Genomic DNA, 139,952 nt, shown 5'->3' on the forward strand with positions numbered 1-139,952 from the left:
GGGCGACTTGGTCCACCAAGACCAATCTGGATTTATACCCCATCGTAACACGGCTCTTAATCTGCGACGCTTGCACGGGGTGCTCGCGCGTGTCCCGTTTGTGCGGGAGCCGGCCATCTTGGCATCCTTGGACGCCACCATGGCGTTTGACACGCTTGAATGGCCATACATCTGGGCGATGCTGGCGAAATTCGGATTTGGCCCGGGGTTCATTAGCTGGGTCAAATTGCTGTATTCGGGCCCACTGGCGCAGGTGGTGGTGAATGGGCGAGTCTCGGCCCCATTCGAGCTGGGGCGGGGCACGCGCCAGGGTTGCCCCTTGTCGCCGCTCCTGTTTGCACTGGCCTTGGAGCCCTTGGCGGAGTGGCTACGGTGGCACCCTTCTATCCGTGGTCTCCGCTGGACCCCTGAGTATGAGGACCGCGTGTCCCTCTACGCCGATGATATCCTTTTGTATCTCGCCTCCCCGCGCAAATCGCTGATTGTCCTGGTTGATGTTTTGCGCTCCTTCGGGCGTAACTCAGGCCTTGTCATCAACTGGGCGAAATCCTGCGTATATGTGCTTTCCGGGGAGGCTCCGGCCCTACCGCGTGACTGCCCGATCCAGATTGCCTCCCAGGGGTTCCGGTACCTGGGTATATATATCACTCTAGACCCGGAGGCCCGCTATGAGCGGAACTTGTTGCCCCCCCTCCAGCGCTTGCGAGAGGATGTCGCGCGTTGGCGGCGTCTTCCGCTCTCGCCACTTGGCCGAGCGGCCTTGTTTAAGATGATGTCCTTGCCGCGCTTTCTGTACGCCCTCCAGAACACTATGGACTTGGTACCAGCGCGCTACTTCCGCGAGGTGGAGGGCCTGCAGCGGCGCCTGTTCTGGGACGGGAGGCCGCGTATTGCTCTGGCCAAATTGACGCTCCCGTGGTACGATGGGGGGGTCGCCCTCCCGGACATTAAACGGTATTACTGGGCCTCCCAGCTAGCTGCAATCAATCATGGCCTTTACGGGCCCGCCTTGAACCCGGCATTTGAAATGGACAGGATGCTCCTGCCCGGTGGCGATTATAATCGAGCGCTCTATTCTGGCACGCCCGACTCCCGTCTGACGGGACCGACGCGTGTCATGGTGCGTGTATGGCACGCGGCTAATGCAGCTATGGGGTGGAAGGACCGTTTGACCCGGGCGTCACCGCTATATGCGTCTGAGAGGTTGGGCTCCCTGTGGACATCGAAGGGCTTCGAGAAGTGGGACACGATCGGAATCAGCACAGTGGGAGATCTCTGGACGAGGGGGGGTTTCAAGACTTTTGAGATGCTGCAGACGGAGTTTCAGCTGCAAGGCAGTGAGTACTTTCGATACTTGCAAGTCCGCCACGCGCTGGCCTCCGTCTTCCCGGATGTTGCGTCCATTCCGGAGTCTTCCCCCCTGGAGGACAGGGTGCTGGATGGCCATGTACCAGACAGCACGATCTCCCTTATATATAAAAAACTGATTAATGACAGATCGTGCCTGCTGACTGGCCTCCGCGAGGCCTGGGTTGCCGATGGGCTGGAGCTGGACGACGAGGATTGGATCTCCGCGGTGGCCTCTCCGAAGGAGGTGGCCATCCCGGCTCGCCTTCGTTTCGTCCAGCTTAAGATCCTTCACCGGGTTTACGTCACGGGGCCGAGGTTTCTACGTATGGGCTTTGCTGGTGACGGATTGTGTAAGCGCGGCTGTGGTGCGTTGGCAACTTTCATGCATATACTGTGGGAGTGCCCGAAAGTGGAGCGATTCTGGCGTGGTGTGCATGAGGTTTTGCGTGTGGTTACGCGTGTTGCACTGCTGCCTGAAGCGAGGAGATGCTTGCTGAATGTGTGGGAACCAAATGATTATTCGGTCCCGCAGACGCGGTGGGTGACTCTGGGATACATGATAGCGAAGCGTGACATTGCCCAATTGTGGGGATCCCAGAGGCCCCCGGCGGTGTTGGCCTGGAAAGAACATATGGATTGGTGTATGTTTCGTGAAAAAGTAGTGTATGTGGCGAGGGGTAAGCCTGGGGCGTGGGTGAAAATCTGGGGCCCCTGGAACGCCTACCGTGGGGGTATTTGTGAGCCGCCACTCCTACCGGCAGCCTCGCCAGCCCCATCTCCTTAGCCGACCCCCTCCCTCAGCCGTGGGCACGTGGCTCCCGAGTCCCTGCTATACTCCCATTCCCCTCTTCAGAGTTTTGCTGCTGGTTAGGATCCCCCATTACGGAGCATGTACTGTCACTTGGATCGCGGGTTGCCTTGCGGGTGTGGTTTTTTGTGTTGTTCTGTTTGACAAAAGGAAACCGTATTGTGGGCTAGGAGTGATGCGGCCTACGCTATTGATATCACCTGATTTGCCAATCTGCCCTGCCAAGAGATTCTCACTGTATGTATGTTATATGCCTTTTGCTACTCTAGCGGCCGGCCGGATGGTTGTAGGCCCATGCCTGTAACTTTTTTATCGTGTAATAAACGGTTTCAAAAAAAAAAAAAAAAAAAAAATTAGGCCAGAGTAAGAGTTAAGCCCTTACCCAGTAGGCCAGAGCAAGAGTTAAGACCTTAACCAGTAGGCCAGAGTAAGAGTTAAGACCTTAACCAGTAGGCCAGAGTAAGAGTCTAAGACCTTAACCATTAGGCCAGAGTATGAGTCTAAGACCTTATCTATTAGGTCAGAGTAAGAGTTAAGACCTTAACCAGTAGGCAAGAGTAAGAGTTAAGACCTTAACCAGTAGGCCAGAGTACGAGTCTAAGACCTTAGCTATTAGGCCAGAGTAAAAGTTAATACCTTAGCTATTAGGCCAGAGTAAGAGTTAAGACCTTAGCTATTAAGCCAGAGTAAGAGTTAGGACCTTAACCATTAGGCCAGAGTAAGAGTTAAGACCTTAACCAGTAGGCCAGGGTAAGAGTCTAAGACCTTAACCATTAGGCCAGAGTATGAGTCTAAGACCTTAGCTCTTAGGCCAGAGTAAGAGTTAAGACCTTAACCAGTAGGCCAGAGTACGAGTCTAAGACCTTAGCTATTAGGCCAGATCAAGAGTTAAGACCTTAACCTGTAAACCATAGTATGAGTCTAAGACCTTAGCTATTAGGCCAAAGTAAGAGTTAAGACCTTAACATTTAGGCCAGAGTAAGAGTTCAGACCTTAGCTATTAGGCCAGAGTAAGAGTGAAGACCTTAACCATTAGGCCAGAGTAAGAGTTAAGACCTTAACCAGTAAGCCAGAGTAAGAGTTAAGACCTTAACCAGTAGGCCAGGGTAAGAGTCTAAGACCTTAACCATTAGGCCAGAGTACGAGTCTAAGACGTTAGCTCTTAGGCCATAGTAAGAGTTAAGACCTTAACCAGTAGGCCAGAGTACGAGTCTAAGACCTTAGCTATTAGGCCAGAGTAAGAGTTAAGACATTAACCTGTAAACCATAGTACGAGTCTAAGACCTTAGCTATTAGGACAGAGTAAGAGTTAAGACCTTAACCAGTAGGCCAGAGTACGAGTCTAAGACCTTAGCTGTTAGGCCAGAGTAAGAGTTAAGATCTTAGCTATTAGGCCAGAGTAAGAGTTAAGACCTCAACCAGTAGGCCAGAGTACGAGTCTAAGACCTTAGCAATTAGGCCAGAGTAAGAGTTAAGATCTTACCCAGTAGGCCAGAGCAAGAGTTAAGACCTTAACAAGTAGGCCAGAGTACGAGTCTAAGACCTTAGCTATTAGGCCAGAGTAAGAGTTAAGACCTTAACCATTAGGCCAGAGTACGAGTCTAAGACCTTAGCTATTAGGCTAGAGTAAGAGTTAAGACCTTAGCTATTAGGCCAGAGTAGGAGTCTAAGACCTTAACCAGTAGGCCAGAGCAAGAGTTAAGACCTTAGCCATTAGGCCAGAGTAAGAGTTAATCCCTTAACCAGTAGGCCAGAGTAAGAGTTAAGACCTTAACCAGTAGGCCAGAGTAAGAGTCTAAGACCTTAGCAATTAGGCCAGAGTAAGAGTTAAGACCTTTGCTATTAGGCCAGAGTAGAAGTCTAAGACCTTAACCAGTAGGCCAGAGGAAGAGTTAAGACCTTAGCCATTAGGCCAGAGTAAGAGTTAATCCCTTAACCAGTAGGCCAGAGTAAGAGTTAAGACCTTAACCAGTATGCCAGAGTAAGAGTCTAAGACCTTAGCAATTAGGCCAGAGTAAGAGTTAGGACCTTAGCTATTAGGCCAGAGTAGGAGTCTCAGACCTTAACCAGTAGGCCAGAGGAAGAGTTAAGACCTTAGCCATTAGGCCAGAGTAAGAGTTAATCCCTTAACCAGTAGGCCAGAGTAAGAGTTAAGACCTTAACCAGTAGGCCAGAGTAAGAGTCTAAGACCTTAGCAATTAGGCCAGAGTAAGAGTTAAGCCCTTACCTAGTAGGCCAGAGCAAGAGTTAAGACCTTAACCAGTAGGCCAGAGTAAGAGTTAAGACCTTAACCAGTTGGCCAGAGTAAGAGTTAAGACCTAACCAGTAGGCCAGAGTAAGAGTCTAAGACCTTAACCATTAGGCCAGAGTATGAGTCTAAGACCTTAGCTATTAGGCCAGAGTAAGAGTTAAGACCTTAACCAGTAGGCCAGAGTAAGAGTTAAGACCTTATCCAGTAGGCCAGAGTACGAGTCTAAGACCTTAGCTATTAGGCCAGAGTAAAAGTTAAGACCTTAGCTATTAGGCCAGAGTAAGAGTTAAAACCTTAACCATTAGGCCAGAGTAAGAGTTAAGACCTTAACCAGTAAGCCAGAGTAAGAGTTAAGTCCTTAACCAGTAGGCCAGGGTAAGAGTCTAAGACCTTAACCATTAGGCCAGAGTACAAGTCTAAGACCTTAGCTATTAGGCCAGAGTAAGAGTTAAGAGCTTAACCAGTAGGCCGGAGTATGAGTCTAAGACCTTAGCTATTAGGCCAGAGTAAGAGTTAAGACCTTAACCTGTAGGCCATAGTACGAGTCTAAGACCTTAGCAATTAGGCCAGAGTAAGAGTTAAGATCTTACCCAGTAGGCCAGAGCAAGAGTTAAGACCTTAACCAGTAGGCCAAAGTACGAGTCTAAGACCTTAGCTCTTAGGCCAGAGTAAGAGTTAAGACCTTAACCATTAGGCCAGAGTACGAGTCTAAGACCTTAGCTATTAGGCTAGAGTAAGAGTTAAGACCTTAGCTATTAGGCCAGAGTAGGAGTCTAAGACCTTAACCAGTAGGCCAGAGCAAGAGTTAAGACCTTAGCCATTAGGCCAGAGTAAGAGTTAATCCCTTAACCAGTAGGCCAGAGTAAGAGTTAAGACCTTAACCAGTAGGCCAGAGTAAGAGTCTAAGACCTTAGCAATTAGGCCAGTGTAAGAGTTAAGACCTTAGCTATTAGGCCAGAGTAGGAGTCTAAGACCTTAACCAGTAGGCCAGAGGAAGAGTTAAGACCTTAGCCATTAGGCCAGAGTAAGAGTTAATCCCTTAACCAGTAGGCCAGAGTAAGAGTTAAGACCTTAACCAGTAGGCCAGAGTAAGAGTCTAAGACCTTAGCAATTAGGTCAGAGTAAGAGTTAAGCCCTTACCCAGTAGGCCAGAGCAAGAGTTAAGACCTTAACCAGTAGGCCAGAGTAAGAGTTAAGACCTTAACCAGTAGCCCAGAGTAAGAGTTAAGACCTTAACCAGTAGGCCAGAGTAAGAGTCTAAGACCTTAACCATTAGGCCAGAGTATGAGTCTAAGACCTTAGCTATTAGGCCAGAGTAAGAGTTAAGACCTTAACCAGTAGGCCAGAGTAAGAGTTAAGACCTTAACCAGTAGGCCAGAGTACGAGTCTAAGACCTTAGCTATTAGGCCAGAGTAAAAGTTAAGACCTTAGCTATTAGGCCAGAGTAAGAGTTAAGACCTTAGCTATTAAGCCAGAGTAAGAGTTAAGACCTTAACCAGTAGGCCAGGGTAAGAGTCTAAGACCTTAACCATTAGGCCAGAGTACAAGTCTAAGACCTTAGCTATTAGGCCAGAGTAAGAGTTAAGAGCTTAACCAGTAGGCCGGAGTATGAGTCTAAGACCTTAGCTATTAGGCCAGAGTAAGAGTTAAGACCTTAACCTGTAGGCCATAGTATGAGTCTAAGACCTTAGCAATTAGGCCAGAGTAAGAGTTAAGATCTTACCCAGTAGGCCAGAGCAAGAGTTAAGACCTTAACCAGTAGGCCAAAGTACGAGTCTAAGACCTTAGCTATTAGGCCAGAGTAAGAGTTAAGACCTTAACCATTAGGCCAGAGTACGAGTCTAAGACCTTAGCTATTAGGCTAGAGTAAGAGTTAAGACCTTAGCTATTAGGCCAGAGTAGGAGTCTAAGACCTTAACCAGTAGGCCAGAGCAAGAGTTAAGACCTTAACCAGTAGGCCAAAGTACGAGTCTAAGACCTTAGCTATTAGGCCAGAGTAAGAGTTAAGACCTTAACCATTAGGCCAGAGTACGAGTCTAAGACCTTAGCTATTAGGCTAGAGTAAGAGTTAAGACCTTAGCTATTAGGCCAGAGTAGGAGTCTAAGACCTTAACCAGTAGGCCAGAGCAAGAGTTAAGACCTTAGCCATTAGGCCAGAGTAAGAGTTAATCCCTTAACCAGTAGGCCAGAGTAAGAGTTAAGACCTTAACCAGTAGGCCAGAGTAAGAGTCTAAGACCTTAGCAATTAGGCCAGTGTAAGAGTTAAGACCTTAGCTATTAGGCCAGAGTAGGAGTCTAAGACCTTAACCAGTAGGCCAGAGGAAGAGTTAAGACCTTAGCCATTAGGCCAGAGTAAGAGTTAATCCCTTAACCAGTAGGCCAGAGTAAGAGTTAAGACCTTAACCAGTAGGCCAGAGTAAGAGTCTAAGACCTTAGCAATTAGGTCAGAGTAAGAGTTAAGCCCTTACCCAGTAGGCCAGAGCAAGAGTTAAGACCTTAACCAGTAGGCCAGAGTAAGAGTTAAGACCTTAACCAGTAGCCCAGAGTAAGAGTTAAGACCTTAACCAGTAGGCCAGAGTAAGAGTCTAAGACCTTAACCATTAGGCCAGAGTATGAGTCTAAGACCTTAGCTATTAGGCCAGAGTAAGAGTTAAGACCTTAACCAGTAGGCCAGAGTAAGAGTTAAGACCTTAACCAGTAGGCCAGAGTACGAGTCTAAGACCTTAGCTATTAGGCCAGAGTAAAAGTTAAGACCTTAGCTATTAGGCCAGAGTAAGAGTTAAGACCTTAGCTATTAAGCCAGAGTAAGAGTTAAGACCTTAACCAGTAGGCCAGGGTAAGAGTCTAAGACCTTAACCATTAGGCCAGAGTACAAGTCTAAGACCTTAGCTATTAGGCCAGAGTAAGAGTTAAGAGCTTAACCAGTAGGCCGGAGTATGAGTCTAAGACCTTAGCTATTAGGCCAGAGTAAGAGTTAAGACCTTAACCTGTAGGCCATAGTATGAGTCTAAGACCTTAGCAATTAGGCCAGAGTAAGAGTTAAGATCTTACCCAGTAGGCCAGAGCAAGAGTTAAGACCTTAACCAGTAGGCCAAAGTACGAGTCTAAGACCTTAGCTATTAGGCCAGAGTAAGAGTTAAGACCTTAACCATTAGGCCAGAGTACGAGTCTAAGACCTTAGCTATTAGGCTAGAGTAAGAGTTAAGACCTTAGCTATTAGGCCAGAGTAGGAGTCTAAGACCTTAACCAGTAGGCCAGAGCAAGAGTTAAGACCTTAGCCATTAGGCCAGAGTAAGAGTTAATCCCTTAACCAGTAGGCCAGAGTAAGAGTTAAGACCTTAACCAGTAGGCCAGAGTAAGAGTCTAAGACCTTAGCAATTAGGCCAGTGTAAGAGTTAAGACCTTAGCTATTAGGCCAGAGTAGGAGTCTAAGACCTTAACCAGTAGGCCAGAGGAAGAGTTAAGACCTTAGCCATTAGGCCAGAGTAAGAGTTAATCCCTTAACCAGTAGGCCAGAGTAAGAGTTAAGACCTTAACCAGTAGGCCAGAGTAAGAGTCTAAGACCTTAGCAATTAGGTCAGAGTAAGAGTTAAGCCCTTACCCAGTAGGCCAGAGCAAGAGTTAAGACCTTAACCAGTAGGCCAGAGTAAGAGTTAAGACCTTAACCAGTAGCCCAGAGTAAGAGTTAAGACCTTAACCAGTAGGCCAGAGTAAGAGTCTAAGACCTTAACCATTAGGCCAGAGTATGAGTCTAAGACCTTAGATATTAGGCCAGAGTAAGAGTTAAGACCTTAACCAGTAGGCCAGAGTAAGAGTTAAGACCTTAACCAGTAGGGCAGAGTACGAGTCTAAGACCTTAGCTATTAGGCCAGAGTAAAAGTTAAGACCTTAGCTATTAGGCCAGAGTAAGAGTTAAGACCTTAGCTATTAAGCCAGAGTAAGAGTTAAGACCTTAACCATTAGGCCAGAGTAAGAGTTAAGACCTTAACAAGTAGGCCAGAGTAAGAGTTCAGACCTTAGCTATTAGGCCAGAGTAAGAGTTAAGAACTTAACCATTAGGCCAGAGTAAGAGTTAAGACCTTAACCAGTAAGCCAGAGTAAGAGTTAAGACCTTAACCAGTAGGCCAGGGTAAGAGTCTAAGACCTTAACCATTACGCCAGAGTACGAGTCTAAGACCTTAGCTCTTAGGCCAGAGTAAGAGTTAAGACCTTAACCAGTAGGCCAGAGTACGAGTCTAAGACCTTAGCTGTTAGGCCAGAGTAAGAGTTAAGATCTTAGCTATTAGGCCAGAGTAAGAGTTAAGACCTTAACCAGTAGGCCAGAGTACGAGTCTAAGACCTTAGCAATTAGGCCAGAGTAAGAGTTAAGATCTTACCCAGTAGGCCAGAGCAAGAGTTAAGACCTTAACAAGTAGGCCAGAGTATGAGTCTAAGACCTTAGCTATTAGGCCAGAGTAAGAGTTAAGATCTTACCCAGTAGGCCAGAGCAATAGTTAAGACCTTAACAAGTAGGCCAGAGTACGAGTCTAAGACCTTAGCTATTAGACCAGAGTAAGAGTTAAGACCTTAACCATTAGGCCAGAGTACGAGTCTAAGACCTTAGCTATTAGGCTAGAGTAAGAGTTAAGACCTTAGCTATTAGGCCAGAGTAGGAGTCTAAGACCTTAACCAGTAGGCCAGAGTAAGAGTCTAAGACCTTAGCAATTAGGCCAGAGTAAGAGTTAAGCCCTTACCCAGTAGGCCAGAGCAAGAGTTAAGACCTTAACCAGTAGGCCAGAGTAAGAGTTAAGACCTTAACCAGTAGGCCAGAGTAAGAGTCTAAGACCTTAACCATTAGGCCAGAGTATGAGTCTAAGACCTTAGCTATTAGGCCAGAGTAAGAGTTAAGACCTTAACCAGTAGGCCAGAGTAAGAGTTAAGACCTTAACCAGTAGGCCAGAGTACGAGTCTAAGACCTTAGCTATTAGGCCAGAGTAAAAGTTAAGACCTTAGCTATTAGGCCAGAGTAAGAGTTAAGACCTTAGCTATTAAGCCAGAGTAAGAGTTAAGACATTAACCATTAGGCCAGAGTAAGAGTTAAGACCTTAACCTGTAGGCCAAAGTAAGAGTTAAGACCTTAACAAGTAGGCCAGAGTAAGAGTTCAGACCTTAGCTATTAGGCCAGAGTAAGAGTGAAGACCTTAACCATTAGGCCAGAGTAAGAGTTAAGACCTTAACCAGTAAGCCAGAGTAAGAGTTAAGACCTTAACCAGTAGGCCAGGGTAAGAGTCTAAGACCTTAACCATTAGGCCAGAGTACGAGTCTAAGACCTTAGCTCTTAGGCCAGAGTAAGAGTTAAGACCTTAACCAGTAGGCCAGAGTATGAGTCTAAGACCTTAGCTATTAGGCCAGAGGAAGAGTTAAGACCTTAACCTGTAAACCATAGTACGAGTCTAAGACCTTAGCTATTAGGACAGAGTAAGAGTTAAGACCTTAACCAGTAGGCCAGAGTACGAGTCTAAGACCTTAGCTGTTAGGCCAGAGTAAGAGTTAAGATCTTAGCTATTAGGCCAGAGTAAGAGTTAAGACCTTAACCAGTAGGCCAGAGTACGAGTCTAAGACCTTAGCAATTAGGCCAGAGTAAGAGTTAAGATCTTACCCAGTAGGCCAGAGCAAGAGTTAAGACCTTAACAAGTAGGCCAGAGTACGAGTCTAAGACCTTAGCTATTAGGCCAGAGTAAGAGTTAAGACCTTAACCATTAGGCCAGAGTACGAGTCTAAGACCTTAGCTATTAGGCTAGAGTAAGAGTTAAGACCTTAGCTATTAGGCCAGAGTAGGAGTCTAAGACCTTAACCAGTAGGCCAGAGCAAGAGTTAAGACCTTAGCCATTAGGCCAGAGTAAGAGTTAATCCCTTAACCAGTAGGCCAGAGTAAGAGGTAAGCCCTTACCCAGTAGGCCAGAGCAAGAGTTAAGACCTTAACCAGTAGGCCAGAGTAAGAGTTAAGACCTTAACCAGTAGGCCAGAGTAAGAGTCTAAGACCTTAACCATTAGGCCAGAGTATGAGTCTAAGACCTTAGCTATTAGGCCAGAGTAAGAGTTAAGACCTTAACCAGTAGGCCAGAGTAAGAGTTAAGACCTTAACCAGTAGGCCAGAGTACGAGTCTAAGACCTTAGTTATTAGGCCAGAGTAAGAGTTAAGACCTTAGCTATTAAGCCAGAGTAAGAGTTAAGACCTTAACCATTAGGCCAGAGTAAGAGTTAAGACCTTAACCTGTAGGCCAAAGTAAGAGTTAAGACCTTAACAAGTAGTCCAGAGTAAGAGTTCAGACCTTAGCTATTAGGCCAGAGTAAGAGTTAAGACCTTAACCAGTAGGCCAGAGTAAGAGTTAAGACCTTAACCAATAAGCCAGAGTAAGAGTTAAGACCTTAACCAGTAGGCCAGGGTAAGAGTCTAAGACCTTAACCATTAGGCCAGAGTATGAGTCTAAGACCTTAGCTCTTAGGCCAGAGTAAGAGTTAAGACCTTAACCTGTAAACCATAGTATGAGTCTAAGACCTTAGCAATTAGGCCAAAGTAAGAGTTTAGACCTTAACATGTAGGCCAGAGTAAGAGTTCAGACCTTAGCTATTAGGCCAGAGTAAGAGTGAAGACCTTAACCATTAGGTCAGAGTAAGAGTTAAGACCTTAACCAGTAAGCCAGAGTGAGAGTTAAGACCTTAGCAATTAGGTCAGAGTAAGAGTTAAGACCTTACCCAGTAGGCCAGAGCAAGAGTTAAGACCTTAACCAGTAGGCCAGAGTAAGAGTTAAGACCTTAACCAGTAGCCCAGAGTAAGAGTTAAGACCTTAACCAGTAGGCCAGAGTAAGAGTCTAAGACCTTAACCATTAGGCCAGAGTATGAGTCTAAGACCTTAGCTATTAGGCCAGAGTAAGAGTTAAGACCTTAACCAGTAGGCCAGAGTAAGAGTTAAGACCTTAACCAGTAGGCCAGAGTACGAGTCTAAGACCTTAGCTATTAGGCCAGAGTAAAAGTTAAGACCTTAGCTATTAGGCCAGAGTAAGAGTTAAGACCTTAGCTATTAAGCCAGAGTAAGAGTTAAGACCTTAACCAGTAGGCCAGGGTAAGAGTCTAAGACCTTAACCATTAGGCCAGAGTACAAGTCTAAGACCTTAGCTATTAGGCCAGAGTAAGAGTTAAGAGCTTAACCAGTAGGCCGGAGTATGAGTCTAAGACCTTAGCTATTAGGCCAGAGTAAGAGTTAAGACCTTAACCTGTAGGCCATAGTATGAGTCTAAGACCTTAGCAATTAGGCCAGAGTAAGAGTTAAGATCTTACCCAGTAGGCCAGAGCAAGAGTTAAGACCTTAACCAGTAGGCCAAAGTACGAGTCTAAGACCTTAGCTATTAGGCCAGAGTAAGAGTTAAGACCTTAACCATTAGGCCAGAGTACGAGTCTAAGACCTTAGCTATTAGGCTAGAGTAAGAGTTAAGACCTTAGCTATTAGGCCAGAGTAGGAGTCTAAGACCTTAACCAGTAGGCCAGAGCAAGAGTTAAGACCTTAACCAGTAGGCCAAAGTACGAGTCTAAGACCTTAGCTATTAGGCCAGAGTAAGAGTTAAGACCTTAACCATTAGGCCAGAGTACGAGTCTAAGACCTTAGCTATTAGGCTAGAGTAAGAGTTAAGACCTTAGCTATTAGGCCAGAGTAGGAGTCTAAGACCTTAACCAGTAGGCCAGAGCAAGAGTTAAGACCTTAGCCATTAGGCCAGAGTAAGAGTTAATCCCTTAACCAGTAGGCCAGAGTAAGAGTTAAGACCTTAACCAGTAGGCCAGAGTAAGAGTCTAAGACCTTAGCAATTAGGCCAGTGTAAGAGTTAAGACCTTAGCTATTAGGCCAGAGTAGGAGTCTAAGACCTTAACCAGTAGGCCAGAGGAAGAGTTAAGACCTTAGCCATTAGGCCAGAGTAAGAGTTAATCCCTTAACCAGTAGGCCAGAGTAAGAGTTAAGACCTTAACCAGTAGGCCAGAGTAAGAGTCTAAGACCTTAGCAATTAGGTCAGAGTAAGAGTTAAGCCCTTACCCAGTAGGCCAGAGCAAGAGTTAAGACCTTAACCAGTAGGCCAGAGTAAGAGTTAAGACCTTAACCAGTAGCCCAGAGTAAGAGTTAAGACCTTAACCAGTAGGCCAGAGTAAGAGTCTAAGACCTTAACCATTAGGCCAGAGTATGAGTCTAAGACCTTAGCTATTAGGCCAGAGTAAGAGTTAAGACCTTAACCAGTAGGCCAGAGTAAGAGTTAAGACCTTAACCAGTAGGCCAGAGTACGAGTCTAAGACCTTAGCTATTAGGCCAGAGTAAAAGTTAAGACCTTAGCTATTAGGCCAGAGTAAGAGTTAAGACCTTAGCTATTAAGCCAGAGTAAGAGTTAAGACCTTAACCAGTAGGCCAGGGTAAGAGTCTAAGACCTTAACCATTAGGCCAGAGTACAAGTCTAAGACCTTAGCTATTAGGCCAGAGTAAGAGTTAAGAGCTTAACCAGTAGGCCGGAGTATGAGTCTAAGACCTTAGCTATTAGGCCAGAGTAAGAGTTAAGACCTTAACCTGTAGGCCATAGTATGAGTCTAAGACCTTAGCAATTAGGCCAGAGTAAGAGTTAAGATCTTACCCAGTAGGCCAGAGCAAGAGTTAAGACCTTAACCAGTAGGCCAAAGTACGAGTCTAAGACCTTAGCTATTAGGCCAGAGTAAGAGTTAAGACCTTAACCATTAGGCCAGAGTACGAGTCTAAGACCTTAGCTATTAGGCTAGAGTAAGAGTTAAGACCTTAGCTATTAGGCCAGAGTAGGAGTCTAAGACCTTAACCAGTAGGCCAGAGCAAGAGTTAAGACCTTAGCCATTAGGCCAGAGTAAGAGTTAATCCCTTAACCAGTAGGCCAGAGTAAGAGTTAAGACCTTAACCAGTAGGCCAGAGTAAGAGTCTAAGACCTTAGCAATTAGGCCAGTGTAAGAGTTAAGACCTTAGCTATTAGGCCAGAGTAGGAGTCTAAGACCTTAACCAGTAGGCCAGAGGAAGAGTTAAGACCTTAGCCATTAGGCCAGAGTAAGAGTTAATCCCTTAACCAGTAGGCCAGAGTAAGAGTTAAGACCTTAACCAGTAGGCCAGAGTAAGAGTCTAAGACCTTAGCAATTAGGTCAGAGTAAGAGTTAAGCCCTTACCCAGTAGGCCAGAGCAAGAGTTAAGACCTTAACCAGTAGGCCAGAGTAAGAGTTAAGACCTTAACCAGTAGCCCAGAGTAAGAGTTAAGACCTTAACCAGTAGGCCAGAGTAAGAGTCTAAGACCTTAACCATTAGGCCAGAGTATGAGTCTAAGACCTTAGCTATTAGGCCAGAGTAAGAGTTAAGACCTTAACCAGTAGGCCAGAGTAAGAGTTAAGACCTTAACCAGTAGGCCAGAGTACGAGTCTAAGACCTTAGCTATTAGGCCAGAGTAAAAGTTAAGACCTTAGCTATTAGGCCAGAGTAAGAGTTAAGACCTTAGCTATTAAGCCAGAGTAAGAGTTAAGACCTTAACCATTAGGCCAGAGTAAGAGTTAAGACCTTAACAAGTAGGCCAGAGTAAGAGTTCAGACCTTAGCTATTAGGCCAGAGTAAGAGTTAAGAACTTAACCATTAGGCCAGAGTAAGAGTTAAGACCTTAACCAGTAAGCCAGAGTAAGAGTTAAGACCTTAACCAGTAGGCCAGGGTAAGAGTCTAAGACCTTAACCATTACGCCAGAGTACGAGTCTAAGACCTTAGCTCTTAGGCCAGAGTAAGAGTTAAGACCTTAACCAGTAGGCCAGAGTACGAGTCTAAGACCTTAGCTGTTAGGCCAGAGTAAGAGTTAAGATCTTAGCTATTAGGCCAGAGTAAGAGTTAAGACCTTAACCAGTAGGCCAGAGTACGAGTCTAAGACCTTAGCAATTAGGCCAGAGTAAGAGTTAAGATCTTACCCAGTAGGCCAGAGCAAGAGTTAAGACCTTAACAAGTAGGCCAGAGTATGAGTCTAAGACCTTAGCTATTAGGCCAGAGTAAGAGTTAAGATCTTACCCAGTAGGCCAGAGCAATAGTTAAGACCTTAACAAGTAGGCCAGAGTACGAGTCTAAGACCTTAGCTATTAGACCAGAGTAAGAGTTAAGACCTTAACCATTAGGCCAGAGTACGAGTCTAAGACCTTAGCTATTAGGCTAGAGTAAGAGTTAAGACCTTAGCTATTAGGCCAGAGTAGGAGTCTAAGACCTTAACCAGTAGGCCAGAGTAAGAGTCTAAGACCTTAGCAATTAGGCCAGAGTAAGAGTTAAGCCCTTACCCAGTAGGCCAGAGCAAGAGTTAAGACCTTAACCAGTAGGCCAGAGTAAGAGTTAAGACCTTAACCAGTAGGCCAGAGTAAGAGTCTAAGACCTTAACCATTAGGCCAGAGTATGAGTCTAAGACCTTAGCTATTAGGCCAGAGTAAGAGTTAAGACCTTAACCAGTAGGCCAGAGTAAGAGTTAAGACCTTAACCAGTAGGCCAGAGTACGAGTCTAAGACCTTAGCTATTAGGCCAGAGTAAAAGTTAAGACCTTAGCTATTAGGCCAGAGTAAGAGTTAAGACCTTAGCTATTAAGCCAGAGTAAGAGTTAAGACATTAACCATTAGGCCAGAGTAAGAGTTAAGACCTTAACCTGTAGGCCAAAGTAAGAGTTAAGACCTTAACAAGTAGGCCAGAGTAAGAGTTCAGACCTTAGCTATTAGGCCAGAGTAAGAGTGAAGACCTTAACCATTAGGCCAGAGTAAGAGTTAAGACCTTAACCAGTAAGCCAGAGTAAGAGTTAAGACCTTAACCAGTAGGCCAGGGTAAGAGTCTAAGACCTTAACCATTAGGCCAGAGTACGAGTCTAAGACCTTAGCTCTTAGGCCAGAGTAAGAGTTAAGACCTTAACCAGTAGGCCAGAGTATGAGTCTAAGACCTTAGCTATTAGGCCAGAGGAAGAGTTAAGACCTTAACCTGTAAACCATAGTACGAGTCTAAGACCTTAGCTATTAGGACAGAGTAAGAGTTAAGACCTTAACCAGTAGGCCAGAGTACGAGTCTAAGACCTTAGCTGTTAGGCCAGAGTAAGAGTTAAGATCTTAGCTATTAGGCCAGAGTAAGAGTTAAGACCTTAACCAGTAGGCCAGAGTACGAGTCTAAGACCTTAGCAATTAGGCCAGAGTAAGAGTTAAGATCTTACCCAGTAGGCCAGAGCAAGAGTTAAGACCTTAACAAGTAGGCCAGAGTACGAGTCTAAGACCTTAGCTATTAGGCCAGAGTAAGAGTTAAGACCTTAACCATTAGGCCAGAGTACGAGTCTAAGACCTTAGCTATTAGGCTAGAGTAAGAGTTAAGACCTTAGCTATTAGGCCAGAGTAGGAGTCTAAGACCTTAACCAGTAGGCCAGAGCAAGAGTTAAGACCTTAGCCATTAGGCCAGAGTAAGAGTTAATCCCTTAACCAGTAGGCCAGAGTAAGAGGTAAGCCCTTACCCAGTAGGCCAGAGCAAGAGTTAAGACCTTAACCAGTAGGCCAGAGTAAGAGTTAAGACCTTAACCAGTAGGCCAGAGTAAGAGTCTAAGACCTTAACCATTAGGCCAGAGTATGAGTCTAAGACCTTAGCTATTAGGCCAGAGTAAGAGTTAAGACCTTAACCAGTAGGCCAGAGTAAGAGTTAAGACCTTAACCAGTAGGCCAGAGTACGAGTCTAAGACCTTAGCTATTAGGCCAGAGTAAGAGTTAAGACCTTAGCTATTAAGCCAGAGTAAGAGTTAAGACCTTAACCATTAGGCCAGAGTAAGAGTTAAGACCTTAACCTGTAGGCCAAAGTAAGAGTTAAGACCTTAACAAGTAGGCCAGAGTAAGAGTTCAGACCTTAGCTATTAGGCCAGAGTAAGAGTTAAGACCTTAACCAGTAGGCCAGAGTAAGAGTTAAGACCTTAACCAATAAGCCAGAGTAAGAGTTAAGACCTTAACCAGTAGGCCAGGGTAAGAGTCTAAGACCTTAACCATTAGGCCAGAGTATGAGTCTAAGACCTTAGCTCTTAGGCCAGAGTAAGAGTTAAGACCTTAACCTGTAAACCATAGTATGAGTCTAAGACCTTAGCAATTAGGCCAAAGTAAGAGTTTAGACCTTAACATGTAGGCCAGAGTAAGAGTTCAGACCTTAGCTATTAGGCCAGAGTAAGAGTGAAGACCTTAACCATTAGGTCAGAGTAAGAGTTAAGACCTTAACCAGTAAGCCAGAGTGAGAGTTAAGACCTTAACCAGTAGGCCAGGGTAAGAGTCTAAGACCTTAACCATTAGGCCAGAGTAAGAGTTAATCCCTTAACCAGTAGGCCAGAGTAAGAGTTAAGACCTTAACCAGTAGGCCAGAGTAAGAGTCTAAGACCTTAGCAATTAGGCCAGTGTAAGAGTTAAGACCTTAGCTATTAGGCCAGAGTAGGAGTCTAAGACCTTAACCAGTAGGCCAGAGGAAGAGTTAAGACCTTAGCCATTAGGCCAGAGTAAGAGTTAATCCCTTAACCAGTAGGCCAGAGTAAGAGTTAAGACCTTAACCAGTAGGCCAGAGTAAGAGTCTAAGACCTTAGCAATTAGTTTAGAGTAAGAGTTAAGCCCTTACCCAGTAGGCCAGAGCAAGAGTTAAGACCTTAACCAGTAGGCCAGAGTAAGAGTTAAGACCTTAACCAGTAGCCCAGAGTAAGAGTTAAGACCTTAACCAGTAGGCCAGAGTAAGAGTCTAAGACCTTAACCATTAGGCCAGAGTATGAGTCTAAGACCTTAGCTATTAGGCCAGAGTAAGAGTTAAGACCTTAACCAGTAGGCCAGAGTAAGAGTTAAGACCTTAACCAGTAGGCCAGAGTACGAGTCTAAGACCTTAGCTATTAGGCCAGAGTAAAAGTTAAGACCTTAGCTATTAGGCCAGAGTAAGAGTTAAGACCTTAGCTATTAAGCCAGAGTAAGAGTTAAGACCTTAACCATTAGGCCAGAGTAAGAGTTAAGACCTTAACAAGTAGGCCAGAGTAAGAGTTCAGACCTTAGCTATTAGGCCAGAGTAAGAGTTAAGAACTTAACCATTAGGCCAGAGAAAGAGTTAAGACCTTAACCAGTAAGCCAGAGTAAGAGTTAAGACCTTAACCAGTAGGCCAGGGTAAGAGTCTAAGATCTTAACCATTACGCCAGAGTACGAGTCTAAGACCTTAGCTCTTAGGCCAGAGTAAGAGTTAAGACCTTAACCAGTAGGCCAGAGTACGAGTCTAAGACCTTAGCTGTTAGGCCAGAGTAAGAGTTAAGATCTTAGCTATTAGGCCAGAGTAAGAGTTAAGACCTTAACCAGTAGGCCAGAGTACGAGTCTAAGACCTTAGCAATTAGGCCAGAGTAAGAGTTAAGATCTTACCCAGTAGGCCAGAGCAAGAGTTAAGACCTTAACAAGTAGGCCAGAGTACGAGTCTAAGACCTTAGCTATTAGGCCAGAGTAAGAGTTAAGATCTTACCCAGTAGGCCAGAGCAATAGTTAAGACCTTAACAAGTAGGCCAGAGTACGAGTCTAAGACCTTAGCTATTAGACCAGAGTAAGAGTTAAGACCTTAACCATTAGGCCAGAGTACGAGTCTAAGACCTTAGCTATTAGGCTAGAGTAAGAGTTAAGACCTTAGCTATTAGGCCAGAGTAGGAGTCTAAGACCTTAACCAGTAGGCCAGAGTAAGAGTCTAAGACCTTAGCAATTAGGCCAGAGTAAGAGTTAAGCCCTTACCCAGTAGGCCAGAGCAAGAGTTAAGACCTTAACCAGTAGGCCAGAGTAAGAGTTAAGACCTTAACCAGTAGGCCAGAGTAAGAGTCTAAGACCTTAACCATTAGGCCAGAGTATGAGTCTAAGACCTTAGCTATTAGGCCAGAGTAAGAGTTAAGACCTTAACCAGTAGGCCAGAGTAAGAGTTAAGACCTTAACCAGTAGGCCAGAGTACGAGTCTAAGACCTTAGCTATTAGGCCAGAGTAAAAGTTAAGACCTTAGCTATTAGGCCAGAGTAAGAGTTAAGACCTTAGCTATTAAGCCAGAGTAAGAGTTAAGACATTAACCATTAGGCCAGAGTAAGAGTTAAGACCTTAACCTGTAGGCCAAAGTAAGAGTTAAGACCTTAACAAGTAGGCCAGAGTAAGAGTTCAGACCTTAGCTATTAGGCCAGAGTAAGAGTGAAGACCTTAACCATTAGGCCAGAGTAAGAGTTAAGACCTTAACCAGTAAGCCAGAGTAAGAGTTAAGACCTTAACCAGTAGGCCAGGGTAAGAGTCTAAGACCTTAACCATTAGGCCAGAGTACGAGTCTAAGACCTTAGCTCTTAGGCCAGAGTAAGAGTTAAGACCTTAACCAGTAGGCCAGAGTATGAGTCTAAGACCTTAGCTATTAGGCCAGAGGAAGAGTTAAGACCTTAACCTGTAAACCATAGTACGAGTCTAAGACCTTAGCTATTAGGACAGAGTAAGAGTTAAGACCTTAACCAGTAGGCCAGAGTACGAGTCTAAGACCTTAGCTGTTAGGCCAGAGTAAGAGTTAAGATCTTAGCTATTAGGCCAGAGTAAGAGTTAAGACCTTAACCAGTAGGCCAGAGTACGAGTCTAAGACCTTAGCAATTAGGCCAGAGTAAGAGTTAAGATCTTACCCAGTAGGCCAGAGCAAGAGTTAAGACCTTAACAAGTAGGCCAGAGTACGAGTCTAAGACCTTAGCTATTAGGCCAGAGTAAGAGTTAAGACCTTAACCATTAGGCCAGAGTACGAGTCTAAGACCTTAGCTATTAGGCTAGAGTAAGAGTTAAAACCTTAGCTATTAGGCCAGAGTAGGAGTCTAAGACCTTAACCAGTAGGCCAGAGCAAGAGTTAAGACCTTAGCCATTAGGCCAGAGTAAGAGTTAATCCCTTAACCAGTAGGCCAGAGTAAGAGGTAAGCCCTTACCCAGTAGGCCAGAGCAAGAGTTAAGACCTTAACCAGTAGGCCAGAGTAAGAGTTAAGACCTTAACCAGTAGGCCAGAGTAAGAGTCTAAGACCTTAACCATTAGGCCAGAGTATGAGTCTAAGACCTTAGCTATTAGGCCAGAGTAAGAGTTAAGACCTTAACCAGTAGGCCAGAGTAAGAGTTAAGACCTTAACCAGTAGGCCAGAGTACGAGTCTAAGACCTTAGCTATTAGGCCAGAGTAAGAGTTAAGACCTTAGCTATTAAGCCAGAGTAAGAGTTAAGACCTTAACCATTAGGCCAGAGTAAGAGTTAAGACCTTAACCTGTAGGCCAAAGTAAGAGTTAAGACCTTAACAAGTAGGCCAGAGTAAGAGTTCAGACCTTAGCTATTAGGCCAGAGTAAGAGTTAAGACCTTAACCAGTAGGCCAGAGTAAGAGTTAAGACCTTAACCAATAAGCCAGAGTAAGAGTTAAGACCTTAACCAGTAGGCCAGGGTAAGAGTCTAAGACCTTAACCATTAGGCCAGAGTATGAGTCTAAGACCTTAGCTCTTAGGCCAGAGTAAGAGTTAAGACCTTAACCTGTAAACCATAGTATGAGTCTAAGACCTTAGCAATTAGGCCAAAGTAAGAGTTTAGACCTTAACATGTAGGCCAGAGTAAGAGTTCAGACCTTAGCTATTAGGCCAGAGTAAGAGTGAAGACCTTAACCATTAGGTCAGAGTAAGAGTTAAGACCTTAACCAGTAAGCCAGAGTGAGAGTTAAGACCTTAACCAGTAGGCCAGGGTAAGAGTCTAAGACCTTAACCATTAGGCCAGAGTACGAGTCTAAGACCTTAGCTCTAAGGCCATAGTAAGAGTTAAGACCTTAACCAGTAGGCCAGAGTACGAGTCTAAGACCTTAGCTATTAGGCCAGAGTAAGAGTTAAGACCTTAACCTGTAAACCATAGTACGAGTCTAAGACCTTAGCTATTAGGACAGAGTAAGAGTTAAGACCTTAACCAGTAGGCCAGAGTACGAGTCTAAGACCTTAGCTGTTAGGCCAGAGTAAGAGTTAAGATCTTAGCTATTAGGCCAGAGTAAGAGTTAAGACCTTAACCAGTAGGCCAGAGTACGAGTCTAAGACCTTAGCAATTAGGCCAGAGTAAGAGTTAAGATCTTACCCAGTAGGCCAGAGCAAGAGTTAAGACCTTAACAAGTAGGCCAGAGTACGAGTCTAAGACCTTAGCTATTAGGCCAGAGTAAGAGTTAAGACCTTAACCATTAGGCCAGAGTACGAGTCTAAGACCTTAGCTATTAGGCTAGAGTAAGAGTTAAGACCTTAGCTATTAGGCCAGAGTAGGAGTCTAAGACCTTAACCAGTAGGCCAGAGCAAGAGTTAAGACCTTAGCCATTAGGCCAGAGTAAGAGTTAATCCCTTAACCAGTAGGCCAGAGTAAGAGTTAAGTCCTTAACCAGTAGGCCAGAGTAAGAGTCTAAGACCTTAGCAATTAGGCCAGAGTAAGAGTTAAGACCTTTGCTATTAGGCCAGAGTAGAAGTCTAAGACCTTAACCAGTAGGCCAGAGGAAGAGTTAAGACCTTAGCCATTAGGCCAGAGTAAGAGTTAATCCCTTAACCAGTAGGCCAGAGGAAGAGTTAAGACCTTAACCAGTAGGCCAGAGTAAGAGTCTAAGACCTTAGCAATTAGGCCAGAGTAAGAGTTAGGACCTTAGCTATTAGGCCAGAGTAGGAGTCTCAGACCTTAACCAGTAGGCCAGAGGAAGAGTTAAGACCTTAGCCATTAGGCGGGAGTAAGAGTTAATCCCTTAACCAGACCTTAACCAGTAGGCAAGAGTACGAGTCTAAGACCTTAGCTATTAGGCCAGAGTGAGAGTTAAGACCTTAACCTGTAAACCATAGTATGAGTCTAAGACCTTAGCTATTAGGCCAAAGTAAGAGTTTAGACCTTAACATGTAGGCCAGAGTAAGAGTTCAGACCTTAGCTATTAGGCCAGAGTAAGAGTGAAGACCTTAACCATTAGGCCAGAGTAAGAGTTAAGACCTTAACCAGTAAGCCAGAGTAAGAGTTAAGACCTTATCCAGTAGGCCAGGGTAAGAGTCTAAGACCTTAACCATTAGGCCAGAGTACGAGTCTAAGACCTTAGCTCTTAGGCCATAGTAAGAGTTAAGACCTTAACCTGTAGGCCAGAGTACGTGTCTAAGACCTTAGCTATTAGGCCAGAGTAAGAGTTAAGACCTTAACCTGTAAACCATAGTACGAGTCTAAGACCTTAGCTATTAGGACAGAGTAAGAGTTAAGACCTTAACCAGTAGGCCAGAGTACGAGTCTAAGACCTTAGCTGTTAGGCCAGAGTAAGAGTTAAGATCTTAGCTATTGGGCCAGAGTAAGAGTTAAGACCTTAACCAGTAGGCCAGAGTACGAGTCTAAGACCTTAGCAATTAGGCCAGAGTAAGTGTTAAGATCTTACCCAGTAGGCCAGAGCAAGAGTTAAGACCTTAACAAGTAGGCCAGAGTACGAGTCTAAGACCTTAGCTATTAGGCCAGAGTAAGAGTTAAGACCTTAACCATTAGGCCAGAGTAAGAGTCTAAGACCTTAGCTATTAGGCTAGATTAAGAGTTAAGACCTTAGCTATTAGGCCAGAGTAGGAGTCTAAGACCTTAACCAGTAGGCCAGAGCAAGAGTTAAGACCTTAGCCATTAGGCCAGAGTAAGAGTTAATCCCTTAACCAGTAGGCCAGAGTAAGAGTTAAGACCTTAACCAGTAGGCCAGAGTAAGAGTCTAAGACCTTAGCAATTAGGCCAGAGTAAGAGTTAAGACCTTTGCTATTAGGTCAGAGTAGAAGTCTAAGACCTTAACCAGTAGGCCAGAGGAAGAGTTAAGACCTTAGCCATTAGGCCAGAGTAAGAGTTAATCCCTTAACCAGTAGGCCAGAGTAAGAGTTAAGACCTTAACCAGTAGGCCAGAGTAAGAGTCTAAGACCTTAGCAATTAGGCCAGAGTAAGAGTTAGGACCTTAGCTATTAGGCCAGAGTAGGAGTCTAAGACCTTAACCAGTAGGCCAGAGGAAGAGTTAAGACCTTAGCCATTAGGCCAGAGTAAGAGTTAATCCCTTAACCAGACCTTAACCAGTAGGCCAGAGTACGAGTCTAAGACCTTAGCTATTAGGCCAGAGTAAGAGTTAAGACCTTAACCTGTAAACCATAGTATGAGTCTAAGACCTTAGCTATTAGGCCAAAGTAAGAGTTTAGACCTTAACATGTAGGCCAGAGTAAGAGTTCAGACCTTAGCTATTAGGCCAGAGTAAGAGTGAAGACCTTAACCATTAGGCCAGAGTAAGAGTTAAGACCTTAACCAGTAAGCCAGAGTAAGAGTTAAGACCTTAACCAGTAGGCCAGGGTAAGAGTCTAAGACCTTAACCATTAGGCCAGAGTACGAGTCTAAGACCTTAGCTCTTAGGCCATAGTAAGAGTTAAGACCTTAACCAGTAGGCCAGAGTACGAGTCTAAGACCTTAGCTATTAGGCCAGAGTAAGAGTTAAGACCTTAACCTGTAAACCATAGTACGAGTCTAAGACCTTAGCTATTAGGACAGAGTAAGAGTTAAGACCTTAACCAGTAGGCCAGAGTACGAGTCTAAGACCTTAGCTGTTAGGCCAGAGTAAGAGTTAAGATCTTAGCTATTAGGCCAGAGTAAGAGTTAAGACCTTAACCAGTAGGCCAGAGTACGAGTCTAAGACCTTAGCAATTAGGCCAGAGTAAGAGTTAAGATCTTACCCAGTAGGCCAGAGCAAGAGTTAAGACCTTAACAAGTAGGCCAGAGTACGAGTCTAAGACCTTAGCTGTTAGGCCAGAGTAAGAGTTAAGACCTTAACCATTAGGCCAGAGTACGAGTCTAAGACCTTAGCTATTAGGCTAGAGTAAGAGTTAAGACCTTAGCTATTAGGCCAGAGTAGGAGTCTAAGACCTTAACCAGTAGGCCAGAGCAAGAGTTAAGACCTTAGCCATTAGGCCAGAGTAAGAGTTAATCCCTTAACCAGTAGGCCAGAGTAAGAGTTAAGACCTTAACCAGTAGGCCAGAGTAAGAGTCTAAGACCTTAGCAATTAGGCCAGAGTAAGAGTTAAGACCTTTGCTATTAGGCCAGAGTAGAAGTCTAAGACCTTAACCAGTAGGCCAGAGGAAGAGTTAAGACCTTAGCCATTAGGCCAGAGTAAGAGTTAATCCCTTAACCAGTAGGCCAGAGTAAGAGTTAAGACCTTAACCAGTAGGCCAGAGTAAGAGTCTAAGACCTTAGCAATTAGGCCAGAGTAAGAGTTAGGACCTTAGCTATTAGGCCAGAGTAGGAGTCTAAGACCTTAACCAGTAGGCCAGAGGAAGAGTTAAGACCTTAGCCATTAGGCCAGAGTAAGAGTTAATCCCTTAACCAGTAGGCCTGAGTAAGAGTTAAGACCTTAACCAGTAGGCCAGAGTAAGAGTCTAAGACCTTAGCAATTAGGCCAGAGTAAGAGTTAAGCCCTTACCCAGTAGGCCAGAGCAAGAGTTAAGACCTTAACCAGTAGGCCAGAGTAAGAGTTAAGACCTTAACCAGTCGGCCAGAGTAAGAGTTAAGACCTAACCAGTAGGCCAGAGTAAGAGTCTAAGACCTTAACCATTAGGCCAGAGTATGAGTCTAAGACCTTAGCTATTAGGCCAGAGTAAGAGTTAAGACCTTAACCAGTAGGCCAGAGTAAGAGTTAAGACCTTATCCAGTAGGCCAGAGTACGAGTCTAAGACCTTAGCTATTAGGCCAGAGTAAAAGTTAAGACCTTAGCTATTAGGCCAGAGTAAGAGTTAAAACCTTAACCATTAGGCCAGAGTAAGAGTTAAGACCTTAACCAGTAAGCCAGAGTAAGAGTTAAGACCTTAACCAGTAGGCCAGGGTAAGAGTCTAAGACCTTAACCATTAGGCCAGAGTACAAGTCTAAGACCTTAGCTATTAGGCCAGAGTAAGAGTTAAGAGCTTAACCAGTAGGCCGGAGTATGAGTCTAAGACCTTAGCTATTAGGCCAGAGTAAGAGTTAAGACCTTAACCTGTAGGCCATAGTACGAGTCTAAGACCTTATCAATTAGGCCAGAGTAAGAGTTAAGATCTTACCCAGTAGGCCAGAGCAAGAGTTAAGACCTTAACCAGTAGGCCAAAGTACGAGTCTAAGACCTTAGCTATTAGGCCAGAGTAAGAGTTAAGACCTTAACCATTAGGCCAGAGTACGAGTCTAAGACCTTAGCTATTAGGCTAGAGTAAGAGTTAAGACCTTAGCTATTAGGCCAGAGTAGGAGTCTAAGACCTTAACCAGTAGGCCAGAGCAAGAGTTAAGACCTTAGCCATTAGGCCAGAGTAAGAGTTAATCCCTTAACCAGTAGGCCAGAGTAAGAGTTAAGACCTTAACCAGTAGGCCAGAGTAAGTGTCTAAGACCTTAGCAATTAGGCCAGTGTAAGAGTTAAGACCTTAGCTATTAGGCCAGAGTAGGAGTCTAAGACCTTAACCAGTAGGCCAGAGGAAGAGTTAAGACCTTAGCCATTAGGCCAGAGTAAGAGTTAATCCCTTAACCAGTAGGCCAGAGTAAGAGTTAAGACCTTAACCAGTAGGCCAGAGTAAGAGTCTAAGACCTTAGCAATTAGGCCAGAGTAAGAGTTAAGCCCTTACCCAGTAGGCCAGAGCAAGAGTTAAGACCTTAACCAGTAGGCCAGAGTAAGAGTTAAGACCTTAACCAGTAGCCCAGAGTAAGAGTTAAGACCTTAACCAGTAGGCCAGAGTAAGAGTCTAAGACCTTAACCATTAGGCCAGAGTATGAGTCTAAGACCTTAGCTATTAGGCCAGAGTAAGAGTTAAGACCTTAACCAGTAGGCCAGAGTACGATTCTAAGACCTTAGCTATTAGGCCAGAGTAAAAGTTAAGACCTTAGCTATTAGGCCAGAGTAAGAGTTAAGACCTTAGCTATTAAGCCAGAGTAAGAGTTAAGACCTTAACCATTAGGCCAGAGTAAGAGTTAAGACCTTAACCTGTAGGCCAAAGTAAGAGTTAAGACCTTAACAAGTAGGCCAGAGTAAGAGTTCAGACCTTAGCTATTAGGCCAGAGTAAGAGTTAAGACCTTAACCATTAGGCCAGAGTAAGAGTTAAGACCTTAACCAGTAAGCCAGAGTAAGAGTTAAGACCTTAACCAGTAGGCCAGGGTAAGAGTCTAAGACCTTAAGCATTAGGCCAGAGTACGAGTCTAAGACCTTAGCTCTTAGGCCAGAGTAAGAGTTAAGACCTTAACCAGTAGGCCAGAGTACGAGTCTAAGACCTTAGCTGTTAGGCCAGAGTAAGAGTTAAGATCTTAGCTATTAGGCCAGAGTAAGAGTTAAGACCTTAACCAGTAGGCCAGAGTACGAGTCTAAGACCTTAGCAATTAGGCCAGAGTAAGAGTTAAGATCTTACCCAGTAGGCCAGAGCAAGAGTTAAGACCTTAACAAGTAGGCCAGAGTACGAGTCTAAGACCTTAGCTATTAGGCCAGAGTAAGAGTTAAGACCTTAACCATTAGGCCAGAGTACGAGTCTAAGACCTTAGCTATTAGGCTAGAGTAAGAGTTAAGACCTTAGCTATTAGGCCAGAGTAGGAGTCTAAGACCTTAACCAGTAGGCCAGAGTAAGAGTCTAAGACCTTAGCAATTAGGCCAGAGTAAGAGTTAAGCCCTTACCCAGTAGGCCAGAGCAAGAGTTAAGACCTTAACCAGTAGGCCAGAGTAAGAGTTAAGACCTTAACCAGTAGGCCAGAGTAAGAGTTAAGACCTTAACCAGTAGGCCAGAGTAAGAGTCTAAGACCTTAACCATTAGGCCAGAGTATGAGTCTAAGACCTTAGCTATTAGGCCAGAGTAAGAGTTAAGACCTTAACGAGTAGGCCAGAGTACGAGTCTAAGACCTTAGCTATTAGGCCAGAGTAAAAGTTAAGACCTTAGCTATTAGGCCAGAGTAAGAGTTAAGACCTTAGCTATTAAGCCAGAGTAAGAGTTAAGACATTAACCATTAGGCCAGAGTAAGAGTTAAGACCTTAACCTGTAGGCCAAAGCAAGAGTTAAGACCTTAACAAGTAGGCCAGAGTAAGAGTTCAGACCTTAGCTATTAGGCCAGAGTAAGAGTTAAGACCTTAACCAGTAAGCCAGAGTAAGAGTTAAGACCTTAACCAGTAGGCCAGGGTAAGAGTCTAAGACCTTAACCATTAGGCCAGAGTACGAGTCTAAGACCTTAGCTCTTAGGCCAGAGTAAGAGTTAAGACCTTAACCAGTAGGCCAGAGTACGAGTCTAAGACCTTAGCTATTAGGCCAGAGTAAGAGTTAAGACCTTAACCTGTAAACCATAGTACGAGTCTAAGACCTTAGCTATTAGGACAGAGTAAGAGTTAAGACCTTAACCAGTAGGCCAGAGTACGAGTCTAAGACCTTAGCTGTTAGGCCAGAGTAAGAGTTAAGATCTTAGCTATTAGGCCAGAGTAAGAGTTAAGACCTTAACCAGTAGGCCAGAGTACGAGTCTAAGACCTTAGCAATTAGGCCAGAGTAAGAGTTAAGATCTTACCCAGTAGGCCAGAGCAAGAGTTAAGACCTTAACAAGTAGGCCAGAGTACGAGTCTAAGACCTTAGCTATTAGGCCAGAGTAAGAGTTAAGACCTTAACCATTAGGCCAGAGTACGAGTCTAAGACCTTAGCTATTAGGCTAGAGTAAGAGTTAAGACCTTAGCTATTAGGCCAGAGTAGGAGTCTAAGACCTTAACCAGTAGGCCAGAGCAAGAGTTAAGACCTTAGCCATTAGGCCAGAGTAAGAGTTAATCCCTTAACCAGTAGGCCAGAGTAAGAGTTAAGACCTTAACCAGTAGGCCAGAGTAAGAGTCTAAGACCTTAGCAATTAGGCCAGAGTAAGAGTTAAGACCTTTGCTATTAGGCCAGAGTAGGAGTCTAAGACCTTAACCAGTAGGCCAGAGGAAGAGTTAAGACCTTAGCCATTAGGCCAGAGTAAGAGTTAATCCCTTAACCAGTAGGCCAGAGTAAGAGTTAAGACCTTAACCAGTAGGCCAGAGTAAGAGTCTAAGACCTTAGCAATTAGGCCAGAGTAAGAGTTAGGACCTTAGCTATTCGGCCAGAGTAGGAGTCTAAGACCTTAACCAGTAGGCCAGAGGAAGAGTTAAGACCTTAGCCATTAGGCCAGAGTAAGAGTTAATCCCTTAACCAGTAGGCCAGAGTAAGAGTTAAGACCTTAACCAGTAGGCCAGAGTAAGAGTCTAAGACCTTAGCAATTAGGCCAGAGTAAGAGTTAAGCCCTTACCCAGTAGGCCAGAGCAAGAGTTAAGACCTTAACCAGTAGGCCAGATTAAGAGTTAAGACCTTAACCAGTCGGCCAGAGTAAGAGTTAAGACCTTAACCAGTAGGCCAGAGTAAGAGTCTAAGACCATAACCATTAGGCCAGAGTATGAGTCTAAGACCTTAGCTATTAGGCCAGAGTAAGAGTTAAGACCTTACCCATTAGGCCAGAGTAAGAGTTAAGACCTTAACCTCTAGGCAAAAGTAAGAGTTAAGACCTTAACAAGTAGGCCAGAGTAAGAGTTCATACCTTAGCTATTAGGCCAGAGTAAGAGTTAAGACCTTAACCATTAGGCCAGAGTAAGAGTTAAGACCTTAACCAGTAAGCCAGAGTAAGAGTTAAGACCTTAACCAGTAGGCCAGGGTAAGAGTCTAAGACCTTAACCATTAGGCCAGAGTACGAGTCTAAGACATTAGCTCTTAGGCCAGAGTAAGTGTTAAGACCTTAACCAGTAGGCCAGAGTACGAGTCTAAGACCTTAGCTATTAGGCCAGAGTAAGAGTTAAGACCTTAACCAGTAGGCCAGAGTACGAGTCTAAGACCTTAGCTGTTAGGCCAGAGTAAGAGTTAAGATCTTAGCTATTAGGCCAGAGTAAGAGTTAAGACCTTAACCAGTAGGCCAGAGTACGAGTCTAAGACCTTAGCAATTAGGCCAGAGTAAGAGTTCAGATCTTACCCAGTAGGCCAGAGCAAGAGTTAAGACCTTAACCATTAGGCCAGAGTACGAGTCTAAGACCTTAGCAATTAGGCTAGAGTAAGAGTTAAGACCTTAGCTATTAGGCCAGAGTAGGAGTCTAAGACCTTAACCAGTAGGCCAGAGCAAGAGTTAAGACCTTAGCCATTAGACCAGAGTAAGAGTTAATCCCTTAACCAGTAGGCCAGAGTAAGAGTTAAGACCTTAACCAGTAGGCCAGAGTACGAGTCTAAGACCTTAGCAATTAGGCCAGAGTAAGAGTTAAGATCTTACCCAGTAGGCCAGAGCAAGAGTTAAGACCTTAACCAGTAGGCCAGAGTACGAGTCTAAGACCTTAGCTATGAGGCCAGAGTAAGAGTTAAGACCTTAACCATTAGGCCAGAGTACGAGTCTAAGACCTTAGCTATTAGGCTAGAGTAAGAGTTAAGACCTTAGCTATTAGGCCAGAGTAGGAGTCTAAGACCTTAACCAGTAGGCCAGAGCAAGAGTTAAGACCTTAGCCATTAGACCAGAGTAAGAGTTAATCCCTTAACCAGTAGGCCAGAGTAAGAGTTAAGACCTTAACCAGTAGGCCAGAGTAAGAGTCTAAGACCTTAGCAATTAGGCCAGAGTAAGAGTTAAGAGCTTAGCTATTAGGCCAGAGTAGGAGTCTAAGACCTTAACCAGTAGGCCAGAGGAAGAGTTAAGACCTTAGCCATCAGGCCAGAGTAAGAGTTAATCCCTTAACCAGTAGGCCAGAGTAAGAGTTAAGACCTTAACCAGTAGGCCAGAGTAAGAGTCTAAGACCTTAGCAATTAGGCCAGAGTAAGAGTTAAGCCCTTACCCAGTAGGCCAGAGCAAGAGTTAAGACCTTAACCATTAGGCCAGAGTAAGAGTTAAGACCTTAACCTGTAGGCCAAAGTAAGAGTTAAGACCTTAACAAGTAGGCCAGAGTAAGAGTTCAGACCTTAGCTATTAGGCCAGAGTAAGAGTTAAGACCTTAACCATTAGGCCAGAGTAAGAGTTAAGACCTTAACCAGTAAGCCAGAGTAAGAGTTAAGACCTTAACCAGTAGGCCAGGGTAAGAGTCTAAGACCTTAAGCATTAGGCCAGAGTACGAGTCTAAGACCTTAGCTCTTAGGCCAGAGTAAGAGTTAAGACCTTAACCAGTAGGCCAGAGTACGAGTCTAAGACCTTAGCTGTTAGGCCAGAGTAAGAGTTAAGATCTTAGCTATTAGGCCAGAGTAAGAGTTAAGACCTTAACCAGTAGGCCAGAGTACGAGTCTGAGACCTTAGCAATTAGGCCAGAGTAAGAGTTAAGATCTTACCCAGTAGGCCAGAGCAAGAGTTAAGACCTTAACAAGTAGGCCAGAGTACGAGTCTAAGACCTTAGCTATTAGGCCAGAGTAAGAGTTAAGACCTTAACCATTAGGCCAGAGTATGAGTCTAAGACCTTAGCTATTAGGCTAGAGTAAGAGTTAAGACCTTAGCTATTAGGCCAGAGTAAGAGTCTAAGACCTTAGCAATTAGGCCAGAGTAAGAGTTAAGCCCTTACCCAGTAGGCCAGAGCAAGAGTTAAGACCTTAACCAGTAGGCCAGAGTAAGAGTTAAGACCTTAACCAGTAGGCCAGAGTAAGAGTCTAAGACCTTAACCATTAGGCCAGAGTATGAGTCTAAGACCTTAGCTATTAGGCCAGAGTAAGAGTTAAGACCTTAACCAGTAGGCCAGAGTACGAGTCTAAGACCTTAGCTATTAGGCCAGAGTAAAAGTTAAGACCTTAGCTATTAGGCCAGAGTAAGAGTTAAGACCTTAGCTATTAAGCCAGAGTAAGAGTTAAGACATTAACCATTAGGCCAGAGTAAGAGTTAAGACCTTAACCTGTAGGCCAAAATAAGAGTTAAGACCTTAACAAGTAGGCCAGAGTAAGAGTTCAGACCTTAGCTATTAGGCCAGAGTAAGAGTGAAGACCTTAACCATTAGGCCAGAGTAAGAGTTAAGACCTTAACCAGTAAGCCAGAGTAAGAGTTAAGACCTTAACCAGTAGGCCAGGGTAAGAGTCTAAGACCTTAACCATTAGGCCAGAGTACGAGTCTAAGACCTTAGCTCTTAGGCCAGAGTAAGAGTTAAGACCTTAACCAGTAGGCCAGAGTACGAGTCTAAGACCTTAGCTATTAGGCCAGAGTAAGAGTTAAGACCTTAACCTGTAAACCATAGTACGAGTCTAAGACCTTAGCTATTAGGACAGAGTAAGAGTTAAGACCTTAACCAGTAGGCCAGAGTACGAGTCTAAGACCTTAGCTGTTAGGCCAGAGTAAGAGTTAAGATCTTAGCTATTAGGCCAGAGTAAGAGTTAAGACCTTAACCAGTAGGCCAGAGTACGATTCTAAGACCTTAGCAATTAGGCCAGAGTAAGAGTTAAGATCTTACCCAGTAGGCCAGAGCAAGAGTTAAGACCTTAACAAGTAGGCCAGCGTATGAGTCTAAGACCTTAGCCATTAGGCCAGAGTAAGAGTTAAGACCTTAACCATTAGACCAGAGTACGAGTCTAAGACCTTAGCTATTAGGCTAGAGTAAGAGTTAAGACCTTAGCTATTAGGCCAGAGTAGGAGTCTAAGACCTTAACCAGTAGGCCAGAGCAAGAGTTAAGACCTTAGCCATTAGGCCAGAGTAAGAGTTAATCCCTTAACCAGTAGGCCAGAGTAAGAGTTAAGACCTTAACCAGTAGGCCAGAGTAAGAGTCTAAGACCTTAGCAATTAGGCCAGAGTAAGAGTTAAGACCTTAGCTATTAGGCCAGAGTAGGAGTCTAAGACCTTAACCAGTAGGCCAGAGGAAGAGTTAAGACCTTAGCCATTAGGCCAGAGTAAGAGTTAATCCCTTAACCAGTAGGCCAGAGTAAGAGTTAAGACCTTAACAAGTAGGCCAGAGTAAGAGTTCAGACCTTAGCTATTAGGCCAGAGTAAGAGTTAAGACCTTAACCATTAGGCCAGAGTAAGAGTTAAGACCTTAACCAGTAAGCCAGAGTAAGAGTTAAGACCTTAACCAGTAGGCCAGGGTAAGAGTCTAAGACCTTAAGCATTAGGCCAGAGTATGAGTCTAAGACCTTAGCTCTTAGGCCAGAGTAAGAGTTAAGACCTTAACCAGTAGGCCAGAGTACGAGTCTAAGACCTTAGCTGTTAGGCCAGAGTAAGAGTTAAGATCTTAGCTATTAGGCCAGAGTAAGAGTTAAGACCTTAACCAGTAGGCCAGAGTACGAGTCTAAGACCTTAGCAATTAGGCCAGAGTAAGAGTTAAGATCTTACCCAGTAGGCCAGAGCAAGAGTTAAGACCTTAACAAGTAGGCCAGAGTACGAGTCTAAGACCTTAGCTATTAGGCCAGAGTAAGAGTTAAGACCTTAACCATTAGGCCAGAGTACGAGTCTAAGACCTTAGCTATTAGGCTAGAGTAAGAGTTAAGACCTTAGCTATTAGGCCAGAGTAGGAGTCTAAGACCTTAACCAGTAGGCCAGAGTAAGAGTCTAAGACCTTAGCAATTAGGCCAGAGTAAGAGTTAAGCCCTTACCCAGTAGGCCAGAGCAAGAGTTAAGACCTTAACCAGTAGGCCAGAGTAAGAGTTAAGACCTTAACCAGTAGGCCAGAGTAAGAGTTAAGACCTTAACCAGTAGGCCAGAGTAAGAGTCTAAGACCTTAACCATTAGGCCAGAGTATGAGTCTAAGACCTTAGCTATTAGGCCAGAGTAAGAGTTAAGACCTTAACCAGTAGGCCAGAGTACGAGTCTAAGACCTTAGCTATTAGGCCAGAGTAAAAGTTAAGACCTTAGCTATTAGGCCAGAGTAAGAGTTAAGACCTTAGCTATTAAGCCAGAGTAAGAGTTAAGACATTAACCATTAGGCCAGAGTAAGAGTTAAGACCTTAACCTGTAGGCCAAAGTAAGAGTTAAGACCTTAACAAGTAGGCCAGAGAAAGAGTTCAGACCTTAGCTATTAGGCCAGAGTAAGAGTGAAGACCTTAACCATTAGGCCAGAGTAAGAGTTAAGACCTTAACCAGTAAGCCAGAGTAAGAGTTAAGACCTTAACCAGTAGGCCAGGGTAAGAGTCTAAGACCTTAACCATTAGGCCAGAGTACGAGTCTAAGACCTTAGCTCTTAGGCCAGAGTAAGAGTTAAGACCTTAACCAGTAGGCCAGAGTACGAGTCTAAGACCTTAGCTATTAGGCCAGAGTAAGAGTTAAGACCTTAACCTGTAAACCATAGTACGAGTCTAAGACCTTAGCTATTAGGACAGAGTAAGAGTTAAGACCTTAACCAGTAGGCCAGAGTACGAGTCTAAGACCTTAGCTGTTAGGCCAGAGTAAGAGTTAAGATCTTAGCTATTAGGCCAGAGTAAGAGTTAAGACCTTAACCAGTAGGCCAGAGTACGAGTCTAAGACCTTAGCAATTAGGCCAGAGTAAGAGTTAAGATCTTACCCAGTAGGCCAGAGCAAGAGTTAAGACCTTAACAAGTAGGCCAGAGTACGAGTCTAAGACCTTAGCTATTAGGCCAGAGTAAGAGTTAAGACCTTAACCATTAGGCCAGAGTACGAGTCTAAGACCTTAGCTATTAGGCTAGAGTAAGAGTTAAGACCTTAGCTATTTGGCCAGAGTAGGAGTCTAAGACCTTAACCAGTAGGCCAGAGCAAGAGTTAAGACCTTAGCCATTAGGCCAGAGTAAGAGTTAATCCCTTAACCAGTAGGCCAGAGTAAGAGTTAAGACCTTAACCAGTAGGCCAGAGTAAGAGTCTAAGACCTTAGCAATTAGGCCAGAGTAAGAGTTAAGACCTTTGCTATTAGGCCAGAGTAGGAGTCTAAGACCTTAACCAGTAGGCCAGAGGAAGAGTTAAGACCTTAGCCATTAGGCCAGAGTAAGAGTCAATCCCTTAACCAGTAGGCCAGAGTAAGAGTTAAGACCTTAACCAGTAGGCCAGAGTAAGAGTCTAAGACCTTAGCAATTAGGCCAGAGTAAGAGTTAGGACCTTAGCTATTCGGCCAGAGTAGGGGTCTAAGACCTTAACCAGTAGGCCAGAGGAAGAGTTAAGGCCTTAGCCATTAGGCCAGAGTAAGAGTTAATCCCTTAACCAGTAGGCCAGAGTAAGAGTTAAGACCTTAACCAGTAGGCCAGAGTAAGAGTCTAAGACCTTAGCAATTAGGCCAGAGTAAGAGTTAAGCCCTTACCCAGTAGGCCAGAGCAAGAGTTAAGACCTTAGCCAGTAGGCCAGAGTAAGAGTTAAGACCTTAACCAGTCGGCCAGAGTAAGAGTTAAGACCTTAACCAGTAGGCCAGAGTAAGAGTCTAAGACCATATCCATTAGGCCAGAGTATGAGTCTAAGACCTTAGCTATTAGGCCAGAGTAAGAGTTAAGACCTTAACCATTAGGCCAGAGTAAGAGTTAAGACCTTAACCTCTAGGCAAAAGTAAGAGTTAAGACCTTAACAAGTAGGCCAGAGTAAGAGTTCATACCTTAGCTATTAGGCCAGAGTAAGAGTTAAGACCTTAACCATTAGGCCAGAGTAAGAGTTAAGACCTTAACCAGTAAGCCAGAGTAAGAGTTAAGACCTTAACCAGTAGGCCAGGGTAAGAGTCTAAGACCTTAACCATTAGGCCAGAGTACGAGTCTAAGACATTAGCTCTTAGGCCAGAGTAAGTGTTAAGACCTTAACCAGTAGGCCAGAGTACGAGTCTAAGACCTTAGCTATTAGGCCAGAGTAAGAGTTAAGACCTTAACCAGTAGGCCAGAGTACGAGTCTAAGACCTTAGCTGTTAGGCCAGAGTAAGAGTTAAGATCTTAGCTATTAGGCCAGAGTAAGAGTTAAGACCTTAACCAGTAGGCCAGAGTACGAGTCTAAGACCTTAGCAATTAGGCCAGAGTAAGAGTTCAGATCTTACCCAGTAGGCCAGAGCAAGAGTTAAGACCTTAACCATTAGGCCAGAGTACGAGTCTAAGACCTTAGCTATTAGGCTAGAGTAAGAGTTAAGACCTTAGCTATTAGGCCAGAGTAGGAGTCTAAGACCTTAACCAGTAGGCCAGAGCAAGAGTTAAGACCTTAGCCATTAGACCAGAGTAAGAGTTAATCCCTTAACCAGTAGGCCAGAGTAAGAGTTAAGACCTTAACCAGTAGGCCAGAGTACGAGTCTAAGACCTTAGCAATTAGGCCAGAGTAAGAGTTAAGATCTTACCCAGTAGGCCAGAGCAAGAGTTAAGACCTTAACCATTAGGCCAGAGTACGAGTCTAAGACCTTAGCTATGAGGCCAGAGTAAGAGTTAAGACCTTAACCATTAGGCCAGAGTACGAGTCTAAGACCTTAGCTATTAGGCTAGAGTAAGAGTTAAGACCTTAGCTATTAGGCCAGAGTAGGAGTCTAAGACCTTAACCAGTAGGCCAGAGCAAGAGTTAAGACCTTAGCCATTAGACCAGAGTAAGAGTTAATCCCTTAACCAGTAGGCCAGAGTAAGAGTTAAGACCTTAACCAGTAGGCCAGAGTAAGAGTCTAAGACCTTAGCAATTAGGCCAGAGTAAGAGTTAAGAGCTTAGCTATTAGGCCAGAGTAGGAGTCTAAGACCTTAACCAGTAGGCCAGAGGAAGAGTTAAGACCTTAGCCATCAGGCCAGAGTAAGAGTTAATCCCTTAACCAGTAGGCCAGAGTAAGAGTTAAGACCTTAACCAGTAGGCCAGAGTAAGAGTCTAAGACCTTAGCAATTAGGCCAGAGTAAGAGTTAAGCCCTTACCCAGTAGGCCAGAGCAAGAGTTAAGACCTTAACCATTAGGCCAGAGTAAGAGTTAAGACCTTAACCTGTAGGCCAAAGTAAGAGTTAAGACCTTAACAAGTAGGCCAGAGTAAGAGTTCAGACCTTAGCTATTAGGCCAGAGTAAGAGTTAAGACCTTAACCATTAGGCCAGAGTAAGAGTTAAGACCTTAACCAGTAAGCCAGAGTAAGAGTTAAGACCTTAACCAGTAGGCCAGGGTAAGAGTCTAAGACCTTAAGCATTAGGCCAGAGTACGAGTCTAAGACCTTAGCTCTTAGGCCAGAGTAAGAGTTAAGACCTTAACCAGTAGGCCAGAGTACGAGTCTAAGACCTTAGCTGTTAGGCCAGAGTAAGAGTTAAGATCTTAGCTATTAGGCCAGAGTAAGAGTTAAGACCTTAACCAGTAGGCCAGAGTACGAGTCTAAGACCTTAGCAATTAGGCCAGAGTAAGAGTTAAGATCTTACCCAGTAGGCCAGAGCAAGAGTTAAGACCTTAACAAGTAGGCCAGAGTACGAGTCTAAGACCTTAGCTATTAGGCCAGAGTAAGAGTTAAGACCTTAACCATTAGGCCAGAGTATGAGTCTAAGACCTTAGCTATTAGGCTAGAGTAAGAGTTAAGACCTTAGCTATTAGGCCAGAGTAAGAGTCTAAGACCTTAGCAATTAGGCCAGAGTAAGAGTTAAGCCCTTACCCAGTAGGCCAGAGCAAGAGTTAAGACCTTAACCAGTAGGCCAGAGTAAGAGTTAAGACCTTAACCAGTAGGCCAGAGTAAGAGTCTAAGACCTTAACCATTAGGCCAGAGTATGAGTCTAAGACCTTAGCTATTAGGCCAGAGTAAGAGTTAAGACCTTAACCAGTAGGCCAGAGTACGAGTCTAAGACCTTAGCTATTAGGCCAGAGTAAAAGTTAAGACCTTAGCTATTAGGCCAGAGTAAGAGTTAAGACCTTAGCTATTAAGCCAGAGTAAGAGTTAAGACATTAACCATTAGGCCAGAGTAAGAGTTAAGACCTTAACCTGTAGGCCAAAATAAGAGTTAAGACCTTAACAAGTAGGCCAGAGTAAGAGTTCAGACCTTAGCTATTAGGCCAGAGTAAGAGTGAAGACCTTAACCATTAGGCCAGAGTAAGAGTTAAGACCTTAACCAGTAAGCCAGAGTAAGAGTTAAGACCTTAACCAGTAGGCCAGGGTAAGAGTCTAAGACCTTAACCATTAGGCCAGAGTACGAGTCTAAGACCTTAGCTCTTAGGCCAGAGTAAGAGTTAAGACCTTAACCAGTAGGCCAGAGTACGAGTCTAAGACCTTAGCTATTAGGCCAGAGTAAGAGTTAAGACCTTAACCTGTAAACCATAGTACGAGTCTAAGACCTTAGCTATTAGGACAGAGTAAGAGTTAAGACCTTAACCAGTAGGCCAGAGTACGAGTCTAAGACCTTAGCTGTTAGGCCAGAGTAAGAGTTAAGATCTTAGCTATTAGGCCAGAGTAAGAGTTAAGACCTTAACCAGTAGGCCAGAGTACGAGTCTAAGACCTTAGCAATTAGGCCAGAGTAAGAGTTAAGATCTTACCCAGTAGGCCAGAGCAAGAGTTAAGACCTTAACAAGTAGGCCAGCGTATGAGTCTAAGACCTTAGCCATTAGGCCAGAGTAAGAGTTAAGACCTTAACCATTAGACCAGAGTACGAGTCTAAGACCTTAGCTATTAGGCTAGAGTAAGAGTTAAGACCTTAGCTATTAGGCCAGAGTAGGAGTCTAAGACCTTAACCAGTAGGCCAGAGCAAGAGTTAAGACCTTAGCCATTAGGCCAGAGTAAGAGTTAATCCCTTAACCAGTAGGCCAGAGTAAGAGTTAAGACCTTAACCAGTAGGCCAGAGTAAGAGTCTAAGACCTTAGCAATTAGGCCAGAGTAAGAGTTAAGACCTTAGCTATTAGGCCAGAGTAGGAGTCTAAGACCTTAACCAGTAGGCCAGAGGAAGAGTTAAGACCTTAGCCATTAGGCCAGAGTAAGAGTTAATCCCTTAACCAGTAGGCCAGAGTAAGAGTTAAGACCTTAACAAGTAGGCCAGAGTAAGAGTTCAGACCTTAGCTATTAGGCCAGAGTAAGAGTTAAGACCTTAACCATTAGGCCAGAGTAAGAGTTAAGACCTTAACCAGTAAGCCAGAGTAAGAGTTAAGACCTTAACCAGTAGGCCAGGGTAAGAGTCTAAGACCTTAAGCATTAGGCCAGAGTATGAGTCTAAGACCTTAGCTCTTAGGCCAGAGTAAGAGTTAAGACCTTAACCAGTAGGCCAGAGTACGAGTCTAAGACCTTAGCTGTTAGGCCAGAGTAAGAGTTAAGATCTTAGCTATTAGGCCAGAGTAAGAGTTAAGACCTTAACCAGTAGGCCAGAGTACGAGTCTAAGACCTTAGCAATTAGGCCAGAGTAAGAGTTAAGATCTTACCCAGTAGGCCAGAGCAAGAGTTAAGACCTTAACAAGTAGGCCAGAGTACGAGTCTAAGACCTTAGCTATTAGGCCAGAGTAAGAGTTAAGACCTTAACCATTAGGCCAGAGTACGAGTCTAAGACCTTAGCTATTAGGCTAGAGTAAGAGTTAAGACCTTAGCTATTAGGCCAGAGTAGGAGTCTAAGACCTTAACCAGTAGGCCAGAGTAAGAGTCTAAGACCTTAGCAATTAGGCCAGAGTAAGAGTTAAGCCCTTACCCAGTAGGCCAGAGCAAGAGTTAAGACCTTAACCAGTAGGCCAGAGTAAGAGTTAAGACCTTAACCAGTAGGCCAGAGTAAGAGTTAAGACCTTAACCAGTAGGCCAGAGTAAGAGTCTAAGACCTTAACCATTAGGCCAGAGTATGAGTCTAAGACCTTAGCTATTAGGCCAGAGTAAGAGTTAAGACCTTAACCATTAGGCCAGAGTATGAGTCTAAGACCTTAGCTATTAGGCCAGAGTAAGAGTTAAGACCTTAACCAGTAGGCCAGAGTAAGAGTTAAGACCTTAACCAGTAGGCCAGAGTAAGAGTCTAAGACCTTAACCATTAGGCCAGAGTAAGAGTTAAGACCTTAGCTATTAAGCCAGAGTAAGAGTTAAGACATTAACCATTAGGCCAGAGTAAGAGTTAAGACCTTAACCAGTAGGCCAGGGTAAGAGTCTAAGACCTTAACCATTAGGCCAGAGTACGAGTCTAAGACCTTAGCTCTTAGGCCAGAGTAAGAGTTAAGACCTTAACCAGTAGGCCAGAGTACGAGTCTAAGACCTTAGCTATTAGGCCAGAGTAAGAGTTAAGACCTTAACCTGTAAACCATAGTACGAGTCTAAGACCTTAGCTATTAGGACAGAGTAAGAGTTAAGACCTTAACCAGTAGGCCAGAGTACGAGTCTAAGACCTTAGCAATTAGGCCAGAGTAAGAGTTAAGATCTTACCCAGTAGGCCAGAGCAAGAGTTAAGACCTTAACAAGTAGGCCAGAGTACGAGTCTAAGACCTTAGCCATTAGGCCAGAGTAAGAGTTAAGACCTTAACCATTAGACCAGAGTACGAGTCTAAGACCTTAGCTATTAGGCTAGAGTAAGAGTTAAGAACTTAGCTATTAGGCCAGAGTAGGAGTCTAAGACCTTAACCAGTAGGCCAGAGCAAGAGTTAAGACCTTAGCCATTAGGCCAGAGTAAGAGTTAATCCCTTAACCAGTAGGCCAGAGTAAGAGTTAAGACCTTAACCAGTAGGCCAGAGTAAGAGTCTAAGACCTTAGCAATTAGGCCAGAGTAAGAGTTAAGACCTTAGCTATTAGGCCAGAGTAAGAGTGAAGACCTTAACCAGTAGGCCAGAGCAAGAGTTAAGACCTTAGCCATTAGGCCAGAGTAAGAGTTAATCCCTTAACCAGTAGGCCAGAGTAAGAGTTAAGACCTTAACCAGTAGGCCAGAGTAAGAGTCTAAGACCTTAGCAATTAGGCCAGAGTAAGAGTTAAGACCTTAGCTATTAGGCCAGAGTAGGAGTCTAAGACCTTAACCAGTAGGCCAGAGGAAGAGTTAAGACCTTAGCCATTAGGCCAGAGTAAGAGTTAATCCCTTAACCAGTAGGCCAGAGTAAGAGTTAAGACCTTAACAAGTAGGCCAGAGTAAGAGTTCAGACCTTAGCTATTAGGCCAGAGTAAGAGTTAAGACCTTAACCATTAGGCCAGAGTAAGAGTTAAGACCTTAACCAGTAAGCCAGAGTAAGAGTTAAGACCTTAACCAGTAGGCCAGGGTAAGAGTCTAAGACCTTAAGCATTAGGCCAGAGTATGAGTCTAAGACCTTAGCTCTTAGGCCAGAGTAAGAGTTAAGACCTTAACCAGTAGGCCAGAGTACGAGTCTAAGACCTTAGCTGTTAGGCCAGAGTAAGAGTTAAGATCTTAGCTATTAGGCCAGAGTAAGAGTTAAGACCTTAACCAGTAGGCCAGAGTACGAGTCTAAGACCTTAGCAATTAGGCCAGAGTAAGAGTTAAGATCTTACCCAGTAGGCCAGAGCAAGAGTTAAGACCTTAACAAGTAGGCCAGAGTACGAGTCTAAGACCTTAGCTATTAGGCCAGAGTAAGAGTTAAGACCTTAACCATTAGGCCAGAGTACGAGTCTAAGACCTTAGCTATTAGGCTAGAGTAAGAGTTAAGACCTTAGCTATTAGGCCAGAGTAGGAGTCTAAGACCTTAACCAGTAGGCCAGAGTAAGAGTCTAAGACCTTAGCAATTAGGCCAGAGTAAGAGTTAAGCCCTTACCCAGTAGGCCAGAGCAAGAGTTAAGACCTTAACCAGTAGGCCAGAGTAAGAGTTAAGACCTTAACCAGTAGGCCAGAGTAAGAGTTAAGACCTTAACCAGTAGGCCAGAGTAAGAGTCTAAGACCTTAACCATTAGGCCAGAGTATGAGTCTAAGACCTTAGCTATTAGGCCAGAGTAAGAGTTAAGACCTTAACCATTAGGCCAGAGTATGAGTCTAAGACCTTAGCTATTAGGCCAGAGTAAGAGTTAAGACCTTAACCAGTAGGCCAGAGTAAGAGTTAAGACCTTAACCAGTAGGCCAGAGTAAGAGTCTAAGACCTTAACCATTAGGCCAGAGTAAGAGTTAAGACCTTAGCTATTAAGCCAGAGTAAGAGTTAAGACATTAACCATTAGGCCAGAGTAAGAGTTAAGACCTTAACCAGTAGGCCAGGGTAAGAGTCTAAGACCTTAACCATTAGGCCAGAGTACGAGTCTAAGACCTTAGCTCTTAGGCCAGAGTAAGAGTTAAGACCTTAACCAGTAGGCCAGAGTACGAGTCTAAGACCTTAGCTATTAGGCCAGAGTAAGAGTTAAGACCTTAACCTGTAAACCATAGTACGAGTCTAAGACCTTAGCTATTAGGACAGAGTAAGAGTTAAGACCTTAACCAGTAGGCCAGAGTACGAGTCTAAGACCTTAGCAATTAGGCCAGAGTAAGAGTTAAGATCTTACCCAGTAGGCCAGAGCAAGAGTTAAGACCTTAACAAGTAGGCCAGAGTACGAGTCTAAGACCTTAGCCATTAGGCCAGAGTAAGAGTTAAGACCTTAACCATTAGACCAGAGTACGAGTCTAAGACCTTAGCTATTAGGCTAGAGTAAGAGTTAAGAACTTAGCTATTAGGCCAGAGTAGGAGTCTAAGACCTTAACCAGTAGGCCAGAGCAAGAGTTAAGACCTTAGCCATTAGGCCAGAGTAAGAGTTAATCCCTTAACCAGTAGGCCAGAGTAAGAGTTAAGACCTTAACCAGTAGGCCAGAGTAAGAGTCTAAGACCTTAGCAATTAGGCCAGAGTAAGAGTTAAGACCTTAGCTATTAGGCCAGAGTAAGAGTGAAGACCTTAACCATTAGGCCAGAGTAAGAGTTAAGACCTTAACCAGTAAGCCAGAGTAAGAGTTAAGACCTTAACCAGTAGGCCAGGGTAAGAGTCTAAGACCTTAACCATTAGGCCAGAGTACGAGTCTAAGACCTTAGCTCTTAGGCCAGAGTAAGAGTTAAGACCTTAACCAGTAGGCCAGAGTACGAGTCTAAGACCTTAACTATTAGGCCAGAGTAAGAGTTAAGACCTTAACCTGTAAACCATAGTACGAGTCTAAGACCTTAGCTATTAGGACAGAGTAAGAGTTAAGACCTTAACCAGTAGGCCAGAGTACGAGTCTAAGACCTTAGCTGTTAGGCCAGAGTAAGAGTTAAGATCTTAGCTATTAGGCCAGAGTAAGAGTTAAGACCTTAACCAGTAGGCCAGAGTACGATTCTAAGACCTTAGCAATTAGGCCAGAGTAAGAGTTAAGATCTTACCCAGTAGGCCAGAGCAAGAGTTAAGACCTTAACAAGTAGGCCAGCGTATGAGTCTAAGACCTTAGCCATTAGGCCAGAGTAAGAGTTAAGACCTTAACCATTAGACCAGAGTACGAGTCTAAGACCTTAGCTATTAGGCTAGAGTAAGAGTTAAGACCTTAGCTATTAGGCCAGAGTAGGAGTCTAAGACCTTAACCAGTAGGCCAGAGCAAGAGTTAAGACCTTAGCCATTAGGCCAGAGTAAGAGTTAATCCCTTAACCAGTAGGCCAGAGTAAGAGTTAAGACCTTAACCAGTAGGCCAGAGTAAGAGTCTAAGACCTTAGCAATTAGGCCAGAGTAAGAGTTAAGACCTTAGCTATTAGGCCAGAGTAGGAGTCTAAGACCTTAACCAGTAGGCCAGAGGAAGAGTTAAGACCTTAGCCATTAGGCCAGAGTAAGAGTTAATCCCTTAACCAGTAGGCCAGAGTAAGAGTTAAGACCTTAACCAGTAGGCCAGAGTAAGAGTCTAAGACCTTAGCAATTAGGTCAGAGTAAGAGTTAAGCCCTTACCCAGTAGGCCAGAGCAAGAGTTAAGACCTTAACCAGTAGGCCAGAGTAAGAGTTAAGACCTTAACCAGTAGCCCAGAGTAAGAGTTAAGACCTTAACCAGTAGGCCAGAGTAAGAGTCTAAGACCTTAACCATTAGGCCAGAGTATGAGTCTAAGACCTTAGCTATTAGGCCAGAGTAAGAGTTAAGACCTTAACCAGTAGGCCAGAGTAAGAGTTAAGACCTTAACCAGTAGGCCAGAGTACGAGTCTAAGACCTTAGCTATTAGGCCAGAGTAAAAGTTAAGACCTTAGCTATTAGGCCAGAGTAAGAGTTAAGACCTTAGCTATTAAGCCAGAGTAAGAGTTAAGACCTTAACCAGTAGGCCAGGGTAAGAGTCTAAGACCTTAACCATTAGGCCAGAGTACAAGTCTAAGACCTTAGCTATTAGGCCAGAGTAAGAGTTAAGAGCTTAACCAGTAGGCCGGAGTATGAGTCTAAGACCTTAGCTATTAGGCCAGAGTAAGAGTTAAGACCTTAACCTGTAGGCCATAGTATGAGTCTAAGACCTTAGCAATTAGGCCAGAGTAAGAGTTAAGATCTTACCCAGTAGGCCAGAGCAAGAGTTAAGACCTTAACCAGTAGGCCAAAGTACGAGTCTAAGACCTTAGCTATTAGGCCAGAGTAAGAGTTAAGACCTTAACCATTAGGCCAGAGTACGAGTCTAAGACCTTAGCTATTAGGCTAGAGTAAGAGTTAAGACCTTAGCTATTAGGCCAGAGTAGGAGTCTAAGACCTTAACCAGTAGGCCAGAGCAAGAGTTAAGACCTTAGCCATTAGGCCAGAGTAAGAGTTAATCCCTTAACCAGTAGGCCAGAGTAAGAGTTAAGACCTTAACCAGTAGGCCAGAGTAAGAGTCTAAGACCTTAGCAATTAGGCCAGTGTAAGAGTTAAGACCTTAGCTATTAGGCCAGAGTAGGAGTCTAAGACCTTAACCAGTAGGCCAGAGGAAGAGTTAAGACCTTAGCCATTAGGCCAGAGTAAGAGTTAATCCCTTAACCAGTAGGCCAGAGTAAGAGTTAAGACCTTAACCAGTAGGCCAGAGTAAGAGTCTAAGACCTTAGCAATTAGGTCAGAGTAAGAGTTAAGCCCTTACCCAGTAGGCCAGAGCAAGAGTTAAGACCTTAACCAGTAGGCCAGAGTAAGAGTTAAGACCTTAACCAGTAGCCCAGAGTAAGAGTTAAGACCTTAACCAGTAGGCCAGAGTAAGAGTCTAAGACCTTAACCATTAGGCCAGAGTATGAGTCTAAGACCTTAGATATTAGGCCAGAGTAAGAGTTAAGACCTTAACCAGTAGGCCAGAGTAAGAGTTAAGACCTTAACCAGTAGGGCAGAGTACGAGTCTAAGACCTTAGCTATTAGGCCAGAGTAAAAGTTAAGACCTTAGCTATTAGGCCAGAGTAAGAGTTAAGACCTTAGCTATTAAGCCAGAGTAAGAGTTAAGACCTTAACCATTAGGCCAGAGTAAGAGTTAAGACCTTAACAAGTAGGCCAGAGTAAGAGTTCAGACCTTAGCTATTAGGCCAGAGTAAGAGTTAAGAACTTAACCATTAGGCCAGAGTAAGAGTTAAGACCTTAACCAGTAAGCCAGAGTAAGAGTTAAGACCTTAACCAGTAGGCCAGGGTAAGAGTCTAAGACCTTAACCATTACGCCAGAGTACGAGTCTAAGACCTTAGCTCTTAGGCCAGAGTAAGAGTTAAGACCTTAACCAGTAGGCCAGAGTACGAGTCTAAGACCTTAGCTGTTAGGCCAGAGTAAGAGTTAAGATCTTAGCTATTAGGCCAGAGTAAGAGTTAAGACCTTAACCAGTAGGCCAGAGTACGAGTCTAAGACCTTAGCAATTAGGCCAGAGTAAGAGTTAAGATCTTACCCAGTAGGCCAGAGCAAGAGTTAAGACCTTAACAAGTAGGCCAGAGTATGAGTCTAAGACCTTAGCTATTAGGCCAGAGTAAGAGTTAAGATCTTACCCAGTAGGCCAGAGCAATAGTTAAGACCTTAACAAGTAGGCCAGAGTACGAGTCTAAGACCTTAGCTATTAGACCAGAGTAAGAGTTAAGACCTTAACCATTAGGCCAGAGTACGAGTCTAAGACCTTAGCTATTAGGCTAGAGTAAGAGTTAAGACCTTAGCTATTAGGCCAGAGTAGGAGTCTAAGACCTTAACCAGTAGGCCAGAGTAAGAGTCTAAGACCTTAGCAATTAGGCCAGAGTAAGAGTTAAGCCCTTACCCAGTAGGCCAGAGCAAGAGTTAAGACCTTAACCAGTAGGCCAGAGTAAGAGTTAAGACCTTAACCAGTAGGCCAGAGTAAGAGTCTAAGACCTTAACCATTAGGCCAGAGTATGAGTCTAAGACCTTAGCTATTAGGCCAGAGTAAGAGTTAAGACCTTAACCAGTAGGCCAGAGTAAGAGTTAAGACCTTAACCAGTAGGCCAGAGTACGAGTCTAAGACCTTAGCTATTAGGCCAGAGTAAAAGTTAAGACCTTAGCTATTAGGCCAGAGTAAGAGTTAAGACCTTAGCTATTAAGCCAGAGTAAGAGTTAAGACATTAACCATTAGGCCAGAGTAAGAGTTAAGACCTTAACCTGTAGGCCAAAGTAAGAGTTAAGACCTTAACAAGTAGGCCAGAGTAAGAGTTCAGACCTTAGCTATTAGGCCAGAGTAAGAGTGAAGACCTTAACCATTAGGCCAGAGTAAGAGTTAAGACCTTAACCAGTAAGCCAGAGTAAGAGTTAAGACCTTAACCAGTAGGCCAGGGTAAGAGTCTAAGACCTTAACCATTAGGCCAGAGTACGAGTCTAAGACCTTAGCTCTTAGGCCAGAGTAAGAGTTAAGACCTTAACCAGTAGGCCAGAGTATGAGTCTAAGACCTTAGCTATTAGGCCAGAGGAAGAGTTAAGACCTTAACCTGTAAACCATAGTACGAGTCTAAGACCTTAGCTATTAGGACAGAGTAAGAGTTAAGACCTTAACCAGTAGGCCAGAGTACGAGTCTAAGACCTTAGCTGTTAGGCCAGAGTAAGAGTTAAGATCTTAGCTATTAGGCCAGAGTAAGAGTTAAGACCTTAACCAGTAGGCCAGAGTACGAGTCTAAGACCTTAGCAATTAGGCCAGAGTAAGAGTTAAGATCTTACCCAGTAGGCCAGAGCAAGAGTTAAGACCTTAACAAGTAGGCCAGAGTACGAGTCTAAGACCTTAGCTATTAGGCCAGAGTAAGAGTTAAGACCTTAACCATTAGGCCAGAGTACGAGTCTAAGACCTTAGCTATTAGGCTAGAGTAAGAGTTAAGACCTTAGCTATTAGGCCAGAGTAGGAGTCTAAGACCTTAACCAGTAGGCCAGAGCAAGAGTTAAGACCTTAGCCATTAGGCCAGAGTAAGAGTTAATCCCTTAACCAGTAGGCCAGAGTAAGAGGTAAGCCCTTACCCAGTAGGCCAGAGCAAGAGTTAAGACCTTAACCAGTAGGCCAGAGTAAGAGTTAAGACCTTAACCAGTAGGCCAGAGTAAGAGTCTAAGACCTTAACCATTAGGCCAGAGTATGAGTCTAAGACCTTAGCTATTAGGCCAGAGTAAGAGTTAAGACCTTAACCAGTAGGCCAGAGTAAGAGTTAAGACCTTAACCAGTAGGCCAGAGTACGAGTCTAAGACCTTAGTTATTAGGCCAGAGTAAGAGTTAAGACCTTAGCTATTAAGCCAGAGTAAGAGTTAAGACCTTAACCATTAGGCCAGAGTAAGAGTTAAGACCTTAACCTGTAGGCCAAAGTAAGAGTTAAGACCTTAACAAGTAGTCCAGAGTAAGAGTTCAGACCTTAGCTATTAGGCCAGAGTAAGAGTTAAGACCTTAACCAGTAGGCCAGAGTAAGAGTTAAGACCTTAACCAATAAGCCAGAGTAAGAGTTAAGACCTTAACCAGTAGGCCAGGGTAAGAGTCTAAGACCTTAACCATTAGGCCAGAGTATGAGTCTAAGACCTTAGCTCTTAGGCCAGAGTAAGAGTTAAGACCTTAACCTGTAAACCATAGTATGAGTCTAAGACCTTAGCAATTAGGCCAAAGTAAGAGTTTAGACCTTAACATGTAGGCCAGAGTAAGAGTTCAGACCTTAGCTATTAGGCCAGAGTAAGAGTGAAGACCTTAACCATTAGGTCAGAGTAAGAGTTAAGACCTTAACCAGTAAGCCAGAGTGAGAGTTAAGACCTTAGCAATTAGGTCAGAGTAAGAGTTAAGACCTTACCCAGTAGGCCAGAGCAAGAGTTAAGACCTTAACCAGTAGGCCAGAGTAAGAGTTAAGACCTTAACCAGTAGCCCAGAGTAAGAGTTAAGACCTTAACCAGTAGGCCAGAGTAAGAGTCTAAGACCTTAACCATTAGGCCAGAGTATGAGTCTAAGACCTTAGCTATTAGGCCAGAGTAAGAGTTAAGACCTTAACCAGTAGGCCAGAGTAAGAGTTAAGACCTTAACCAGTAGGCCAGAGTACGAGTCTAAGACCTTAGCTATTAGGCCAGAGTAAAAGTTAAGACCTTAGCTATTAGGCCAGAGTAAGAGTTAAGACCTTAGCTATTAAGCCAGAGTAAGAGTTAAGACCTTAACCAGTAGGCCAGGGTAAGAGTCTAAGACCTTAACCATTAGGCCAGAGTACAAGTCTAAGACCTTAGCTATTAGGCCAGAGTAAGAGTTAAGAGCTTAACCAGTAGGCCGGAGTATGAGTCTAAGACCTTAGCTATTAGGCCAGAGTAAGAGTTAAGACCTTAACCTGTAGGCCATAGTATGAGTCTAAGACCTTAGCAATTAGGCCAGAGTAAGAGTTAAGATCTTACCCAGTAGGCCAGAGCAAGAGTTAAGACCTTAACCAGTAGGCCAAAGTACGAGTCTAAGACCTTAGCTATTAGGCCAGAGTAAGAGTTAAGACCTTAACCATTAGGCCAGAGTACGAGTCTAAGACCTTAGCTATTAGGCTAGAGTAAGAGTTAAGACCTTAGCTATTAGGCCAGAGTAGGAGTCTAAGACCTTAACCAGTAGGCCAGAGCAAGAGTTAAGACCTTAACCAGTAGGCCAAAGTACGAGTCTAAGACCTTAGCTATTAGGCCAGAGTAAGAGTTAAGACCTTAACCATTAGGCCAGAGTACGAGTCTAAGACCTTAGCTATTAGGCTAGAGTAAGAGTTAAGACCTTAGCTATTAGGCCAGAGTAGGAGTCTAAGACCTTAACCAGTAGGCCAGAGCAAGAGTTAAGACCTTAGCCATTAGGCCAGAGTAAGAGTTAATCCCTTAACCAGTAGGCCAGAGTAAGAGTTAAGACCTTAACCAGTAGGCCAGAGTAAGAGTCTAAGACCTTAGCAATTAGGCCAGTGTAAGAGTTAAGACCTTAGCTATTAGGCCAGAGTAGGAGTCTAAGACCTTAACCAGTAGGCCAGAGGAAGAGTTAAGACCTTAGCCATTAGGCCAGAGTAAGAGTTAATCCCTTAACCAGTAGGCCAGAGTAAGAGTTAAGACCTTAACCAGTAGGCCAGAGTAAGAGTCTAAGACCTTAGCAATTAGGTCAGAGTAAGAGTTAAGCCCTTACCCAGTAGGCCAGAGCAAGAGTTAAGACCTTAACCAGTAGGCCAGAGTAAGAGTTAAGACCTTAACCAGTAGCCCAGAGTAAGAGTTAAGACCTTAACCAGTAGGCCAGAGTAAGAGTCTAAGACCTTAACCATTAGGCCAGAGTATGAGTCTAAGACCTTAGCTATTAGGCCAGAGTAAGAGTTAAGACCTTAACCAGTAGGCCAGAGTAAGAGTTAAGACCTTAACCAGTAGGCCAGAGTACGAGTCTAAGACCTTAGCTATTAGGCCAGAGTAAAAGTTAAGACCTTAGCTATTAGGCCAGAGTAAGAGTTAAGACCTTAGCTATTAAGCCAGAGTAAGAGTTAAGACCTTAACCAGTAGGCCAGGGTAAGAGTCTAAGACCTTAACCATTAGGCCAGAGTACAAGTCTAAGACCTTAGCTATTAGGCCAGAGTAAGAGTTAAGAGCTTAACCAGTAGGCCGGAGTATGAGTCTAAGACCTTAGCTATTAGGCCAGAGTAAGAGTTAAGACCTTAACCTGTAGGCCATAGTATGAGTCTAAGACCTTAGCAATTAGGCCAGAGTAAGAGTTAAGATCTTACCCAGTAGGCCAGAGCAAGAGTTAAGACCTTAACCAGTAGGCCAAAGTACGAGTCTAAGACCTTAGCTATTAGGCCAGAGTAAGAGTTAAGACCTTAACCATTAGGCCAGAGTACGAGTCTAAGACCTTAGCTATTAGGCTAGAGTAAGAGTTAAGACCTTAGCTATTAGGCCAGAGTAGGAGTCTAAGACCTTAACCAGTAGGCCAGAGCAAGAGTTAAGACCTTAGCCATTAGGCCAGAGTAAGAGTTAATCCCTTAACCAGTAGGCCAGAGTAAGAGTTAAGACCTTAACCAGTAGGCCAGAGTAAGAGTCTAAGACCTTAGCAATTAGGCCAGTGTAAGAGTTAAGACCTTAGCTATTAGGCCAGAGTAGGAGTCTAAGACCTTAACCAGTAGGCCAGAGGAAGAGTTAAGACCTTAGCCATTAGGCCAGAGTAAGAGTTAATCCCTTAACCAGTAGGCCAGAGTAAGAGTTAAGACCTTAACCAGTAGGCCAGAGTAAGAGTCTAAGACCTTAGCAATTAGGTCAGAGTAAGAGTTAAGCCCTTACCCAGTAGGCCAGAGCAAGAGTTAAGACCTTAACCAGTAGGCCAGAGTAAGAGTTAAGACCTTAACCAGTAGCCCAGAGTAAGAGTTAAGACCTTAACCAGTAGGCCAGAGTAAGAGTCTAAGACCTTAACCATTAGGCCAGAGTATGAGTCTAAGACCTTAGCTATTAGGCCAGAGTAAGAGTTAAGACCTTAACCAGTAGGCCAGAGTAAGAGTTAAGACCTTAACCAGTAGGCCAGAGTACGAGTCTAAGACCTTAGCTATTAGGCCAGAGTAAAAGTTAAGACCTTAGCTATTAGGCCAGAGTAAGAGTTAAGACCTTAGCTATTAAGCCAGAGTAAGAGTTAAGACCTTAACCATTAGGCCAGAGTAAGAGTTAAGACCTTAACAAGTAGGCCAGAGTAAGAGTTCAGACCTTAGCTATTAGGCCAGAGTAAGAGTTAAGAACTTAACCATTAGGCCAGAGTAAGAGTTAAGACCTTAACCAGTAAGCCAGAGTAAGAGTTAAGACCTTAACCAGTAGGCCAGGGTAAGAGTCTAAGACCTTAACCATTACGCCAGAGTACGAGTCTAAGACCTTAGCTCTTAGGCCAGAGTAAGAGTTAAGACCTTAACCAGTAGGCCAGAGTACGAGTCTAAGACCTTAGCTGTTAGGCCAGAGTAAGAGTTAAGATCTTAGCTATTAGGCCAGAGTAAGAGTTAAGACCTTAACCAGTAGGCCAGAGTACGAGTCTAAGACCTTAGCAATTAGGCCAGAGTAAGAGTTAAGATCTTACCCAGTAGGCCAGAGCAAGAGTTAAGACCTTAACAAGTAGGCCAGAGTATGAGTCTAAGACCTTAGCTATTAGGCCAGAGTAAGAGTTAAGATCTTACCCAGTAGGCCAGAGCAATAGTTAAGACCTTAACAAGTAGGCCAGAGTACGAGTCTAAGACCTTAGCTATTAGACCAGAGTAAGAGTTAAGACCTTAACCATTAGGCCAGAGTACGAGTCTAAGACCTTAGCTATTAGGCTAGAGTAAGAGTTAAGACCTTAGCTATTAGGCCAGAGTAGGAGTCTAAGACCTTAACCAGTAGGCCAGAGTAAGAGTCTAAGACCTTAGCAATTAGGCCAGAGTAAGAGTTAAGCCCTTACCCAGTAGGCCAGAGCAAGAGTTAAGACCTTAACCAGTAGGCCAGAGTAAGAGTTAAGACCTTAACCAGTAGGCCAGAGTAAGAGTCTAAGACCTTAACCATTAGGCCAGAGTATGAGTCTAAGACCTTAGCTATTAGGCCAGAGTAAGAGTTAAGACCTTAACCAGTAGGCCAGAGTAAGAGTTAAGACCTTAACCAGTAGGCCAGAGTACGAGTCTAAGACCTTAGCTATTAGGCCAGAGTAAAAGTTAAGACCTTAGCTATTAGGCCAGAGTAAGAGTTAAGACCTTAGCTATTAAGCCAGAGTAAGAGTTAAGACATTAACCATTAGGCCAGAGTAAGAGTTAAGACCTTAACCTGTAGGCCAAAGTAAGAGTTAAGACCTTAACAAGTAGGCCAGAGTAAGAGTTCAGACCTTAGCTATTAGGCCAGAGTAAGAGTGAAGACCTTAACCATTAGGCCAGAGTAAGAGTTAAGACCTTAACCAGTAAGCCAGAGTAAGAGTTAAGACCTTAACCAGTAGGCCAGGGTAAGAGTCTAAGACCTTAACCATTAGGCCAGAGTACGAGTCTAAGACCTTAGCTCTTAGGCCAGAGTAAGAGTTAAGACCTTAACCAGTAGGCCAGAGTATGAGTCTAAGACCTTAGCTATTAGGCCAGAGGAAGAGTTAAGACCTTAACCTGTAAACCATAGTACGAGTCTAAGACCTTAGCTATTAGGACAGAGTAAGAGTTAAGACCTTAACCAGTAGGCCAGAGTACGAGTCTAAGACCTTAGCTGTTAGGCCAGAGTAAGAGTTAAGATCTTAGCTATTAGGCCAGAGTAAGAGTTAAGACCTTAACCAGTAGGCCAGAGTACGAGTCTAAGACCTTAGCAATTAGGCCAGAGTAAGAGTTAAGATCTTACCCAGTAGGCCAGAGCAAGAGTTAAGACCTTAACAAGTAGGCCAGAGTACGAGTCTAAGACCTTAGCTATTAGGCCAGAGTAAGAGTTAAGACCTTAACCATTAGGCCAGAGTACGAGTCTAAGACCTTAGCTATTAGGCTAGAGTAAGAGTTAAGACCTTAGCTATTAGGCCAGAGTAGGAGTCTAAGACCTTAACCAGTAGGCCAGAGCAAGAGTTAAGACCTTAGCCATTAGGCCAGAGTAAGAGTTAATCCCTTAACCAGTAGGCCAGAGTAAGAGGTAAGCCCTTACCCAGTAGGCCAGAGCAAGAGTTAAGACCTTAACCAGTAGGCCAGAGTAAGAGTTAAGACCTTAACCAGTAGGCCAGAGTAAGAGTCTAAGACCTTAACCATTAGGCCAGAGTATGAGTCTAAGACCTTAGCTATTAGGCCAGAGTAAGAGTTAAGACCTTAACCAGTAGGCCAGAGTAAGAGTTAAGACCTTAACCAGTAGGCCAGAGTACGAGTCTAAGACCTTAGCTATTAGGCCAGAGTAAGAGTTAAGACCTTAGCTATTAAGCCAGAGTAAGAGTTAAGACCTTAACCATTAGGCCAGAGTAAGAGTTAAGACCTTAACCTGTAGGCCAAAGTAAGAGTTAAGACCTTAACAAGTAGGCCAGAGTAAGAGTTCAGACCTTAGCTATTAGGCCAGAGTAAGAGTTAAGACCTTAACCAGTAGGCCAGAGTAAGAGTTAAGACCTTAACCAATAAGCCAGAGTAAGAGTTAAGACCTTAACCAGTAGGCCAGGGTAAGAGTCTAAGACCTTAACCATTAGGCCAGAGTATGAGTCTAAGACCTTAGCTCTTAGGCCAGAGTAAGAGTTAAGACCTTAACCTGTAAACCATAGTATGAGTCTAAGACCTTAGCAATTAGGCCAAAGTAAGAGTTTAGACCTTAACATGTAGGCCAGAGTAAGAGTTCAGACCTTAGCTATTAGGCCAGAGTAAGAGTGAAGACCTTAACCATTAGGTCAGAGTAAGAGTTAAGACCTTAACCAGTAAGCCAGAGTGAGAGTTAAGACCTTAACCAGTAGGCCAGGGTAAGAGTCTAAGACCTTAACCATTAGGCCAGAGTAAGAGTTAATCCCTTAACCAGTAGGCCAGAGTAAGAGTTAAGACCTTAACCAGTAGGCCAGAGTAAGAGTCTAAGACCTTAGCAATTAGGCCAGTGTAAGAGTTAAGACCTTAGCTATTAGGCCAGAGTAGGAGTCTAAGACCTTAACCAGTAGGCCAGAGGAAGAGTTAAGACCTTAGCCATTAGGCCAGAGTAAGAGTTAATCCCTTAACCAGTAGGCCAGAGTAAGAGTTAAGACCTTAACCAGTAGGCCAGAGTAAGAGTCTAAGACCTTAGCAATTAGTTTAGAGTAAGAGTTAAGCCCTTACCCAGTAGGCCAGAGCAAGAGTTAAGACCTTAACCAGTAGGCCAGAGTAAGAGTTAAGACCTTAACCAGTAGCCCAGAGTAAGAGTTAAGACCTTAACCAGTAGGCCAGAGTAAGAGTCTAAGACCTTAACCATTAGGCCAGAGTATGAGTCTAAGACCTTAGCTATTAGGCCAGAGTAAGAGTTAAGACCTTAACCAGTAGGCCAGAGTAAGAGTTAAGACCTTAACCAGTAGGCCAGAGTACGAGTCTAAGACCTTAGCTATTAGGCCAGAGTAAAAGTTAAGACCTTAGCTATTAGGCCAGAGTAAGAGTTAAGACCTTAGCTATTAAGCCAGAGTAAGAGTTAAGACCTTAACCATTAGGCCAGAGTAAGAGTTAAGACCTTAACAAGTAGGCCAGAGTAAGAGTTCAGACCTTAGCTATTAGGCCAGAGTAAGAGTTAAGAACTTAACCATTAGGCCAGAGAAAGAGTTAAGACCTTAACCAGTAAGCCAGAGTAAGAGTTAAGACCTTAACCAGTAGGCCAGGGTAAGAGTCTAAGATCTTAACCATTACGCCAGAGTACGAGTCTAAGACCTTAGCTCTTAGGCCAGAGTAAGAGTTAAGACCTTAACCAGTAGGCCAGAGTACGAGTCTAAGACCTTAGCTGTTAGGCCAGAGTAAGAGTTAAGATCTTAGCTATTAGGCCAGAGTAAGAGTTAAGACCTTAACCAGTAGGCCAGAGTACGAGTCTAAGACCTTAGCAATTAGGCCAGAGTAAGAGTTAAGATCTTACCCAGTAGGCCAGAGCAAGAGTTAAGACCTTAACAAGTAGGCCAGAGTACGAGTCTAAGACCTTAGCTATTAGGCCAGAGTAAGAGTTAAGATCTTACCCAGTAGGCCAGAGCAATAGTTAAGACCTTAACAAGTAGGCCAGAGTACGAGTCTAAGACCTTAGCTATTAGACCAGAGTAAGAGTTAAGACCTTAACCATTAGGCCAGAGTACGAGTCTAAGACCTTAGCTATTAGGCTAGAGTAAGAGTTAAGACCTTAGCTATTAGGCCAGAGTAGGAGTCTAAGACCTTAACCAGTAGGCCAGAGTAAGAGTCTAAGACCTTAGCAATTAGGCCAGAGTAAGAGTTAAGCCCTTACCCAGTAGGCCAGAGCAAGAGTTAAGACCTTAACCAGTAGGCCAGAGTAAGAGTTAAGACCTTAACCAGTAGGCCAGAGTAAGAGTCTAAGACCTTAACCATTAGGCCAGAGTATGAGTCTAAGACCTTAGCTATTAGGCCAGAGTAAGAGTTAAGACCTTAACCAGTAGGCCAGAGTAAGAGTTAAGACCTTAACCAGTAGGCCAGAGTACGAGTCTAAGACCTTAGCTATTAGGCCAGAGTAAAAGTTAAGACCTTAGCTATTAGGCCAGAGTAAGAGTTAAGACCTTAGCTATTAAGCCAGAGTAAGAGTTAAGACATTAACCATTAGGCCAGAGTAAGAGTTAAGACCTTAACCTGTAGGCCAAAGTAAGAGTTAAGACCTTAACAAGTAGGCCAGAGTAAGAGTTCAGACCTTAGCTATTAGGCCAGAGTAAGAGTGAAGACCTTAACCATTAGGCCAGAGTAAGAGTTAAGACCTTAACCAGTAAGCCAGAGTAAGAGTTAAGACCTTAACCAGTAGGCCAGGGTAAGAGTCTAAGACCTTAACCATTAGGCCAGAGTACGAGTCTAAGACCTTAGCTCTTAGGCCAGAGTAAGAGTTAAGACCTTAACCAGTAGGCCAGAGTATGAGTCTAAGACCTTAGCTATTAGGCCAGAGGAAGAGTTAAGACCTTAACCTGTAAACCATAGTACGAGTCTAAGACCTTAGCTATTAGGACAGAGTAAGAGTTAAGACCTTAACCAGTAGGCCAGAGTACGAGTCTAAGACCTTAGCTGTTAGGCCAGAGTAAGAGTTAAGATCTTAGCTATTAGGCCAGAGTAAGAGTTAAGACCTTAACCAGTAGGCCAGAGTACGAGTCTAAGACCTTAGCAATTAGGCCAGAGTAAGAGTTAAGATCTTACCCAGTAGGCCAGAGCAAGAGTTAAGACCTTAACAAGTAGGCCAGAGTACGAGTCTAAGACCTTAGCTATTAGGCCAGAGTAAGAGTTAAGACCTTAACCATTAGGCCAGAGTACGAGTCTAAGACCTTAGCTATTAGGCTAGAGTAAGAGTTAAAACCTTAGCTATTAGGCCAGAGTAGGAGTCTAAGACCTTAACCAGTAGGCCAGAGCAAGAGTTAAGACCTTAGCCATTAGGCCAGAGTAAGAGTTAATCCCTTAACCAGTAGGCCAGAGTAAGAGGTAAGCCCTTACCCAGTAGGCCAGAGCAAGAGTTAAGACCTTAACCAGTAGGCCAGAGTAAGAGTTAAGACCTTAACCAGTAGGCCAGAGTAAGAGTCTAAGACCTTAACCATTAGGCCAGAGTATGAGTCTAAGACCTTAGCTATTAGGCCAGAGTAAGAGTTAAGACCTTAACCAGTAGGCCAGAGTAAGAGTTAAGACCTTAACCAGTAGGCCAGAGTACGAGTCTAAGACCTTAGCTATTAGGCCAGAGTAAGAGTTAAGACCTTAGCTATTAAGCCAGAGTAAGAGTTAAGACCTTAACCATTAGGCCAGAGTAAGAGTTAAGACCTTAACCTGTAGGCCAAAGTAAGAGTTAAGACCTTAACAAGTAGGCCAGAGTAAGAGTTCAGACCTTAGCTATTAGGCCAGAGTAAGAGTTAAGACCTTAACCAGTAGGCCAGAGTAAGAGTTAAGACCTTAACCAATAAGCCAGAGTAAGAGTTAAGACCTTAACCAGTAGGCCAGGGTAAGAGTCTAAGACCTTAACCATTAGGCCAGAGTATGAGTCTAAGACCTTAGCTCTTAGGCCAGAGTAAGAGTTAAGACCTTAACCTGTAAACCATAGTATGAGTCTAAGACCTTAGCAATTAGGCCAAAGTAAGAGTTTAGACCTTAACATGTAGGCCAGAGTAAGAGTTCAGACCTTAGCTATTAGGCCAGAGTAAGAGTGAAGACCTTAACCATTAGGTCAGAGTAAGAGTTAAGACCTTAACCAGTAAGCCAGAGTGAGAGTTAAGACCTTAACCAGTAGGCCAGGGTAAGAGTCTAAGACCTTAACCATTAGGCCAGAGTACGAGTCTAAGACCTTAGCTCTAAGGCCATAGTAAGAGTTAAGACCTTAACCAGTAGGCCAGAGTACGAGTCTAAGACCTTAGCTATTAGGCCAGAGTAAGAGTTAAGACCTTAACCTGTAAACCATAGTACGAGTCTAAGACCTTAGCTATTAGGACAGAGTAAGAGTTAAGACCTTAACCAGTAGGCCAGAGTACGAGTCTAAGACCTTAGCTGTTAGGCCAGAGTAAGAGTTAAGATCTTAGCTATTAGGCCAGAGTAAGAGTTAAGACCTTAACCAGTAGGCCAGAGTACGAGTCTAAGACCTTAGCAATTAGGCCAGAGTAAGAGTTAAGATCTTACCCAGTAGGCCAGAGCAAGAGTTAAGACCTTAACAAGTAGGCCAGAGTACGAGTCTAAGACCTTAGCTATTAGGCCAGAGTAAGAGTTAAGACCTTAACCATTAGGCCAGAGTACGAGTCTAAGACCTTAGCTATTAGGCTAGAGTAAGAGTTAAGACCTTAGCTATTAGGCCAGAGTAGGAGTCTAAGACCTTAACCAGTAGGCCAGAGCAAGAGTTAAGACCTTAGCCATTAGGCCAGAGTAAGAGTTAATCCCTTAACCAGTAGGCCAGAGTAAGAGTTAAGTCCTTAACCAGTAGGCCAGAGTAAGAGTCTAAGACCTTAGCAATTAGGCCAGAGTAAGAGTTAAGACCTTTGCTATTAGGCCAGAGTAGAAGTCTAAGACCTTAACCAGTAGGCCAGAGGAAGAGTTAAGACCTTAGCCATTAGGCCAGAGTAAGAGTTAATCCCTTAACCAGTAGGCCAGAGGAAGAGTTAAGACCTTAACCAGTAGGCCAGAGTAAGAGTCTAAGACCTTAGCAATTAGGCCAGAGTAAGAGTTAGGACCTTAGCTATTAGGCCAGAGTAGGAGTCTCAGACCTTAACCAGTAGGCCAGAGGAAGAGTTAAGACCTTAGCCATTAGGCGGGAGTAAGAGTTAATCCCTTAACCAGACCTTAACCAGTAGGCAAGAGTACGAGTCTAAGACCTTAGCTATTAGGCCAGAGTGAGAGTTAAGACCTTAACCTGTAAACCATAGTATGAGTCTAAGACCTTAGCTATTAGGCCAAAGTAAGAGTTTAGACCTTAACATGTAGGCCAGAGTAAGAGTTCAGACCTTAGCTATTAGGCCAGAGTAAGAGTGAAGACCTTAACCATTAGGCCAGAGTAAGAGTTAAGACCTTAACCAGTAAGCCAGAGTAAGAGTTAAGACCTTATCCAGTAGGCCAGGGTAAGAGTCTAAGACCTTAACCATTAGGCCAGAGTACGAGTCTAAGACCTTAGCTCTTAGGCCATAGTAAGAGTTAAGACCTTAACCTGTAGGCCAGAGTACGTGTCTAAGACCTTAGCTATTAGGCCAGAGTAAGAGTTAAGACCTTAACCTGTAAACCATAGTACGAGTCTAAGACCTTAGCTATTAGGACAGAGTAAGAGTTAAGACCTTAACCAGTAGGCCAGAGTACGAGTCTAAGACCTTAGCTGTTAGGCCAGAGTAAGAGTTAAGATCTTAGCTATTGGGCCAGAGTAAGAGTTAAGACCTTAACCAGTAGGCCAGAGTACGAGTCTAAGACCTTAGCAATTAGGCCAGAGTAAGTGTTAAGATCTTACCCAGTAGGCCAGAGCAAGAGTTAAGACCTTAACAAGTAGGCCAGAGTACGAGTCTAAGACCTTAGCTATTAGGCCAGAGTAAGAGTTAAGACCTTAACCATTAGGCCAGAGTAAGAGTCTAAGACCTTAGCTATTAGGCTAGATTAAGAGTTAAGACCTTAGCTATTAGGCCAGAGTAGGAGTCTAAGACCTTAACCAGTAGGCCAGAGCAAGAGTTAAGACCTTAGCCATTAGGCCAGAGTAAGAGTTAATCCCTTAACCAGTAGGCCAGAGTAAGAGTTAAGACCTTAACCAGTAGGCCAGAGTAAGAGTCTAAGACCTTAGCAATTAGGCCAGAGTAAGAGTTAAGACCTTTGCTATTAGGTCAGAGTAGAAGTCTAAGACCTTAACCAGTAGGCCAGAGGAAGAGTTAAGACCTTAGCCATTAGGCCAGAGTAAGAGTTAATCCCTTAACCAGTAGGCCAGAGTAAGAGTTAAGACCTTAACCAGTAGGCCAGAGTAAGAGTCTAAGACCTTAGCAATTAGGCCAGAGTAAGAGTTAGGACCTTAGCTATTAGGCCAGAGTAGGAGTCTAAGACCTTAACCAGTAGGCCAGAGGAAGAGTTAAGACCTTAGCCATTAGGCCAGAGTAAGAGTTAATCCCTTAACCAGACCTTAACCAGTAGGCCAGAGTACGAGTCTAAGACCTTAGCTATTAGGCCAGAGTAAGAGTTAAGACCTTAACCTGTAAACCATAGTATGAGTCTAAGACCTTAGCTATTAGGCCAAAGTAAGAGTTTAGACCTTAACATGTAGGCCAGAGTAAGAGTTCAGACCTTAGCTATTAGGCCAGAGTAAGAGTGAAGACCTTAACCATTAGGCCAGAGTAAGAGTTAAGACCTTAACCAGTAAGCCAGAGTAAGAGTTAAGACCTTAACCAGTAGGCCAGGGTAAGAGTCTAAGACCTTAACCATTAGGCCAGAGTACGAGTCTAAGACCTTAGCTCTTAGGCCATAGTAAGAGTTAAGACCTTAACCAGTAGGCCAGAGTACGAGTCTAAGACCTTAGCTATTAGGCCAGAGTAAGAGTTAAGACCTTAACCTGTAAACCATAGTACGAGTCTAAGACCTTAGCTATTAGGACAGAGTAAGAGTTAAGACCTTAACCAGTAGGCCAGAGTACGAGTCTAAGACCTTAGCTGTTAGGCCAGAGTAAGAGTTAAGATCTTAGCTATTAGGCCAGAGTAAGAGTTAAGACCTTAACCAGTAGGCCAGAGTACGAGTCTAAGACCTTAGCAATTAGGCCAGAGTAAGAGTTAAGATCTTACCCAGTAGGCCAGAGCAAGAGTTAAGACCTTAACAAGTAGGCCAGAGTACGAGTCTAAGACCTTAGCTGTTAGGCCAGAGTAAGAGTTAAGACCTTAACCATTAGGCCAGAGTACGAGTCTAAGACCTTAGCTATTAGGCTAGAGTAAGAGTTAAGACCTTAGCTATTAGGCCAGAGTAGGAGTCTAAGACCTTAACCAGTAGGCCAGAGCAAGAGTTAAGACCTTAGCCATTAGGCCAGAGTAAGAGTTAATCCCTTAACCAGTAGGCCAGAGTAAGAGTTAAGACCTTAACCAGTAGGCCAGAGTAAGAGTCTAAGACCTTAGCAATTAGGCCAGAGTAAGAGTTAAGACCTTTGCTATTAGGCCAGAGTAGAAGTCTAAGACCTTAACCAGTAGGCCAGAGGAAGAGTTAAGACCTTAGCCATTAGGCCAGAGTAAGAGTTAATCCCTTAACCAGTAGGCCAGAGTAAGAGTTAAGACCTTAACCAGTAGGCCAGAGTAAGAGTCTAAGACCTTAGCAATTAGGCCAGAGTAAGAGTTAGGACCTTAGCTATTAGGCCAGAGTAGGAGTCTAAGACCTTAACCAGTAGGCCAGAGGAAGAGTTAAGACCTTAGCCATTAGGCCAGAGTAAGAGTTAATCCCTTAACCAGTAGGCCTGAGTAAGAGTTAAGACCTTAACCAGTAGGCCAGAGTAAGAGTCTAAGACCTTAGCAATTAGGCCAGAGTAAGAGTTAAGCCCTTACCCAGTAGGCCAGAGCAAGAGTTAAGACCTTAACCAGTAGGCCAGAGTAAGAGTTAAGACCTTAACCAGTCGGCCAGAGTAAGAGTTAAGACCTAACCAGTAGGCCAGAGTAAGAGTCTAAGACCTTAACCATTAGGCCAGAGTATGAGTCTAAGACCTTAGCTATTAGGCCAGAGTAAGAGTTAAGACCTTAACCAGTAGGCCAGAGTAAGAGTTAAGACCTTATCCAGTAGGCCAGAGTACGAGTCTAAGACCTTAGCTATTAGGCCAGAGTAAAAGTTAAGACCTTAGCTATTAGGCCAGAGTAAGAGTTAAAACCTTAACCATTAGGCCAGAGTAAGAGTTAAGACCTTAACCAGTAAGCCAGAGTAAGAGTTAAGACCTTAACCAGTAGGCCAGGGTAAGAGTCTAAGACCTTAACCATTAGGCCAGAGTACAAGTCTAAGACCTTAGCTATTAGGCCAGAGTAAGAGTTAAGAGCTTAACCAGTAGGCCGGAGTATGAGTCTAAGACCTTAGCTATTAGGCCAGAGTAAGAGTTAAGACCTTAACCTGTAGGCCATAGTACGAGTCTAAGACCTTATCAATTAGGCCAGAGTAAGAGTTAAGATCTTACCCAGTAGGCCAGAGCAAGAGTTAAGACCTTAACCAGTAGGCCAAAGTACGAGTCTAAGACCTTAGCTATTAGGCCAGAGTAAGAGTTAAGACCTTAACCATTAGGCCAGAGTACGAGTCTAAGACCTTAGCTATTAGGCTAGAGTAAGAGTTAAGACCTTAGCTATTAGGCCAGAGTAGGAGTCTAAGACCTTAACCAGTAGGCCAGAGCAAGAGTTAAGACCTTAGCCATTAGGCCAGAGTAAGAGTTAATCCCTTAACCAGTAGGCCAGAGTAAGAGTTAAGACCTTAACCAGTAGGCCAGAGTAAGTGTCTAAGACCTTAGCAATTAGGCCAGTGTAAGAGTTAAGACCTTAGCTATTAGGCCAGAGTAGGAGTCTAAGACCTTAACCAGTAGGCCAGAGGAAGAGTTAAGACCTTAGCCATTAGGCCAGAGTAAGAGTTAATCCCTTAACCAGTAGGCCAGAGTAAGAGTTAAGACCTTAACCAGTAGGCCAGAGTAAGAGTCTAAGACCTTAGCAATTAGGCCAGAGTAAGAGTTAAGCCCTTACCCAGTAGGCCAGAGCAAGAGTTAAGACCTTAACCAGTAGGCCAGAGTAAGAGTTAAGACCTTAACCAGTAGCCCAGAGTAAGAGTTAAGACCTTAACCAGTAGGCCAGAGTAAGAGTCTAAGACCTTAACCATTAGGCCAGAGTATGAGTCTAAGACCTTAGCTATTAGGCCAGAGTAAGAGTTAAGACCTTAACCAGTAGGCCAGAGTACGATTCTAAGACCTTAGCTATTAGGCCAGAGTAAAAGTTAAGACCTTAGCTATTAGGCCAGAGTAAGAGTTAAGACCTTAGCTATTAAGCCAGAGTAAGAGTTAAGACCTTAACCATTAGGCCAGAGTAAGAGTTAAGACCTTAACCTGTAGGCCAAAGTAAGAGTTAAGACCTTAACAAGTAGGCCAGAGTAAGAGTTCAGACCTTAGCTATTAGGCCAGAGTAAGAGTTAAGACCTTAACCATTAGGCCAGAGTAAGAGTTAAGACCTTAACCAGTAAGCCAGAGTAAGAGTTAAGACCTTAACCAGTAGGCCAGGGTAAGAGTCTAAGACCTTAAGCATTAGGCCAGAGTACGAGTCTAAGACCTTAGCTCTTAGGCCAGAGTAAGAGTTAAGACCTTAACCAGTAGGCCAGAGTACGAGTCTAAGACCTTAGCTGTTAGGCCAGAGTAAGAGTTAAGATCTTAGCTATTAGGCCAGAGTAAGAGTTAAGACCTTAACCAGTAGGCCAGAGTACGAGTCTAAGACCTTAGCAATTAGGCCAGAGTAAGAGTTAAGATCTTACCCAGTAGGCCAGAGCAAGAGTTAAGACCTTAACAAGTAGGCCAGAGTACGAGTCTAAGACCTTAGCTATTAGGCCAGAGTAAGAGTTAAGACCTTAACCATTAGGCCAGAGTACGAGTCTAAGACCTTAGCTATTAGGCTAGAGTAAGAGTTAAGACCTTAGCTATTAGGCCAGAGTAGGAGTCTAAGACCTTAACCAGTAGGCCAGAGTAAGAGTCTAAGACCTTAGCAATTAGGCCAGAGTAAGAGTTAAGCCCTTACCCAGTAGGCCAGAGCAAGAGTTAAGACCTTAACCAGTAGGCCAGAGTAAGAGTTAAGACCTTAACCAGTAGGCCAGAGTAAGAGTTAAGACCTTAACCAGTAGGCCAGAGTAAGAGTCTAAGACCTTAACCATTAGGCCAGAGTATGAGTCTAAGACCTTAGCTATTAGGCCAGAGTAAGAGTTAAGACCTTAACGAGTAGGCCAGAGTACGAGTCTAAGACCTTAGCTATTAGGCCAGAGTAAAAGTTAAGACCTTAGCTATTAGGCCAGAGTAAGAGTTAAGACCTTAGCTATTAAGCCAGAGTAAGAGTTAAGACATTAACCATTAGGCCAGAGTAAGAGTTAAGACCTTAACCTGTAGGCCAAAGCAAGAGTTAAGACCTTAACAAGTAGGCCAGAGTAAGAGTTCAGACCTTAGCTATTAGGCCAGAGTAAGAGTTAAGACCTTAACCAGTAAGCCAGAGTAAGAGTTAAGACCTTAACCAGTAGGCCAGGGTAAGAGTCTAAGACCTTAACCATTAGGCCAGAGTACGAGTCTAAGACCTTAGCTCTTAGGCCAGAGTAAGAGTTAAGACCTTAACCAGTAGGCCAGAGTACGAGTCTAAGACCTTAGCTATTAGGCCAGAGTAAGAGTTAAGACCTTAACCTGTAAACCATAGTACGAGTCTAAGACCTTAGCTATTAGGACAGAGTAAGAGTTAAGACCTTAACCAGTAGGCCAGAGTACGAGTCTAAGACCTTAGCTGTTAGGCCAGAGTAAGAGTTAAGATCTTAGCTATTAGGCCAGAGTAAGAGTTAAGACCTTAACCAGTAGGCCAGAGTACGAGTCTAAGACCTTAGCAATTAGGCCAGAGTAAGAGTTAAGATCTTACCCAGTAGGCCAGAGCAAGAGTTAAGACCTTAACAAGTAGGCCAGAGTACGAGTCTAAGACCTTAGCTATTAGGCCAGAGTAAGAGTTAAGACCTTAACCATTAGGCCAGAGTACGAGTCTAAGACCTTAGCTATTAGGCTAGAGTAAGAGTTAAGACCTTAGCTATTAGGCCAGAGTAGGAGTCTAAGACCTTAACCAGTAGGCCAGAGCAAGAGTTAAGACCTTAGCCATTAGGCCAGAGTAAGAGTTAATCCCTTAACCAGTAGGCCAGAGTAAGAGTTAAGACCTTAACCAGTAGGCCAGAGTAAGAGTCTAAGACCTTAGCAATTAGGCCAGAGTAAGAGTTAAGACCTTTGCTATTAGGCCAGAGTAGGAGTCTAAGACCTTAACCAGTAGGCCAGAGGAAGAGTTAAGACCTTAGCCATTAGGCCAGAGTAAGAGTTAATCCCTTAACCAGTAGGCCAGAGTAAGAGTTAAGACCTTAACCAGTAGGCCAGAGTAAGAGTCTAAGACCTTAGCAATTAGGCCAGAGTAAGAGTTAGGACCTTAGCTATTCGGCCAGAGTAGGAGTCTAAGACCTTAACCAGTAGGCCAGAGGAAGAGTTAAGACCTTAGCCATTAGGCCAGAGTAAGAGTTAATCCCTTAACCAGTAGGCCAGAGTAAGAGTTAAGACCTTAACCAGTAGGCCAGAGTAAGAGTCTAAGACCTTAGCAATTAGGCCAGAGTAAGAGTTAAGCCCTTACCCAGTAGGCCAGAGCAAGAGTTAAGACCTTAACCAGTAGGCCAGATTAAGAGTTAAGACCTTAACCAGTCGGCCAGAGTAAGAGTTAAGACCTTAACCAGTAGGCCAGAGTAAGAGTCTAAGACCATAACCATTAGGCCAGAGTATGAGTCTAAGACCTTAGCTATTAGGCCAGAGTAAGAGTTAAGACCTTACCCATTAGGCCAGAGTAAGAGTTAAGACCTTAACCTCTAGGCAAAAGTAAGAGTTAAGACCTTAACAAGTAGGCCAGAGTAAGAGTTCATACCTTAGCTATTAGGCCAGAGTAAGAGTTAAGACCTTAACCATTAGGCCAGAGTAAGAGTTAAGACCTTAACCAGTAAGCCAGAGTAAGAGTTAAGACCTTAACCAGTAGGCCAGGGTAAGAGTCTAAGACCTTAACCATTAGGCCAGAGTACGAGTCTAAGACATTAGCTCTTAGGCCAGAGTAAGTGTTAAGACCTTAACCAGTAGGCCAGAGTACGAGTCTAAGACCTTAGCTATTAGGCCAGAGTAAGAGTTAAGACCTTAACCAGTAGGCCAGAGTACGAGTCTAAGACCTTAGCTGTTAGGCCAGAGTAAGAGTTAAGATCTTAGCTATTAGGCCAGAGTAAGAGTTAAGACCTTAACCAGTAGGCCAGAGTACGAGTCTAAGACCTTAGCAATTAGGCCAGAGTAAGAGTTCAGATCTTACCCAGTAGGCCAGAGCAAGAGTTAAGACCTTAACCATTAGGCCAGAGTACGAGTCTAAGACCTTAGCAATTAGGCTAGAGTAAGAGTTAAGACCTTAGCTATTAGGCCAGAGTAGGAGTCTAAGACCTTAACCAGTAGGCCAGAGCAAGAGTTAAGACCTTAGCCATTAGACCAGAGTAAGAGTTAATCCCTTAACCAGTAGGCCAGAGTAAGAGTTAAGACCTTAACCAGTAGGCCAGAGTACGAGTCTAAGACCTTAGCAATTAGGCCAGAGTAAGAGTTAAGATCTTACCCAGTAGGCCAGAGCAAGAGTTAAGACCTTAACCAGTAGGCCAGAGTACGAGTCTAAGACCTTAGCTATGAGGCCAGAGTAAGAGTTAAGACCTTAACCATTAGGCCAGAGTACGAGTCTAAGACCTTAGCTATTAGGCTAGAGTAAGAGTTAAGACCTTAGCTATTAGGCCAGAGTAGGAGTCTAAGACCTTAACCAGTAGGCCAGAGCAAGAGTTAAGACCTTAGCCATTAGACCAGAGTAAGAGTTAATCCCTTAACCAGTAGGCCAGAGTAAGAGTTAAGACCTTAACCAGTAGGCCAGAGTAAGAGTCTAAGACCTTAGCAATTAGGCCAGAGTAAGAGTTAAGAGCTTAGCTATTAGGCCAGAGTAGGAGTCTAAGACCTTAACCAGTAGGCCAGAGGAAGAGTTAAGACCTTAGCCATCAGGCCAGAGTAAGAGTTAATCCCTTAACCAGTAGGCCAGAGTAAGAGTTAAGACCTTAACCAGTAGGCCAGAGTAAGAGTCTAAGACCTTAGCAATTAGGCCAGAGTAAGAGTTAAGCCCTTACCCAGTAGGCCAGAGCAAGAGTTAAGACCTTAACCATTAGGCCAGAGTAAGAGTTAAGACCTTAACCTGTAGGCCAAAGTAAGAGTTAAGACCTTAACAAGTAGGCCAGAGTAAGAGTTCAGACCTTAGCTATTAGGCCAGAGTAAGAGTTAAGACCTTAACCATTAGGCCAGAGTAAGAGTTAAGACCTTAACCAGTAAGCCAGAGTAAGAGTTAAGACCTTAACCAGTAGGCCAGGGTAAGAGTCTAAGACCTTAAGCATTAGGCCAGAGTACGAGTCTAAGACCTTAGCTCTTAGGCCAGAGTAAGAGTTAAGACCTTAACCAGTAGGCCAGAGTACGAGTCTAAGACCTTAGCTGTTAGGCCAGAGTAAGAGTTAAGATCTTAGCTATTAGGCCAGAGTAAGAGTTAAGACCTTAACCAGTAGGCCAGAGTACGAGTCTGAGACCTTAGCAATTAGGCCAGAGTAAGAGTTAAGATCTTACCCAGTAGGCCAGAGCAAGAGTTAAGACCTTAACAAGTAGGCCAGAGTACGAGTCTAAGACCTTAGCTATTAGGCCAGAGTAAGAGTTAAGACCTTAACCATTAGGCCAGAGTATGAGTCTAAGACCTTAGCTATTAGGCTAGAGTAAGAGTTAAGACCTTAGCTATTAGGCCAGAGTAAGAGTCTAAGACCTTAGCAATTAGGCCAGAGTAAGAGTTAAGCCCTTACCCAGTAGGCCAGAGCAAGAGTTAAGACCTTAACCAGTAGGCCAGAGTAAGAGTTAAGACCTTAACCAGTAGGCCAGAGTAAGAGTCTAAGACCTTAACCATTAGGCCAGAGTATGAGTCTAAGACCTTAGCTATTAGGCCAGAGTAAGAGTTAAGACCTTAACCAGTAGGCCAGAGTACGAGTCTAAGACCTTAGCTATTAGGCCAGAGTAAAAGTTAAGACCTTAGCTATTAGGCCAGAGTAAGAGTTAAGACCTTAGCTATTAAGCCAGAGTAAGAGTTAAGACATTAACCATTAGGCCAGAGTAAGAGTTAAGACCTTAACCTGTAGGCCAAAATAAGAGTTAAGACCTTAACAAGTAGGCCAGAGTAAGAGTTCAGACCTTAGCTATTAGGCCAGAGTAAGAGTGAAGACCTTAACCATTAGGCCAGAGTAAGAGTTAAGACCTTAACCAGTAAGCCAGAGTAAGAGTTAAGACCTTAACCAGTAGGCCAGGGTAAGAGTCTAAGACCTTAACCATTAGGCCAGAGTACGAGTCTAAGACCTTAGCTCTTAGGCCAGAGTAAGAGTTAAGACCTTAACCAGTAGGCCAGAGTACGAGTCTAAGACCTTAGCTATTAGGCCAGAGTAAGAGTTAAGACCTTAACCTGTAAACCATAGTACGAGTCTAAGACCTTAGCTATTAGGACAGAGTAAGAGTTAAGACCTTAACCAGTAGGCCAGAGTACGAGTCTAAGACCTTAGCTGTTAGGCCAGAGTAAGAGTTAAGATCTTAGCTATTAGGCCAGAGTAAGAGTTAAGACCTTAACCAGTAGGCCAGAGTACGATTCTAAGACCTTAGCAATTAGGCCAGAGTAAGAGTTAAGATCTTACCCAGTAGGCCAGAGCAAGAGTTAAGACCTTAACAAGTAGGCCAGCGTATGAGTCTAAGACCTTAGCCATTAGGCCAGAGTAAGAGTTAAGACCTTAACCATTAGACCAGAGTACGAGTCTAAGACCTTAGCTATTAGGCTAGAGTAAGAGTTAAGACCTTAGCTATTAGGCCAGAGTAGGAGTCTAAGACCTTAACCAGTAGGCCAGAGCAAGAGTTAAGACCTTAGCCATTAGGCCAGAGTAAGAGTTAATCCCTTAACCAGTAGGCCAGAGTAAGAGTTAAGACCTTAACCAGTAGGCCAGAGTAAGAGTCTAAGACCTTAGCAATTAGGCCAGAGTAAGAGTTAAGACCTTAGCTATTAGGCCAGAGTAGGAGTCTAAGACCTTAACCAGTAGGCCAGAGGAAGAGTTAAGACCTTAGCCATTAGGCCAGAGTAAGAGTTAATCCCTTAACCAGTAGGCCAGAGTAAGAGTTAAGACCTTAACAAGTAGGCCAGAGTAAGAGTTCAGACCTTAGCTATTAGGCCAGAGTAAGAGTTAAGACCTTAACCATTAGGCCAGAGTAAGAGTTAAGACCTTAACCAGTAAGCCAGAGTAAGAGTTAAGACCTTAACCAGTAGGCCAGGGTAAGAGTCTAAGACCTTAAGCATTAGGCCAGAGTATGAGTCTAAGACCTTAGCTCTTAGGCCAGAGTAAGAGTTAAGACCTTAACCAGTAGGCCAGAGTACGAGTCTAAGACCTTAGCTGTTAGGCCAGAGTAAGAGTTAAGATCTTAGCTATTAGGCCAGAGTAAGAGTTAAGACCTTAACCAGTAGGCCAGAGTACGAGTCTAAGACCTTAGCAATTAGGCCAGAGTAAGAGTTAAGATCTTACCCAGTAGGCCAGAGCAAGAGTTAAGACCTTAACAAGTAGGCCAGAGTACGAGTCTAAGACCTTAGCTATTAGGCCAGAGTAAGAGTTAAGACCTTAACCATTAGGCCAGAGTACGAGTCTAAGACCTTAGCTATTAGGCTAGAGTAAGAGTTAAGACCTTAGCTATTAGGCCAGAGTAGGAGTCTAAGACCTTAACCAGTAGGCCAGAGTAAGAGTCTAAGACCTTAGCAATTAGGCCAGAGTAAGAGTTAAGCCCTTACCCAGTAGGCCAGAGCAAGAGTTAAGACCTTAACCAGTAGGCCAGAGTAAGAGTTAAGACCTTAACCAGTAGGCCAGAGTAAGAGTTAAGACCTTAACCAGTAGGCCAGAGTAAGAGTCTAAGACCTTAACCATTAGGCCAGAGTATGAGTCTAAGACCTTAGCTATTAGGCCAGAGTAAGAGTTAAGACCTTAACCAGTAGGCCAGAGTACGAGTCTAAGACCTTAGCTATTAGGCCAGAGTAAAAGTTAAGACCTTAGCTATTAGGCCAGAGTAAGAGTTAAGACCTTAGCTATTAAGCCAGAGTAAGAGTTAAGACATTAACCATTAGGCCAGAGTAAGAGTTAAGACCTTAACCTGTAGGCCAAAGTAAGAGTTAAGACCTTAACAAGTAGGCCAGAGAAAGAGTTCAGACCTTAGCTATTAGGCCAGAGTAAGAGTGAAGACCTTAACCATTAGGCCAGAGTAAGAGTTAAGACCTTAACCAGTAAGCCAGAGTAAGAGTTAAGACCTTAACCAGTAGGCCAGGGTAAGAGTCTAAGACCTTAACCATTAGGCCAGAGTACGAGTCTAAGACCTTAGCTCTTAGGCCAGAGTAAGAGTTAAGACCTTAACCAGTAGGCCAGAGTACGAGTCTAAGACCTTAGCTATTAGGCCAGAGTAAGAGTTAAGACCTTAACCTGTAAACCATAGTACGAGTCTAAGACCTTAGCTATTAGGACAGAGTAAGAGTTAAGACCTTAACCAGTAGGCCAGAGTACGAGTCTAAGACCTTAGCTGTTAGGCCAGAGTAAGAGTTAAGATCTTAGCTATTAGGCCAGAGTAAGAGTTAAGACCTTAACCAGTAGGCCAGAGTACGAGTCTAAGACCTTAGCAATTAGGCCAGAGTAAGAGTTAAGATCTTACCCAGTAGGCCAGAGCAAGAGTTAAGACCTTAACAAGTAGGCCAGAGTACGAGTCTAAGATCTTAGCTATTAGGCCAGAGTAAGAGTTAAGACCTTAACCATTAGGCCAGAGTACGAGTCTAAGACCTTAGCTATTAGGCTAGAGTAAGAGTTAAGACCTTAGCTATTTGGCCAGAGTAGGAGTCTAAGACCTTAACCAGTAGGCCAGAGCAAGAGTTAAGACCTTAGCCATTAGGCCAGAGTAAGAGTTAATCCCTTAACCAGTAGGCCAGAGTAAGAGTTAAGACCTTAACCAGTAGGCCAGAGTAAGAGTCTAAGACCTTAGCAATTAGGCCAGAGTAAGAGTTAAGACCTTTGCTATTAGGCCAGAGTAGGAGTCTAAGACCTTAACCAGTAGGCCAGAGGAAGAGTTAAGACCTTAGCCATTAGGCCAGAGTAAGAGTCAATCCCTTAACCAGTAGGCCAGAGTAAGAGTTAAGACCTTAACCAGTAGGCCAGAGTAAGAGTCTAAGACCTTAGCAATTAGGCCAGAGTAAGAGTTAGGACCTTAGCTATTCGGCCAGAGTAGGGGTCTAAGACCTTAACCAGTAGGCCAGAGGAAGAGTTAAGGCCTTAGCCATTAGGCCAGAGTAAGAGTTAATCCCTTAACCAGTAGGCCAGAGTAAGAGTTAAGACCTTAACCAGTAGGCCAGAGTAAGAGTCTAAGACCTTAGCAATTAGGCCAGAGTAAGAGTTAAGCCCTTACCCAGTAGGCCAGAGCAAGAGTTAAGACCTTAGCCAGTAGGCCAGAGTAAGAGTTAAGACCTTAACCAGTCGGCCAGAGTAAGAGTTAAGACCTTAACCAGTAGGCCAGAGTAAGAGTCTAAGACCATATCCATTAGGCCAGAGTATGAGTCTAAGACCTTAGCTATTAGGCCAGAGTAAGAGTTAAGACCTTAACCATTAGGCCAGAGTAAGAGTTAAGACCTTAACCTCTAGGCAAAAGTAAGAGTTAAGACCTTAACAAGTAGGCCAGAGTAAGAGTTCATACCTTAGCTATTAGGCCAGAGTAAGAGTTAAGACCTTAACCATTAGGCCAGAGTAAGAGTTAAGACCTTAACCAGTAAGCCAGAGTAAGAGTTAAGACCTTAACCAGTAGGCCAGGGTAAGAGTCTAAGACCTTAACCATTAGGCCAGAGTACGAGTCTAAGACATTAGCTCTTAGGCCAGAGTAAGTGTTAAGACCTTAACCAGTAGGCCAGAGTACGAGTCTAAGACCTTAGCTATTAGGCCAGAGTAAGAGTTAAGACCTTAACCAGTAGGCCAGAGTACGAGTCTAAGACCTTAGCTGTTAGGCCAGAGTAAGAGTTAAGATCTTAGCTATTAGGCCAGAGTAAGAGTTAAGACCTTAACCAGTAGGCCAGAGTACGAGTCTAAGACCTTAGCAATTAGGCCAGAGTAAGAGTTCAGATCTTACCCAGTAGGCCAGAGCAAGAGTTAAGACCTTAACCATTAGGCCAGAGTACGAGTCTAAGACCTTAGCTATTAGGCTAGAGTAAGAGTTAAGACCTTAGCTATTAGGCCAGAGTAGGAGTCTAAGACCTTAACCAGTAGGCCAGAGCAAGAGTTAAGACCTTAGCCATTAGACCAGAGTAAGAGTTAATCCCTTAACCAGTAGGCCAGAGTAAGAGTTAAGACCTTAACCAGTAGGCCAGAGTACGAGTCTAAGACCTTAGCAATTAGGCCAGAGTAAGAGTTAAGATCTTACCCAGTAGGCCAGAGCAAGAGTTAAGACCTTAACCATTAGGCCAGAGTACGAGTCTAAGACCTTAGCTATGAGGCCAGAGTAAGAGTTAAGACCTTAACCATTAGGCCAGAGTACGAGTCTAAGACCTTAGCTATTAGGCTAGAGTAAGAGTTAAGACCTTAGCTATTAGGCCAGAGTAGGAGTCTAAGACCTTAACCAGTAGGCCAGAGCAAGAGTTAAGACCTTAGCCATTAGACCAGAGTAAGAGTTAATCCCTTAACCAGTAGGCCAGAGTAAGAGTTAAGACCTTAACCAGTAGGCCAGAGTAAGAGTCTAAGACCTTAGCAATTAGGCCAGAGTAAGAGTTAAGAGCTTAGCTATTAGGCCAGAGTAGGAGTCTAAGACCTTAACCAGTAGGCCAGAGGAAGAGTTAAGACCTTAGCCATCAGGCCAGAGTAAGAGTTAATCCCTTAACCAGTAGGCCAGAGTAAGAGTTAAGACCTTAACCAGTAGGCCAGAGTAAGAGTCTAAGACCTTAGCAATTAGGCCAGAGTAAGAGTTAAGCCCTTACCCAGTAGGCCAGAGCAAGAGTTAAGACCTTAACCATTAGGCCAGAGTAAGAGTTAAGACCTTAACCTGTAGGCCAAAGTAAGAGTTAAGACCTTAACAAGTAGGCCAGAGTAAGAGTTCAGACCTTAGCTATTAGGCCAGAGTAAGAGTTAAGACCTTAACCATTAGGCCAGAGTAAGAGTTAAGACCTTAACCAGTAAGCCAGAGTAAGAGTTAAGACCTTAACCAGTAGGCCAGGGTAAGAGTCTAAGACCTTAAGCATTAGGCCAGAGTACGAGTCTAAGACCTTAGCTCTTAGGCCAGAGTAAGAGTTAAGACCTTAACCAGTAGGCCAGAGTACGAGTCTAAGACCTTAGCTGTTAGGCCAGAGTAAGAGTTAAGATCTTAGCTATTAGGCCAGAGTAAGAGTTAAGACCTTAACCAGTAGGCCAGAGTACGAGTCTAAGACCTTAGCAATTAGGCCAGAGTAAGAGTTAAGATCTTACCCAGTAGGCCAGAGCAAGAGTTAAGACCTTAACAAGTAGGCCAGAGTACGAGTCTAAGACCTTAGCTATTAGGCCAGAGTAAGAGTTAAGACCTTAACCATTAGGCCAGAGTATGAGTCTAAGACCTTAGCTATTAGGCTAGAGTAAGAGTTAAGACCTTAGCTATTAGGCCAGAGTAAGAGTCTAAGACCTTAGCAATTAGGCCAGAGTAAGAGTTAAGCCCTTACCCAGTAGGCCAGAGCAAGAGTTAAGACCTTAACCAGTAGGCCAGAGTAAGAGTTAAGACCTTAACCAGTAGGCCAGAGTAAGAGTCTAAGACCTTAACCATTAGGCCAGAGTATGAGTCTAAGACCTTAGCTATTAGGCCAGAGTAAGAGTTAAGACCTTAACCAGTAGGCCAGAGTACGAGTCTAAGACCTTAGCTATTAGGCCAGAGTAAAAGTTAAGACCTTAGCTATTAGGCCAGAGTAAGAGTTAAGACCTTAGCTATTAAGCCAGAGTAAGAGTTAAGACATTAACCATTAGGCCAGAGTAAGAGTTAAGACCTTAACCTGTAGGCCAAAATAAGAGTTAAGACCTTAACAAGTAGGCCAGAGTAAGAGTTCAGACCTTAGCTATTAGGCCAGAGTAAGAGTGAAGACCTTAACCATTAGGCCAGAGTAAGAGTTAAGACCTTAACCAGTAAGCCAGAGTAAGAGTTAAGACCTTAACCAGTAGGCCAGGGTAAGAGTCTAAGACCTTAACCATTAGGCCAGAGTACGAGTCTAAGACCTTAGCTCTTAGGCCAGAGTAAGAGTTAAGACCTTAACCAGTAGGCCAGAGTACGAGTCTAAGACCTTAGCTATTAGGCCAGAGTAAGAGTTAAGACCTTAACCTGTAAACCATAGTACGAGTCTAAGACCTTAGCTATTAGGACAGAGTAAGAGTTAAGACCTTAACCAGTAGGCCAGAGTACGAGTCTAAGACCTTAGCTGTTAGGCCAGAGTAAGAGTTAAGATCTTAGCTATTAGGCCAGAGTAAGAGTTAAGACCTTAACCAGTAGGCCAGAGTACGAGTCTAAGACCTTAGCAATTAGGCCAGAGTAAGAGTTAAGATCTTACCCAGTAGGCCAGAGCAAGAGTTAAGACCTTAACAAGTAGGCCAGCGTATGAGTCTAAGACCTTAGCCATTAGGCCAGAGTAAGAGTTAAGACCTTAACCATTAGACCAGAGTACGAGTCTAAGACCTTAGCTATTAGGCTAGAGTAAGAGTTAAGACCTTAGCTATTAGGCCAGAGTAGGAGTCTAAGACCTTAACCAGTAGGCCAGAGCAAGAGTTAAGACCTTAGCCATTAGGCCAGAGTAAGAGTTAATCCCTTAACCAGTAGGCCAGAGTAAGAGTTAAGACCTTAACCAGTAGGCCAGAGTAAGAGTCTAAGACCTTAGCAATTAGGCCAGAGTAAGAGTTAAGACCTTAGCTATTAGGCCAGAGTAGGAGTCTAAGACCTTAACCAGTAGGCCAGAGGAAGAGTTAAGACCTTAGCCATTAGGCCAGAGTAAGAGTTAATCCCTTAACCAGTAGGCCAGAGTAAGAGTTAAGACCTTAACAAGTAGGCCAGAGTAAGAGTTCAGACCTTAGCTATTAGGCCAGAGTAAGAGTTAAGACCTTAACCATTAGGCCAGAGTAAGAGTTAAGACCTTAACCAGTAAGCCAGAGTAAGAGTTAAGACCTTAACCAGTAGGCCAGGGTAAGAGTCTAAGACCTTAAGCATTAGGCCAGAGTATGAGTCTAAGACCTTAGCTCTTAGGCCAGAGTAAGAGTTAAGACCTTAACCAGTAGGCCAGAGTACGAGTCTAAGACCTTAGCTGTTAGGCCAGAGTAAGAGTTAAGATCTTAGCTATTAGGCCAGAGTAAGAGTTAAGACCTTAACCAGTAGGCCAGAGTACGAGTCTAAGACCTTAGCAATTAGGCCAGAGTAAGAGTTAAGATCTTACCCAGTAGGCCAGAGCAAGAGTTAAGACCTTAACAAGTAGGCCAGAGTACGAGTCTAAGACCTTAGCTATTAGGCCAGAGTAAGAGTTAAGACCTTAACCATTAGGCCAGAGTACGAGTCTAAGACCTTAGCTATTAGGCTAGAGTAAGAGTTAAGACCTTAGCTATTAGGCCAGAGTAGGAGTCTAAGACCTTAACCAGTAGGCCAGAGTAAGAGTCTAAGACCTTAGCAATTAGGCCAGAGTAAGAGTTAAGCCCTTACCCAGTAGGCCAGAGCAAGAGTTAAGACCTTAACCAGTAGGCCAGAGTAAGAGTTAAGACCTTAACCAGTAGGCCAGAGTAAGAGTTAAGACCTTAACCAGTAGGCCAGAGTAAGAGTCTAAGACCTTAACCATTAGGCCAGAGTATGAGTCTAAGACCTTAGCTATTAGGCCAGAGTAAGAGTTAAGACCTTAACCATTAGGCCAGAGTATGAGTCTAAGACCTTAGCTATTAGGCCAGAGTAAGAGTTAAGACCTTAACCAGTAGGCCAGAGTAAGAGTTAAGACCTTAACCAGTAGGCCAGAGTAAGAGTCTAAGACCTTAACCATTAGGCCAGAGTAAGAGTTAAGACCTTAGCTATTAAGCCAGAGTAAGAGTTAAGACATTAACCATTAGGCCAGAGTAAGAGTTAAGACCTTAACCAGTAGGCCAGGGTAAGAGTCTAAGACCTTAACCATTAGGCCAGAGTACGAGTCTAAGACCTTAGCTCTTAGGCCAGAGTAAGAGTTAAGACCTTAACCAGTAGGCCAGAGTACGAGTCTAAGACCTTAGCTATTAGGCCAGAGTAAGAGTTAAGACCTTAACCTGTAAACCATAGTACGAGTCTAAGACCTTAGCTATTAGGACAGAGTAAGAGTTAAGACCTTAACCAGTAGGCCAGAGTACGAGTCTAAGACCTTAGCAATTAGGCCAGAGTAAGAGTTAAGATCTTACCCAGTAGGCCAGAGCAAGAGTTAAGACCTTAACAAGTAGGCCAGAGTACGAGTCTAAGACCTTAGCCATTAGGCCAGAGTAAGAGTTAAGACCTTAACCATTAGACCAGAGTACGAGTCTAAGACCTTAGCTATTAGGCTAGAGTAAGAGTTAAGAACTTAGCTATTAGGCCAGAGTAGGAGTCTAAGACCTTAACCAGTAGGCCAGAGCAAGAGTTAAGACCTTAGCCATTAGGCCAGAGTAAGAGTTAATCCCTTAACCAGTAGGCCAGAGTAAGAGTTAAGACCTTAACCAGTAGGCCAGAGTAAGAGTCTAAGACCTTAGCAATTAGGCCAGAGTAAGAGTTAAGACCTTAGCTATTAGGCCAGAGTAAGAGTGAAGACCTTAACCATTAGGCCAGAGTAAGAGTTAAGACCTTAACCAGTAAGCCAGAGTAAGAGTTAAGACCTTAACCAGTAGGCCAGGGTAAGAGTCTAAGACCTTAACCATTAGGCCAGAGTACGAGTCTAAGACCTTAGCTCTTAGGCCAGAGTAAGAGTTAAGACCTTAACCAGTAGGCCAGAGTACGAGTCTAAGACCTTAGCTATTAGGCCAGAGTAAGAGTTAAGACCTTAACCTGTAAACCATAGTACGAGTCTAAGACCTTAGCTATTAGGACAGAGTAAGAGTTAAGACCTTAACCAGTAGGCCAGAGTACGAGTCTAAGACCTTAGCTGTTAGGCCAGAGTAAGAGTTAAGATCTTAGCTATTAGGCCAGAGTAAGAGTTAAGACCTTAACCAGTAGGCCAGAGTACGATTCTAAGACCTTAGCAATTAGGCCAGAGTAAGAGTTAAGATCTTACCCAGTAGGCCAGAGCAAGAGTTAAGACCTTAACAAGTAGGCCAGCGTATGAGTCTAAGACCTTAGCCATTAGGCCAGAGTAAGAGTTAAGACCTTAACCATTAGACCAGAGTACGAGTCTAAGACCTTAGCTATTAGGCTAGAGTAAGAGTTAAGACCTTAGCTATTAGGCCAGAGTAGGAGTCTAAGACCTTAACCAGTAGGCCAGAGCAAGAGTTAAGACCTTAGCCATTAGGCCAGAGTAAGAGTTAATCCCTTAACCAGTAGGCCAGAGTAAGAGTTAAGACCTTAACCAGTAGGCCAGAGTAAGAGTCTAAGACCTTAGCAATTAGGCCAGAGTAAGAGTTAAGACCTTAGCTATTAGGCCAGAGTAGGAGTCTAAGACCTTAACCAGTAGGCCAGAGGAAGAGTTAAGACCTTAGCCATTAGGCCAGAGTAAGAGTTAATCCCTTAACCAGTAGGCCAGAGTAAGAGTTAAGACCTTAACCAGTAGGCCAGAGTAAGAGTCTAAGACCTTAGCAATTAGGTCAGAGTAAGAGTTAAGCCCTTACCCAGTAGGCCAGAGCAAGAGTTAAGACCTTAACCAGTAGGCCAGAGTAAGAGTTAAGACCTTAACCAGTAGCCCAGAGTAAGAGTTAAGACCTTAACCAGTAGGCCAGAGTAAGAGTCTAAGACCTTAACCATTAGGCCAGAGTATGAGTCTAAGACCTTAGCTATTAGGCCAGAGTAAGAGTTAAGACCTTAACCAGTAGGCCAGAGTAAGAGTTAAGACCTTAACCAGTAGGCCAGAGTACGAGTCTAAGACCTTAGCTATTAGGCCAGAGTAAAAGTTAAGACCTTAGCTATTAGGCCAGAGTAAGAGTTAAGACCTTAGCTATTAAGCCAGAGTAAGAGTTAAGACCTTAACCAGTAGGCCAGGGTAAGAGTCTAAGACCTTAACCATTAGGCCAGAGTACAAGTCTAAGACCTTAGCTATTAGGCCAGAGTAAGAGTTAAGAGCTTAACCAGTAGGCCGGAGTATGAGTCTAAGACCTTAGCTATTAGGCCAGAGTAAGAGTTAAGACCTTAACCTGTAGGCCATAGTATGAGTCTAAGACCTTAGCAATTAGGCCAGAGTAAGAGTTAAGATCTTACCCAGTAGGCCAGAGCAAGAGTTAAGACCTTAACCAGTAGGCCAAAGTACGAGTCTAAGACCTTAGCTATTAGGCCAGAGTAAGAGTTAAGACCTTAACCATTAGGCCAGAGTACGAGTCTAAGACCTTAGCTATTAGGCTAGAGTAAGAGTTAAGACCTTAGCTATTAGGCCAGAGTAGGAGTCTAAGACCTTAACCAGTAGGCCAGAGCAAGAGTTAAGACCTTAGCCATTAGGCCAGAGTAAGAGTTAATCCCTTAACCAGTAGGCCAGAGTAAGAGTTAAGACCTTAACCAGTAGGCCAGAGTAAGAGTCTAAGACCTTAGCAATTAGGCCAGTGTAAGAGTTAAGACCTTAGCTATTAGGCCAGAGTAGGAGTCTAAGACCTTAACCAGTAGGCCAGAGGAAGAGTTAAGACCTTAGCCATTAGGCCAGAGTAAGAGTTAATCCCTTAACCAGTAGGCCAGAGTAAGAGTTAAGACCTTAACCAGTAGGCCAGAGTAAGAGTCTAAGACCTTAGCAATTAGGTCAGAGTAAGAGTTAAGCCCTTACCCAGTAGGCCAGAGCAAGAGTTAAGACCTTAACCAGTAGGCCAGAGTAAGAGTTAAGACCTTAACCAGTAGCCCAGAGTAAGAGTTAAGACCTTAACCAGTAGGCCAGAGTAAGAGTCTAAGACCTTAACCATTAGGCCAGAGTATGAGTCTAAGACCTTAGATATTAGGCCAGAGTAAGAGTTAAGACCTTAACCAGTAGGCCAGAGTAAGAGTTAAGACCTTAACCAGTAGGGCAGAGTACGAGTCTAAGACCTTAGCTATTAGGCCAGAGTAAAAGTTAAGACCTTAGCTATTAGGCCAGAGTAAGAGTTAAGACCTTAGCTATTAAGCCAGAGTAAGAGTTAAGACCTTAACCATTAGGCCAGAGTAAGAGTTAAGACCTTAACAAGTAGGCCAGAGTAAGAGTTCAGACCTTAGCTATTAGGCCAGAGTAAGAGTTAAGAACTTAACCATTAGGCCAGAGTAAGAGTTAAGACCTTAACCAGTAAGCCAGAGTAAGAGTTAAGACCTTAACCAGTAGGCCAGGGTAAGAGTCTAAGACCTTAACCATTACGCCAGAGTACGAGTCTAAGACCTTAGCTCTTAGGCCAGAGTAAGAGTTAAGACCTTAACCAGTAGGCCAGAGTACGCGTCTAAGACCTTAGCTGTTAGGCCAGAGTAAGAGTTAAGATCTTAGCTATTAGGCCAGAGTAAGAGTTAAGACCTTAACCAGTAGGCCAGAGTACGAGTCTAAGACCTTAGCAATTAGGCCAGAGTAAGAGTTAAGATCTTACCCAGTAGGCCAGAGCAAGAGTTAAGACCTTAACAAGTAGGCCAGAGTATGAGTCTAAGACCTTAGCTATTAGGCCAGAGTAAGAGTTAAGATCTTACCCAGTAGGCCAGAGCAATAGTTAAGACCTTAACAAGTAGGCCAGAGTACGAGTCTAAGACCTTAGCTATTAGACCAGAGTAAGAGTTAAGACCTTAACCATTAGGCCAGAGTACGAGTCTAAGACCTTAGCTATTAGGCTAGAGTAAGAGTTAAGACCTTAGCTATTAGGCCAGAGTAGGAGTCTAAGACCTTAACCAGTAGGCCAGAGTAAGAGTCTAAGACCTTAGCAATTAGGCCAGAGTAAGAGTTAAGCCCTTACCCAGTAGGCCAGAGCAAGAGTTAAGACCTTAACCAGTAGGCCAGAGTAAGAGTTAAGACCTTAACCAGTAGGCCAGAGTAAGAGTCTAAGACCTTAACCATTAGGCCAGAGTATGAGTCTAAGACCTTAGCTATTAGGCCAGAGTAAGAGTTAAGACCTTAACCAGTAGGCCAGAGTAAGAGTTAAGACCTTAACCAGTAGGCCAGAGTACGAGTCTAAGACCTTAGCTATTAGGCCAGAGTAAAAGTTAAGACCTTAGCTATTAGGCCAGAGTAAGAGTTAAGACCTTAGCTATTAAGCCAGAGTAAGAGTTAAGACATTAACCATTAGGCCAGAGTAAGAGTTAAGACCTTAACCTGTAGGCCAAAGTAAGAGTTAAGACCTTAACAAGTAGGCCAGAGTAAGAGTTCAGACCTTAGCTATTAGGCCAGAGTAAGAGTGAAGACCTTAACCATTAGGCCAGAGTAAGAGTTAAGACCTTAACCAGTAAGCCAGAGTAAGAGTTAAGACCTTAACCAGTAGGCCAGGGTAAGAGTCTAAGACCTTAACCATTAGGCCAGAGTACGAGTCTAAGACCTTAGCTCTTAGGCCAGAGTAAGAGTTAAGACCTTAACCAGTAGGCCAGAGTATGAGTCTAAGACCTTAGCTATTAGGCCAGAGGAAGAGTTAAGACCTTAACCTGTAAACCATAGTACGAGTCTAAGACCTTAGCTATTAGGACAGAGTAAGAGTTAAGACCTTAACCAGTAGGCCAGAGTACGAGTCTAAGACCTTAGCTGTTAGGCCAGAGTAAGAGTTAAGATCTTAGCTATTAGGCCAGAGTAAGAGTTAAGACCTTAACCAGTAGGCCAGAGTACGAGTCTAAGACCTTAGCAATTAGGCCAGAGTAAGAGTTAAGATCTTACCCAGTAGGCCAGAGCAAGAGTTAAGACCTTAACAAGTAGGCCAGAGTACGAGTCTAAGACCTTAGCTATTAGGCCAGAGTAAGAGTTAAGACCTTAACCATTAGGCCAGAGTACGAGTCTAAGACCTTAGCTATTAGGCTAGAGTAAGAGTTAAGACCTTAGCTATTAGGCCAGAGTAGGAGTCTAAGACCTTAACCAGTAGGCCAGAGCAAGAGTTAAGACCTTAGCCATTAGGCCAGAGTAAGAGTTAATCCCTTAACCAGTAGGCCAGAGTAAGAGGTAAGCCCTTACCCAGTAGGCCAGAGCAAGAGTTAAGACCTTAACCAGTAGGCCAGAGTAAGAGTTAAGACCTTAACCAGTAGGCCAGAGTAAGAGTCTAAGACCTTAACCATTAGGCCAGAGTATGAGTCTAAGACCTTAGCTATTAGGCCAGAGTAAGAGTTAAGACCTTAACCAGTAGGCCAGAGTAAGAGTTAAGACCTTAACCAGTAGGCCAGAGTACGAGTCTAAGACCTTAGTTATTAGGCCAGAGTAAGAGTTAAGACCTTAGCTATTAAGCCAGAGTAAGAGTTAAGACCTTAACCATTAGGCCAGAGTAAGAGTTAAGACCTTAACCTGTAGGCCAAAGTAAGAGTTAAGACCTTAACAAGTAGTCCAGAGTAAGAGTTCAGACCTTAGCTATTAGGCCAGAGTAAGAGTTAAGACCTTAACCAGTAGGCCAGAGTAAGAGTTAAGACCTTAACCAATAAGCCAGAGTAAGAGTTAAGACCTTAACCAGTAGGCCAGGGTAAGAGTCTAAGACCTTAACCATTAGGCCAGAGTATGAGTCTAAGACCTTAGCTCTTAGGCCAGAGTAAGAGTTAAGACCTTAACCTGTAAACCATAGTATGAGTCTAAGACCTTAGCAATTAGGCCAAAGTAAGAGTTTAGACCTTAACATGTAGGCCAGAGTAAGAGTTCAGACCTTAGCTATTAGGCCAGAGTAAGAGTGAAGACCTTAACCATTAGGTCAGAGTAAGAGTTAAGACCTTAACCAGTAAGCCAGAGTGAGAGTTAAGACCTTAGCAATTAGGTCAGAGTAAGAGTTAAGACCTTACCCAGTAGGCCAGAGCAAGAGTTAAGACCTTAACCAGTAGGCCAGAGTAAGAGTTAAGACCTTAACCAGTAGCCCAGAGTAAGAGTTAAGACCTTAACCAGTAGGCCAGAGTAAGAGTCTAAGACCTTAACCATTAGGCCAGAGTATGAGTCTAAGACCTTAGCTATTAGGCCAGAGTAAGAGTTAAGACCTTAACCAGTAGGCCAGAGTAAGAGTTAAGACCTTAACCAGTAGGCCAGAGTACGAGTCTAAGACCTTAGCTATTAGGCCAGAGTAAAAGTTAAGACCTTAGCTATTAGGCCAGAGTAAGAGTTAAGACCTTAGCTATTAAGCCAGAGTAAGAGTTAAGACCTTAACCAGTAGGCCAGGGTAAGAGTCTAAGACCTTAACCATTAGGCCAGAGTACAAGTCTAAGACCTTAGCTATTAGGCCAGAGTAAGAGTTAAGAGCTTAACCAGTAGGCCGGAGTATGAGTCTAAGACCTTAGCTATTAGGCCAGAGTAAGAGTTAAGACCTTAACCTGTAGGCCATAGTATGAGTCTAAGACCTTAGCAATTAGGCCAGAGTAAGAGTTAAGATCTTACCCAGTAGGCCAGAGCAAGAGTTAAGACCTTAACCAGTAGGCCAAAGTACGAGTCTAAGACCTTAGCTATTAGGCCAGAGTAAGAGTTAAGACCTTAACCATTAGGCCAGAGTACGAGTCTAAGACCTTAGCTATTAGGCTAGAGTAAGAGTTAAGACCTTAGCTATTAGGCCAGAGTAGGAGTCTAAGACCTTAACCAGTAGGCCAGAGCAAGAGTTAAGACCTTAACCAGTAGGCCAAAGTACGAGTCTAAGACCTTAGCTATTAGGCCAGAGTAAGAGTTAAGACCTTAACCATTAGGCCAGAGTACGAGTCTAAGACCTTAGCTATTAGGCTAGAGTAAGAGTTAAGACCTTAGCTATTAGGCCAGAGTAGGAGTCTAAGACCTTAACCAGTAGGCCAGAGCAAGAGTTAAGACCTTAGCCATTAGGCCAGAGTAAGAGTTAATCCCTTAACCAGTAGGCCAGAGTAAGAGTTAAGACCTTAACCAGTAGGCCAGAGTAAGAGTCTAAGACCTTAGCAATTAGGCCAGTGTAAGAGTTAAGACCTTAGCTATTAGGCCAGAGTAGGAGTCTAAGACCTTAACCAGTAGGCCAGAGGAAGAGTTAAGACCTTAGCCATTAGGCCAGAGTAAGAGTTAATCCCTTAACCAGTAGGCCAGAGTAAGAGTTAAGACCTTAACCAGTAGGCCAGAGTAAGAGTCTAAGACCTTAGCAATTAGGTCAGAGTAAGAGTTAAGCCCTTACCCAGTAGGCCAGAGCAAGAGTTAAGACCTTAACCAGTAGGCCAGAGTAAGAGTTAAGACCTTAACCAGTAGCCCAGAGTAAGAGTTAAGACCTTAACCAGTAGGCCAGAGTAAGAGTCTAAGACCTTAACCATTAGGCCAGAGTATGAGTCTAAGACCTTAGCTATTAGGCCAGAGTAAGAGTTAAGACCTTAACCAGTAGGCCAGAGTAAGAGTTAAGACCTTAACCAGTAGGCCAGAGTACGAGTCTAAGACCTTAGCTATTAGGCCAGAGTAAAAGTTAAGACCTTAGCTATTAGGCCAGAGTAAGAGTTAAGACCTTAGCTATTAAGCCAGAGTAAGAGTTAAGACCTTAACCAGTAGGCCAGGGTAAGAGTCTAAGACCTTAACCATTAGGCCAGAGTACAAGTCTAAGACCTTAGCTATTAGGCCAGAGTAAGAGTTAAGAGCTTAACCAGTAGGCCGGAGTATGAGTCTAAGACCTTAGCTATTAGGCCAGAGTAAGAGTTAAGACCTTAACCTGTAGGCCATAGTATGAGTCTAAGACCTTAGCAATTAGGCCAGAGTAAGAGTTAAGATCTTACCCAGTAGGCCAGAGCAAGAGTTAAGACCTTAACCAGTAGGCCAAAGTACGAGTCTAAGACCTTAGCTATTAGGCCAGAGTAAGAGTTAAGACCTTAACCATTAGGCCAGAGTACGAGTCTAAGACCTTAGCTATTAGGCTAGAGTAAGAGTTAAGACCTTAGCTATTAGGCCAGAGTAGGAGTCTAAGACCTTAACCAGTAGGCCAGAGCAAGAGTTAAGACCTTAGCCATTAGGCCAGAGTAAGAGTTAATCCCTTAACCAGTAGGCCAGAGTAAGAGTTAAGACCTTAACCAGTAGGCCAGAGTAAGAGTCTAAGACCTTAGCAATTAGGCCAGTGTAAGAGTTAAGACCTTAGCTATTAGGCCAGAGTAGGAGTCTAAGACCTTAACCAGTAGGCCAGAGGAAGAGTTAAGACCTTAGCCATTAGGCCAGAGTAAGAGTTAATCCCTTAACCAGTAGGCCAGAGTAAGAGTTAAGACCTTAACCAGTAGGCCAGAGTAAGAGTCTAAGACCTTAGCAATTAGGTCAGAGTAAGAGTTAAGCCCTTACCCAGTAGGCCAGAGCAAGAGTTAAGACCTTAACCAGTAGGCCAGAGTAAGAGTTAAGACCTTAACCAGTAGCCCAGAGTAAGAGTTAAGACCTTAACCAGTAGGCCAGAGTAAGAGTCTAAGACCTTAACCATTAGGCCAGAGTATGAGTCTAAGACCTTAGCTATTAGGCCAGAGTAAGAGTTAAGACCTTAACCAGTAGGCCAGAGTAAGAGTTAAGACCTTAACCAGTAGGCCAGAGTACGAGTCTAAGACCTTAGCTATTAGGCCAGAGTAAAAGTTAAGACCTTAGCTATTAGGCCAGAGTAAGAGTTAAGACCTTAGCTATTAAGCCAGAGTAAGAGTTAAGACCTTAACCATTAGGCCAGAGTAAGAGTTAAGACCTTAACAAGTAGGCCAGAGTAAGAGTTCAGACCTTAGCTATTAGGCCAGAGTAAGAGTTAAGAACTTAACCATTAGGCCAGAGTAAGAGTTAAGACCTTAACCAGTAAGCCAGAGTAAGAGTTAAGACCTTAACCAGTAGGCCAGGGTAAGAGTCTAAGACCTTAACCATTACGCCAGAGTACGAGTCTAAGACCTTAGCTCTTAGGCCAGAGTAAGAGTTAAGACCTTAACCAGTAGGCCAGAGTACGAGTCTAAGACCTTAGCTGTTAGGCCAGAGTAAGAGTTAAGATCTTAGCTATTAGGCCAGAGTAAGAGTTAAGACCTTAACCAGTAGGCCAGAGTACGAGTCTAAGACCTTAGCAATTAGGCCAGAGTAAGAGTTAAGATCTTACCCAGTAGGCCAGAGCAAGAGTTAAGACCTTAACAAGTAGGCCAGAGTATGAGTCTAAGACCTTAGCTATTAGGCCAGAGTAAGAGTTAAGATCTTACCCAGTAGGCCAGAGCAATAGTTAAGACCTTAACAAGTAGGCCAGAGTACGAGTCTAAGACCTTAGCTATTAGACCAGAGTAAGAGTTAAGACCTTAACCATTAGGCCAGAGTACGAGTCTAAGACCTTAGCTATTAGGCTAGAGTAAGAGTTAAGACCTTAGCTATTAGGCCAGAGTAGGAGTCTAAGACCTTAACCAGTAGGCCAGAGTAAGAGTCTAAGACCTTAGCAATTAGGCCAGAGTAAGAGTTAAGCCCTTACCCAGTAGGCCAGAGCAAGAGTTAAGACCTTAACCAGTAGGCCAGAGTAAGAGTTAAGACCTTAACCAGTAGGCCAGAGTAAGAGTCTAAGACCTTAACCATTAGGCCAGAGTATGAGTCTAAGACCTTAGCTATTAGGCCAGAGTAAGAGTTAAGACCTTAACCAGTAGGCCAGAGTAAGAGTTAAGACCTTAACCAGTAGGCCAGAGTACGAGTCTAAGACCTTAGCTATTAGGCCAGAGTAAAAGTTAAGACCTTAGCTATTAGGCCAGAGTAAGAGTTAAGACCTTAGCTATTAAGCCAGAGTAAGAGTTAAGACATTAACCATTAGGCCAGAGTAAGAGTTAAGACCTTAACCTGTAGGCCAAAGTAAGAGTTAAGACCTTAACAAGTAGGCCAGAGTAAGAGTTCAGACCTTAGCTATTAGGCCAGAGTAAGAGTGAAGACCTTAACCATTAGGCCAGAGTAAGAGTTAAGACCTTAACCAGTAAGCCAGAGTAAGAGTTAAGACCTTAACCAGTAGGCCAGGGTAAGAGTCTAAGACCTTAACCATTAGGCCAGAGTACGAGTCTAAGACCTTAGCTCTTAGGCCAGAGTAAGAGTTAAGACCTTAACCAGTAGGCCAGAGTATGAGTCTAAGACCTTAGCTATTAGGCCAGAGGAAGAGTTAAGACCTTAACCTGTAAACCATAGTACGAGTCTAAGACCTTAGCTATTAGGACAGAGTAAGAGTTAAGACCTTAACCAGTAGGCCAGAGTACGAGTCTAAGACCTTAGCTGTTAGGCCAGAGTAAGAGTTAAGATCTTAGCTATTAGGCCAGAGTAAGAGTTAAGACCTTAACCAGTAGGCCAGAGTACGAGTCTAAGACCTTAGCAATTAGGCCAGAGTAAGAGTTAAGATCTTACCCAGTAGGCCAGAGCAAGAGTTAAGACCTTAACAAGTAGGCCAGAGTACGAGTCTAAGACCTTAGCTATTAGGCCAGAGTAAGAGTTAAGACCTTAACCATTAGGCCAGAGTACGAGTCTAAGACCTTAGCTATTAGGCTAGAGTAAGAGTTAAGACCTTAGCTATTAGGCCAGAGTAGGAGTCTAAGACCTTAACCAGTAGGCCAGAGCAAGAGTTAAGACCTTAGCCATTAGGCCAGAGTAAGAGTTAATCCCTTAACCAGTAGGCCAGAGTAAGAGGTAAGCCCTTACCCAGTAGGCCAGAGCAAGAGTTAAGACCTTAACCAGTAGGCCAGAGTAAGAGTTAAGACCTTAACCAGTAGGCCAGAGTAAGAGTCTAAGACCTTAACCATTAGGCCAGAGTATGAGTCTAAGACCTTAGCTATTAGGCCAGAGTAAGAGTTAAGACCTTAACCAGTAGGCCAGAGTAAGAGTTAAGACCTTAACCAGTAGGCCAGAGTACGAGTCTAAGACCTTAGCTATTAGGCCAGAGTAAGAGTTAAGACCTTAGCTATTAAGCCAGAGTAAGAGTTAAGACCTTAACCATTAGGCCAGAGTAAGAGTTAAGACCTTAACCTGTAGGCCAAAGTAAGAGTTAAGACCTTAACAAGTAGGCCAGAGTAAGAGTTCAGACCTTAGCTATTAGGCCAGAGTAAGAGTTAAGACCTTAACCAGTAGGCCAGAGTAAGAGTTAAGACCTTAACCAATAAGCCAGAGTAAGAGTTAAGACCTTAACCAGTAGGCCAGGGTAAGAGTCTAAGACCTTAACCATTAGGCCAGAGTATGAGTCTAAGACCTTAGCTCTTAGGCCAGAGTAAGAGTTAAGACCTTAACCTGTAAACCATAGTATGAGTCTAAGACCTTAGCAATTAGGCCAAAGTAAGAGTTTAGACCTTAACATGTAGGCCAGAGTAAGAGTTCAGACCTTAGCTATTAGGCCAGAGTAAGAGTGAAGACCTTAACCATTAGGTCAGAGTAAGAGTTAAGACCTTAACCAGTAAGCCAGAGTGAGAGTTAAGACCTTAACCAGTAGGCCAGGGTAAGAGTCTAAGACCTTAACCATTAGGCCAGAGTAAGAGTTAATCCCTTAACCAGTAGGCCAGAGTAAGAGTTAAGACCTTAACCAGTAGGCCAGAGTAAGAGTCTAAGACCTTAGCAATTAGGCCAGTGTAAGAGTTAAGACCTTAGCTATTAGGCCAGAGTAGGAGTCTAAGACCTTAACCAGTAGGCCAGAGGAAGAGTTAAGACCTTAGCCATTAGGCCAGAGTAAGAGTTAATCCCTTAACCAGTAGGCCAGAGTAAGAGTTAAGACCTTAACCAGTAGGCCAGAGTAAGAGTCTAAGACCTTAGCAATTAGTTTAGAGTAAGAGTTAAGCCCTTACCCAGTAGGCCAGAGCAAGAGTTAAGACCTTAACCAGTAGGCCAGAGTAAGAGTTAAGACCTTAACCAGTAGCCCAGAGTAAGAGTTAAGACCTTAACCAGTAGGCCAGAGTAAGAGTCTAAGACCTTAACCATTAGGCCAGAGTATGAGTCTAAGACCTTAGCTATTAGGCCAGAGTAAGAGTTAAGACCTTAACCAGTAGGCCAGAGTAAGAGTTAAGACCTTAACCAGTAGGCCAGAGTACGAGTCTAAGACCTTAGCTATTAGGCCAGAGTAAAAGTTAAGACCTTAGCTATTAGGCCAGAGTAAGAGTTAAGACCTTAGCTATTAAGCCAGAGTAAGAGTTAAGACCTTAACCATTAGGCCAGAGTAAGAGTTAAGACCTTAACAAGTAGGCCAGAGTAAGAGTTCAGACCTTAGCTATTAGGCCAGAGTAAGAGTTAAGAACTTAACCATTAGGCCAGAGAAAGAGTTAAGACCTTAACCAGTAAGCCAGAGTAAGAGTTAAGACCTTAACCAGTAGGCCAGGGTAAGAGTCTAAGATCTTAACCATTACGCCAGAGTACGAGTCTAAGACCTTAGCTCTTAGGCCAGAGTAAGAGTTAAGACCTTAACCAGTAGGCCAGAGTACGAGTCTAAGACCTTAGCTGTTAGGCCAGAGTAAGAGTTAAGATCTTAGCTATTAGGCCAGAGTAAGAGTTAAGACCTTAACCAGTAGGCCAGAGTACGAGTCTAAGACCTTAGCAATTAGGCCAGAGTAAGAGTTAAGATCTTACCCAGTAGGCCAGAGCAAGAGTTAAGACCTTAACAAGTAGGCCAGAGTACGAGTCTAAGACCTTAGCTATTAGGCCAGAGTAAGAGTTAAGATCTTACCCAGTAGGCCAGAGCAATAGTTAAGACCTTAACAAGTAGGCCAGAGTACGAGTCTAAGACCTTAGCTATTAGACCAGAGTAAGAGTTAAGACCTTAACCATTAGGCCAGAGTACGAGTCTAAGACCTTAGCTATTAGGCTAGAGTAAGAGTTAAGACCTTAGCTATTAGGCCAGAGTAGGAGTCTAAGACCTTAACCAGTAGGCCAGAGTAAGAGTCTAAGACCTTAGCAATTAGGCCAGAGTAAGAGTTAAGCCCTTACCCAGTAGGCCAGAGCAAGAGTTAAGACCTTAACCAGTAGGCCAGAGTAAGAGTTAAGACCTTAACCAGTAGGCCAGAGTAAGAGTCTAAGACATTAACCATTAGGCCAGAGTATGAGTCTAAGACCTTAGCTATTAGGCCAGAGTAAGAGTTAAGACCTTAACCAGTAGGCCAGAGTAAGAGTTAAGACCTTAACCAGTAGGCCAGAGTACGAGTCTAAGACCTTAGCTATTAGGCCAGAGTAAAAGTTAAGACCTTAGCTATTAGGCCAGAGTAAGAGTTAAGACCTTAGCTATTAAGCCAGAGTAAGAGTTAAGACATTAACCATTAGGCCAGAGTAAGAGTTAAGACCTTAACCTGTAGGCCAAAGTAAGAGTTAAGACCTTAACAAGTAGGCCAGAGTAAGAGTTCAGACCTTAGCTATTAGGCCAGAGTAAGAGTGAAGACCTTAACCATTAGGCCAGAGTAAGAGTTAAGACCTTAACCAGTAAGCCAGAGTAAGAGTTAAGACCTTAACCAGTAGGCCAGGGTAAGAGTCTAAGACCTTAACCATTAGGCCAGAGTACGAGTCTAAGACCTTAGCTCTTAGGCCAGAGTAAGAGTTAAGACCTTAACCAGTAGGCCAGAGTATGAGTCTAAGACCTTAGCTATTAGGCCAGAGGAAGAGTTAAGACCTTAACCTGTAAACCATAGTACGAGTCTAAGACCTTAGCTATTAGGACAGAGTAAGAGTTAAGACCTTAACCAGTAGGCCAGAGTACGAGTCTAAGACCTTAGCTGTTAGGCCAGAGTAAGAGTTAAGATCTTAGCTATTAGGCCAGAGTAAGAGTTAAGACCTTAACCAGTAGGCCAGAGTACGAGTCTAAGACCTTAGCAATTAGGCCAGAGTAAGAGTTAAGATCTTACCCAGTAGGCCAGAGCAAGAGTTAAGACCTTAACAAGTAGGCCAGAGTACGAGTCTAAGACCTTAGCTATTAGGCCAGAGTAAGAGTTAAGACCTTAACCATTAGGCCAGAGTACGAGTCTAAGACCTTAGCTATTAGGCTAGAGTAAGAGTTAAAACCTTAGCTATTAGGCCAGAGTAGGAGTCTAAGACCTTAACCAGTAGGCCAGAGCAAGAGTTAAGACCTTAGCCATTAGGCCAGAGTAAGAGTTAATCCCTTAACCAGTAGGCCAGAGTAAGAGGTAAGCCCTTACCCAGTAGGCCAGAGCAAGAGTTAAGACCTTAACCAGTAGGCCAGAGTAAGAGTTAAGACCTTAACCAGTAGGCCAGAGTAAGAGTCTAAGACCGTAACCATTAGGCCAGAGTATGAGTCTAAGACCTTAGCTATTAGGCCAGAGTAAGAGTTAAGACCTTAACCAGTAGGCCAGAGTAAGAGTTAAGACCTTAACCAGTAGGCCAGAGTACGAGTCTAAGACCTTAGCTATTAGGCCAGAGTAAGAGTTAAGACCTTAGCTATTAAGCCAGAGTAAGAGTTAAGACCTTAACCATTAGGCCAGAGTAAGAGTTAAGACCTTAACCTGTAGGCCAAAGTAAGAGTTAAGACCTTAACAAGTAGGCCAGAGTAAGAGTTCAGACCTTAGCTATTAGGCCAGAGTAAGAGTTAAGACCTTAACCAGTAGGCCAGAGTAAGAGTTAAGACCTTAACCAATAAGCCAGAGTAAGAGTTAAGACCTTAACCAGTAGGCCAGGGTAAGAGTCTAAGACCTTAACCATTAGGCCAGAGTATGAGTCTAAGACCTTAGCTCTTAGGCCAGAGTAAGAGTTAAGACCTTAACCTGTAAACCATAGTATGAGTCTAAGACCTTAGCAATTAGGCCAAAGTAAGAGTTTAGACCTTAACATGTAGGCCAGAGTAAGAGTTCAGACCTTAGCTATTAGGCCAGAGTAAGAGTGAAGACCTTAACCATTAGGTCAGAGTAAGAGTTAAGACCTTAACCAGTAAGCCAGAGTGAGAGTTAAGACCTTAACCAGTAGGCCAGGGTAAGAGTCTAAGACCTTAACCATTAGGCCAGAGTACGAGTCTAAGACCTTAGCTCTAAGGCCATAGTAAGAGTTAAGACCTTAACCAGTAGGCCAGAGTACGAGTCTAAGACCTTAGCTATTAGGCCAGAGTAAGAGTTAAGACCTTAACCTGTAAACCATAGTACGAGTCTAAGACCTTAGCTATTAGGACAGAGTAAGAGTTAAGACCTTAACCAGTAGGCCAGAGTACGAGTCTAAGACCTTAGCTGTTAGGCCAGAGTAAGAGTTAAGATCTTAGCTATTAGGCCAGAGTAAGAGTTAAGACCTTAACCAGTAGGCCAGAGTACGAGTCTAAGACCTTAGCAATTAGGCCAGAGTAAGAGTTAAGATCTTACCCAGTAGGCCAGAGCAAGAGTTAAGACCTTAACAAGTAGGCCAGAGTACGAGTCTAAGACCTTAGCTATTAGGCCAGAGTAAGAGTTAAGACCTTAACCATTAGGCCAGAGTACGAGTCTAAGACCTTAGCTATTAGGCTAGAGTAAGAGTTAAGACCTTAGCTATTAGGCCAGAGTAGGAGTCTAAGACCTTAACCAGTAGGCCAGAGCAAGAGTTAAGACCTTAGCCATTAGGCCAGAGTAAGAGTTAATCCCTTAACCAGTAGGCCAGAGTAAGAGTTAAGTCCTTAACCAGTAGGCCAGAGTAAGAGTCTAAGACCTTAGCAATTAGGCCAGAGTAAGAGTTAAGACCTTTGCTATTAGGCCAGAGTAGAAGTCTAAGACCTTAACCAGTAGGCCAGAGGAAGAGTTAAGACCTTAGCCATTAGGCCAGAGTAAGAGTTAATCCCTTAACCAGTAGGCCAGAGGAAGAGTTAAGACCTTAACCAGTAGGCCAGAGTAAGAGTCTAAGACCTTAGCAATTAGGCCAGAGTAAGAGTTAGGACCTTAGCTATTAGGCCAGAGTAGGAGTCTCAGACCTTAACCAGTAGGCCAGAGGAAGAGTTAAGACCTTAGCCATTAGGCGGGAGTAAGAGTTAATCCCTTAACCAGACCTTAACCAGTAGGCAAGAGTACGAGTCTAAGACCTTAGCTATTAGGCCAGAGTGAGAGTTAAGACCTTAACCTGTAAACCATAGTATGAGTCTAAGACCTTAGCTATTAGGCCAAAGTAAGAGTTTAGACCTTAACATGTAGGCCAGAGTAAGAGTTCAGACCTTAGCTATTAGGCCAGAGTAAGAGTGAAGACCTTAACCATTAGGCCAGAGTAAGAGTTAAGACCTTAACCAGTAAGCCAGAGTAAGAGTTAAGACCTTATCCAGTAGGCCAGGGTAAGAGTCTAAGACCTTAACCATTAGGCCAGAGTACGAGTCTAAGACCTTAGCTCTTAGGCCATAGTAAGAGTTAAGACCTTAACCTGTAGGCCAGAGTACGTGTCTAAGACCTTAGCTATTAGGCCAGAGTAAGAGTTAAGACCTTAACCTGTAAACCATAGTACGAGTCTAAGACCTTAGCTATTAGGACAGAGTAAGAGTTAAGACCTTAACCAGTAGGCCAGAGTACGAGTCTAAGACCTTAGCTGTTAGGCCAGAGTAAGAGTTAAGATCTTAGCTATTGGGCCAGAGTAAGAGTTAAGACCTTAACCAGTAGGCCAGAGTACGAGTCTAAGACCTTAGCAATTAGGCCAGAGTAAGTGTTAAGATCTTACCCAGTAGGCCAGAGCAAGAGTTAAGACCTTAACAAGTAGGCCAGAGTACGAGTCTAAGACCTTAGCTATTAGGCCAGAGTAAGAGTTAAGACCTTAACCATTAGGCCAGAGTAAGAGTCTAAGACCTTAGCTATTAGGCTAGATTAAGAGTTAAGACCTTAGCTATTAGGCCAGAGTAGGAGTCTAAGACCTTAACCAGTAGGCCAGAGCAAGAGTTAAGACCTTAGCCATTAGGCCAGAGTAAGAGTTAATCCCTTAACCAGTAGGCCAGAGTAAGAGTTAAGACCTTAACCAGTAGGCCAGAGTAAGAGTCTAAGACCTTAGCAATTAGGCCAGAGTAAGAGTTAAGACCTTTGCTATTAGGTCAGAGTAGAAGTCTAAGACCTTAACCAGTAGGCCAGAGGAAGAGTTAAGACCTTAGCCATTAGGCCAGAGTAAGAGTTAATCCCTTAACCAGTAGGCCAGAGTAAGAGTTAAGACCTTAACCAGTAGGCCAGAGTAAGAGTCTAAGACCTTAGCAATTAGGCCAGAGTAAGAGTTAGGACCTTAGCTATTAGGCCAGAGTAGGAGTCTAAGACCTTAACCAGTAGGCCAGAGGAAGAGTTAAGACCTTAGCCATTAGGCCAGAGTAAGAGTTAATCCCTTAACCAGACCTTAACCAGTAGGCCAGAGTACGAGTCTAAGACCTTAGCTATTAGGCCAGAGTAAGAGTTAAGACCTTAACCTGTAAACCATAGTATGAGTCTAAGACCTTAGCTATTAGGCCAAAGTAAGAGTTTAGACCTTAACATGTAGGCCAGAGTAAGAGTTCAGACCTTAGCTATTAGGCCAGAGTAAGAGTGAAGACCTTAACCATTAGGCCAGAGTAAGAGTTAAGACCTTAACCAGTAAGCCAGAGTAAGAGTTAAGACCTTAACCAGTAGGCCAGGGTAAGAGTCTAAGACCTTAACCATTAGGCCAGAGTACGAGTCTAAGACCTTAGCTCTTAGGCCATAGTAAGAGTTAAGACCTTAACCAGTAGGCCAGAGTACGAGTCTAAGACCTTAGCTATTAGGCCAGAGTAAGAGTTAAGACCTTAACCTGTAAACCATAGTACGAGTCTAAGACCTTAGCTATTAGGACAGAGTAAGAGTTAAGACCTTAACCAGTAGGCCAGAGTACGAGTCTAAGACCTTAGCAATTAGGCCAGAGTAAGAGTTAAGATCTTACCCAGTAGGCCAGAGCAAGAGTTAAGACCTTAACAAGTAGGCCAGAGTACGAGTCTAAGACCTTAGCTGTTAGGCCAGAGTAAGAGTTAAGACCTTAACCATTAGGCCAGAGTACGAGTCTAAGACCTTAGCTATTAGGCTAGAGTAAGAGTTAAGACCTTAGCTATTAGGCCAGAGTAGGAGTCTAAGACCTTAACCAGTAGGCCAGAGCAAGAGTTAAGACCTTAGCCATTAGGCCAGAGTAAGAGTTAAGATCTTAGCTATTAGGCCAGAGTAAGAGTTAAGACCTTAACCAGTAGGCCAGAGTACGAGTCTAAGACCTTAGCAATTAGGCCAGAGTAAGAGTTAAGATCTTACCCAGTAGGCCAGAGCAAGAGTTAAGACCTTAACAAGTAGGCCAGAGTACGAGTCTAAGACCTTAGCTGTTAGGCCAGAGTAAGAGTTAAGACCTTAACCATTAGGCCAGAGTACGAGTCTAAGACCTTAGCTATTAGGCTAGAGTAAGAGTTAAGACCTTAGCTATTAGGCCAGAGTAGGAGTCTAAGACCTTAACCAGTAGGCCAGAGCAAGAGTTAAGACCTTAGCCATTAGGCCAGAGTAAGAGTTAATCCCTTAACCAGTAGGCCAGAGTAAGAGTTAAGACCTTAACCAGTAGGCCAGAGTAAGAGTCTAAGACCTTAGCAATTAGGCCAGAGTAAGAGTTAAGACCTTTGCTATTAGGCCAGAGTAGAAGTCTAAGACCTTAACCAGTAGGCCAGAGGAAGAGTTAAGACCTTAGCCATTAGGCCAGAGTAAGAGTTAATCCCTTAACCAGTAGGCCAGAGTAAGAGTTAAGACCTTAACCAGTAGGCCAGAGTAAGAGTCTAAGACCTTAGCAATTAGGCCAGAGTAAGAGTTAGGACCTTAGCTATTAGGCCAGAGTAGGAGTCTAAGACCTTAACCAGTAGGCCAGAGGAAGAGTTAAGACCTTAGCCATTAGGCCAGAGTAAGAGTTAATCCCTTAACCAGTAGGCCTGAGTAAGAGTTAAGACCTTAACCAGTAGGCCAGAGTAAGAGTCTAAGACCTTAGCAATTAGGCCAGAGTAAGAGTTAAGCCCTTACCCAGTAGGCCAGAGCAAGAGTTAAGACCTTAACCAGTAGGCCAGAGTAAGAGTTAAGACCTTAACCAGTCGGCCAGAGTAAGAGTTAAGACCTAACCAGTAGGCCAGAGTAAGAGTCTAAGACCTTAACCATTAGGCCAGAGTATGAGTCTAAGACCTTAGCTATTAGGCCAGAGTAAGAGTTAAGACCTTAACCAGTAGGCCAGAGTAAGAGTTAAGACCTTATCCAGTAGGCCAGAGTACGAGTCTAAGACCTTAGCTATTAGGCCAGAGTAAAAGTTAAGACCTTAGCTATTAGGCCAGAGTAAGAGTTAAAACCTTAACCATTAGGCCAGAGTAAGAGTTAAGACCTTAACCAGTAAGCCAGAGTAAGAGTTAAGACCTTAACCAGTAGGCCAGGGTAAGAGTCTAAGACCTTAACCATTAGGCCAGAGTACAAGTCTAAGACCTTAGCTATTAGGCCAGAGTAAGAGTTAAGAGCTTAACCAGTAGGCCGGAGTATGAGTCTAAGACCTTAGCTATTAGGCCAGAGTAAGAGTTAAGACCTTAACCTGTAGGCCATAGTACGAGTCTAAGACCTTATCAATTAGGCCAGAGTAAGAGTTAAGATCTTACCCAGTAGGCCAGAGCAAGAGTTAAGACCTTAACCAGTAGGCCAAAGTACGAGTCTAAGACCTTAGCTATTAGGCCAGAGTAAGAGTTAAGACCTTAACCATTAGGCCAGAGTACGAGTCTAAGACCTTAGCTATTAGGCTAGAGTAAGAGTTAAGACCTTAGCTATTAGGCCAGAGTAGGAGTCTAAGACCTTAACCAGTAGGCCAGAGCAAGAGTTAAGACCTTAGCCATTAGGCCAGAGTAAGAGTTAATCCCTTAACCAGTAGGCCAGAGTAAGAGTTAAGACCTTAACCAGTAGGCCAGAGTAAGTGTCTAAGACCTTAGCAATTAGGCCAGTGTAAGAGTTAAGACCTTAGCTATTAGGCCAGAGTAGGAGTCTAAGACCTTAACCAGTAGGCCAGAGGAAGAGTTAAGACCTTAGCCATTAGGCCAGAGTAAGAGTTAATCCCTTAACCAGTAGGCCAGAGTAAGAGTTAAGACCTTAACCAGTAGGCCAGAGTAAGAGTCTAAGACCTTAGCAATTAGGCCAGAGTAAGAGTTAAGCCCTTACCCAGTAGGCCAGAGCAAGAGTTAAGACCTTAACCAGTAGGCCAGAGTAAGAGTTAAGACCTTAACCAGTAGCCCAGAGTAAGAGTTAAGACCTTAACCAGTAGGCCAGAGTAAGAGTCTAAGACCTTAACCATTAGGCCAGAGTATGAGTCTAAGACCTTAGCTATTAGGCCAGAGTAAGAGTTAAGACCTTAACCAGTAGGCCAGAGTACGATTCTAAGACCTTAGCTATTAGGCCAGAGTAAAAGTTAAGACCTTAGCTATTAGGCCAGAGTAAGAGTTAAGACCTTAGCTATTAAGCCAGAGTAAGAGTTAAGACCTTAACCATTAGGCCAGAGTAAGAGTTAAGACCTTAACCTGTAGGCCAAAGTAAGAGTTAAGACCTTAACAAGTAGGCCAGAGTAAGAGTTCAGACCTTAGCTATTAGGCCAGAGTAAGAGTTAAGACCTTAACCATTAGGCCAGAGTAAGAGTTAAGACCTTAACCAGTAAGCCAGAGTAAGAGTTAAGACCTTAACCAGTAGGCCAGGGTAAGAGTCTAAGACCTTAAGCATTAGGCCAGAGTACGAGTCTAAGACCTTAGCTCTTAGGCCAGAGTAAGAGTTAAGACCTTAACCAGTAGGCCAGAGTACGAGTCTAAGACCTTAGCTGTTAGGCCAGAGTAAGAGTTAAGATCTTAGCTATTAGGCCAGAGTAAGAGTTAAGACCTTAACCAGTAGGCCAGAGTACGAGTCTAAGACCTTAGCAATTAGGCCAGAGTAAGAGTTAAGATCTTACCCAGTAGGCCAGAGCAAGAGTTAAGACCTTAACAAGTAGGCCAGAGTACGAGTCTAAGACCTTAGCTATTAGGCCAGAGTAAGAGTTAAGACCTTAACCATTAGGCCAGAGTACGAGTCTAAGACCTTAGCTATTAGGCTAGAGTAAGAGTTAAGACCTTAGCTATTAGGCCAGAGTAGGAGTCTAAGACCTTAACCAGTAGGCCAGAGTAAGAGTCTAAGACCTTAGCAATTAGGCCAGAGTAAGAGTTAAGCCCTTACCCAGTAGGCCAGAGCAAGAGTTAAGACCTTAACCAGTAGGCCAGAGTAAGAGTTAAGACCTTAACCAGTAGGCCAGAGTAAGAGTTAAGACCTTAACCAGTAGGCCAGAGTAAGAGTCTAAGACCTTAACCATTAGGCCAGAGTATGAGTCTAAGACCTTAGCTATTAGGCCAGAGTAAGAGTTAAGACCTTAACGAGTAGGCCAGAGTACGAGTCTAAGACCTTAGCTATTAGGCCAGAGTAAAAGTTAAGACCTTAGCTATTAGGCCAGAGTAAGAGTTAAGACCTTAGCTATTAAGCCAGAGTAAGAGTTAAGACATTAACCATTAGGCCAGAGTAAGAGTTAAGACCTTAACCTGTAGGCCAAAGCAAGAGTTAAGACCTTAACAAGTAGGCCAGAGTAAGAGTTCAGACCTTAGCTATTAGGCCAGAGTAAGAGTTAAGACCTTAACCAGTAAGCCAGAGTAAGAGTTAAGACCTTAACCAGTAGGCCAGGGTAAGAGTCTAAGACCTTAACCATTAGGCCAGAGTACGAGTCTAAGACCTTAGCTCTTAGGCCAGAGTAAGAGTTAAGACCTTAACCAGTAGGCCAGAGTACGAGTCTAAGACCTTAGCTATTAGGCCAGAGTAAGAGTTAAGACCTTAACCTGTAAACCATAGTACGAGTCTAAGACCTTAGCTATTAGGACAGAGTAAGAGTTAAGACCTTAACCAGTAGGCCAGAGTACGAGTCTAAGACCTTAGCTGTTAGGCCAGAGTAAGAGTTAAGATCTTAGCTATTAGGCCAGAGTAAGAGTTAAGACCTTAACCAGTAGGCCAGAGTACGAGTCTAAGACCTTAGCAATTAGGCCAGAGTAAGAGTTAAGATCTTACCCAGTAGGCCAGAGCAAGAGTTAAGACCTTAACAAGTAGGCCAGAGTACGAGTCTAAGACCTTAGCTATTAGGCCAGAGTAAGAGTTAAGACCTTAACCATTAGGCCAGAGTACGAGTCTAAGACCTTAGCTATTAGGCTAGAGTAAGAGTTAAGACCTTAGCTATTAGGCCAGAGTAGGAGTCTAAGACCTTAACCAGTAGGCCAGAGCAAGAGTTAAGACCTTAGCCATTAGGCCAGAGTAAGAGTTAATCCCTTAACCAGTAGGCCAGAGTAAGAGTTAAGACCTTAACCAGTAGGCCAGAGTAAGAGTCTAAGACCTTAGCAATTAGGCCAGAGTAAGAGTTAAGACCTTTGCTATTAGGCCAGAGTAGGAGTCTAAGACCTTAACCAGTAGGCCAGAGGAAGAGTTAAGACCTTAGCCATTAGGCCAGAGTAAGAGTTAATCCCTTAACCAGTAGGCCAGAGTAAGAGTTAAGACCTTAACCAGTAGGCCAGAGTAAGAGTCTAAGACCTTAGCAATTAGGCCAGAGTAAGAGTTAGGACCTTAGCTATTCGGCCAGAGTAGGAGTCTAAGACCTTAACCAGTAGGCCAGAGGAAGAGTTAAGACCTTAGCCATTAGGCCAGAGTAAGAGTTAATCCCTTAACCAGTAGGCCAGAGTAAGAGTTAAGACCTTAACCAGTAGGCCAGAGTAAGAGTCTAAGACCTTAGCAATTAGGCCAGAGTAAGAGTTAAGCCCTTACCCAGTAGGCCAGAGCAAGAGTTAAGACCTTAACCAGTAGGCCAGATTAAGAGTTAAGACCTTAACCAGTCGGCCAGAGTAAGAGTTAAGACCTTAACCAGTAGGCCAGAGTAAGAGTCTAAGACCATAACCATTAGGCCAGAGTATGAGTCTAAGACCTTAGCTATTAGGCCAGAGTAAGAGTTAAGACCTTACCCATTAGGCCAGAGTAAGAGTTAAGACCTTAACCTCTAGGCAAAAGTAAGAGTTAAGACCTTAACAAGTAGGCCAGAGTAAGAGTTCATACCTTAGCTATTAGGCCAGAGTAAGAGTTAAGACCTTAACCATTAGGCCAGAGTAAGAGTTAAGACCTTAACCAGTAAGCCAGAGTAAGAGTTAAGACCTTAACCAGTAGGCCAGGGTAAGAGTCTAAGACCTTAACCATTAGGCCAGAGTACGAGTCTAAGACATTAGCTCTTAGGCCAGAGTAAGTGTTAAGACCTTAACCAGTAGGCCAGAGTACGAGTCTAAGACCTTAGCTATTAGGCCAGAGTAAGAGTTAAGACCTTAACCAGTAGGCCAGAGTACGAGTCTAAGACCTTAGCTGTTAGGCCAGAGTAAGAGTTAAGATCTTAGCTATTAGGCCAGAGTAAGAGTTAAGACCTTAACCAGTAGGCCAGAGTACGAGTCTAAGACCTTAGCAATTAGGCCAGAGTAAGAGTTCAGATCTTACCCAGTAGGCCAGAGCAAGAGTTAAGACCTTAACCATTAGGCCAGAGTACGAGTCTAAGACCTTAGCAATTAGGCTAGAGTAAGAGTTAAGACCTTAGCTATTAGGCCAGAGTAGGAGTCTAAGACCTTAACCAGTAGGCCAGAGCAAGAGTTAAGACCTTAGCCATTAGACCAGAGTAAGAGTTAATCCCTTAACCAGTAGGCCAGAGTAAGAGTTAAGACCTTAACCAGTAGGCCAGAGTACGAGTCTAAGACCTTAGCAATTAGGCCAGAGTAAGAGTTAAGATCTTACCCAGTAGGCCAGAGCAAGAGTTAAGACCTTAACCAGTAGGCCAGAGTACGAGTCTAAGACCTTAGCTATGAGGCCAGAGTAAGAGTTAAGACCTTAACCATTAGGCCAGAGTACGAGTCTAAGACCTTAGCTATTAGGCTAGAGTAAGAGTTAAGACCTTAGCTATTAGGCCAGAGTAGGAGTCTAAGACCTTAACCAGTAGGCCAGAGCAAGAGTTAAGACCTTAGCCATTAGACCAGAGTAAGAGTTAATCCCTTAACCAGTAGGCCAGAGTAAGAGTTAAGACCTTAACCAGTAGGCCAGAGTAAGAGTCTAAGACCTTAGCAATTAGGCCAGAGTAAGAGTTAAGAGCTTAGCTATTAGGCCAGAGTAGGAGTCTAAGACCTTAACCAGTAGGCCAGAGGAAGAGTTAAGACCTTAGCCATCAGGCCAGAGTAAGAGTTAATCCCTTAACCAGTAGGCCAGAGTAAGAGTTAAGACCTTAACCAGTAGGCCAGAGTAAGAGTCTAAGACCTTAGCAATTAGGCCAGAGTAAGAGTTAAGCCCTTACCCAGTAGGCCAGAGCAAGAGTTAAGACCTTAACCATTAGGCCAGAGTAAGAGTTAAGACCTTAACCTGTAGGCCAAAGTAAGAGTTAAGACCTTAACAAGTAGGCCAGAGTAAGAGTTCAGACCTTAGCTATTAGGCCAGAGTAAGAGTTAAGACCTTAACCATTAGGCCAGAGTAAGAGTTAAGACCTTAACCAGTAAGCCAGAGTAAGAGTTAAGACCTTAACCAGTAGGCCAGGGTAAGAGTCTAAGACCTTAAGCATTAGGCCAGAGTACGAGTCTAAGACCTTAGCTCTTAGGCCAGAGTAAGAGTTAAGACCTTAACCAGTAGGCCAGAGTACGAGTCTAAGACCTTAGCTGTTAGGCCAGAGTAAGAGTTAAGATCTTAGCTATTAGGCCAGAGTAAGAGTTAAGACCTTAACCAGTAGGCCAGAGTACGAGTCTGAGACCTTAGCAATTAGGCCAGAGTAAGAGTTAAGATCTTACCCAGTAGGCCAGAGCAAGAGTTAAGACCTTAACAAGTAGGCCAGAGTACGAGTCTAAGACCTTAGCTATTAGGCCAGAGTAAGAGTTAAGACCTTAACCATTAGGCCAGAGTATGAGTCTAAGACCTTAGCTATTAGGCTAGAGTAAGAGTTAAGACCTTAGCTATTAGGCCAGAGTAAGAGTCTAAGACCTTAGCAATTAGGCCAGAGTAAGAGTTAAGCCCTTACCCAGTAGGCCAGAGCAAGAGTTAAGACCTTAACCAGTAGGCCAGAGTAAGAGTTAAGACCTTAACCAGTAGGCCAGAGTAAGAGTCTAAGACCTTAACCATTAGGCCAGAGTATGAGTCTAAGACCTTAGCTATTAGGCCAGAGTAAGAGTTAAGACCTTAACCAGTAGGCCAGAGTACGAGTCTAAGACCTTAGCTATTAGGCCAGAGTAAAAGTTAAGACCTTAGCTATTAGGCCAGAGTAAGAGTTAAGACCTTAGCTATTAAGCCAGAGTAAGAGTTAAGACATTAACCATTAGGCCAGAGTAAGAGTTAAGACCTTAACCTGTAGGCCAAAATAAGAGTTAAGACCTTAACAAGTAGGCCAGAGTAAGAGTTCAGACCTTAGCTATTAGGCCAGAGTAAGAGTGAAGACCTTAACCATTAGGCCAGAGTAAGAGTTAAGACCTTAACCAGTAAGCCAGAGTAAGAGTTAAGACCTTAACCAGTAGGCCAGGGTAAGAGTCTAAGACCTTAACCATTAGGCCAGAGTACGAGTCTAAGACCTTAGCTCTTAGGCCAGAGTAAGAGTTAAGACCTTAACCAGTAGGCCAGAGTACGAGTCTAAGACCTTAGCTATTAGGCCAGAGTAAGAGTTAAGACCTTAACCTGTAAACCATAGTACGAGTCTAAGACCTTAGCTATTAGGACAGAGTAAGAGTTAAGACCTTAACCAGTAGGCCAGAGTACGAGTCTAAGACCTTAGCTGTTAGGCCAGAGTAAGAGTTAAGATCTTAGCTATTAGGCCAGAGTAAGAGTTAAGACCTTAACCAGTAGGCCAGAGTACGATTCTAAGACCTTAGCAATTAGGCCAGAGTAAGAGTTAAGATCTTACCCAGTAGGCCAGAGCAAGAGTTAAGACCTTAACAAGTAGGCCAGCGTATGAGTCTAAGACCTTAGCCATTAGGCCAGAGTAAGAGTTAAGACCTTAACCATTAGACCAGAGTACGAGTCTAAGACCTTAGCTATTAGGCTAGAGTAAGAGTTAAGACCTTAGCTATTAGGCCAGAGTAGGAGTCTAAGACCTTAACCAGTAGGCCAGAGCAAGAGTTAAGACCTTAGCCATTAGGCCAGAGTAAGAGTTAATCCCTTAACCAGTAGGCCAGAGTAAGAGTTAAGACCTTAACCAGTAGGCCAGAGTAAGAGTCTAAGACCTTAGCAATTAGGCCAGAGTAAGAGTTAAGACCTTAGCTATTAGGCCAGAGTAGGAGTCTAAGACCTTAACCAGTAGGCCAGAGGAAGAGTTAAGACCTTAGCCATTAGGCCAGAGTAAGAGTTAATCCCTTAACCAGTAGGCCAGAGTAAGAGTTAAGACCTTAACAAGTAGGCCAGAGTAAGAGTTCAGACCTTAGCTATTAGGCCAGAGTAAGAGTTAAGACCTTAACCATTAGGCCAGAGTAAGAGTTAAGACCTTAACCAGTAAGCCAGAGTAAGAGTTAAGACCTTAACCAGTAGGCCAGGGTAAGAGTCTAAGACCTTAAGCATTAGGCCAGAGTATGAGTCTAAGACCTTAGCTCTTAGGCCAGAGTAAGAGTTAAGACCTTAACCAGTAGGCCAGAGTACGAGTCTAAGACCTTAGCTGTTAGGCCAGAGTAAGAGTTAAGATCTTAGCTATTAGGCCAGAGTAAGAGTTAAGACCTTAACCAGTAGGCCAGAGTACGAGTCTAAGACCTTAGCAATTAGGCCAGAGTAAGAGTTAAGATCTTACCCAGTAGGCCAGAGCAAGAGTTAAGACCTTAACAAGTAGGCCAGAGTACGAGTCTAAGACCTTAGCTATTAGGCCAGAGTAAGAGTTAAGACCTTAACCATTAGGCCAGAGTACGAGTCTAAGACCTTAGCTATTAGGCTAGAGTAAGAGTTAAGACCTTAGCTATTAGGCCAGAGTAGGAGTCTAAGACCTTAACCAGTAGGCCAGAGTAAGAGTCTAAGACCTTAGCAATTAGGCCAGAGTAAGAGTTAAGCCCTTACCCAGTAGGCCAGAGCAAGAGTTAAGACCTTAACCAGTAGGCCAGAGTAAGAGTTAAGACCTTAACCAGTAGGCCAGAGTAAGAGTTAAGACCTTAACCAGTAGGCCAGAGTAAGAGTCTAAGACCTTAACCATTAGGCCAGAGTATGAGTCTAAGACCTTAGCTATTAGGCCAGAGTAAGAGTTAAGACCTTAACCAGTAGGCCAGAGTACGAGTCTAAGACCTTAGCTATTAGGCCAGAGTAAAAGTTAAGACCTTAGCTATTAGGCCAGAGTAAGAGTTAAGACCTTAGCTATTAAGCCAGAGTAAGAGTTAAGACATTAACCATTAGGCCAGAGTAAGAGTTAAGACCTTAACCTGTAGGCCAAAGTAAGAGTTAAGACCTTAACAAGTAGGCCAGAGAAAGAGTTCAGACCTTAGCTATTAGGCCAGAGTAAGAGTGAAGACCTTAACCATTAGGCCAGAGTAAGAGTTAAGACCTTAACCAGTAAGCCAGAGTAAGAGTTAAGACCTTAACCAGTAGGCCAGGGTAAGAGTCTAAGACCTTAACCATTAGGCCAGAGTACGAGTCTAAGACCTTAGCTCTTAGGCCAGAGTAAGAGTTAAGACCTTAACCAGTAGGCCAGAGTACGAGTCTAAGACCTTAGCTATTAGGCCAGAGTAAGAGTTAAGACCTTAACCTGTAAACCATAGTACGAGTCTAAGACCTTAGCTATTAGGACAGAGTAAGAGTTAAGACCTTAACCAGTAGGCCAGAGTACGAGTCTAAGACCTTAGCTGTTAGGCCAGAGTAAGAGTTAAGATCTTAGCTATTAGGCCAGAGTAAGAGTTAAGACCTTAACCAGTAGGCCAGAGTACGAGTCTAAGACCTTAGCAATTAGGCCAGAGTAAGAGTTAAGATCTTACCCAGTAGGCCAGAGCAAGAGTTAAGACCTTAACAAGTAGGCCAGAGTACGAGTCTAAGACCTTAGCTATTAGGCCAGAGTAAGAGTTAAGACCTTAACCATTAGGCCAGAGTACGAGTCTAAGACCTTAGCTATTAGGCTAGAGTAAGAGTTAAGACCTTAGCTATTTGGCCAGAGTAGGAGTCTAAGACCTTAACCAGTAGGCCAGAGCAAGAGTTAAGACCTTAGCCATTAGGCCAGAGTAAGAGTTAATCCCTTAACCAGTAGGCCAGAGTAAGAGTTAAGACCTTAACCAGTAGGCCAGAGTAAGAGTCTAAGACCTTAGCAATTAGGCCAGAGTAAGAGTTAAGACCTTTGCTATTAGGCCAGAGTAGGAGTCTAAGACCTTAACCAGTAGGCCAGAGGAAGAGTTAAGACCTTAGCCATTAGGCCAGAGTAAGAGTCAATCCCTTAACCAGTAGGCCAGAGTAAGAGTTAAGACCTTAACCAGTAGGCCAGAGTAAGAGTCTAAGACCTTAGCAATTAGGCCAGAGTAAGAGTTAGGACCTTAGCTATTCGGCCAGAGTAGGGGTCTAAGACCTTAACCAGTAGGCCAGAGGAAGAGTTAAGGCCTTAGCCATTAGGCCAGAGTAAGAGTTAATCCCTTAACCAGTAGGCCAGAGTAAGAGTTAAGACCTTAACCAGTAGGCCAGAGTAAGAGTCTAAGACCTTAGCAATTAGGCCAGAGTAAGAGTTAAGCCCTTACCCAGTAGGCCAGAGCAAGAGTTAAGACCTTAGCCAGTAGGCCAGAGTAAGAGTTAAGACCTTAACCAGTCGGCCAGAGTAAGAGTTAAGACCTTAACCAGTAGGCCAGAGTAAGAGTCTAAGACCATATCCATTAGGCCAGAGTATGAGTCTAAGACCTTAGCTATTAGGCCAGAGTAAGAGTTAAGACCTTAACCATTAGGCCAGAGTAAGAGTTAAGACCTTAACCTCTAGGCAAAAGTAAGAGTTAAGACCTTAACAAGTAGGCCAGAGTAAGAGTTCATACCTTAGCTATTAGGCCAGAGTAAGAGTTAAGACCTTAACCATTAGGCCAGAGTAAGAGTTAAGACCTTAACCAGTAAGCCAGAGTAAGAGTTAAGACCTTAACCAGTAGGCCAGGGTAAGAGTCTAAGACCTTAACCATTAGGCCAGAGTACGAGTCTAAGACATTAGCTCTTAGGCCAGAGTAAGTGTTAAGACCTTAACCAGTAGGCCAGAGTACGAGTCTAAGACCTTAGCTATTAGGCCAGAGTAAGAGTTAAGACCTTAACCAGTAGGCCAGAGTACGAGTCTAAGACCTTAGCTGTTAGGCCAGAGTAAGAGTTAAGATCTTAGCTATTAGGCCAGAGTAAGAGTTAAGACCTTAACCAGTAGGCCAGAGTACGAGTCTAAGACCTTAGCAATTAGGCCAGAGTAAGAGTTCAGATCTTACCCAGTAGGCCAGAGCAAGAGTTAAGACCTTAACCATTAGGCCAGAGTACGAGTCTAAGACCTTAGCTATTAGGCTAGAGTAAGAGTTAAGACCTTAGCTATTAGGCCAGAGTAGGAGTCTAAGACCTTAACCAGTAGGCCAGAGCAAGAGTTAAGACCTTAGCCATTAGACCAGAGTAAGAGTTAATCCCTTAACCAGTAGGCCAGAGTAAGAGTTAAGACCTTAACCAGTAGGCCAGAGTACGAGTCTAAGACCTTAGCAATTAGGCCAGAGTAAGAGTTAAGATCTTACCCAGTAGGCCAGAGCAAGAGTTAAGACCTTAACCATTAGGCCAGAGTACGAGTCTAAGACCTTAGCTATGAGGCCAGAGTAAGAGTTAAGACCTTAACCATTAGGCCAGAGTACGAGTCTAAGACCTTAGCTATTAGGCTAGAGTAAGAGTTAAGACCTTAGCTATTAGGCCAGAGTAGGAGTCTAAGACCTTAACCAGTAGGCCAGAGCAAGAGTTAAGACCTTAGCCATTAGACCAGAGTAAGAGTTAATCCCTTAACCAGTAGGCCAGAGTAAGAGTTAAGACCTTAACCAGTAGGCCAGAGTAAGAGTCTAAGACCTTAGCAATTAGGCCAGAGTAAGAGTTAAGAGCTTAGCTATTAGGCCAGAGTAGGAGTCTAAGACCTTAACCAGTAGGCCAGAGGAAGAGTTAAGACCTTAGCCATCAGGCCAGAGTAAGAGTTAATCCCTTAACCAGTAGGCCAGAGTAAGAGTTAAGACCTTAACCAGTAGGCCAGAGTAAGAGTCTAAGACCTTAGCAATTAGGCCAGAGTAAGAGTTAAGCCCTTACCCAGTAGGCCAGAGCAAGAGTTAAGACCTTAACCATTAGGCCAGAGTAAGAGTTAAGACCTTAACCTGTAGGCCAAAGTAAGAGTTAAGACCTTAACAAGTAGGCCAGAGTAAGAGTTCAGACCTTAGCTATTAGGCCAGAGTAAGAGTTAAGACCTTAACCATTAGGCCAGAGTAAGAGTTAAGATCTTAACCAGTAAGCCAGAGTAAGAGTTAAGACCTTAACCAGTAGGCCAGGGTAAGAGTCTAAGACCTTAAGCATTAGGCCAGAGTACGAGTCTAAGACCTTAGCTCTTAGGCCAGAGTAAGAGTTAAGACCTTAACCAGTAGGCCAGAGTACGAGTCTAAGACCTTAGCTGTTAGGCCAGAGTAAGAGTTAAGATCTTAGCTATTAGGCCAGAGTAAGAGTTAAGACCTTAACCAGTAGGCCAGAGTACGAGTCTAAGACCTTAGCAATTAGGCCAGAGTAAGAGTTAAGATCTTACCCAGTAGGCCAGAGCAAGAGTTAAGACCTTAACAAGTAGGCCAGAGTACGAGTCTAAGACCTTAGCTATTAGGCCAGAGTAAGAGTTAAGACCTTAACCATTAGGCCAGAGTATGAGTCTAAGACCTTAGCTATTAGGCTAGAGTAAGAGTTAAGACCTTAGCTATTAGGCCAGAGTAAGAGTCTAAGACCTTAGCAATTAGGCCAGAGTAAGAGTTAAGCCCTTACCCAGTAGGCCAGAGCAAGAGTTAAGACCTTAACCAGTAGGCCAGAGTAAGAGTTAAGACCTTAACCAGTAGGCCAGAGTAAGAGTCTAAGACCTTAACCATTAGGCCAGAGTATGAGTCTAAGACCTTAGCTATTAGGCCAGAGTAAGAGTTAAGACCTTAACCAGTAGGCCAGAGTACGAGTCTAAGACCTTAGCTATTAGGCCAGAGTAAAAGTTAAGACCTTAGCTATTAGGCCAGAGTAAGAGTTAAGACCTTAGCTATTAAGCCAGAGTAAGAGTTAAGACATTAACCATTAGGCCAGAGTAAGAGTTAAGACCTTAACCTGTAGGCCAAAATAAGAGTTAAGACCTTAACAAGTAGGCCAGAGTAAGAGTTCAGACCTTAGCTATTAGGCCAGAGTAAGAGTGAAGACCTTAACCATTAGGCCAGAGTAAGAGTTAAGACCTTAACCAGTAAGCCAGAGTAAGAGTTAAGACCTTAACCAGTAGGCCAGGGTAAGAGTCTAAGACCTTAACCATTAGGCCAGAGTACGAGTCTAAGACCTTAGCTCTTAGGCCAGAGTAAGAGTTAAGACCTTAACCAGTAGGCCAGAGTACGAGTCTAAGACCTTAGCTATTAGGCCAGAGTAAGAGTTAAGACCTTAACCTGTAAACCATAGTACGAGTCTAAGACCTTAGCTATTAGGACAGAGTAAGAGTTAAGACCTTAACCAGTAGGCCAGAGTACGAGTCTAAGACCTTAGCTGTTAGGCCAGAGTAAGAGTTAAGATCTTAGCTATTAGGCCAGAGTAAGAGTTAAGACCTTAACCAGTAGGCCAGAGTACGAGTCTAAGACCTTAGCAATTAGGCCAGAGTAAGAGTTAAGATCTTACCCAGTAGGCCAGAGCAAGAGTTAAGACCTTAACAAGTAGGCCAGCGTATGAGTCTAAGACCTTAGCCATTAGGCCAGAGTAAGAGTTAAGACCTTAACCATTAGACCAGAGTACGAGTCTAAGACCTTAGCTATTAGGCTAGAGTAAGAGTTAAGACCTTAGCTATTAGGCCAGAGTAGGAGTCTAAGACCTTAACCAGTAGGCCAGAGCAAGAGTTAAGACCTTAGCCATTAGGCCAGAGTAAGAGTTAATCCCTTAACCAGTAGGCCAGAGTAAGAGTTAAGACCTTAACCATTAGGCCAGAGTATGAGTCTAAGACCTTAGCTATTAGGCTAGAGTAAGAGTTAAGACCTTAGCTATTAGGCCAGAGTAAGAGTCTAAGACCTTAGCAATTAGGCCAGAGTAAGAGTTAAGCCCTTACCCAGTAGGCCAGAGCAAGAGTTAAGACCTTAACCAGTAGGCCAGAGTAAGAGTTAAGACCTTAACCAGTAGGCCAGAGTAAGAGTCTAAGACCTTAACCATTAGGCCAGAGTATGAGTCTAAGACCTTAGCTATTAGGCCAGAGTAAGAGTTAAGACCTTAACCAGTAGGCCAGAGTACGAGTCTAAGACCTTAGCTATTAGGCCAGAGTAAAAGTTAAGACCTTAGCTATTAGGCCAGAGTAAGAGTTAAGACCTTAGCTATTAAGCCAGAGTAAGAGTTAAGACATTAACCATTAGGCCAGAGTAAGAGTTAAGACCTTAACCTGTAGGCCAAAATAAGAGTTAAGACCTTAACAAGTAGGCCAGAGTAAGAGTTCAGACCTTAGCTATTAGGCCAGAGTAAGAGTGAAGACCTTAACCATTAGGCCAGAGTAAGAGTTAAGACCTTAACCAGTAAGCCAGAGTAAGAGTTAAGACCTTAACCAGTAGGCCAGGGTAAGAGTCTAAGACCTTAACCATTAGGCCAGAGTACGAGTCTAAGACCTTAGCTCTTAGGCCAGAGTAAGAGTTAAGACCTTAACCAGTAGGCCAGAGTACGAGTCTAAGACCTTAGCTATTAGGCCAGAGTAAGAGTTAAGACCTTAACCTGTAAACCATAGTACGAGTCTAAGACCTTAGCTATTAGGACAGAGTAAGAGTTAAGACCTTAACCAGTAGGCCAGAGTACGAGTCTAAGACCTTAGCTGTTAGGCCAGAGTAAGAGTTAAGATCTTAGCTATTAGGCCAGAGTAAGAGTTAAGACCTTAACCAGTAGGCCAGAGTACGAGTCTAAGACCTTAGCAATTAGGCCAGAGTAAGAGTTAAGATCTTACCCAGTAGGCCAGAGCAAGAGTTAAGACCTTAACAAGTAGGCCAGCGTATGAGTCTAAGACCTTAGCCATTAGGCCAGAGTAAGAGTTAAGACCTTAACCATTAGACCAGAGTACGAGTCTAAGACCTTAGCTATTAGGCTAGAGTAAGAGTTAAGACCTTAGCTATTAGGCCAGAGTAGGAGTCTAAGACCTTAACCAGTAGGCCAGAGCAAGAGTTAAGACCTTAGCCATTAGGCCAGAGTAAGAGTTAATCCCTTAACCAGTAGGCCAGAGTAAGAGTTAAGACCTTAACCAGTAGGCCAGAGTAAGAGTCTAAGACCTTAGCAATTAGGCCAGAGTAAGAGTTAAGACCTTAGCTATTAGGCCAGAGTAGGAGTCTAAGACCTTAACCAGTAGGCCAGAGGAAGAGTTAAGACCTTAGCCATTAGGCCAGAGTAAGAGTTAATCCCTTAACCAGTAGGCCAGAGTAAGAGTTAAGACCTTAACAAGTAGGCCAGAGTAAGAGTTCAGACCTTAGCTATTAGGCCAGAGTAAGAGTTAAGACCTTAACCATTAGGCCAGAGTAAGAGTTAAGACCTTAACCAGTAAGCCAGAGTAAGAGTTAAGACCTTAACCAGTAGGCCAGGGTAAGAGTCTAAGACCTTAAGCATTAGGCCAGAGTATGAGTCTAAGACCTTAGCTCTTAGGCCAGAGTAAGAGTTAAGACCTTAACCAGTAGGCCAGAGTACGAGTCTAAGACCTTAGCTGTTAGGCCAGAGTAAGAGTTAAGATCTTAGCTATTAGGCCAGAGTAAGAGTTAAGACCTTAACCAGTAGGCCAGAGTACGAGTCTAAGACCTTAGCAATTAGGCCAGAGTAAGAGTTAAGATCTTACCCAGTAGGCCAGAGCAAGAGTTAAGACCTTAACAAGTAGGCCAGAGTACGAGTCTAAGACCTTAGCTATTAGGCCAGAGTAAGAGTTAAGACCTTAACCATTAGGCCAGAGTACGAGTCTAAGACCTTAGCTATTAGGCTAGAGTAAGAGTTAAGACCTTAGCTATTAGGCCAGAGTAGGAGTCTAAGACCTTAACCAGTAGGCCAGAGTAAGAGTCTAAGACCTTAGCAATTAGGCCAGAGTAAGAGTTAAGCCCTTACCCAGTAGGCCAGAGCAAGAGTTAAGACCTTAACCAGTAGGCCAGAGTAAGAGTTAAGACCTTAACCAGTAGGCCAGAGTAAGAGTTAAGACCTTAACCAGTAGGCCAGAGTAAGAGTCTAAGACCTTAACCATTAGGCCAGAGTATGAGTCTAAGACCTTAGCTATTAGGCCAGAGTAAGAGTTAAGACCTTAACCATTAGGCCAGAGTATGAGTCTAAGACCTTAGCTATTAGGCCAGAGTAAGAGTTAAGACCTTAACCAGTAGGCCAGAGTAAGAGTTAAGACCTTAACCAGTAGGCCAGAGTAAGAGTCTAAGACCTTAACCATTAGGCCAGAGTAAGAGTTAAGACCTTAGCTATTAAGCCAGAGTAAGAGTTAAGACATTAACCATTAGGCCAGAGTAAGAGTTAAGACCTTAACCAGTAGGCCAGGGTAAGAGTCTAAGACCTTAACCATTAGGCCAGAGTACGAGTCTAAGACCTTAGCTCTTAGGCCAGAGTAAGAGTTAAGACCTTAACCAGTAGGCCAGAGTACGAGTCTAAGACCTTAGCTATTAGGCCAGAGTAAGAGTTAAGACCTTAACCTGTAAACCATAGTACGAGTCTAAGACCTTAGCTATTAGGACAGAGTAAGAGTTAAGACCTTAACCAGTAGGCCAGAGTACGAGTCTAAGACCTTAGCAATTAGGCCAGAGTAAGAGTTAAGATCTTACCCAGTAGGCCAGAGCAAGAGTTAAGACCTTAACAAGTAGGCCAGAGTACGAGTCTAAGACCTTAGCCATTAGGCCAGAGTAAGAGTTAAGACCTTAACCATTAGACCAGAGTACGAGTCTAAGACCTTAGCTATTAGGCTAGAGTAAGAGTTAAGAACTTAGCTATTAGGCCAGAGTAGGAGTCTAAGACCTTAACCAGTAGGCCAGAGCAAGAGTTAAGACCTTAGCCATTAGGCCAGAGTAAGAGTTAATCCCTTAACCAGTAGGCCAGAGTAAGAGTTAAGACCTTAACCAGTAGGCCAGAGTAAGAGTCTAAGACCTTAGCAATTAGGCCAGAGTAAGAGTTAAGACCTTAGCTATTAGGCCAGAGTAAGAGTGAAGACCTTAACCATTAGGCCAGAGTAAGAGTTAAGACCTTAACCAGTAAGCCAGAGTAAGAGTTAAGACCTTAACCAGTAGGCCAGGGTAAGAGTCTAAGACCTTAACCATTAGGCCAGAGTACGAGTCTAAGACCTTAGCTCTTAGGCCAGAGTAAGAGTTAAGACCTTAACCAGTAGGCCAGAGTACGAGTCTAAGACCTTAGCTATTAGGCCAGAGTAAGAGTTAAGACCTTAACCTGTAAACCATAGTACGAGTCTAAGACCTTAGCTATTAGGACAGAGTAAGAGTTAAGACCTTAACCAGTAGGCCAGAGTACGAGTCTAAGACCTTAGCTGTTAGGCCAGAGTAAGAGTTAAGATCTTAGCTATTAGGCCAGAGTAAGAGTTAAGACCTTAACCAGTAGGCCAGAGTACGATTCTAAGACCTTAGCAATTAGGCCAGAGTAAGAGTTAAGATCTTACCCAGTAGGCCAGAGCAAGAGTTAAGACCTTAACAAGTAGGCCAGCGTATGAGTCTAAGACCTTAGCCATTAGGCCAGAGTAAGAGTTAAGACCTTAACCATTAGACCAGAGTACGAGTCTAAGACCTTAGCTATTAGGCTAGAGTAAGAGTTAAGACCTTAGCTATTAGGCCAGAGTAGGAGTCTAAGACCTTAACCAGTAGGCCAGAGCAAGAGTTAAGACCTTAGCCATTAGGCCAGAGTAAGAGTTAATCCCTTAACCAGTAGGCCAGAGTAAGAGTTAAGACCTTAACCAGTAGGCCAGAGTAAGAGTCTAAGACCTTAGCAATTAGGCCAGAGTAAGAGTTAAGACCTTAGCTATTAGGCCAGAGTAGGAGTCTAAGACCTTAACCAGTAGGCCAGAGGAAGAGTTAAGACCTTAGCCATTAGGCCAGAGTAAGAGTTAATCCCTTAACCAGTAGGCCAGAGTAAGAGTTAAGACCTTAACAAGTAGGCCAGAGTAAGAGTTCAGACCTTAGCTATTAGGCCAGAGTAAGAGTTAAGACCTTAACCATTAGGCCAGAGTAAGAGTTAAGACCTTAACCAGTAAGCCAGAGTAAGAGTTAAGACCTTAACCAGTAGGCCAGGGTAAGAGTCTAAGACCTTAAGCATTAGGCCAGAGTATGAGTCTAAGACCTTAGCTCTTAGGCCAGAGTAAGAGTTAAGACCTTAACCAGTAGGCCAGAGTACGAGTCTAAGACCTTAGCTGTTAGGCCAGAGTAAGAGTTAAGATCTTAGCTATTAGGCCAGAGTAAGAGTTAAGACCTTAACCAGTAGGCCAGAGTACGAGTCTAAGACCTTAGCAATTAGGCCAGAGTAAGAGTTAAGATCTTACCCAGTAGGCCAGAGCAAGAGTTAAGACCTTAACAAGTAGGCCAGAGTACGAGTCTAAGACCTTAGCTATTAGGCCAGAGTAAGAGTTAAGACCTTAACCATTAGGCCAGAGTACGAGTCTAAGACCTTAGCTATTAGGCTAGAGTAAGAGTTAAGACCTTAGCTATTAGGCCAGAGTAGGAGTCTAAGACCTTAACCAGTAGGCCAGAGTAAGAGTCTAAGACCTTAGCAATTAGGCCAGAGTAAGAGTTAAGCCCTTACCCAGTAGGCCAGAGCAAGAGTTAAGACCTTAACCAGTAGGCCAGAGTAAGAGTTAAGACCTTAACCAGTAGGCCAGAGTAAGAGTTAAGACCTTAACCAGTAGGCCAGAGTAAGAGTCTAAGACCTTAACCATTAGGCCAGAGTATGAGTCTAAGACCTTAGCTATTAGGCCAGAGTAAGAGTTAAGACCTTAACCAGTAGGCCAGAGTACGAGTCTAAGACCTTAGCTATTAGGCCAGAGTAAAAGTTAAGACCTTAGCTATTAGGCCAGAGTAAGAGTTAAGACCTTAGCTATTAAGCCAGAGTAAGAGTTAAGACATTAACCATTAGGCCAGAGTAAGAGTTAAGACCTTAACCTGTAGGCCAAAGTAAGAGTTAAGACCTTAACAAGTAGGCCAGAGAAAGAGTTCAGACCTTAGCTATTAGGCCAGAGTAAGAGTGAAGACCTTAACCATTAGGCCAGAGTAAGAGTTAAGACCTTAACCAGTAAGCCAGAGTAAGAGTTAAGACCTTAACCAGTAGGCCAGGGTAAGAGTCTAAGACCTTAACCATTAGGCCAGAGTACGAGTCTAAGACCTTAGCTCTTAGGCCAGAGTAAGAGTTAAGACCTTAACCAGTAGGCCAGAGTACGAGTCTAAGACCTTAGCTATTAGGCCAGAGTAAGAGTTAAGACCTTAACCTGTAAACCATAGTACGAGTCTAAGACCTTAGCTATTAGGACAGAGTAAGAGTTAAGACCTTAACCAGTAGGCCAGAGTACGAGTCTAAGACCTTAGCTGTTAGGCCAGAGTAAGAGTTAAGATCTTAGCTATTAGGCCAGAGTAAGAGTTAAGACCTTAACCAGTAGGCCAGAGTACGAGTCTAAGACCTTAGCAATTAGGCCAGAGTAAGAGTTAAGATCTTACCCAGTAGGCCAGAGCAAGAGTTAAGACCTTAACAAGTAGGCCAGAGTACGAGTCTAAGACCTTAGCTATTAGGCCAGAGTAAGAGTTAAGACCTTAACCATTAGGCCAGAGTACGAGTCTAAGACCTTAGCTATTAGGCTAGAGTAAGAGTTAAGACCTTAGCTATTTGGCCAGAGTAGGAGTCTAAGACCTTAACCAGTAGGCCAGAGCAAGAGTTAAGACCTTAGCCATTAGGCCAGAGTAAGAGTTAATCCCTTAACCAGTAGGCCAGAGTAAGAGTTAAGACCTTAACCAGTAGGCCAGAGTAAGAGTCTAAGACCTTAGCAATTAGGCCAGAGTAAGAGTTAAGACCTTTGCTATTAGGCCAGAGTAGGAGTCTAAGACCTTAACCAGTAGGCCAGAGGAAGAGTTAAGACCTTAGCCATTAGGCCAGAGTAAGAGTCAATCCCTTAACCAGTAGGCCAGAGTAAGAGTTAAGACCTTAACCAGTAGGCCAGAGTAAGAGTCTAAGACCTTAGCAATTAGGCCAGAGTAAGAGTTAGGACCTTAGCTATTCGGCCAGAGTAGGGGTCTAAGACCTTAACCAGTAGGCCAGAGGAAGAGTTAAGGCCTTAGCCATTAGGCCAGAGTAAGAGTTAATCCCTTAACCAGTAGGCCAGAGTAAGAGTTAAGACCTTAACCAGTAGGCCAGAGTAAGAGTCTAAGACCTTAGCAATTAGGCCAGAGTAAGAGTTAAGCCCTTACCCAGTAGGCCAGAGCAAGAGTTAAGACCTTAGCCAGTAGGCCAGAGTAAGAGTTAAGACCTTAACCAGTCGGCCAGAGTAAGAGTTAAGACCTTAACCAGTAGGCCAGAGTAAGAGTCTAAGACCATATCCATTAGGCCAGAGTATGAGTCTAAGACCTTAGCTATTAGGCCAGAGTAAGAGTTAAGACCTTAACCATTAGGCCAGAGTAAGAGTTAAGACCTTAACCTCTAGGCAAAAGTAAGAGTTAAGACCTTAACAAGTAGGCCAGAGTAAGAGTTCATACCTTAGCTATTAGGCCAGAGTAAGAGTTAAGACCTTAACCATTAGGCCAGAGTAAGAGTTAAGACCTTAACCAGTAAGCCAGAGTAAGAGTTAAGACCTTAACCAGTAGGCCAGGGTAAGAGTCTAAGACCTTAACCATTAGGCCAGAGTACGAGTCTAAGACATTAGCTCTTAGGCCAGAGTAAGTGTTAAGACCTTAACCAGTAGGCCAGAGTACGAGTCTAAGACCTTAGCTATTAGGCCAGAGTAAGAGTTAAGACCTTAACCAGTAGGCCAGAGTACGAGTCTAAGACCTTAGCTGTTAGGCCAGAGTAAGAGTTAAGATCTTAGCTATTAGGCCAGAGTAAGAGTTAAGACCTTAACCAGTAGGCCAGAGTACGAGTCTAAGACCTTAGCAATTAGGCCAGAGTAAGAGTTCAGATCTTACCCAGTAGGCCAGAGCAAGAGTTAAGACCTTAACCATTAGGCCAGAGTACGAGTCTAAGACCTTAGCTATTAGGCTAGAGTAAGAGTTAAGACCTTAGCTATTAGGCCAGAGTAGGAGTCTAAGACCTTAACCAGTAGGCCAGAGCAAGAGTTAAGACCTTAGCCATTAGACCAGAGTAAGAGTTAATCCCTTAACCAGTAGGCCAGAGTAAGAGTTAAGACCTTAACCAGTAGGCCAGAGTACGAGTCTAAGACCTTAGCAATTAGGCCAGAGTAAGAGTTAAGATCTTACCCAGTAGGCCAGAGCAAGAGTTAAGACCTTAACCATTAGGCCAGAGTACGAGTCTAAGACCTTAGCTATGAGGCCAGAGTAAGAGTTAAGACCTTAACCATTAGGCCAGAGTACGAGTCTAAGACCTTAGCTATTAGGCTAGAGTAAGAGTTAAGACCTTAGCTATTAGGCCAGAGTAGGAGTCTAAGACCTTAACCAGTAGGCCAGAGCAAGAGTTAAGACCTTAGCCATTAGACCAGAGTAAGAGTTAATCCCTTAACCAGTAGGCCAGAGTAAGAGTTAAGACCTTAACCAGTAGGCCAGAGTAAGAGTCTAAGACCTTAGCAATTAGGCCAGAGTAAGAGTTAAGAGCTTAGCTATTAGGCCAGAGTAGGAGTCTAAGACCTTAACCAGTAGGCCAGAGGAAGAGTTAAGACCTTAGCCATCAGGCCAGAGTAAGAGTTAATCCCTTAACCAGTAGGCCAGAGTAAGAGTTAAGACCTTAACCAGTAGGCCAGAGTAAGAGTCTAAGACCTTAGCAATTAGGCCAGAGTAAGAGTTAAGCCCTTACCCAGTAGGCCAGAGCAAGAGTTAAGACCTTAACCATTAGGCCAGAGTAAGAGTTAAGACCTTAACCTGTAGGCCAAAGTAAGAGTTAAGACCTTAACAAGTAGGCCAGAGTAAGAGTTCAGACCTTAGCTATTAGGCCAGAGTAAGAGTTAAGACCTTAACCATTAGGCCAGAGTAAGAGTTAAGACCTTAACCAGTAAGCCAGAGTAAGAGTTAAGACCTTAACCAGTAGGCCAGGGTAAGAGTCTAAGACCTTAAGCATTAGGCCAGAGTACGAGTCTAAGACCTTAGCTCTTAGGCCAGAGTAAGAGTTAAGACCTTAACCAGTAGGCCAGAGTACGAGTCTAAGACCTTAGCTGTTAGGCCAGAGTAAGAGTTAAGATCTTAGCTATTAGGCCAGAGTAAGAGTTAAGACCTTAACCAGTAGGCCAGAGTACGAGTCTAAGACCTTAGCAATTAGGCCAGAGTAAGAGTTAAGATCTTACCCAGTAGGCCAGAGCAAGAGTTAAGACCTTAACAAGTAGGCCAGAGTACGAGTCTAAGACCTTAGCTATTAGGCCAGAGTAAGAGTTAAGACCTTAACCATTAGGCCAGAGTATGAGTCTAAGACCTTAGCTATTAGGCTAGAGTAAGAGTTAAGACCTTAGCTATTAGGCCAGAGTAAGAGTCTAAGACCTTAGCAATTAGGCCAGAGTAAGAGTTAAGCCCTTACCCAGTAGGCCAGAGCAAGAGTTAAGACCTTAACCAGTAGGCCAGAGTAAGAGTTAAGAGTAAGAGTCTAAGACCTTAACCATTAGGCCAGAGTATGAGTCTAAGACCTTAGCTATTAGGCCAGAGTAAGAGTTAAGACCTTAACCAGTAGGCCAGAGTACGAGTCTAAGACCTTAGCTATTAGGCCAGAGTAAAAGTTAAGACCTTAGCTATTAGGCCAGAGTAAGAGTTAAGACCTTAGCTATTAAGCCAGAGTAAGAGTTAAGACATTAACCATTAGGCCAGAGTAAGAGTTAAGACCTTAACCTGTAGGCCAAAATAAGAGTTAAGACCTTAACAAGTAGGCCAGAGTAAGAGTTCAGACCTTAGCTATTAGGCCAGAGTAAGAGTGAAGACCTTAACCATTAGGCCAGAGTAAGAGTTAAGACCTTAACCAGTAAGCCAGAGTAAGAGTTAAGACCTTAACCAGTAGGCCAGGGTAAGAGTCTAAGACCTTAACCATTAGGCCAGAGTACGAGTCTAAGACCTTAGCTCTTAGGCCAGAGTAAGAGTTAAGACCTTAACCAGTAGGCCAGAGTACGAGTCTAAGACCTTAGCTATTAGGCCAGAGTAAGAGTTAAGACCTTAACCTGTAAACCATAGTACGAGTCTAAGACCTTAGCTATTAGGACAGAGTAAGAGTTAAGACCTTAACCAGTAGGCCAGAGTACGAGTCTAAGACCTTAGCTGTTAGGCCAGAGTAAGAGTTAAGATCTTAGCTATTAGGCCAGAGTAAGAGTTAAGACCTTAACCAGTAGGCCAGAGTACGAGTCTAAGACCTTAGCAATTAGGCCAGAGTAAGAGTTCAGATCTTACCCAGTAGGCCAGAGCAAGAGTTAAGACCTTAACCATTAGGCCAGAGTACGAGTCTAAGACCTTAGCTATTAGGCTAGAGTAAGAGTTAAGACCTTAGCTATTAGGCCAGAGTAGGAGTCTAAGACCTTAACCAGTAGGCCAGAGCAAGAGTTAAGACCTTAGCCATTAGACCAGAGTAAGAGTTAATCCCTTAACCAGTAGGCCAGAGTAAGAGTTAAGACCTTAACCAGTAGGCCAGAGTACGAGTCTAAGACCTTAGCAATTAGGCCAGAGTAAGAGTTAAGATCTTACCCAGTAGGCCAGAGCAAGAGTTAAGACCTTAACCATTAGGCCAGAGTACGAGTCTAAGACCTTAGCTATGAGGCCAGAGTAAGAGTTAAGACCTTAACCATTAGGCCAGAGTACGAGTCTAAGACCTTAGCTATTAGGCTAGAGTAAGAGTTAAGACCTTAGCTATTAGGCCAGAGTAGGAGTCTAAGACCTTAACCAGTAGGCCAGAGCAAGAGTTAAGACCTTAGCCATTAGACCAGAGTAAGAGTTAATCCCTTAACCAGTAGGCCAGAGTAAGAGTTAAGACCTTAACCAGTAGGCCAGAGTAAGAGTCTAAGACCTTAGCAATTAGGCCAGAGTAAGAGTTAAGAGCTTAGCTATTAGGCCAGAGTAGGAGTCTAAGACCTTAACCAGTAGGCCAGAGGAAGAGTTAAGACCTTAGCCATCAGGCCAGAGTAAGAGTTAATCCCTTAACCAGTAGGCCAGAGTAAGAGTTAAGACCTTAACCAGTAGGCCAGAGTAAGAGTCTAAGACCTTAGCAATTAGGCCAGAGTAAGAGTTAAGCCCTTACCCAGTAGGCCAGAGCAAGAGTTAAGACCTTAACCATTAGGCCAGAGTAAGAGTTAAGACCTTAACCTGTAGGCCAAAGTAAGAGTTAAGACCTTAACAAGTAGGCCAGAGTAAGAGTTCAGACCTTAGCTATTAGGCCAGAGTAAGAGTTAAGACCTTAACCATTAGGCCAGAGTAAGAGTTAAGACCTTAACCAGTAAGCCAGAGTAAGAGTTAAGACCTTAACCAGTAGGCCAGGGTAAGAGTCTAAGACCTTAAGCATTAGGCCAGAGTACGAGTCTAAGACCTTAGCTCTTAGGCCAGAGTAAGAGTTAAGACCTTAACCAGTAGGCCAGAGTACGAGTCTAAGACCTTAGCTGTTAGGCCAGAGTAAGAGTTAAGATCTTAGCTATTAGGCCAGAGTAAGAGTTAAGACCTTAACCAGTAGGCCAGAGTACGAGTCTAAGACCTTAGCAATTAGGCCAGAGTAAGAGTTAAGATCTTACCCAGTAGGCCAGAGCAAGAGTTAAGACCTTAACAAGTAGGCCAGAGTACGAGTCTAAGACCTTAGCTATTAGGCCAGAGTAAGAGTTAAGACCTTAACCATTAGGCCAGAGTATGAGTCTAAGACCTTAGCTATTAGGCTAGAGTAAGAGTTAAGACCTTAGCTATTAGGCCAGAGTAAGAGTCTAAGACCTTAGCAATTAGGCCAGAGTAAGAGTTAAGCCCTTACCCAGTAGGCCAGAGCAAGAGTTAAGACCTTAACCAGTAGGCCAGAGTAAGAGTTAAGACCTTAACCAGTAGGCCAGAGTAAGAGTCTAAGACCTTAACCATTAGGCCAGAGTATGAGTCTAAGACCTTAGCTATTAGGCCAGAGTAAGAGTTAAGACCTTAACCAGTAGGCCAGAGTACGAGTCTAAGACCTTAGCTATTAGGCCAGAGTAAAAGTTAAGACCTTAGCTATTAGGCCAGAGTAAGAGTTAAGACCTTAGCTATTAAGCCAGAGTAAGAGTTAAGACATTAACCATTAGGCCAGAGTAAGAGTTAAGACCTTAACCTGTAGGCCAAAATAAGAGTTAAGACCTTAACAAGTAGGCCAGAGTAAGAGTTCAGACCTTAGCTATTAGGCCAGAGTAAGAGTGAAGACCTTAACCATTAGGCCAGAGTAAGAGTTAAGACCTTAACCAGTAAGCCAGAGTAAGAGTTAAGACCTTAACCAGTAGGCCAGGGTAAGAGTCTAAGACCTTAACCATTAGGCCAGAGTACGAGTCTAAGACCTTAGCTCTTAGGCCAGAGTAAGAGTTAAGACCTTAACCAGTAGGCCAGAGTACGAGTCTAAGACCTTAGCTATTAGGCCAGAGTAAGAGTTAAGACCTTAACCTGTAAACCATAGTACGAGTCTAAGACCTTAGCTATTAGGACAGAGTAAGAGTTAAGACCTTAACCAGTAGGCCAGAGTACGAGTCTAAGACCTTAGCTGTTAGGCCAGAGTAAGAGTTAAGATCTTAGCTATTAGGCCAGAGTAAGAGTTAAGACCTTAACCAGTAGGCCAGAGTACGAGTCTAAGACCTTAGCAATTAGGCCAGAGTAAGAGTTAAGATCTTACCCAGTAGGCCAGAGCAAGAGTTAAGACCTTAACAAGTAGGCCAGCGTATGAGTCTAAGACCTTAGCCATTAGGCCAGAGTAAGAGTTAAGACCTTAACCATTAGACCAGAGTACGAGTCTAAGACCTTAGCTATTAGGCTAGAGTAAGAGTTAAGACCTTAGCTATTAGGCCAGAGTAGGAGTCTAAGACCTTAACCAGTAGGCCAGAGCAAGAGTTAAGACCTTAGCCATTAGGCCAGAGTAAGAGTTAATCCCTTAACCAGTAGGCCAGAGTAAGAGTTAAGACCTTAACCAGTAGGCCAGAGTAAGAGTCTAAGACCTTAGCAATTAGGCCAGAGTAAGAGTTAAGACCTTAGCTATTAGGCCAGAGTAGGAGTCTAAGACCTTAACCAGTAGGCCAGAGGAAGAGTTAAGACCTTAGCCATTAGGCCAGAGTAAGAGTTAATCCCTTAACCAGTAGGCCAGAGTAAGAGTTAAGACCTTAACAAGTAGGCCAGAGTAAGAGTTCAGACCTTAGCTATTAGGCCAGAGTAAGAGTTAAGACCTTAACCATTAGGCCAGAGTAAGAGTTAAGACCTTAACCAGTAAGCCAGAGTAAGAGTTAAGACCTTAACCAGTAGGCCAGGGTAAGAGTCTAAGACCTTAAGCATTAGGCCAGAGTATGAGTCTAAGACCTTAGCTCTTAGGCCAGAGTAAGAGTTAAGACCTTAACCAGTAGGCCAGAGTACGAGTCTAAGACCTTAGCTGTTAGGCCAGAGTAAGAGTTAAGATCTTAGCTATTAGGCCAGAGTAAGAGTTAAGACCTTAACCAGTAGGCCAGAGTACGAGTCTAAGACCTTAGCAATTAGGCCAGAGTAAGAGTTAAGATCTTACCCAGTAGGCCAGAGCAAGAGTTAAGACCTTAACAAGTAGGCCAGAGTACGAGTCTAAGACCTTAGCTATTAGGCCAGAGTAAGAGTTAAGACCTTAACCATTAGGCCAGAGTACGAGTCTAAGACCTTAGCTATTAGGCTAGAGTAAGAGTTAAGACCTTAGCTATTAGGCCAGAGTAGGAGTCTAAGACCTTAACCAGTAGGCCAGAGTAAGAGTCTAAGACCTTAGCAATTAGGCCAGAGTAAGAGTTAAGCCCTTACCCAGTAGGCCAGAGCAAGAGTTAAGACCTTAACCAGTAGGCCAGAGTAAGAGTTAAGACCTTAACCAGTAGGCCAGAGTAAGAGTTAAGACCTTAACCAGTAGGCCAGAGTAAGAGTCTAAGACCTTAACCATTAGGCCAGAGTATGAGTCTAAGACCTTAGCTATTAGGCCAGAGTAAGAGTTAAGACCTTAACCATTAGGCCAGAGTATGAGTCTAAGACCTTAGCTATTAGGCCAGAGTAAGAGTTAAGACCTTAACCAGTAGGCCAGAGTAAGAGTTAAGACCTTAACCAGTAGGCCAGAGTAAGAGTCTAAGACCTTAACCATTAGGCCAGAGTAAGAGTTAAGACCTTAGCTATTAAGCCAGAGTAAGAGTTAAGACATTAACCATTAGGCCAGAGTAAGAGTTAAGACCTTAACCAGTAGGCCAGGGTAAGAGTCTAAGACCTTAACCATTAGGCCAGAGTACGAGTCTAAGACCTTAGCTCTTAGGCCAGAGTAAGAGTTAAGACCTTAACCAGTAGGCCAGAGTACGAGTCTAAGACCTTAGCTATTAGGCCAGAGTAAGAGTTAAGACCTTAACCTGTAAACCATAGTACGAGTCTAAGACCTTAGCTATTAGGACAGAGTAAGAGTTAAGACCTTAACCAGTAGGCCAGAGTACGAGTCTAAGACCTTAGCAATTAGGCCAGAGTAAGAGTTAAGATCTTACCCAGTAGGCCAGAGCAAGAGTTAAGACCTTAACAAGTAGGCCAGAGTACGAGTCTAAGACCTTAGCCATTAGGCCAGAGTAAGAGTTAAGACCTTAACCATTAGACCAGAGTACGAGTCTAAGACCTTAGCTATTAGGCTAGAGTAAGAGTTAAGAACTTAGCTATTAGGCCAGAGTAGGAGTCTAAGACCTTAACCAGTAGGCCAGAGCAAGAGTTAAGACCTTAGCCATTAGGCCAGAGTAAGAGTTAATCCCTTAACCAGTAGGCCAGAGTAAGAGTTAAGACCTTAACCAGTAGGCCAGAGTAAGAGTCTAAGACCTTAGCAATTAGGCCAGAGTAAGAGTTAAGACCTTAGCTATTAGGCCAGAGTAGGAGTCTAAGACCTTAACCAGTAGGCCAGAGGAAGAGTTAAGACCTTAGCCATTAGGCCAGAGTAAGAGTTAATCCCTTAACCAGTAGGCCAGAGTAAGAGTTAAGACCTTAACAAGTAGGCCAGAGTAAGAGTTCAGACCTTAGCTATTAGGCCAGAGTAAGAGTTAAGACCTTAACCATTAGGCCAGAGTAAGAGTTAAGACCTTAACCAGTAAGCCAGAGTAAGAGTTAAGACCTTAACCAGTAGGCCAGGGTAAGAGTCTAAGACCTTAAGCATTAGGCCAGAGTATGAGTCTAAGACCTTAGCTCTTAGGCCAGAGTAAGAGTTAAGACCTTAACCAGTAGGCCAGAGTACGAGTCTAAGACCTTAGCTGTTAGGCCAGAGTAAGAGTTAAGATCTTAGCTATTAGGCCAGAGTAAGAGTTAAGACCTTAACCAGTAGGCCAGAGTACGAGTCTAAGACCTTAGCAATTAGGCCAGAGTAAGAGTTAAGATCTTACCCAGTAGGCCAGAGCAAGAGTTAAGACCTTAACAAGTAGGCCAGAGTACGAGTCTAAGACCTTAGCTATTAGGCCAGAGTAAGAGTTAAGACCTTAACCATTAGGCCAGAGTACGAGTCTAAGACCTTAGCTATTAGGCTAGAGTAAGAGTTAAGACCTTAGCTATTAGGCCAGAGTAGGAGTCTAAGACCTTAACCAGTAGGCCAGAGTAAGAGTCTAAGACCTTAGCAATTAGGCCAGAGTAAGAGTTAAGCCCTTACCCAGTAGGCCAGAGCAAGAGTTAAGACCTTAACCAGTAGGCCAGAGTAAGAGTTAAGACCTTAACCAGTAGGCCAGAGTAAGAGTCTAAGACCTTAACCATTAGGCCAGAGTATGAGTCTAAGACCTTAGCTATTAGGCCAGAGTAAGAGTTAAGACCTTAACCAGTAGGCCAGAGTACGAGTCTAAGACCTTAGCTATTAGGCCAGAGTAAAAGTTAAGACCTTAGCTATTAGGCCAGAGTAAGAGTTAAGACCTTAGCTATTAAGCCAGAGTAAGAGTTAAGACATTAACCATTAGGCCAGAGTAAGAGTTAAGACCTTAACCTGTAGGCCAAAGTAAGAGTTAAGACCTTAACAAGTAGGCCAGAGAAAGAGTTCAGACCTTAGCTATTAGGCCAGAGTAAGAGTGAAGACCTTAACCATTAGGCCAGAGTAAGAGTTAAGACCTTAACCAGTAAGCCAGAGTAAGAGTTAAGACCTTAACCAGTAGGCCAGGGTAAGAGTCTAAGACCTTAACCATTAGGCCAGAGTACGAGTCTAAGACCTTAGCTCTTAGGCCAGAGTAAGAGTTAAGACCTTAACCAGTAGGCCAGAGTACGAGTCTAAGACCTTAGCTATTAGGCCAGAGTAAGAGTTAAGACCTTAACCTGTAAACCATAGTACGAGTCTAAGACCTTAGCTATTAGGACAGAGTAAGAGTTAAGACCTTAACCAGTAGGCCAGAGTACGAGTCTAAGACCTTAGCTGTTAGGCCAGAGTAAGAGTTAAGATCTTAGCTATTAGGCCAGAGTAAGAGTTAAGACCTTAACCAGTAGGCCAGAGTACGAGTCTAAGACCTTAGCAATTAGGCCAGAGTAAGAGTTAAGATCTTACCCAGTAGGCCAGAGCAAGAGTTAAGACCTTAACAAGTAGGCCAGAGTACGAGTCTAAGACCTTAGCTATTAGGCCAGAGTAAGAGTTAAGACCTTAACCATTAGGCCAGAGTACGAGTCTAAGACCTTAGCTATTAGGCTAGAGTAAGAGTTAAGACCTTAGCTATTAGGCCAGAGTAGGAGTCTAAGACCTTAACCAGTAGGCCAGAGCAAGAGTTAAGACCTTAGCCATTAGGCCAGAGTAAGAGTTAATCCCTTAACCAGTAGGCCAGAGTAAGAGTTAAGACCTTAACCAGTAGGCCAGAGTAAGAGTCTAAGACCTTAGCAATTAGGCCAGAGTAAGAGTTAAGACCTTTGCTATTAGGCCAGAGTAGGAGTCTAAGACCTTAACCAGTAGGCCAGAGGAAGAGTTAAGACCTTAGCCATTAGGCCAGAGTAAGAGTCAATCCCTTAACCAGTAGGCCAGAGTAAGAGTTAAGACCTTAACCAGTAGGCCAGAGTAAGAGTCTAAGACCTTAGCAATTAGGCCAGAGTAAGAGTTAGGACCTTAGCTATTCGGCCAGAGTAGGAGTCTAAGACCTTAACCAGTAGGCCAGAGGAAGAGTTAAGACCTTAGCCATTAGGCCAGAGTAAGAGTTAATCCCTTAACCAGTAGGCCAGAGTAAGAGTTAAGACCTTAACCAGTAGGCCAGAGTAAGAGTCTAAGACCTTAGCAATTAGGCCAGAGTAAGAGTTAAGCCCTTACCCAGTAGGCCAGAGCAAGAGTTAAGACCTTAACCAGTAGGCCAGAGTAAGAGTTAAGACCTTAACCAGTCGGCCAGAGTAAGAGTTAAGACCTTAACCAGTAGGCCAGAGTAAGAGTCTAAGACCATAACCATTAGGCCAGAGTATGAGTCTAAGACCTTAGCTATTAGGCCAGAGTAAGAGTTAAGACCTTAACCATTAGGCCAGAGTAAGAGTTAAGACCTTAACCTCTAGGCAAAAGTAAGAGTTAAGACCTTAACAAGTAGGCCAGAGTAAGAGTTCATACCTTAGCTATTAGGCCAGAGTAAGAGTTAAGACCTTAACCATTAGGCCAGAGTAAGAGTTAAGACCTTAACCAGTAAGCCAGAGTAAGAGTTAAGACCTTAACCAGTAGGCCAGGGTAAGAGTCTAAGACCTTAACCATTAGGCCAGAGTACGAGTCTAAGACATTAGCTCTTAGGCCAGAGTAAGTGTTAAGACCTTAACCAGTAGGCCAGAGTACGAGTCTAAGACCTTAGCTATTAGGCCAGAGTAAGAGTTAAGACCTTAACCAGTAGGCCAGAGTACGAGTCTAAGACCTTAGCTGTTAGGCCAGAGTAAGAGTTAAGATCTTAGCTATTAGGCCAGAGTAAGAGTTAAGACCTTAACCAGTAGGCCAGAGTACGAGTCTAAGACCTTAGCAATTAGGCCAGAGTAAGAGTTAAGATCTTACCCAGTAGGCCAGAGCAAGAGTTAAGACCTTAACCAGTAGGCCAGAGTACGAGTCTAAGACCTTAGCTATTAGGCCAGAGTAAGAGTTAGGACCTTAACCATTAGGCCAGAGTACGAGTCTAAGACCTTAGCTATTAGGCTAGAGTAAGAGTTAAGACCTTAGCTATTAGGCCAGAGTAGGAGTCTAAGACCTTAACCAGTAGGCCAGAGCAAGAGTTAAGACCTTAGCCATTAGACCAGAGTAAGAGTTAATCCCTTAACCAGTAGGCCAGAGTAAGAGTTAAGACCTTAACCAGTAGGCCAGAGTACGAGTCTAAGACCTTAGCAATTAGGCCAGAGTAAGAGTTAAGATCTTACCCAGTAGGCCAGAGCAAGAGTTAAGACCTTAACCAGTAGGCCAGAGTACGAGTCTAAGACCTTAGGTGGGGAAGTGTTGCTCACTGGTTAGAGTAGGCAGACCTGGAAGCAGAGGTCAGCCCGGGACCAGGGTTCAATTCCCGGCTCGGCTGGGTCTTGAGTCCATAAATTGTCCATGGACTCGATAATTCTCGCTCCAGTGCATACTTGATTCATGGGTTCACACTCTGCGACTCTGGGCAATAGCTTGCTTAATCTCCACAATGGCCCCTCGCGGCGGGATGCCTGGCTTTCACCTTGTGGATGCCCTGCTGGGTTATCTCACAGGGGAATACCAGGACGGGTTCCCTAAGCAAGCGTTTAGAGACCGGTTGGTGATTTGCGCTATATAAATATCTGCACATTTACATTTACATTTACATTTAGCTATTAGGCCAGAGTAAGAGTTAAGACCTTAACCATTAGGCCAGAGTACGAGTCTAAGACCTTAGCTATTAGGCCAGAGTAAGAGTTAAGAGCTTAACCAGTAGGCCGGAGTATGAGTCTAAGACCTTAGCTATTAGGCCAGAGTAAGAGTTAAGACCTTAACCTGTAGGCCAGAGTACGAGTCTAAGACCTTAGCAATTAGGCCAGAGTAAGAGTTAAGATCTTACCCAGTAGGCCAGAGCAAGAGTTAAGACCTTAACAAGTAGGCCAGAGTACGAGTCTAAGACCTTAGCTATTAGGCCAGAGTAAGAGTTAAGACCTTAACCATTAGGCCAGAGTACGAGTCTAAGACCTTAGCTATTAGGCTAGAGTAAGAGTTAAGACCTTAGCTATTAGGCCAGAGTAGGAGTCTAAGACCTTAACCAGTAGGCCAGAGCAAGAGTTAAGACCTTAGCCATTAGGCCAGAGTAAGAGTTAATCCCTTAACCAGTAGGCCAGAGTAAGAGTTAAGACCTTAACCAGTAGGCCAGAGTAAGAGTCTAAGACCTTAGCAATTAGGCCAGAGTAAGAGTTAAGACCTTTGCTGTTAGGCCAGAGTAGAAGTCTAAGACCTTAACCAGTAGGCCAGAGGAAGAGTTAAGACCTTAGCCATTAGGCCAGAGTAAGAGTTAATCCCTTAACCAGTAGGCCAGAGGAAGAGTTAAGACCTTAACCAGTAGGCCAGAGTAAGAGTCTAAGACCTTAGCAATTAGGCCAGAGTAAGAGTTAGGACCTTAGCTATTAGGCCAGAGTAGGAGTCTCAGACCTTAACCAGTAGGCCAGAGGAAGAGTTAAGACCTTAGCCATTAGGCCAGAGTAAGAGTTAATCCCTTAACCAGACCTTAACCAGTAGGCCAGAGTACGAGTCTAAGACCTTAGCTATTAGGCCAGAGTGAGAGTTAAGACCTTAACCTGTAAACCATAGTATGAGTCTAAGACCTTAGCTATTAGGCCAAAGTAAGAGTTTAGACCTTAACATGTAGGCCAGAGTAAGAGTTCAGACCTTAGCTATTAGGCCAGAGTAAGAGTGAAGACCTTAACCATTAGGCCAGAGTAAGAGTTAAGACCTTAACCAGTAAGCCAGAGTAAGAGTTAAGACCTTAACCAGTAGGCCAGGGTAAGAGTCTAAGACCTTAACCATTAGGCCAGAGTACGAGTCTAAGACCTTAGCTCTTAGGCCATAGTAAGAGTTAAGACCTTAACCTGTAGGCCAGAGTACGTGTCTAAGACCTTAGCTATTAGGCCAGAGTAAGAGTTAAGACCTTAACCTGTAAACCATAGTACGAGTCTAAGACCTTAGCTATTAGGACAGAGTAAGAGTTAAGACCTTAACCAGTAGGCCAGAGTACGAGTCTAAGACCTTAGCTGTTAGGCCAGAGTAAGAGTTAAGATCTTAGCTATTAGGCCAGAGTAAGAGTTAAGACCTTAACCAGTAGGCCAGAGTACGAGTCTAAGACCTTAGCAATTAGGCCAGAGTAAGTGTTAAGATCTTACCCAGTAGGCCAGAGCAAGAGTTAAGACCTTAACAAGTAGGCCAGAGTACGAGTCTAAGACCTTAGCTATTAGGCCAGAGTAAGAGTTAAGACCTTAACCATTAGGCCAGAGTAAGAGTCTAAGACCTTAGCTATTAGGCTAGATTAAGAGTTAAGACCTTAGCTATTAGGCCAGAGTAGGAGTCTAAGACCTTAACCAGTAGGCCAGAGCAAGAGTTAAGACCTTAGCCATTAGGCCAGAGTAAGAGTTAATCCCTTAACCAGTAGGCCAGAGTAAGAGTTAAGACCTTAACCAGTAGGCCAGAGTAAGAGTCTAAGACCTTAGCAATTAGGCCAGAGTAAGAGTTAAGACCTTTGCTATTAGGTCAGAGTAGAAGTCTAAGACCTTAACCAGTAGGCCAGAGGAAGAGTTAAGACCTTAGCCATTAGGCCAGAGTAAGAGTTAATCCCTTAACCAGTAGGCCAGAGTAAGAGTTAAGACCTTAACCAGTAGGCCAGAGTAAGAGGCTAAGACCTTAGCAATTAGGCCAGAGTAAGAGTTAGGACCTTAGCTATTAGGCCAGAGTAGGAGTCTAAGACCTTAACCAGTAGGCCAGAGGAAGAGTTAAGACCTTAGCCATTAGGCCAGAGTAAGAGTTAATCCCTTAACCAGACCTTAACCAGTAGGCCAGAGTACGAGTCTAAGACCTTAGCTATTAGGCCAGAGTAAGAGTTAAGACCTTAACCTGTAAACCATAGTATGAGTCTAAGACCTTAGCTATTAGGCCAAAGTAAGAGTTTAGACCTTAACATGTAGGCCAGAGTAAGAGTTCAGACCTTAGCTATTAGGCCAGAGTAAGAGTGAAGACCTTAACCATTAGGCCAGAGTAAGAGTTAAGACCTTAACCAGTAAGCCAGAGTAAGAGTTAAGACCTTAACCAGTAGGCCAGGGTAAGAGTCTAAGACCTTAACCATTAGGCCAGAGTACGAGTCTAAGACCTTAGCTCTTAGGCCATAGTAAGAGTTAAGACCTTAACCAGTAGGCCAGAGTACGAGTCTAAGACCTTAGCTATTAGGCCAGAGTAAGAGTTAAGAACTTAACCTGTAAACCATAGTACGAGTCTAAGACCTTAGCTATTAGGACAGAGTAAGAGTTAAGACCTTAACCAGTAGGCCAGAGTACGAGTCTAAGACCTTAGCTGTTAGGCCAGAGTAAGAGTTAAGATCTTAGCTATTAGGCCAGAGTAAGAGTTAAGACCTTAACCAGTAGGCCAGAGTACGAGTCTAAGACCTTAGCAATTAGGCCAGAGTAAGAGTTAAGATCTTACCCAGTAGGCCAGAGCAAGAGTTAAGACCTTAACAAGTAGGCCAGAGTACGAGTCTAAGACCTTAGCTGTTAGGCCAGAGTAAGAGTTAAGACCTTAACCATTAGGCCAGAGTACGAGTCTAAGACCTTAGCTATTAGGCTAGAGTAAGAGTTAAGACCTTAGCTATTAGGCCAGAGTAGGAGTCTAAGACCTTAACCAGTAGGCCAGAGCAAGAGTTAAGACCTTAGCCATTAGGCCAGAGTAAGAGTTAATCCCTTAACCAGTAGGCCAGAGTAAGAGTTAAGACCTTAACCAGTAGGCCAGAGTAAGAGTCTAAGACCTTAGCAATTAGGCCAGAGTAAGAGTTAAGACCTTTGCTATTAGGCCAGAGTAGAAGTCTAAGACCTTAACCAGTAGGCCAGAGGAAGAGTTAAGACCTTAGCCATTAGGCCAGAGTAAGAGTTAATCCCTTAACCAGTAGGCCAGAGTAAGAGTTAAGACCTTAACCAGTAGGCCAGAGTAAGAGTCTAAGACCTTAGCAATTAGGCCAGAGTAAGAGTTAGGACCTTAGCTATTAGGCCAGAGTAGGAGTCTAAGACCTTAACCAGTAGGCCAGAGGAAGAGTTAAGACCTTAGCCATTAGGCCAGAGTAAGAGTTAATCCCTTAACCAGTAGGCCAGAGTAAGAGTTAAGACCTTAACCAGTAGGCCAGAGTAAGAGTCTAAGACCTTAGCAATTAGGCCAGAGTAAGAGTTAAGCCCTTACCCAGTAGGCCAGAGCAAGAGTTAAGACCTTAACCAGTAGGCCAGAGTAAGAGTTAAGACCTTAACCAGTCGGCCAGAGTAAGAGTTAAGACCTAACCAGTAGGCCAGAGTAAGAGTCTAAGACCTTAACCATTAGGCCAGAGTATGAGTCTAAGACCTTAGCTATTAGGCCAGAGTAAGAGTTAAGACCTTAACCAGTAGGCCAGAGTAAGAGTTAAGACCTTATCCAGTAGGCCAGAGTACGAGTCTAAGACCTTAGCTATTAGGCCAGAGTAAAAAATAAAACCTTAGCTATTAGGCCAGAGTAAGAGTTAAAACCTTAACCATTAGGCCAGAGTAAGAGTTAAGACCTTAACCAGTAAGCCAGAGTAAGAGTTAAGACCTTAACCAGTAGGCCAGGGTAAGAGTCTAAGACCTTAACCATTAGGCCAGAGTACAAGTCTAAGACGTTAGCTATTAGGCCAGAGTAAGAGTTAAGAGCTTAACCAGTAGGCCGGAGTATGAGTCTAAGACCTTAGCTATTAGGCCAGAGTAAGAGTTAAGACCTTAACCTGAAAGCCATAGTACGAGTCTAAGACCTTATCAATTAGGCCAGAGTAAGAGTTAAGATCTTACCCAGTAGGCCAGAGCAAGAGTTAAGACCTTAACCAGTAGGCCAAAGTACGAGTCTAAGACCTTAGCTATTAGGCCAGAGTAAGAGTTAAGACCTTAACCATTAGGCCAGAGTACGAGTCTAAGACCTTAGCTATTAGGCTAGAGTAAGAGTTAAGACCTTAGCTATTAGGCCAGAGTAGGAGTCTAAGACCTTAACCAGTAGGCCAGAGCAAGAGTTAAGACCTTAGCCATTAGGCCAGAGTAAGAGTTAATCCCTTAACCAGTAGGCCAGAGTAAGAGTTAAGACCTTAACCAGTAGGCCAGAGTAAGTGTCTAAGACCTTAGCAATTAGGCCAGTGTAAGAGTTAAGACCTTAGCTATTAGGCCAGAGTAGGAGTCTAAGACCTTAACCAGTAGGCCAGAGGAAGAGTTAAGACCTTAGCCATTAGGCCAGAGTAAGAGTTAATCCCTTAACCAGTAGGCCAGAGTAAGAGTTAAGACCTTAACCAGTAGGCCAGAGTAAGAGTCTAAGACCTTAGCAATTAGGCCAGAGTAAGAGTTAAGCCCTTACCCAGTAGGCCAGAGCAAGAGTTAAGACCTTAACCAGTAGGCCAGAGTAAGAGTTAAGACCTTAACCAGTAGCCCAGAGTAAGAGTTAAGACCTTAACCAGTAGGCCAGAGTAAGAGTCTAAGACCTTAACCATTAGGCCAGAGTATGAGTCTAAGACCTTAGCTATTAGGCCAGAGTAAGAGTTAAGACCTTAACCAGTAGGCCAGAGTACGATTCTAAGACCTTAGCTATTAGGCCAGAGTAAAAGTTAAGACCTTAGCTATTAGGCCAGAGTAAGAGTTAAGACCTTAGCTATTAAGCCAGAGTAAGAGTTAAGACCTTAACCATTAGGCCAGAGTAAGAGTTAAGACCTTAACCTGTAGGCCAAAGTAAGAGTTAAGACCTTAACAAGTAGGCCAGAGTAAGAGTTCAGACCTTAGCTATTAGGCCAGAGTAAGAGTTAAGACCTTAACCAGTAGGCCAGAGTAAGAGTTAAGACCTTAACCAGTAAGCCAGAGTAAGAGTTAAGACCTTAACCAGTAGGCCAGGGTAAGAGTCTAAGACCTTAACCATTAGGCCAGAGTATGAGTCTAAGACCTTAGCTCTTAGGCCAGAGTAAGAGTTAAGACCTTAACCTGTAAACCATAGTATGAGTCTAAGACCTTAGCAATTAGGCCAAAGTAAGAGTTAAGATCTTACCCAGTAGGCCAGAGCAAGAGTTAAGACGTTAACAAGTAGGCCAGAGTACGAGTCTAAGACCTTAGCAATTAGGCCAGAGTAAGAGTTAAGATCTTACCCAGTAGGCCAGAGCAAGAGTTAAGACCTTAACAAGTAGGCCAGAGTACGAGTCTAAGACCTTAGCTATTAGGCCAGAGTAAGAGTTAAGACCTTAACCATTAGGCCAGAGTATGAGTCTAAGACCTTAGCTATTAGGCTAGAGTAAGAGTTAAGACCTTAGCTATTAGGCCAGAGTAAGAGTCTAAGACCTTAGCAATTAGGCCAGAGTAAGAGTTAAGCCCTTACCCAGTAGGCCAGAGCAAGAGTTAAGACCTTAACCAGTAGGCCAGAGTAAGAGTTAAGACCTTAACCAGTAGGCCAGAGTAAGAGTTAAGACCTTAACCAGTAGGCCAGAGTAAGAGTCTAAGACCTTAACCATTAGGCCAGAGTATGAGTCTAAGACCTTAGCTATTAGGCCAGAGTAAGAGTTAAGACCTTAACCAGTAGGCCAGAGTACGAGTCTAAGACCTTAGATATTAGGCCAGAGTAAAAGTTAAGACCTTAGCTATTAGGCCAGAGTAAGAGTTAAGACCTTAGCTATTAAGCCAGAGTAAGAGTTAAGACATTAACCATTAGGCCAGAGTAAGAGTTAAGACCTTAACCTGTAGGCCAAAATAAGAGTTAAGACCTTAACAAGTAGGCCAGAGTAAGAGTTCAGACCTTAGCTATTAGGCCAGAGTAAGAGTGAAGACCTTAACCATTAGGCCAGAGTAAGAGTTAAGACCTTAACCAGTAAGCCAGAGTAAGAGTTAAGACCTTAACCAGTAGGCCAGGGTAAGAGTCTAAGACCTTAACCATTAGGCCAGAGTACGAGTCTAAGACCTTAGCTCTTAGGCCAGAGTAAGAGTTAAGACCTTAACCAGTAGGCCAGAGTACGAGTCTAAGACCTTAGCTATTAGGCCAGAGTAAGAGTTAAGACCTTAACCTGTAAACCATAGTACGAGTCTAAGACCTTAGCTATTAGGACAGAGTAAGAGTTAAGACCTTAACCAGTAGGCCAGAGTACGAGTCTAAGACCTTAGCTGTTAGGCCAGAGTAAGAGTTAAGATCTTAGCTATTAGGCCAGAGTAAGAGTTAAGACCTTAACCAGTAGGCCAGAGTACGAGTCTAAGACCTTAGCAATTAGGCCAGAGTAAGAGTTAAGATCTTACCCAGTAGGCCAGAGCAAGAGTTAAGACCTTAACAAGTAGGCCAGAGTACGAGTCTAAGACCTTAGCCATTAAGCCAGAGTAAGAGTTAAGACCTTAACCATTAGACCAGAGTACGAGTCTAAGACCTTAGCTATTAGGCTAGAGTAAGAGTTAAGACCTTAGCTATTAGGCCAGAGTAGGAGTCTAAGACCTTAACCAGTAGGCCAGAGCAAGAGTTAAGACCTTAGCCATTAGGCCAGAGTAAGAGTTAATCCCTTAACCAGTAGGCCAGAGTAAGAGTTAAGACCTTAACCAGTAGGCCAGAGTAAGAGTCTAAGACCTTAGCAATTAGGCCAGAGTAAGAGTTAAGACCTTAGCTATTAGGCCAGAGTAGGAGTCTAAGACCTTAACCAGTAGGCCAGAGGAAGAGTTAAGACCTTAGCCATTAGGCCAGAGTAAGAGTTAATCCCTTAACCAGTAGGCCAGAGTAAGAGTTAAGACCTTAACAAGTAGGCCAGAGTAAGAGTTCAGACCTTAGCTATTAGGCCAGAGTAAGAGTTAAGACCTTAACCATTAGGCCAGAGTAAGAGTTAAGACCTTAACCAGTAAGCCAGAGTAAGAGTTAAGACCTTAACCAGTAGGCCAGGGTAAGAGTCTAAGACCTTAAGCATTAGGCCAGAGTATGAGTCTAAGACCTTAGCTCTTAGGCCAGAGTAAGAGTTAAGACCTTAATCAGTAGGCCAGAGTACGAGTCTAAGACCTTAGCTGTTAGGCCAGAGTAAGAGTTAAGATCTTAGCTATTAGGCCAGAGTAAGAGTTAAGACCTTAACCAGTAGGCCAGAGTACGAGTCTAAGACCTTAGCAATTAGGCCAGAGTAAGAGTTAAGATCTTACCCAGTAGGCCAGAGCAAGAGTTAAGACCTTAACAAGTAGGCCAGAGTACGAGTCTAAGACCTTAGCTATTAGGCCAGAGTAAGAGTTAAGACCTTAACCATTAGGCCAGAGTACGAGTCTAAGACCTTAGCTATTAGGCTAGAGTAAGAGTTAAGACCTTAGCTATTAGGCCAGAGTAGGAGTCTAAGACCTTAACCAGTAGGCCAGAGTAAGAGTCTAAGACCTTAGCAATTAGGCCAGAGTAAGAGTTAAGCCCTTACCCAGTAGGCCAGAGCAAGAGTTAAGACCTTAACCAGTAGGCCAGAGTAAGAGTTAAGACCTTAACCAGTAGGCCAGAGTAAGAGTTAAGACCTTAACCAGTAGGCCAGAGTACGAGTCTAAGACCTTAGCTATTAGGCCAGAGTAAAAGTTAAGACCTTAGCTATTAGGCCAGAGTAAGAGTTAAGACCTTAGCTATTAAGCCAGAGTAAGAGTTAAGACATTAAACATTAGGCCAGAGTAAGAGTTAAGACCTTAACCTGTAGGCCAAAGTAAGAGTTAAGACCTTAACAAGTAGGCCAGAGAAAGAGTTCAGACCTTAGCTATTAGGCCAGAGTAAGAGTGAAGACCTTAACCATTAGGCCAGAGTAAGAGTTAAGACCTTAACCAGTAATCCAGAGTAAGAGTTAAGACCTTAACCAGTAGGCCAGGGTAAGAGTCTAAGACCTTAACCATTAGGCCAGAGTACGAGTCTAAGACCTTAGCTCTTAGGCCAGAGTAAGAGTTAAGACCTTAACCAGTAGGCCAGAGTACGAGTCTAAGACCTTAGCTATTAGGCCAGAGTAAGAGTTAAGACCTTAACCTGTAAACCATAGTACGAGTCTAAGACCTTAGCTATTAGGACAGAGTAAGAGTTAAGACCTTAACCAGTAGGCCAGAGTACGAGTCTAAGACCTTAGCTGTTAGGCCAGAGTAAGAGTTAAGATCTTAGCTATTAGGCCAGAGTAAGAGTTAAGACCTTAACCAGTAGGCCAGAGTACGAGTCTAAGACCTTAGCAATTAGGCCAGAGTAAGAGTTAAGATCTTACCCAGTAGGCCAGAGCAAGAGTTAAGACCTTAACAAGTAGGCCAGAGTACGAGTCTAAGACCTTAGCTATTAGGCCAGAGTAAGAGTTAAGACCTTAACCATTAGGCCAGAGTACGAGTCTAAGACCTTAGCTATTAGGCTAGAGTAAGAGTTAAGACCTTAGCTATTAGGCCAGAGTAGGAGTCTAAGACCTTAACCAGTAGGCCAGAGCAAGAGTTAAGACCTTAGCCATTAGGCCAGAGTAAGAGTTAATCCCTTAACCAGTAGGCCAGAGTAAGAGTTAAGACCTTAACCAGTAGGCCAGAGTAAGAGTCTAAGACCTTAGCAATTAGGCCAGAGTAAGAGTTAAGACCTTTGCTATTAGGCCAGAGTAGGAGTCTAAGACCTTAACCAGTAGGCCAGAGGAAGAGTTAAGACCTTAGCCATTAGGCCAGAGTAAGAGTCAATCCCTTAACCAGTAGGCCAGAGTAAGAGTTAAGACCTTAACCAGTAGGCCAGAGTAAGAGTCTAAGACCTTAGCAATTAGGCCAGAGTAAGAGTTAGGACCTTAGCTATTCGGCCAGAGTAGGAGTCTACGACCTTAACCAGTAGGCCAGAGGAAGAGTTAAGACCTTAGCCATTAGGCCAGAGTAAGAGTTAATCCCTTAACCAGTAGGCCAGAGTAAGAGTTAAGACCTTAACCAGTAGGCCAGAGTAAGAGTCTAAGACCTTAGCAATCAGGCCAGAGTAAGAGTTAAGCCCTTACCCAGTAGGCCAGAGCAAGAGTTAAGACCTTAACCAGTAGGCCAGAGTAAGAGTTAAGACCTTAACCAGTCGGCCAGAGTAAGAGTTAAGACCTTAACCAGTAGGCCAGAGTAAGAGTCTAAGACCATAACCATTAGGCCAGAGTATGAGTCTAAGACCTTAGCTATTAGGCCAGAGTAAGAGTTAAGACCTTAACCATTAGGCCAGAGTAAGAGTTAAGACCTTAACCTCTAGGCAAAAGTAAGAGTTAAGACCTTAACAAGTAGGCCAGAGTAAGAGTTCATACCTTAGCTATTAGGCCAGAGTAAGAGTTAAGACCTTAACCATTAGGCCAGAGTAAGAGTTAAGACCTTAACCAGTAAGCCAGAGTAAGAGTTAAGACCTTAACCAGTAGGCCAGGGTAAGAGTCTAAGACCTTAACCATTAGGCCAGAGTATGAGTCTAAGACATTAGCTCTTAGGCCAGAGTAAGTGTTAAGACCTTAACCAGTAGGCCAGAGTACGAGTCTAAGACCTTAGCTATTAGGCCAGAGTAAGAGTTAAGACCTTAACCAGTAGGCCAGAGTACGAGTCTAAGACCTTAGCTGTTAGGCCAGAGTAAGAGTTAAGATCTTAGCTATTAGGCCAGAGTAAGAGTTAAGACCTTAACCAGTAGGCCAGAGTACGAGTCTAAGACCTTAGCAATTAGGCCAGAGTAAGAGTTAAGATCTTACCCAGTAGGCCAGAGCAAGAGTTAAGACCTTAACCAGTAGGCCAGAGTACGAGTCTAAGACCTTAGCTATTAGGCCAGAGTAAGAGTTAAGACCTTAACCATTAGGCCAGAGTACGAGTCTAAGACCTTAGCTATTAGGCTAGAGTAAGAGTTAAGACCTTAGCTATTAGGCCAGAGTAGGAGTCTAAGACCTTAACCAGTAGGCCAGAGCAAGAGTTAAGACCTTAGCCATTAGACCAGAGTAAGAGTTAATCCCTTAACCAGTAGGCCAGAGTAAGAGTTAAGACCTTAACCAGTAGGCCAGAGTACGAGTCTAAGACCTTAGCAATTAGGCCAGAGTAAGAGTTAAGATCTTACCCAGTAGGCCAGAGCAAGAGTTAAGACCTTAACCAGTAGGCCAGAGTACGAGTCTAAGACCTTAGGTGGGGAAGTGTTGCTCACTGGTTAGAGTAGGCAGACCTGGAAGCAGAGGTCAGCCCGGGACCAGGGTTTAATTCCCGGCTCGGCTGGGTCTTGAGTCCATAAATTGTCCATGGACTCGATAATTCTCGCTCCAGTGCATACTTGATTCATGGGTTCACACTCTGCGACTCTGGGCAATAGCTTGCTTAATCTCCACAATGGCCCCTCGCGGCGGGATGCCTGGCTTTCACCTTGTGGATGCCCTGCTGGGTTATCTCACAGGGGAATACCAGGACGGGTTCCCTAAGCAAGCGCTTAGAGACCGGTTGGTGATTTGCGCTATATAAATATCTGCACATTTACATTTACATTTACATTTAGCTATTAGGCCAGAGTAAGAGTTAAGACCTTAACCATTAGGCCAGAGTACGAGTCTAAGACCTTAGCTATTAGGCTAGAGTAAGAGTTAAGACCTTAGCTATTAGGCCAGAGTAGGAGTCTAAGACCTTAACCAGTAGGCCAGAGCAAGAGTTAAGACCTTAGCCATTAGACCAGAGTAAGAGTTAATCCCTTAACCAGTAGGCCAGAGTAAGAGTTAAGACCTTAACCAGTAGGCCAGAGTAAGAGTCTAAGACCTTAGCAATTAGGCCAGAGTAAGAGTTAAGACCTTAGATATTAGGCCAGAGTAGGAGTCTAAGACCTTAACCAGTAGGCCAGAGGAAGAGTTAAGACCTTAGCCATTAGGCCAGAGTAAGAGTTAATCCCTTAACCAGTAGGCCAGAGTAAGAGTTAAGACCTTAACCAGTAGGCCAGAGTAAGAGTCTAAGACCTTTGCAATTAGGCCAGAGTAAGAGTTAAGCCCTTACCCAGTAGGCCAGAGCAAGAGTTAAGACCTTAACCATTAGGCCAGAGTAAGAGTTAAAACCTTAACCTGTAGGCCAAAGTAAGAGTTAAGACCTTAACAAGTAGGCCAGAGTAAGAGTTCAGACCTTAGCTATTAGGCCAGAGTAAGAGTTAAGACCTTAACCATTAGGCCAGAGTAAGAGTTAAGACCTTAACCAGTAAGCCAGAGTAAGAGTTAAGACCTTAACCAGTAGGCCAGGGTAAGAGTCTAAGACCTTAAGCGTTAGGCCAGAGTACGAGTCTAAGACCTTAGCTCTTAGGCCAGAGTAAGAGTTAAGACCTTAACCAGTAGGCCAGAGTACGAGTCTAAGACCTTAGCTGTTAGGCCAGAGTAAGAGTTAAGATCTTAGCTATTAGGCCAGAGTAAGAGTTAAGACCTTAACCAGTAGGCCAGAGTACGAGTCTAAGACCTTAGCAATTAGGCCAGAGTAAGAGTTAAGATCTTACCCAGTAGGCCAGAGCAAGAGTTAAGACGTTAACAAGTAGGCCAGAGTACGAGTCTAAGACCTTAGCTATTAGGCCAGAGTAAGAGTTAAGACCTTAACCATTAGGCCAGAGTACGAGTCTAAGACCTTAGCTATTAGGCTAGAGTAAGAGTTAAGACCTTAGCTATTAGGCCAGAGTAGGAGTCTAAGACCTTAACCAGTAGGCCAGAGTAAGAGTCTAAGACCTTAGCAATTAGGCCAGAGTAAGAGTTAAGCCCTTACCCAGTAGGCCAGAGCAAGAGTTAAGACCTTAACCAGTAGGCCAGAGTAAGAGTTAAGACCTTAACCAGTAGGCCAGAGTAAGAGTTAAGACCTTAACCAGTAGGCCAGAGTAAGAGTCTAAGACCTTAACCATTAGGCCAGAGTATGAGTCTAAGACCTTAGCTATTAGGCCAGAGTAAGAGTTAAGACCTTAACCAGTAGGCCAGAGTACGAGTCTAAGACCTTAGCTATTAGGCCAGAGTAAAAGTTAAGACCTTAGCTATTAGGCCAGAGTAAGAGTTAAGACCTTAGCTATTAAGCCAGAGTAAGAGTTAAGACATTAACCATTAGGCCAGAGTAAGAGTTAAGACCTTAACCTGTAGGCCAAAGTAAGAGTTAAGACCTTAACAAGTAGGCCAGAGTAAGAGTTCAGACCTTAGCTATTAGGCCAGAGTAAGAGTTGAAGGACTGGGTTATTCTTAAGACCCAGCGGTGCCAGGGAACAACACCTGAAACCTTCGTGGGTTACCTGTTCTGGCGTACCAAACACAGAGACACGGGACACTTCCAGCGACGTCAGAGATCAGCGTTTATTACTGCAGGGATACAGAGGTCACAAGAAGTACACAACGTGTAGGTTCTCGGAGACTGCTTCAAATTCGTAGAAGTGGGTCGCTCCTTTTATACACGTTTTTGCCATAACACAGTATGGCGAACAAAGGTTACAACTCGGTTCCCACAATAAACTTCAAAAGGGTCGCATTCATGTTTCAGGAGGCCGGAACATAATTACAACAGTCCTGCCAGTTCCCAACTGTAAAAACATATTCCCTCCGCCATAAAAGCATTAAGGAAGGACAAAAAACAGAATGCGGGGAAAGAACGAGGATGCACAACAGGTTAGAAAAGAGTGTTAGGGGCAATAAAGGAAACTCGATAGAGGGGTCAAAGACCTCGTGTCTAATGTATGCGTGACTGAAACAATAGACCGGAGCGGCAAGATGGGCCTTGAGCGGGGCCATCTGCCTCACTCGTGTCATTTCCCTCATCGTAAAAGTCACCTCAAAGAAACACGTGTCCTTCGTACTAGCTTGAAAGTTCCAGGGTCACGAAGCGGACAAAAAGCCCGTTCGCTGGCTACCTGAGGGCAAGAAACAAAATGGACGCTGTATCTAAAATGGAACCCGAGGGTTCGGATGAACGAACCCAAAAAATGAGATGAACCATACGTGGCTGCATAGCGAAACTTCGTACACCCACTATACTCGTCATTTGCGGTTCATAGATACCAAACTCATCCATATTCGTCACCACTCAGAAAGTGCCGTCCCGTCTCACACGGAACCTCAGACGCTCCTTTTGCCCTCATGTAGGCAAGCACTAGTCAAGATCGGAATCTATATCAATATTCATCAGATCGTTCAGCTGCTGCTGGAACATCATTCTATTCATCAATGTCTCCTTGGTAACAGATGGCCGCCTTATACACGTCGCAGCGCATAGGCCACATAAGGCAGGACCACACTGTACACAAAGACAACACGTAAACAGAAACGCTACAACAGCCCCTACGATCATCAGAATCTTCCAACCCCAGGTTGACATCAGGCCCCAAAACCATCCTAGGAGCGTCCAATTACCTTCGTCCACGTGTATGGACTCGGAAATCTTGTGCAACTTCGAGATGGCTTGATAAACAGTTGGAGCATTGTCAGGAATAAAAATGCAACAACTCGAATGGATAATTTTACACACACCCCCTCTATCTGCAAGAACAACGTCTAGAACCATACGGTTCTGCAACGTCATGAGTCTATCCGCCTGTAGTTCAGCTGTTAGATTACCAAGGGCATTTGCAGTAATATTAGCAGTCGATTCTACCACACGGGTCAACTGTCGCAGGTTCCCTCTATTAACCATAGGTCCCCAAAACGGCAAGAAACCCTTAAAGAAGTCTCCTGCTTCTTGACCAGCAGTATCCTCTTTGCTAATGACGCCTCTCACAACTCTAGTTTTGTGGTAGTCCGAAGCAACTGTGAAGGTCGGAGGTAAAAGATTCGCAATATAACAGGTACCCGAAAAATCGCGGGGTAACCATGTATATGCGCGTTCATAACACACAAAATAGGTGCCCTTAGCAGTCAGAAAAACAGGGGAGGAGAGCGTCGGTAGGACATACGTTTCAGTGCAGGCACTGTTCCCAAGTTGTGCTCTCGGATTTCGACCCAAACCCTGCAGGCAGAAATTTCCAAGGTGCGGTACAATCCATATTGGGGACGAGCTCTTAAGCTGTCTATCACCCACTGATGTACTATACTCAGTCTCACTCAGATCCTTATAAGCCTGCACTTCTTCATCTGGAATGAGTGATGCATCGAAAACATCTCTGTCCAGATCTGCTATGGCTATCGCCAAAGGCTTGTGGTATGGTCCAGGACCAAAGTTGACAGACCGTGGCTCTCGACTGGGGTAGGAATCTAGTGCACTGCGGAACATAGTTTGGAATGCTCGAGCTGAACCCTGGGAGCTGTATGGAAGGACCAGATACGGAATACCCCTATCCATGGTGTGTGGCATTAACCCACATACCCAACAATTGGTAGTATTCACCACCAACTGATGCTGATGTAGGAGTTGAACAAAGGAATTATTCATAAATTCCGCACGTCTAACCTGCTCATGTTGAGGCAAAGGATGAAAGGAATGTGGGGAGACAGTGGTGAGGGAACTTAGGTTAAGAGAAGAGGTAGGTGAAACAGAAGGCAAGAACAACGATACTCCGAAATACACTCCACCCACCAATAACATAGATACAGTTAGGAACAATAGAAACACCTGAAACAGGAAACATTTTGTTCGTACAACCCTCCATAACTCTGATCTCTGTGCCAACACCCTTTCTTCTTCCACCAGCTTAGAGAATGCCATCCTCTACAAACCGTCCGTGACGTACTTGACGCACTTCGTTCTGAGTAGCGATTATCAATCCCCAGGAGTTCCCAGGAATCGACAAAAGTAACCAACCTAACGTCAGAAACCTGCTAAACAGAAAGAAGTACCCGCATGGCCCTACGGTAACCCGGATGGCGAGGTTTCCTTGAAACGTTCAGATTTATTACAAGTCTCTTAGCAGTGGAAAGCACAAAAACTCAGAAAGAAAGGATGTAATTGTTCATAATATTCGTAACGTTAAAAAACACTATACTGTTAATTTTTATTAGTCCTTGAAGTCCTTGAACGAAGAAAGTATCGACTTCTTCCAGGTCGAGTTTGCTCTACGAACAATTGTTCAGCTGGCGCAACAGTGTTCAATGAAGTGGATGACGAGTCGGACCTTGGGTTCTCTGCTACTAATGACTCCACCTGTGGATCTGGCAAAGACGAATCCTCTTCCACAAGTTGAGCGTCGCTAAATGGCACAAAACGCGGAGGAGTCTCAGTTTCTCCGGCCGAAATCCCAGTTCTCACCCAACCGTCGGTTGGTAAGGGGATCGGTACCTTCTTTGTGTGACTGGCATGGACCCAATTTTTCCGGCCCTCCAGTCGAACCGCTGTCCTCATCGTCAACAAGACTAGGTGGGGTCCGACGAATCTGGGCTCCAAGTTACGCTTCCGACCGAAGTTTCGGGTAACGACCCAATCTCCTGGCCGGAGCTGGTGTCCAGGACCCTCTGTCTGCGCTGGTAGAGCTTCAAAGACCTGTTGATGAATTAATCGTAGTTTAGTGGTCAAATCATACAAGTAATCAATCAACATTGGATATTCAAGACTATCAAAAGCCCTAGGTCTCGGGACTCCCCAAATATTTGCAGGGCGACCGAACACAATCTCATATGGGCTGAGCCCTACTCGAGAGTGTACGGTCGCTCTGGTCGATAGGAGAGCCAGAGGCAAGGCATCAGGCCATGACAGACCAGTCGTAGCTTGAATCTTAGCGAGTTTCAGCTTCAGGGTACCATTGTACCCTTCGACCAAACCCGCTGCCTGAGGATGGTTGGCACTGTGGAATTTCTGTCGTATCCCAAGGCCTTTACACACACTCTGCATTACACTTCCCACAAACTCACTTCCATTATCCGACCACACAATCCGCGGCATTCCATACCTAGGAAAATACTCCTTCAGCAGGATTTTTGCTGTGGACAGGGCAGTATT

This window comes from Triturus cristatus, chromosome 2_2 (assembly GCF_964204655.1).
Source record: "Triturus cristatus chromosome 2_2, aTriCri1.1, whole genome shotgun sequence".
NCBI lineage: Eukaryota > Metazoa > Chordata > Amphibia > Caudata > Salamandridae > Triturus > Triturus cristatus.